Source organism: Schistosoma mansoni, chromosome 3 (assembly GCF_000237925.1).
Source record: "Schistosoma mansoni strain Puerto Rico chromosome 3, complete genome".
Lineage (NCBI taxonomy): Eukaryota > Metazoa > Platyhelminthes > Trematoda > Strigeidida > Schistosomatidae > Schistosoma > Schistosoma mansoni.
The window spans coordinates 13,538,698-13,668,608 of record NC_031497.1 but is presented as its reverse complement, the minus strand read 5'-3'; the positions used below and the strand labels follow the sequence as shown (position 1 = coordinate 13,668,608).

The 129,911-nt window shown below is 36.4% G+C and overlaps 7 protein-coding genes across 9 annotated transcripts in view; 4 read left to right on the top strand and 3 right to left on the bottom strand.

Moving 5' to 3' along the window:
* The window catches only part of Smp_136340 (putative serine/threonine-protein kinase TAO1-A), a gene marked incomplete at both ends in the record, with an annotated part of 34,298 nt that extends 14,682 nt beyond the window's left edge, over positions 1–19,616 (bottom strand). Inside the window, 6 exons of the mRNA XM_018799312.1 lie at positions 1,354–1,538; positions 4,663–4,753; positions 13,571–13,825; positions 15,101–15,189; positions 16,438–16,705; positions 19,290–19,616. Of these exons, the coding sequence (XP_018651113.1) occupies positions 1,354–1,538; positions 4,663–4,753; positions 13,571–13,825; positions 15,101–15,189; positions 16,438–16,705; positions 19,290–19,616 (1,215 nt within the window). The remainder of the gene's footprint in view (positions 1–1,353; positions 1,539–4,662; positions 4,754–13,570; positions 13,826–15,100; positions 15,190–16,437; positions 16,706–19,289) is intronic.
* Positions 19,617–36,317: 16,701 nt separating this feature from the next.
* Smp_026250.1 (peptide alpha-n-acetyltransferase-related) lies at positions 36,318–57,104 on the top strand (the record flags this gene model as incomplete). Of its 3 annotated transcripts, XM_018799308.1 has the most annotated exons (14): positions 36,318–37,056; positions 37,100–37,277; positions 38,689–38,935; positions 40,156–40,200; positions 40,942–41,396; positions 45,066–45,356; positions 48,179–48,231; positions 48,346–48,409; positions 48,455–48,497; positions 49,277–49,513; positions 51,793–51,955; positions 52,060–52,345; positions 55,989–56,265; positions 56,867–57,104. In XM_018799308.1, the coding sequence occupies 14 exons, from the start codon at positions 36,318–36,320 to the stop codon at positions 57,056–57,058; spliced, it is 3,270 nt and encodes a 1,089-aa protein (XP_018651110.1). In that variant the 3' UTR covers positions 57,059–57,104. The 3 variants fall into 3 exon arrangements, with proteins under 3 accessions (XP_018651110.1, XP_018651111.1, XP_018651112.1); XM_018799310.1 differs by lacking the exons at positions 51,793–51,955; positions 52,060–52,345; positions 55,989–56,265; positions 56,867–57,104 and having other exon boundaries at positions 49,277–49,849; XM_018799311.1 differs by lacking the exons at positions 51,793–51,955; positions 52,060–52,345; positions 55,989–56,265; positions 56,867–57,104 and having other exon boundaries at positions 48,179–48,409; positions 49,277–49,849.
* A 1,414-nt stretch (positions 57,105–58,518) lies between these two features.
* Smp_026260 (putative rnf5) lies at positions 58,519–61,361 on the top strand. Its single transcript, XM_018799307.1, has 2 exons — positions 58,519–58,867; positions 60,078–61,361. Exons 1-2 carry the CDS (start codon positions 58,598–58,600, stop codon positions 60,450–60,452), a joined length of 645 nt encoding a protein of 214 aa, XP_018651109.1. The 5' UTR covers positions 58,519–58,597; the 3' UTR covers positions 60,453–61,361.
* A 2,449-nt stretch (positions 61,362–63,810) lies between these two features.
* Positions 63,811–65,475, top strand: Smp_136350 (putative ribonuclease P/MRP protein subunit POP5; the record flags this gene model as incomplete). Its single annotated transcript, XM_018799306.1, has 3 exons — positions 63,811–63,815; positions 63,877–64,196; positions 65,279–65,475. The coding sequence occupies 3 exons, from the start codon at positions 63,811–63,813 to the stop codon at positions 65,473–65,475; spliced, it is 522 nt and encodes a 173-aa protein (XP_018651108.1).
* A 3,027-nt stretch (positions 65,476–68,502) lies between these two features.
* On the bottom strand, positions 68,503–81,122 carry Smp_026270 (putative early growth response protein; the record flags this gene model as incomplete). The annotated part of the gene is made up of 2 exons (XM_018799305.1): positions 68,503–71,057; positions 80,840–81,122. 2 exons carry the CDS (start codon positions 81,120–81,122, stop codon positions 68,623–68,625), a joined length of 2,718 nt encoding a protein of 905 aa, XP_018651107.1. The 3' UTR covers positions 68,503–68,622.
* Positions 81,123–81,648: 526 nt separating this feature from the next.
* Smp_026280.1 (hypothetical protein) lies at positions 81,649–87,728 on the top strand. The gene is made up of 3 exons (XM_018799304.1): positions 81,649–81,698; positions 86,103–86,434; positions 87,275–87,728. The coding sequence occupies exons 2-3, from the start codon at positions 86,108–86,110 to the stop codon at positions 87,563–87,565; spliced, it is 618 nt and encodes a 205-aa protein (XP_018651106.1). The 5' UTR covers positions 81,649–81,698; positions 86,103–86,107; the 3' UTR covers positions 87,566–87,728.
* A 2,926-nt stretch (positions 87,729–90,654) lies between these two features.
* On the bottom strand, positions 90,655–119,333 carry Smp_136360 (putative dna cross-link repair protein pso2/snm1; the record flags this gene model as incomplete). The annotated part of the gene is made up of 7 exons (XM_018799303.1): positions 90,655–90,899; positions 100,513–100,893; positions 115,017–115,162; positions 116,339–116,521; positions 118,819–118,934; positions 118,969–119,102; positions 119,138–119,333. The coding sequence occupies 7 exons, from the start codon at positions 119,331–119,333 to the stop codon at positions 90,760–90,762; spliced, it is 1,296 nt and encodes a 431-aa protein (XP_018651105.1). The 3' UTR covers positions 90,655–90,759.
* Positions 119,334–129,911: the final 10,578 nt, after the last annotated feature.

Sequence of the window (129,911 nt, the reverse complement as noted above, 5' to 3'; positions counted from 1 at the left end):
AGGGAAAACCTGGACAAAACGGCCGTCCAGTGCTTCCAGGTTTTCCCTGGTGGTCTAGCTTCAATTGACTCACGCTTTCAACTATGAAAATACTAAATCTCCACAAAAACCCCTTCTGATAATTTAAAATTTATGATAACAAAATGGTATCTGCAGTAGGTCTTAAATAATGTTTCGCTTGCATTTAAAAATAAACAAGAAAGTCATTATGACTTTCAAAAATTTACATACATATATCAATAAATATATTGCTGAATACTGTGATACATAAACTGTTAAGAAAGTAAATTCACGAAATATCTACAGTAGGGTTTTGAAGAAAATCAATCTTGAAAGATATAGCAATTCCAGAAAAGCCTTTAAATATGATACTTATTAATCGTCACTGATAATTTAAAGGACTCCATAGACCATTCTAAATCATTGATTGGTCTAAACATCAGGTAGATGGTTCTAAGTTACACAGGTTGAAGTGATCTACAGATTTGAGATGAAATCATCAATTAAGCAAGTTTAATGTACTCTCATTATCCCAACTGGAAAAGGAGTTTGTTAGTTTTATTATACAAAGTGCTTATACCCCATAACTCACCCACTAACAACTAAAATATGCTCCCAGTATTGTTATTCAGATTTTAGATCAGCATTATTACAAGTTAAATGCAAACTAAAAGGGTTAGAGATCTTAGCATGTATGTTTGATAATATACTGTTATTAATCCGTGAATGTACATCAGCGAGCTTTCTTATAAAGGTTTTTTTGATGTAGGTTTGTTCTCTGAGCTGAATGGTTTGGTCGTGGAGCTTTCATCGTCCTTCTGAACATCATCAGCACAAACTTCGGATAGGTACCTATCTTCAAGAAGTCACTGATTATTGTTCACTATTTTTTAATTACCTAAATGTTTTTATACGTGCTACATTATGTGTCGTTTTTGTATTTATCTTTACGTTCAATCGAAAAATCTGGCGTACTATAAAATAGTTTCTAACGTTCATATAATGACTACTTTACCTTGAAGCTCTTTGACAGTTATGAGAAGCGTTAAATCTGGTCACCTGAAACAAGTTCAATTTTTTTTTAATATTTACTCTAACAACAGTTGTATCATTCTGTTAAGATATGTTTAAAATTTTAAACTTAAACGATTGCTCTTCTATTGAGTTGATCTTAACACAACGTTAACAGTCATCAATATCTAGGTGCTAAATAATTAATCAAAGATAATGTTAAGCTGAATATCCAACACTAGTTACATAGTAAAATGAAATCCATACCTACTACTCTGTCTGTAATGACCATTTACCAATGACTACCATTACAACAAGCAAATTTACTAAATGACAACATACTTGTAATTTATTTGTAAAATTCTCCTTTAAATGAATAAAATTTGATTTTTCAGCAGAAAGTTGCTTTCTTAATAGTTGTGACTTATTTTCTAAAGCTTTTATTAACTTTCTTGATTCTTTCAATTTCAGTTGAACATCTTCGTATTTGGAGTTAAGAATTAAGTTTTGTTTGTCAAGTTGATTTTCTAATGAAATATTTTATTGAAAAAAAATAGAAAATCTATTATGAAAATCAGCTTACTTGAGATAAAGTTTAGCATTTTATAAATTCTTGATATATCGTGCAAAACGTTTTACAGTTTCTTATAAGTGTAGACTTGCTACATCAAATAAACATGATTTAACCTGTTATAGTGAAGCTGAGATTCAGCGGTTTTATTGATTGATACCCAACAACTGAGACATGTTCGAACAAACTACACTTTACCTACACTTAATTAGTACTTTTGTGGTTCCTTGATAACATTATGAACCCCTAAGTTTTATTCCTTATTGAAATATGTTTACACACTAATCTAAAAAGTACTCAAATGTATTTGACAATAATAGGTGTCTAATGTTTGGTTTCAATACACTATAGTAAGTGTATATATGATCTAATAAAACACAAAAGTACTACTTGTCCTTTAATAAGAAAAATTCTAAAATATTTTACTGGTAGAGATTTTTACTGATTTATTTTTGAATATTCGATACATCATTAGTTCTCTCTAATGATAGATATATCTCATTAAGCAATTGGAAACAACGTTAACGGTTTCTGAAACTATGAAACTTGTAGCTTTTTAAAAAAGGTATTTGACTTATGCATGGAAATGATGTTTCATCATCAAAAATGACAAAACTTTTTGTCATAATTAGTATCTTTTGAAGTATAACTCCGAATTATGCTTGATTATCAGTATGTTGATCATTAAATCAAAAAACCTTTATTCTCCTGTTAATATCTGTATTTTGATGTTGGAATATGCTAATTCCATACTTTGAAATGTTAAAGAATGGTTTAGGTCCAGGTGGATTCTTTTGGAAGTATTCAGTTTTTTTAATTGAATTGTTCAATCGCAATGCTCTTACTGTTTTTTTTTGGATAAGTGACTACTACTTTGAGTAGAATTTAACTTTTAAAATTATTTCGTCAGGGCAAACTCTTTTATGGCTGATTCAATCCCTAGACTTTGTTGCCTTCATGTGCTCTTGGATTCTTAATAACTGTTTTGATCGATTACATACAAGTCACTTAACATTGTTAAAAGTTAAACGCAATATTACTGACATCCCTGAAATGCAAACTCAAATTATTAGATGATGCATAAATGAAAAACTCGTCATTATAATATTCACTACATCCAATAACAATAAAAAGGGAAAAATTGTTCATTATGCCAAATAGAAGTGTTGCATAGCTTCATACAGATGTGTAGAATAGTTAATTCACTTTTAAACCATCAATAATGTTAAAGGTCAAGTTATACATTTGATGGAGAATCAAAATTTATTTTCAACAATTTTATTACCATAGTTGTGTGGTTGGATTTGCATTCAATGCAAAACAATTTACGGGATCATTCTGGAATGTTGTGTGTAGTGCAGTGTTGCGCAACATAAAATATAAGATTTAGATACGCATACAACAAACGTAAATTAAATAATCAGATATATTGTGTGGTCAAAAGTAAGACTAGAGTACCCTAAGTTTTGTACAATATCACTTTCATAAACTCATTTAAAATATTTCTCGAACAAGCTAGTATTCTCTTAGTGGTATTTGTTTAGTTTCACTTATTATTATTGTTGCTACACCTAGCGTTTCGTAAATTATTACTTAATTGTGTTTGCTTTTGCTCTAAAACAATTGCTTTGCTTTTAATCAAATCAATATTTTCCTTTTTACAGCATATTGCTTACAAATTCCTAACATAATTCCGTCAATTATGGTTGGTTTCCATCAGGTCTAGAACTGTACAGCTTCGATCAACTTGTCTTTGGCCATCAAAGTGGTTTTTTAATAGAATTAAGATACTTCATACAGTTTTTTACTTCCAAAAGAAAACAGTGGTTCATATAAAGCAGTTATTCTTTCCCGACATTAAAAATGTTTTAGTCAGTATATGTATGTTTTCCAATCTGAATGAGTTCACAATTTTTCGGATAATATATACTCGTTGAAAGAACCACCAGAATATATAATAATCTGGGTCATGAAACTCATTAAATGTGTCGATGGCTATTAAGCTAATTTCTTCCTTTTTGTTTGTAACCTTTATTTCTTTGCAATCCATCTTTTTGTTGGAATGAATTCAAAGGAAATGTTCCAAGTCAAATATTTCAGTTAAATTAAAGTGTTTATTATCCGGCTACACAAGTAGTTTGATTTACCAAAAATTACCCTACTCTGTACATAAATAACAGTTTTCTTTGATGTTCTTAATCGAAATATTGAAAAAACAAACTATGAAAATGGAACAGGTTGAATAATTTTTTTTTAATTATTGTCAAATCCCTCAACACTTTTTGCAACTACTGTCTTATGAATAATTTAAATACCGTTTAATTATCATTTTTAGAAAACATCCGATCAAAATAATCCGCATCTAAAGCAAAGATGAATAGTGGCTAGCAGTGGAATCCAGGACGCGCGTCTCGTCCTATTTGGGACTCATCAGTTGGATGTACCTACACCTCAGAGTTGATGTTCCCTCTGGGACTCGAACCCAGTACCATTCGCTTCAAACGCCATCGCGTTATCCACTCAGCTACTGAGTCCTGAGATGCAGGTACATCCAGCTGACAAGTCCCAAATAGGATGAAACGCGCGTCCTTGATTCCACTGCTAGTCACAATCCATCTTTGTTTATAATGCCTGTGAATTAAGGTAATATCGAGGCAATACGCACAGTATGCACATATGCCAATAAGAGACTAACCAGTTGCAGTACTAAGCATCAATGGGAAGATTTAAACAAACAATACTAAGTGAATGCAATCTGCATTTTGTTTAACACCCTTTTTTATCCGAAATTACATTGGCAAATAAAAGTGGTAAGTAGATTATATTCCATATCATCTGAAGACTTTCTTAACTCTATGAATATGCTTAAATACATTTGTGAGATAAGATTTGGATGTTTATTTATGTGCATATGTGTTTCGGTTGACGAACAAAAAAAACCAGGAAATGTTTCATAAATCATTTGATTGGTTAATCATAAACATCATTTTAAGAAGTACACTTTTAACCACATTTTTTTTAAAAATCAAACTTGAAGTAAACACTGCACTTGTTCAAACTACATATATATACCTAATTACCGTTTTTGGATTCTAACTGAGCTTCAGCTATCTTTAATTTTTCTAAACATTCATCATATTCTTTTTTTAATTGTAAATATTTCATATTCCTCTGAGAGAGAAATAAAGAAAAGTTATGTTTATCAATTAAACTGATAAGATACAATTAAAGAATATATATATATATATAGTTCAGGTGTTATCTTTTGATATTCCTGTGACTTAGTGAGTCATAAGGCACGGGAGCAGGTTATAATCATGTTGTTCAACACAATCCAACCTGATTGTCAACTCACTTGGTTATATCACTAACGATGAGAAAACTATTGATATTGAGCCAAATGGATCGGTGAATAACATGTCATCTAGCACTTTTTTCCCTTCAATGATTTAAACATGTTTCTTGAAGTTAATTTCTGAATGACTCTCAGACTGAATTTATTGCAGCACCTATGGCTAGCGAATCTCAACCTCACTTTTGTAAACGACTAAAACCCATCATTTATTTGATATTCCAAATTTACGTCGACTGAGAATTGGTAAACAAATGTTCATTTGAAGCTGTTTTGAACATGGCTGACTATGCTTCGCAAGATCAATATAATCAAAAATATTTTATAATGTATTGATATTCACAAGCAATTCAGTTACTTTATACATAATACTGACCTTAAGTGATTTCTTTTATTAACGTAACACTCCATTTTACGGTCCACCAACAAGTGATAATATTTTGTTTTATTTTATTTCAGACTGGTGAGTTGTTTTGAAAAAAATAGTCCTTTGAAATAAAACCTTTTAATTTAAAGGCTTTTTTGAAGTAAGTTTAACTATTAGTTTATAATTGTTCCTGCAGTTTCCGTGGTCAGTCGTGACTGGAGGAGTTCAGACTACTGTGGAGTGAGACATTCTTTGTTATCAAAATTAGAATACAAAATTATTAAAGTTAGGGATGTATACCACTTTATACCGACCTATTGGTCTAAAGGTTAAGTATTCGCCACAAGACCTGAAAGTCATAAGTTGGAGTCCTATTAGGATCATGGATATACTATTAAAGAATGTTATGCTGGGACAAAACAGCTTTTTAATGTCGATATGTTATGAATGATACCTGAACTTGAATCACACCACGATAATTTTCATCTCTACCTACGTCTTTTAACCTTAATTAACTTCAAAGACTTACCAGTTAAGTGCAGATCAACAATTAAAATAGTATAATCTTGATTTTTATTTGATATATACATTCATTATATTTATCAAATCTATTTCTTAATTTGTTTAATCTATTTAAAGAATATGAAAAATTGAAAGAAGATACTCTAGAGGTATTGAAAGTAGTAAGATTTTATAAACTATGATCATTGACAATCCGATTCCTTCATGTTTATGCAATATTGACACAGATGTATACTTTCATAACACTCATACTAGGTTGACTAGTCTAATATATATATATATATATATATATATATATATATATATATATATTTCCCAATTGCATTACTGAAATGAATAAGTACTTGAGTTGTTTATCAACTTCATTTAAACATCTTTTAATAATTAAATCAAATCTAATTCAATAATCAAATATACATTTATTTTATTGAAATTTAAATTTTACACAAGACCATTACATAAAAACTAAAATGAAATTCATTCCAATTATGTATCACTTATTGAAATCGATGAAAACAAGATCAATTATTGTATAATCACAAGGAAGGGATTAATAAAGAAAACTTAAAAATGATCGAAAAAAACAAAATAATTTATTTAGATAATTTATAATTACAAAAAAGAAACTATCGATCAAAATTACGTAACAACCCTTAAACTTTTGCGATACTTAATTGAAAATCTTCGATGAAATAATTAACTTTGCTTCTGATATTGAATGTTAAACTCAAGTTAAAATACTGAAAGCAAAACTCTATAATGAACTAACTATAAAACTTCAATATTCATTTATTTGGTATTGCTCTGTAAATAAATATGAAAACCTAATCGAAAACTTGGATTTAACAACTATTCGATTAGATGTTTTATTTATAATGAGGCTTTTTCATTAAAATAGTGTACAAATTGGCAAGACTATAATTTATGGACGAGCCAATCAGAAGCGTTTGAGGGATTTCAAGGTCACAGCGCCAATTTCAGTACCTGATGCTCATGTATGATCGGTCTACAGAGAATTTTAAAGAAGACTTGACAATTAAGCGGCTACAACAAATGAGACTACTAAGAAGTTCCTTTATTTGTGATTTTGGTAATTAAGTGACTTGTAGACGTTGTATAGACTACCGTGATGTTATCCTTCGATGTAATATATGTTGAAGGAAGATGTTTGCTGGAGTAGGAAGCTTTGTCGCTCGATCCAGATTGAGAATAACAAATATTATAATAATTTCCGCGAACTGTATAATAAAGGCACCACTAACATAGGCTGCAATAATCGCAGATGTTACTGAAGCTTCGGCTGTTCAGTGGTATGAGTGTTGTGGGGACATACCCATAATAAAAGTGATAAACTTACACAACCGGAGCACACGTAAACAATAATGAAGCTATGTGGTCGAGGCTGAGGGGGTTTTTGCAAAATTATCATGGCTCCAGAGACCAACTATTATGGAGCCATATGGATGACTTCCTCTACCTTATGCATTACAATTTTAAAACCTTTGAACGTTTTCCTAACCTTGACAAGTTTTTGGACCATATAAAAGAGGTGTATCCACTTTAATTATTTGATTTTGTATAATATTTTTTACTCTATGCTGACTGTTTACTGATTGGTTAACATTTCTCAAGGTCCGTTGAGATTCGCTCAAAGGTCGTCCATAAATTATAGTCTCGCCTACAAATTATTCAGTTGTTTAAATCAACTGAATAGATTATTTACAAACATTAGTCAAATGATAAAATCCAGAAGAATCATGATTATCTAAATGAATTCTAAGCGTATATATATATATATTTTAATAAAAAAAGGAAGAGACTAGAGTTGCACTGATGATTATTTTGCATGTCATCATTGATACAATATATTAATCATACTTTATGAATTTGTCGAAATTTCTAAACTTTCATGGATTAATGAGGTTGTAACACCAGAAATTCTTCTAGTTGACTGATAACTAATCCATAAACTTTTAGTAACAGGTAGGTAGAAGTAACTGAAATTATATTGAATAAATTTTCAGCAATCAAAACTAAATAGTTCTAAAGTTTCTCCTCACAATAAGGTTTGAGTCGTAAAATTTTGATTGTTTCACTGAAACTTAAATCTTGAACTATATATATATATATATATATATGGCTTCAAGTAGTGGACCTTGATGAGGTTCAGAACGGCAACAAAAGCTTACCAACTGAACCAAATGACTCAGAAAGATGAAAACTACCTAAAGCATCTACCTAAGCTGTTAATGGTGTCCATCATTTTAGCATGACACCTAACTTAAGAGTTGAAAACTAGCTTTTCAGAGATTGAAACTTGCTACCACTCAAGATGTAAATGCATGTAATATTGAGGCATTCGTACATAAAACTTATATACCAATATAGACTGAATATCAAGCAAAAAACTACAAAGTTTACAACCAGCAATATTTATCTTTGTTTTCATTCAGCTTTCTGTGTTACTCCCACAATAGGACGAAACGGCCGTCCAGTGCTTTCAGGTTTTCCATGGTGGTTTAGCTTCAATTGACTCATGATTTCAACTATGAAAAATACTGAAATCTCCGCAAAACCCCTTCTGTTACTCTTATGTTGATGTAAGAATTTCACATGAAGACATTTTTTTAATTACTTTTGTTCATATACATAGAACAAAGTTACCCATGTCATTTTAATCTTCTTTCAACTGTAATAGAATAGTGTGTGACTGCCTGTCATTTATTTTGACAGTCAAATTATCCCATATTTTTACCATAACAAAGATTTCGTGATTTTATATTTCTTTAATTACTATCCTATGCTTATTCGAATTAACATATTCTCAAAGATATTGAAGTAATTACTTGGTCAAATGTTAGATTATTCCCTTAAGATAAAACCAAATAGTTTCCCATAAATAATTATGTCCTTATTAAGTTTTTTTCTCAAATTTCAACTAAAAATAATCAATTCTCCCGTAATTATTGTTAAATTAGTTTCAAAATAAATTGTTATCAATGTTCAAATCTTCATATTATCAAATTTTCAACTATCTATTTATTTTTTAAATTTTTCAATCAGCTTCAAAATGTATTACATAAATATACTTCACCTTGTTAGTGGCTTGTGATTAAGGTTTCTTGAGTAAATCTAAACAATTTCATAAATGTTGGGGCGGTCCTGAAAATTTCTCGCAATAGACATGACAAGCTTAGGAAACATTAAGAAGCATCTTTATCCAATCAGTGTTTAATTAGAAGTTTTGCTAGAAATATCACGAAAATGAAAAGTCACATGTAGAGGTTCTGATTGGCTGATTACTATACTGCTACTGTATTTAGTAGTATTCTAGAATTTTCAGGAAAACTCAAAGACTTCTAAAATACTATAAAAATCCTATATTTTCTGTACATAAATGAACCTTTGGAGTAAAGTGTTTATTTTTGCACCTTTTCTCTCGTGTTCAAGTCACTGTATAGTTCTAGCTTGGGGTTATGAGACTAGCTTATGATTTGAGTATAGCGTTCAATCAGCAAGATTAATCAATAAACACGTACTTTTATATACTATTAGAGTTTCCCATTTCTTAATGTCAATGTTCAGTTCTCATATTATATTTCTCAACTCAATAGTCTATCTATTTAATAGAAAGATATAGTAAGCATTAATTTCACTAGATTAGTTAAAACAAATTTACTCACCATCAGAAAACCATTATCAATCTCCTATAAGTTATAATCTTATTTGTATATCAAATTTGACTTTTAAAGGAAAAACTGATTTGGATAGTATCATAGAAATCAATCAATAATTAAATGAATAAAAAAAACTAAAACAATCCATTGAAATTAAAATAAACTAAAATAATAATAATTTACTTCTTTTTCTAAATTCATTTTTTCTTCATTTTTTATGATTAATTCTTTTTTTAAATTTTCTTCAATTAATTGTAAATCAATAATTTTTTGATGAAATTTTTCATATTCTATATTTGTTTTCTTTTGATAATTTATGTATTCTGTATTTAACTGATAAATAAAATAAATAATTGATAAGTTCTACTTAGTGATAAAATGTTTATTATTTTATTGACCATGGAAAACCTGGAAGCATTGATTGACGGCCGTTTCGTCCCATAATGGCAGTCTAGCTTCAATTGACTCATGATCTCAACTCTATGAAATTACTAAAATCTCCACAAAACCCCTTCTGATAATGATCATATGCTCACTAGTGACTGGATCCATGAGGTATTTCCTAGAGTTCTAGTGAGAAGCAGTAATCAGTGGAGTTCAACCAGGTCTGTTGGGAGATATCAACTCGCTGATGACATTGGTGAATGGTTGCTCAATTTCGTGGATTGGTTGAAGTTAAACATTAACACCGTTGGATGTCGGCCAGCTCAGTGGTCTATGGGTTAAGTGCTCTGGCGCGAGACTAGTAGGTCCTGGGTTCGAATCTCGCGAGTGCGGGATCGTGGATGCGTATTGCTGAGGAGTCCCATAATAGGACGAAATGGCCGTCCAGTGCTCCCAGGTTTTCCATGGTGGTCTAGCTTCAATTGACTCATGATCTCAACTCTATAAAATTATTTAAGTGTTAAAAATAAACATAGTTAGAATTCAATGTTCTCTTCTTGGTAATCTCTTTAATTTTACAGCAAAAACTTTTATTTCTATATTCTAAACAATGTTGATAATAAGCAAAGATAGATGGTGGCTAGCAGTGGAATCCAGGACATGAGTTCTCTCCTATGTGGAACTCGTCAGCTGGATGTACCTTTATCCCAGAGTCGATCTTCACTCCAAGACTCGAACCCAGTACCGTTCTAGGACGCGCACTTCGTTCTATTTGGATTTCACCGCTAGCCATCCATCTCTACATATAATGCTTGTGAATGCTAACATGAGACTGATTAATTGCAGTCTAAAACATTAATGGGAAGATTCAAACAACCAATACAAAAATGAAATTAAATGTCGATAATATTTAGAATTCGAACGGAGAAGAAATATTCATTTAAGAATTTCATTGTAAGTAAACTAGTCAATTTTTGTTTATTAGCTTGACCATAGTTGTTTATCATTTGATATTTCAATATCATCACTTACATCTTTATCATAATCAATTATTTTGTTAAACTGAGGTTAAATATATATTAAATGGAGTCTAAGTTAATGGACTGGGACATCGATAAATTTTAGAACGCATTACTTGGTTACAAATTAACATTCCTTGCAGTTAAATTAGTGTTTAGGATTTTCCAATGAAATACGAAAGACAACCCAGAAAGGTATCAAAACAAATTAAAAAGTATTTAAAAAGTATATTGTGCCATTTTACACTTATTTTTAATAATTTAAAAATTACTAATCTACCTAAAGCAAATGTTTAAACAAAGAGTTTTTTTAATAGATTCCCATCTGGCACTTTCAAACTATTAATTTGAATGAATTTAGATAATTTAATAGTTGAATTCATGATTCAATTGAAGCTAGATCACCATGGAAAACGTGGAAGCACTGGACGGCCGTTTCGTCCCACTGTGTGACTCCTAAGCAGTGCGCAACCCCGAACCCTCCGCGGGATTCAAACCCAAAACCTATCGGCCTCTTGCGCAAACGCTTGACCTCCAGACCACTGAGCTGACCGACATCCAACGATGTTAATGTCTAATTTTAACCAATTCACGGCTTCTCGCTAGAACTCAAGGAAATATCTCTTGGAGACCGTACAGTAAGTGAATTAATAATGTAACCTCAAATTACAACATTATTTCAGTAACAGATTATGTAATGTATGGGACTATATAAACCAAGTAAGAAATAATTAATTGGGGTTATTCGTTTTTTAAGGAGTTATTATTGATAATAAGTGAACAGGACGAATTAAGTTATGAAAATATACACAGTGAAAGTATACTTATACCAGTTGGATTATATTACCGTATAATTAACTTATCAGGCCAGTGATTGTCTAAAGTAAGAGAATAGTTGAACACGCCTCTTCTGTACTCATAATTCGGACTTGTTGATACGATATCTATTCTGATTACTGATTTTGCAATTCTAATTAACATTTAAACTGATTCAAGTAAACATAGCATACTAGTCATCTTAATATTAACAATCTTATTCCATGAGAAATCATGAATTCATATATTGTAATCCTAAAATATGTATTTGGTGGTGAGGATAAACTCCACGCTCATCCTTAATTTTGACCTTGTACCTGGCAACCAACCAAAACGAACCGGGGCTTACTATTCTTATTCTATGACGGAGGAGATGTTTCGTCCTCTGTAGTTTGTACTGGCTTACATGAAAAATGTAAGGTTTTCGACGACAAAAATACAACTCCACCATGCTACGGACACGTCGCCAAGTGTGGCGCGCTCATTCATGATAGAAGAAAAATTACAACACGGCAAAAGTCATATCTCTAATTAATTCTATAACAGGGATTATTCTAAAATATCTACAATTCAGCGACAAATAAACGAAAACAATCATGATTACTGACTTCAATACACTCATATGACTTGAGAACGTGGAGTTTGTCCCAAGTCTGTATTTACCCTAAACTTAATTGTTTCTTTGGTTCACTACTTTGAATCGATAACTTCAACTATAACTAGATGAAAATTTATTGAGAAAAATATTCTACTTTCTTATATCTGTGTTTTATTTATGTTGTAGTTTTAGATCCGTCGACTTGTAGATCCATCTTATACTAAACAATTTGCTGTAGATTTTGTTGGTGATTATATGCGCAAAGTACACGTTGAGCAATAAAGTTTATAAAAGTTAATATGCAGAATGCCTAACCCGTATTACAACTATTTTAGTTTCTATTTATTTAAATTCAACTTGCTTCAGACGCATCGAATATAAGATCTAAATTAAGATATTATTTCCAAGTAATTTAGCGTGAGTAAGACGCGGTTCAATGACGAAAGTTCTCAGGTATGTCTTTACTTAGATCCAGAATTTTTCGGAGAACTTCAGAGTATTTACTTCAGAACTTAGTACTGTAAGTCTTTGGTCTTGTGTCGTAGTTATATGGAAGAATCCAAGCAAACTTTACGACGGAGCTCATCGAGATGTAGTTGGTACCTTGAGATTTAAGGTAACAGCTCGAAAATAATTGAAATGACTTATTATTTGTAAACTTGAATTTCATGTACAGCAGAGTAAGTTCAACAATTTAAAACAGAACACAATAGGTGGGAACTTCAATTTTTCAAAGGGATTGAATAAATTTCTTTAGACAACGTTCATTTAACCTCTTTACATAAATATAGGACATGCACAAAATACCAGACAATATAAGCAAGTGTAGCATCGAATAGCTATGGTTCCAAAGATCATAAACCACAAGAAAAGTACACAGAATCCTTAAATCATGTTACTAATTGCCGATCATATAAAAAATAATAATTTCCCTGAGTATGCACAATGGCAATGAAAGATGATTGTTTTTCTAGAGTCATGTACACAAACGTTTGGAGTCAAATTCAATTTTAATCTCTACTTCCTATCCAATTTTGATACCTTTTAAACTCTATATATCTTTATTTTAAAAGTTTAACTAACTCTTTCTGTCAATAATACATCCATTTTTTATTTCATCTAAATAATACAGTTCAATTTTCAATGTTGAATTTAATTTTCGAGAGACTGGGATAACGTTGAATGCTTTAACATAATTCATCTTATTTCAATGTACAATGATAAATATTCAAACAATTCCAAGTACATATAACATCAATACTTACCTTATCATATTTCAATTTGGAACTTTCAATATGATTCTCTAAATTATACTTCATTTCTTCATTTAATTTATGTAATTTTGATAATTCTATTTGAAATTCTTCTCTTTCTTGATTTAAACGACCTTGCCAAATATTGTTTAAATGAATTTCTGTATTATGTTTTATAAAATTGCTTAATTCATTTTTTTCTTGATTATTTTTAATAATTGATTGATCATAGATATGTTTTTGAGTTTTTAAATCCTGTAAAAGATTTTTATTGATTTCTAATAGTTCATTTTCTTTTCTATTTTCTTCATCTTTAATATTTTTGATAATTTCTTGAATTTTACATTCATATGAATCTGTAAGAACTTTGATTCTATCTAAAGAAAAGAAAAATGATTTAAATGAAGTTTGTTGAGATCATGAGTCAATTGAAGCTAGACTACCATGGGAAACTTGGAAGTACTCGACGGCCATTTTGTCTTACTGTGCCCCCCCTCAGCAGTGCGCATCCATGACCCCGCCTCCTACAGTTGGTCTGTTTTACGAAGTTGAATGAAACCGAAATAACGATTAATACAGAAAAATGTAGATTCATTTTATGTTGTCATTTCTTTTCATGGCCTTATAAACGTATTCATGTAAAAGTGTAACACTTAACTGTAATATAACACTAAGTAGTAGACATGTGACAAGAAGAGTTGGAACAACAACAGTTATCAGTAACAACTATATATATGGACTCTGAAAACTAATAAGATCAATTAGATAGTAGTTATGGAAGATTTAAAGAGTTTACAAAAGCTTAAAATCATTTGAAAATAGACACAGAAAACGTAGAGTGGTGATGTGGTAATTATTCACATTCCTTAAATGATGAAATGGGTTACGCAATAATTCCGAAAGCTTTGAGGAGTTCACACATGTTTGACAAAATCAGCAAGTTAGAGAATGATAAACTGATGACTGTTTCTTTCTAGACACATAAATCTTAAGTGAGTTTCTAAATTGCTACTTTTTTAGTGGAACAAATAAAAGCCATATTATTCTGTCTACTGAGAATTTTGGTAATTTATGCGTAAATCCGAAGGCAAATACACTGAAAGAGCATAGGGAAGAGCACATGTTTTCATTTACAATCATGTCCCAGAAAATCTAAGACTAAAAAGTTTAATAACTCTAAAGAGTGAAATACCTCTTTATTAAAGTAACATTGGAAATACTATTGACATTCCCCAGTATCTCCAAATTATCAGCAGACAAAATAACGTAGCATTATAAACAACTATCATTATTTGTGCCCCAAATTGATCATGGATGAAGAAGTAACCACAGAAAAATATCCCGTTAGGTTTTGTCTGTAACAATAGCCTACTTACAATATACTTCTATGCTAAAGAATTAATTACCTGAAGAAAGACTACCTGAATTTCTGCTATAAGATTCCATCAAACAAATCAGTTATCCCAGTTGAGATACTCAGAGAAAACTTTAGGACAAAACTTAACAATATTACAAAGTAAGTGGAGTTACAAATGCATAATTCTGTCGAATTAATTCATATGATCCGATAAATACTGTTTTTGATAAACATCTCAAGCATCCTGAGCCTGATCTTTGAACTTTAAAAATAAAAAGGCTGGAAAAAACCAATTAGACAACATCGCACTGGTTTCTGATTTCTACTGGTTGTTTCTTTGTCTTCAATTTGTTTAGCATTAATCTTCATTCAAATGATTACCCTACACCAATCATACTACTTACTAATATTCAATAGCTTATGTTGTTTTCAGATATTTTTCTTGACTTTGAGAACGTGAAGTATATTTCTCTTTGATATACATTACTGTACCCATCCATTTATACTCTTAATTATATTGTTCTAGTTCATTTACCTACGTGTAATATTATCGGTTCATCCTCTCAGTGGTTAGTCTCTAATGTGTACACTACCTGTTGAAACTCATTAATTTTTTAGCGACTTACTTTATTTTGATAGGTAGATGTGAATTTATCTTTTTTAATTGCCGCTATCCATTATACAATACCATACATTGTCCCTTGATTTATGGTACGTGTTGTAACTATAGCTTTGCCTGAAAAAAGAGCTCTCTTTTCTATGCCTTCAGAATCATTATCGAGGTCTGAATATCTTATGATTTATGATCTATAAATTCTTATTATGATTTAGAACAACATATATAACATATATATGTTGTTCTAAATCACAATATGGGAATTTTTCAAATTTTGAAATTCTTATTATTTATATTATCGTACATCCAGACAAATTTCATCTTTTGAACTTCGGAATTTTACGAATTACAATGATATTAACTATTAGAATATGAATTAACTTCTTATAAGTATAGCAACAAAACTTCTCTAGCTTGAATATCTAAATGCCATTAAGTGATTAAACATCTAACTGTATTTCGTCCGAAAAATGCCTACACTCGAATGTATTTATCATAATCATCTCGATACAATACAGACTTCATGTAAAACACAACTGATCAAACGGTCTTAGTAGCAAAGTCACTTAAATCACAAAATGTTTACATAGGATTGTATGAAAACGAAGGTTAATCCTCAAATGCATTTTCTCATTGCTTTATTATTTATGTACTATAAAAGTTGTTTAAATATAAAGGGCTTACAATTAAAGCTTAGTGTTCATTTGGTTTTCAAATATGGCTTATCCAAATGGACGCCAAAAAAATAATTCACCTGTTGGTCTGCTGACTAAAATTTTAAACGCCTCATTAAGCACTTTTTTATTTATACATTGGTTTTTAAGTATCTCAGTTGACTTATATTTTAACTTTACTGTATTTTGGGGACCGTTTATAAACACATTATACACTTACATTCTACTTCCGTTTCTAATGAAGAATACTTCTCTTGTAATCTTTTAAGTTCACATTCAAGTTGCGATTTCTCGTTAAGAATTGGTTCAACGTTTGGACATTGATGAGATTTCCACTGTTCAGCAAAACCTTGTATAGTATTTAATTCTTTTTCATATCTTTCTTTATGCTCAACAATAGTCTGTTGCATTTTAATTATTTCTTCATTATGTTTGACTTTCAACATATCTTCTTTTAAATGATGCTCATTTATTAACTGATTACATTTCTGTTCAATTTGAATAGTACAAAGAAGAACTTTTTTTAAATATTAATCATTTATTCTGGGAACAAATGGCAAATTTGTTTGTATGATTTAGTTCCCGAATCATACAAAAAAATATTTATAGGGTGGACTCATTTAAATTTGTCGTTTTAAATACACATCCTTTGAGGGTCCAACTTTCTATGTAGTCAAGTTTTAACTGTATTCATTGATTTTAATCATTTGTGTTACTAAAAGCATATTTAGAAAATTTAATATTCAATATAATGTCTTGACAACCTTTTTATTCGGTAGACTTGCTACAGTCTAAAGGATAAACAGCAAGAACTCTAATACATTAGATTATCTTATGTAAATAGGCTTTGAAACACGGTATGATAATGTAAACTTTAAAATAGAACACTGTATATGAAGCAACGCCTTCTAAGTCAACAAGTGAGTCTCCTGGTAGAAGTCCTACTCCTCTAAATTTGAATGAGGAAATTGTTATTTCTAGAAGCCCGTCTACTATAAAGTTAAACAGGAATGGAGAAAGTGGACAGCCCTGACGAACACCACTTGAGGTAATCAACTCTGATGACAGTTCGCCATAAGCTCTAACTCGAACAGTTGTGTTCAAGTAGAGAGCCTTTATAAGGTTAATGTACTTCTTTGGTAATCCTTTCAGTAACAAACACTGCCATAGAACCTCACGACCAACAGAGCCAAATGCCGCATTAAGGTCAAAAATACTACGATTGTGGGGCGTCTGAATATGTGTCTATGTTCTATGACCTGACTTAGTGTGAGTATCTGGTCTAAACAGCCACGTCCAGGTCGGAAATCAGCCTGATTTTCACTAGTCTGCTCTTCACGAGCTTTAGTTAGGCGTCGAAGTATTATTGAAGCTAATATTTTAGACATTATATTAGTCAAACTGATTCCTCTGTGACTATCACAAAAGGACTTTTTTCCTTTCTTATGGACTGGCATGATCAGTGATTGAAACCAGTTCAGTTCGCAGATTCTACCTAAGACCTCAGTAAATCTCACTCAGTGGGAGAGTAGGCAGAGACGACGAGTTCTGCCCTAGGACTCAATGCTATACCTACACCAGCGAGGCCATGGGAAGCAGCATCATGGCTTTCAGATACGCGAAGCGTTCTTTATTTTGATATGGTGAGGTCAAATGAATGACGCTACTCGGATGGGCAACGGTCCTAAAAAGCTATTACAGATGAGAGAAGCTTTAATATGTTTCTTTGTACATTTTATCAACAGCTCTTGCAAAAAGCTCATAATGAAGCTACGAAATCTGTACTTCAAAGCAAGTAGAACAGTTGTTATATGACTAACTCAATCACAACTTGACCACTGAATATGAATCGCTAAAGGTTTATGAACAATATGTTCCCCTTCCGACTCCTTCTGAAGCTTTGATGATGTTATATGCCAGATCTAATGCATTGACAATGCAGCTACTCAATATTTCAACTGAGAAACAGATTTACCAGGACGAGTAAATAAGCTAAAGGGAGTTGACTGGATGGGGTTTCTGATCGTTTCTGAAAAAAACACTCGAGCAAAGTAACTTATGTCCTATCTACTCACCCCTCTTTAAACTGATTGTCTGTCACATCATAAAAAGGCTCATAATAAACTGTCAAACTACCCATATCGGAAATTCTTCTCGAATTACTAGTTAATTTGTACGGATGTTCAACACGGCCAGTAAAATGTTATTTTGCTAGTGCTTTCGGGATGTGGCTTTATCAGAAATATGCTATAAATCACTAAGATTGTTATTAAATATTCAGACTTCGGATGGCTTAGATTTGCAACTCAGAATGAGGATTTCTTTTAATTTGTCATTGTTTTTCCAGACTGAATCATTAACACAAACTTCAGAGAGAAGAGAGTTACTAGAACTTATCCATAAGTAATGAATAGCTTATTCTGTTTACGGTGAATAAACTGTTGTCAACATTTGTCATTTCATTGTCTATATTTCTTTTTCTTTTTCTTGATGACTTGATTCTCGTAACTGTAGTTGCTTGTGAAAGCTTTTCACTTAAGGCGCCTAGATCAAAAATGATACCACTTCATCGAAATTACCTAAACTTCCCTTCTTACTTTCTAGTAGATGTTTGTGTTTCCTCGTTATTTTGATGATCTGCAAAATTTTATTTGACCAACCTGATCCACTTAACCATTTAAACTTGACAGGAGGGAAATTGATGAACACTTAAAGACTTCGAATCTAAAAACAGTGATTTCCCTAATCGAAGGAAAGTATAAGCCCTCAAAGAATAAATAACTTCATAATACATATTTCCTAACCTGCCTAAGCACTGAGGTCTGTTCTCCAAATTGTTTTCTTATTTTTAAGGTAGAATTTATAAGAATATGGTTATGATATTCACAATTGACAACCTAATTCAAAAGTGGTATGTCGGTTTTTCTTCAGGAACGTTCATAGCCAGCTGGCCTGGAGAGATGAAACTTTAATCTGTATTAAAAAAGTGTAAATTTCAGGGCTGAGTAACTAAATGCACTTTGCAACGACATAAAAGTTTTACAATACACTCAACTACTATAAATAACTCACAGATTCCATGCTGATGATTTCCAACTCTTTTTCATTAATACTCTTTTCTAAGAAGGCTATGGTGTCCCCGAATCTTTTCTCTTCTTCAAGTCTAAGCTCCAAATTTCTCAGTTTTAGTTCATAGGAACTCTTTAGTTTCATAATTTCATCCTCATGTTGTTTGGAAGTCTCCTTAAGTAGATCAACAGAATCTTCACCACGTGAGTTCAACATGCAAACCACTTTTGTCAATTGTGCAATCTTTTTAGACATTTTGTAGTGAATATCATGGTCATTTCCTAACAGGTTGTTTGTTACGTAGGACTTGTAGTCGGAGTATGCAGGCATAATTTTAGAGGTTAGTAATGGTGTGTAATGTGCTACCCAATCCAACTACTGGAAATGTCTGCGAGTAAAATAAAAATGAGATGCAAATGTTCAGTGATTAGCTACTAGTTTAAAGGTACGCTATATGTTGAGTGCTTAAAGAAAGAAGAGTTTTTTCTGAAGAAATGTAGAATAGAAGAACAAAAAGTGACCTGATGATTCAATAATAACACATGAATCTATTATGTTTATCTATAAAAAATATTCGAAGGCAATTGATAGTAAAAATGGCACATGACTGAGACAATAAAATAAACTAGAATTCAGGATAGCAACAATTTGAATGCCTTACAGGTGTCACTATCAAAATATTAACAACGTTACTGTAGGCACCGACCTAGACAAATTATAAATTTAAACTCACGGACCGAAAGTTCGGTTTACCCCAGCAGGATTCTTTTAAAGCACCTTTTTAATCCTGAAGTTGGTTCTGGAAATAAGGGATTGTTCATTTGTAGTTCATTTTCTGTTTTTGTGGCTCCTCAGTTCCATATTGTCGTGTTAAGAGCTGAGGTATGCACCGGTAAATAAATCCCCAAAATAAATAGTCCTGTAAGTCTTCGACATTGATGCTTACCTCATTAGTTTTACTGGAGACACCTAGATAAAGGTGCTCGGTAACTCACCTGCACCCGGCGGGTATGCCATGCTACGCATCCCACGCAACTGTAGATCAGCTTAGACTAAACGCTTCTCAACATATCGATAGCCTTCCAAATATATCTCTGAACCCCTTCCTTTCCGACTTTTGATTTGACTGGGTCCGTATACTTCGATTGAAAAGGTGTAATTTGTAAAGTCCTAGTCAAAATCTGAATAGTATGTTAGTAATCGCTTTTCCTAACTTTATTTATGGTTGGAGTATGCGAATACCGAATAGTAGGCAAACTGTATTGCCTTAGATATAGATTAAAAACCTTATCCGAAAGCAGGTGCCTGAAATTCTACGATTTCGTGATCTGATTGCAGTCATTTAGCAACATCTTTGTAAATCCAAATGGTACATGTACATAAGTGAAGGAAATACGTGAAATGTGGTTTCGTAAGGGTAAGCTCAGTAAAACTGTTTGACTTATCTGTCACAATTAGTCATCACAAATATAGTGAATCTTTTGAGTTCCCTATAGAATCGTTGCGGAGGCGTAAAGTAACACTGAACCCTAATAAAATGTTTAGAAAACTGGCCCCTTAACATGGAGTGATTCTCTGGATTTTGTCAAGTTCAAGGACAACCACTCAGATTGGTTAAATCCTATTATATTCAAATGAAGAATGTGGTAAATGATGGGTTCAAGGTTTTTACTTATGTTTTACGTGTTAACCAGATACTTTCGGAACCGTTATAATTATATTAGTGGAAAAGCACCTTTCATCAAGCTAGCGTTGAAGTAAATTTCCTTCATACATCACTTACAATTCTTGTTGAGTGTATTTATATGCATTTATATGTTCAGCTTCATAGGCCGTGTGGTTAAAGCCAATAGCACTTCAACATCATCCAAAATATCTAGTTAAATTATATTGACTTATAAAGTCCTTAAAGATAAGGAGGATTAGTCCCTGTAATTGTAAAGTGTGCGTCACTTCGTTACTTTGTTTTTTTATGTACTCGCATTCGCTAACCGAATTAAGAATAGAGGCCTGATGCAAAATTAGTTGGTGGTCTCTAAAACATTTCATAAGAATTGAGTTGTTCCTGTCTAGCAATAATAATGTTCGCATTATGAGTACTGTATGGGGACTATCGAAATACTTACCAGAAATGAGTGTTTCACTCTGAGAAGATCGGATTAAGCTTTCTATAGTATCGATTGCAAAAAATGTGAAAGCTGATTACATAATGAAGAAAATATTGCAGAAGACTCACAGATCTTTCGTTGGTTTCAGTTTGTATCGCATTTCTGGACAGCTAAACTTAGATATGTTACTACGGATGATTGCAGGATAAACAATCTTTTTTCAGCGAAGCGGTTAATTGTAAGCATATCCCACTAGTTGTCTCGTCATTTAATTAAGTAAATGCTTAGCGAACTTTCATCCTGTTTTTTTGTTTTTTACAACAACATTAGAAGATCTATCCGTATGGGTGAGTACCAACCGATAGTGCTAAGACTTTTTCCTCTCAAACCCCCAACACTAAACAGCTTCACAGATAGCTAAATGAGGAAAACTTCACAGAACGGCAGTCTAGAAGTTACTACATGTACGCTTCTTTGCCACGTGATGCAAATGTAATAAGTATATGTACGGTTACGTGTAGGCGGATGTATAAAAAATTATTCATTGTAACCATACTGAGACTTTCCAGTACATTAAATTATAATTAACGTTAGTAATCACCAGAATTTACCGCCGTAGCAAATTAGCTGTGCGGACATCGAATGTCACAACACTTTTTCGCCTTAGTTCCATAAATGTCGGTCTCTATTTTTTACTCGAAGTTAGCAGTATTTTATAGAGCAAAATATTATATTCTTATAGTTTCTTCACTAATTCGACACCTCATGTTTGCATTCAAATTAATACATTAAGTTCGTCGGGTTTCATGCATCAATCTCCTATGCATTCACTAAAGTACAAATCTTATCGCACACGTCTAACAGATACTAGATTCAATCTTACCCTCCAGCAATCATCATCTGTCATGTTAAGTTCCAAGGGCCACCGTTCATTTAATACAAACCTTAATTATATTCAAATTCCTTTGAACTGTGGCAGACCGAGAAAACCAATCAAATAGCTACGGAAATAAAGAGATACATTTCGGTTGAAGCAGACGTGAAATGGATGAAGAGCAACTAGAAACAACTGGATGGGATTGCCCAGAACTTAGTTTGATAGAGACTGCTGGTGGACAGCCAATGTTCCTCCACGTGAGTTAACAGACGTAAATCAGTAAACATGTACAATCAAGAATCACAAAATAATACTTTGAGGTTGACGTTTTCGATTGACTTATTATCTGTCAATCTCATTACCTCTTTTAACACACAGATCTGGACTTTGTATGCATTCATTCTCAACCACCAATCGCTTGTCACAACGCAACTCCCATGAAGTGCACCAAATCTTATAGGGAACATCAGAGTCCTGCCGACGTCAATTTTTCAATGTATGAAAGAGTACTCGTTATGTTCCACGACAAGTTTGCCTTATCACATATCAAATCAAGTGAATAACTTATCAATGTAAAGCTTGTAGCATTGGTAAGAAATCAATCTTGACTGTAATCTGACATACCTCATGTAACATGCTGTTATTTCAGAATATATTGCTATTATAGTACTTGGCCGCGAAATTTGAAAGTGGTAACATTTTTTCACGTGGTCCAGAAATTCTTAGATTTGTCCGTTTGTAGGCTGTAATATACTGAGATTATCATCCCATTTTGCATATCCAGAATATTTTACTCCAGGAAAATAATTTTGATGGATATTTATCAGTTAATACATACATATCGTGAACTTCGTTTCCTACATATCTTATATGAGGCCTCATATTCCATTGATCGGTACTCTCTTATGTTATAACAAAACACCTTATATTTGAATTACATTATATATTCACAGTCTCTGGTCCTAGTATTAACCCGGTTAATACTTAATAATAACTATATACTCAGATAAACCATTCAGCAAAACGAGCTCCCTACTCACCGGGCTTAAAATTATGGTAACTCTGGTAAAAGAGAAATGTTACCAATGCCTAAGCCAAATAAAAAGTCAAAATCGATGACCGCCGTGACTGATGATTCAGTACCTGACAATGTTAGACCTTTATCTTCTGAACCCTATACGTCTTGTCTACAAACATCACTATCACTACCTGATCCTCCATGTATCAACCCCTCTATCTCATCGTGCAATATGCTAACGATAAGACTGGTTGACATAAAATGCACAATACTCATGTGCATCGAAAAGTCAACACAGTCAACCAGACAGCATGTTTTACCAAGGCCTAAATCCAAAACTTCGAAAACCAAATAGTCTAATAGTTTATCTCACACATACAAAAATACTGATCGATATGGTACTAACGTCCGTCAGTTACAAGACTCTCTAGCCAAAATTAACGGTAAACTCAAACAACTAGCACCCTTACACACATATGAGGCCTTAATACTGGATAAATCTCAAACAACTCACCAAAGATCAGTGTATTTTGAGTTTGTGGCTGAAGAATTGACGAAAAGAGTGGTATCCTCTTACAATGCAGTTGTATATAACCTCCCTGACCGCACTCACTCAAGTCAGTTAAGGGGTGTATGCTGCGGTATGCTGCACGTCAGCTGCCAAATTATCCGCCTCAGAAAAAAGTCGGAGAGATCGACATACACTCTCCTGTTAACGTTTAGCCGTTTTAATGATGTTAAACAATTTACTGATTCGAGTAAAAATATTATCTCATTAATTCCATACAATAGCATAAAAGCCACTTCCGATCCAACGCCCTGTCAACATCATGTAAGAATGAGTGAAGCAATAGGATTGCACGGTAGTGTTACAGCAAATAACCGCCTAGTGACAGTTTGCAACGGAGAAAATAGTTTAAAGTGCATGAACAATGAACATGATGTCACTCCACAAACGGCAGATCACTCTGTAGATCTAGATGAGTCTGCATGTTAGAAACCTTTGGATAAGATACGGATTCTAACAGCCATCAAAAAACATAACGACATTCTCAATCCCGGCTGTTTGCTCAGTAAAGTACTAAAATGTAAGCCGAGTGACAACACATATACAACTAAATCTATTAATTCGGAAACTAGTCCTCCTAAAGGTACTCCACAAGATGACTCGAACGAACTTGAACTCACCTCACACAGTCAACGAGACTCTCCAGTTCTGACCAAAAATAGTGAAGAGACGAAATTTCCGTAACCGAACGGGGAAACACATAGGATTGAACAGGTTCTCCCGGCTGATATCACGTAACTTACTGTCGACACCTCTAAGTAGCAATGCTGGTGGTGAACTTGAGCGTAACAAACCTTTTTACACTCAGACTAACAAAACCTATGAGAGTTCCGATAGTTCAACTAACCCCTAATGCCCGGAATCACTAAAAAGTACGACAATAACAGGTTTCTCAGCGAACACCCTCCATTCCTCAGGATCACAATCGTAACTGATCTCGGAAAGAAAACTTTCAGTATCAGCCCACTACAAAAAATGGCCTGTCTTGTATAATAACAGTCATAACTACTTTCAGTTACGTGCGTCGGATCCTTCTCACGTCCACAATAACGCAAATAGCTACAACCGAAGCTACAAGCTTAAATATCTAGACTATTTCGCAAATAACATTACACTTCACAGTCCGCCTGTACCAGAGTATTTTTGAATGCAACCCATAGTGCCACCTCTGTTGAATCATATCGCCTAAGTCATTTCAAACCGCATGCATGACATAAAAATGCTTCTTCCATGCAGTTTAAATCAGAGAATATTCTCACCCTCTACTCCTTGTTAAACTTTCCAAGTAACTTCATCGGCTCGTTTGATATATCTCCCTCTAACTCTAGCTATCGAAGTAACGAGCCATTGAGGTGCTACTAATCTCTTACTTTAAACCCACATCACAACCTTGATGGTTATGACAACTATAATCGAGATACTCCCACCTATTTTAACTTAGTGGGTCATCTGTTCAATATGTGTCTTATCAACGATAGGTCGATCTGTAATGAAAAGATGAATTTGGCCCAATTATCAACCATCACTTTTAATGATATCTGAAGCATGGACTAAAAGTAATATTTCTAACCTAAGTATATCTCTTGTTAACTATTTCCTATATAGAAGTGATAGGTTGAAAGGACGAGACGGAAGATGCCCTAATTACGCCTACTCTAACTTAAATTCTCTATCATATGATATCCCTGAGCTAAACAAAATACAGAACTCACTGTGGTTTCTTTTAAAGCCTTCGAATTCCACTACCCTACTGTTTGTCAAAGGTATTCACACTAGTATCATCCCCTCCATTCAACATGCCTGGAATTTCTTGGTTTCCAGGCAAGGCGCCGAAACGCTATGAATCACTTATTGAATGTCCAGACCTTGGACAGTGAATTCAGTATGTCAGTAGCCCTGCCAGATATCACAATATCTTGGACTTAACTAGTGGCCTCAGCCCTACCACGGTGTATATTGGAAAAACGTTTCCATGTAGTGATCATAAAATTGTCATAAGTAGCCTTAATATAATAATCACGACCGCTGGACGTAAAACTGTAAACCTCCGTAAAAGCTATCACAAGGCCGATCCGAAAAACTTCTAAAAATACCTAAGAAGCACTGATTGGGGAACCTTCTTTACTGCAAACAATGACGAAACACTAACTAGTATATTGCATCGCACCATAAATATCTTAAATAAGATCGCATATTTAAGATACCAGAAACCCAAGATTCGGAGACGGCTTTAAAGACATTGTACTCGACTCCTCAACCTTGGTGACTTTTACTTACAATAACAAATATTTGTCCAGGCAGAGGTAACACGTACACAAAAACGGTCTCGCAGAAATAACGTGCTACTGAACTTAATAATAACCCCGACCTTATTATAACTTATTATAACTTAATTATTATTACTTCAATATAATCTTAAACGTGAAAAATCAAAGGGAGAAAACATAATTATTAAAAGCAAACAAGTACAAGAAGATCCCGAACTTGTTATGAAACTATTTAGTGAACGCTTTTGTTTCTCATTGACTAAAGAAAAACCACTAAATGATTCAGAACCAATCCCAATACCTTCATGTGAAATTACTTATATAGACTTCAATGTACAGAATTTTTCTAAGGCAATTAGCATACTGAAACACTCCTACACGGATGGACCAGATGGTACCCCGGCTAGCATGCTGAAAGGTGGAGGTGATGGTACGTGTGTTTACCTCTCAAACTATTTGCGACACCACTCTCTACAGCGTGTTGCTCTACTGCCTGGAAAACTACACGTATCATCCTCAGAATTAATACAGGATTTGAAGCAAATGTTGAAAATTACCGGCCCATAAACACAACCTCAGGAGTATGTAGAGTGATAGAAAAAGTAGTTGAGGTGGCAGTAGTTCAACATCTATTCACTAATAATCTCGTCTTGACCTCCCAGAATGGGTATATTAAGTCCAGACCATGCGATACATGCCTAGTAGACTACCTGAACAATATAACTTTGAAACGAAACAACGAGCTTCTAGTATCAGTCCTATCCTTAGACTTAAAGAAAGCCTTTCATAAGGCCCCACACAAAAGGCTTCTCGTCAAACCGAAGTCCGTTAAGATCGAAAACTCACTATATTCGTGGTTTGCTTCATTCCTAAAAGAACGTGAACAAATAGTAAAATACAATGACTCTCATCACCTAGACCAATAACTTGTGGAATCATCCAGGGGTGTGTGTTAGGTTCACTCTTGTTTCTTACGTTTATAAGTGATATATGTAACACCATAAAATTTGAGAGACCGTACTTATATGCTGATGATTTCAAAATAGCATACAGATTTAATCCTAAAGCTCTAAGTGAAAGTGCATCCCAGATTCAAAGTGATTTAATAACCTTACTACCATGAGGGAAAAATGCTAATTACTATTTAACGTTAACAAGTCTGGGATCATGTATTTTGTAAAACACCCCTATGAACTACAACGTTACTTAAATGAAAGTAGAGTTTGAACACACAAATCAGTGCATGATTTAGGTATTAGCTACATAGGAAGCCCAAAATTTGAAGAACATGCCTCGTTTATTATTTCTAAATCTAGACGGCTGATTGCTTTTAGAATGAAAACTTTCTTCATAACAGAGGTAAAGCTTACCCTTTACAAAATATGTATACTACCCTTCTTTGAATATTGCTCTTTTATCTTCTCAAGCATGAATACCACAGACAAGATAAGAGTAGATGTCCAAAGACAATTCACATGCTGATTGCTAAGATGTGACTCCATTTTCAATTACACAGATAGATGTATGCACCTCTCCCCAGAACCTTCATGGTATCGTCGGCTGAAGAACAATCGAATAGTTCTCTACGAAGCAATATATGGATTCACATTTGTAACCTCCTGCCAAACCATTATCCATGAACCAGTCTATAGACTCAGAAACAACGCATATACACTGCTTACAGTAAAATACCGAGAACCAATGCGTCGTACTTTTTTACAGTGTGGTATAGTTGATTATAGAATAGGTTGCCAATACTTATCCGTAGCTTTGACAATATGGATAAGTGCGAAAGACTGATAACACTGTTGTTTGACACTCAAGAAACTCACCAGCTATTCCCTAACTTCTACCCACCAGTGAGGCACTTTATTATGAACTGCTTAACACCTAGACCGAGCATGAATATGACGGACCCCATTGTCATTATTATGGATATAACCAAGTGATATACACATCGTTTACCCTCTCCCATTATTCATTGATCGTTAGTCATGTCTCATGCTCCTACTCCTTACTTTCAGATTCCAAATCTCTTTCTAAGTGTCATGCCCTCCTTCTTCTAGTAGTCAGATAACTCACTAGTATCATGATGATCATAAGAAGCTCATAATGTTTTAAATTCTTGTGAGTCGCCCAATGTTTTGTTTTCTTACTCTGAACATTTTACAACTCTAAACTCTTGCATATTCTTTGATTTGCTATCTATCCTTACTATCTCTTAACCACATATGATCTGCCCTGTGTTTTAAAACTTAAACCGTTAGTTATCACCATTGCAGTGTGATATATTTAATGAATATCTAACCCACAATATAGAGGCTTTAACCACCTGATTTGCTTGTAACGTAGAACTAGTAGAGACAGTGAATTCCAACATCACATAGAATCCAGATCAGATGAATGACATAATTTCCTAGATAGTGTTGCTTCAGATGTGTTTGAGCAGATGTAATGTGTGAATGTAAATGATATCCATTCTCCCCAAAATTTTGATATAGATCTGACTATGAACAGTTGTGCTGACTACGAATCAGATAATATAGTTCAAATTCCTTTCAGTGCGACGCACAGCTACTGTAACTGTGAAATGGCCAACGGGCAAAGTGTTTGCAGAAATCATGTAGCTGACTGTGGGATCTAATTTGTCCCACAGCTGTTTTACCAGAACTCTAAACGCGATACTTTTGACCCCAGAGTCTGTATCAATGCTATGGTTAGAACAAGACAAGTTAGCTTTGTAGCTGTAAATAATTCCCCAAAATCAATAGCTCATTAAGTGTTCGACATTGGATGCTGACCACGTTGTTTAAGTGGACTTGTTTAACTGAAGGCTTTCGGTCATGCATCCGTACCAGATCACGTTGCAACTCGGCATGGGACACAGCTCCTACGTTTCCATAGTCAGCTAATAACGAACGCCTTTCGATATATTGGTAACGTATCAAATATATCTTTCCTACCTCTTCTCATCTGACTTCTGATTTCTTTTGGCCGGGAACGATCGAATATAGAAGGTACTACTGGTTGCTAGTTGTAAAACTAGAATATCCGTCGTATCTTCAGCGGTGAGCCTAACGTGATCTGGTACAACAAGCCAATATACTGTGAGTCCGTTCCATTTTGGAATATTATTATTCATTGTTATTCTTTATTTGAATTTTATATATTGTGATATACTTTTTTTCGCGAATTTTTTTTTCTCGGATATATTTTAATTAGACATTTTTCGTTCTCTATATTATTATGACGGAACACTCACCTAAGGTTCTTAAGTTTAAGTCTATTCCCCCTATTTCGATTCAGTTAACGCCATTTTGGCCCGACAATATCGAGTCCTGGTTCTGCCACGCAGAAGCTGATTTTTGCATGCACGGAACCACGGACTCGCGCACACGATTCCTCGCTGTAGTTCAGGCATTACCGCGCAAATTTAACGGGTACGTAACACCTAGTATGTTTACTAGTGATGTTCTCGAACCTTACAAAATTCTCAAACAATCGATTTTAAAACGCGGAGATCTAACTAATCGACAACGGTTAGACCAACTCCTTAACAATATCGACCTGCAACATGGTTCTGCGACAGACATGTTGCTAAGAATGAGAGAGGTTATCGGCCATCGAACTTTCGATGATGGCCTATTCAGACAACTTTTCTTGTCTAAACTCCCGAAACAGGTGCAGGCAGTGCTCGTCTCGTTTCAAAACAACGCCATAGACGAGCTGGCTGCATCTGCCGACCGAATCTTAGAAATCACTAAATCTTCTAAGGCCGAGGTCTTTTCGGTCAAAGAAAAACCTCAAACGACCCCGAACGACATCACCGAACTATGTCACACACTTACACGATATCTTAGAGTTCGCAATGACCGTAGTCGGTCAAAAACCCCGCGTAGAAGTGTCTCACGCAGGCGATCTGTCTCTCGACCACGAGAGACAGATAATCCCGACTGGTGCTGGTATCATAACCAGTACGGTAAGTCTTCCAGAAATTGCAGGAAACCCTGCAATTATCCGACCTCAAAATCGAATGACATGAAAAACAGTTCGGGAAACTTCCCAGCCGGCACGCGTTAACGGCAACCGTAGCCGGCGAACACAGCCGCCTCTTATATGTCACAGATGTGACTACGAAAGTTCGCTACCTCGTCGACACTGGCGCAGAAGTTAGCGTTCTTCCAGCAAATCCCGACGACAGACTTCGCGAGTCTGTTTTAAGTTTACAGGCGGCAAACGGAAAACCGATCGTTACTTACGGTAAAAGGTACGTCTACCTTAACGTGGGTTTACGCAAACCCATACGCTGGATTTTCGTGGTTGCAGACGTCTCTATGCCAATCATTGGTATAGACCTGTTACAATACCACAATCCACCCACCGACACACGCTCACGAAGGTTAATAGACGGAAACACTAAGTTATCTGTTTGCGTAACTCCTTGTTCTGGTTGCAGGTTATCCCCAGTCACGATTAAGCACACCATAGAGCCCTTGTACCAATCAGTACTCGACAAATACCCCGGGATATACCAATCGCAATCGAAATTGCCTTGTGTAACCAGCAATGTTACACATCACATCTCGACTACAGGACCACCTGTATTCTCGAAAGCCCGTCGACTCGCCCCCGAAAAGCTTAGGTTAGCCAAAAACGAATTCGACCATATGATAGACTTAGGTATAATTCGACCATCGAATAGTCCATGGTCATCCCCATTGCACATGGTCCCTAAAAAGGACAGCAACGATTGGCGGCCAACTGGTGATTATTGGCGTCTGAATGCTAAAACCATTCCCGACCGTTACCCGTTGCCTCATATTCACGATTTGACAGCTACCTTGAAAGGTACAACTGTCTTTTCGAAAATCGACTTAGTTAAGGCTTATAATCAAATACCGATGGCACCTAACGACGTTCCTAAAACCGCCATCATCACTCCTTTCGGTCTTTACGAATTCTTGCGAATGCCTCTTGGTTTAAGAAACGCGGCTCAAACCTTCCAAAGGTTTATAGACGACGTCTTTCGAGGTCTCAACTTCGTACAAGCGCATGTTGATGACTGTCTTATAGCAAGTCCGGGCAGAGAATCATATCTCAGGCATCTGGACATTGTTTTCGATCGACTCCAAAGGCATGGCATTACTGTAAACATTCAGAAATGCCAAATAGGAACCAACTCCTTAGACTTCTTAGAACACACTATTGATGCTCAAGGCATCCGACCCCTTAGAAGCAAAGTGGCGGCCATTCTGGATTACCCAGAACCGACCACGATTAAGCAGTTGCGAACTTTTAACGGACTTGTAAGTTTCTACAGACGGTTCATACCCAAATGCGCGTCCCTTATGAAACCGTTGACCGATCAGCTTCGTGGAAATGCAAAATCAATTAGTTTAGACGACACAGCTCGTAAAGCATTCTCCACAGTTACGGAACACATCGCTAAGGCAACCCTGCTTGCTCATCAGGACACTCAAGCGCCCATCAGTATCGCCGTAGACGCATCCGACTCAGCAATCGGAGCAGTCTTACAACAATGGGTTAACAACTCGTGGCAACCTCTAGGATTTTTCTCGAGACGGTTGTTAGACGCGGAATCTAGGTACAGCACGTTCGGTAGGGAACTCCTAGCTATGTATTGTGCTGTACGGCATTTCCAACATTCCATCGAAGGAAGAGAATTCACACTTTTTACCGATCACAATCCTCTTACCTTCTCTTTAAGTTCATCGTCAGACAAGTACTCACCGCGAGAGTCTCGACAACTCGACTACATTTCGCAGTTTACTTCAGACATACAACACATTTCTGGAGCTAACAATGTAGTCGCAGACGCCTTGTCTCGAATAATTTCCTCGAATTTTTTCGGGGAATCGACCATCTTAAACTCGCTCAGCTTCAAAAAGAAGACATCGATCTTCAGCATGAGTTATCTTCAACAACTCTTAAACTAAGTATTAAGCAGATGGGAACAGGTATGGAAACCTTACTGTGTGACACATCTACAGGTAGGGATCGTCCAATAGTACCAAAACATTATCGACGCAACGTCTTCAATACGTTGCACAATCTTTCTCACCCAGGTGCTCGTGCAACAGTCAAACTTATAGCCGAACGCTTTTACTGGCCTGGCATGAATAAAGACGTGAGGGAGTGGGCACGCTCCTGTGTAAGCTGTCAGAAATCTAAGGTCATAAGACACAACAAATGTCCCTTAGTCTCTTTCAAAACCCCTGACGCTCGTTTCGACCACGTCCATCTAGATTTGGTAGGACCCTTACCCGACTCAAACGGATACTCATATCTCTTAACATGCGTAGACCGTTTCACTCGATGGCCAGAAGCGGTACCGATTAAGGACATTGCTGCTGAAACAGTGGCTCGCGCTTTCGTCGAACGATGGGTAGCAAATTTCGGCTGCCCTTCCACAATCACTACAGACCGCGGACGCCAGTTCGAATCTGGACTTTTCCGTTGTTTGACCTCGCTATTAGGAATCGCGCGTTTCCGAACGACAGCATACCACCCACAAGCAAACGGGTTGGTAGAACGTTTTCATCGACAACTAAAAGCTTCATTATCAGCCGCAAACGTTTCACAGTGGACAGACGCTCTTCCACTCGTTTAACTCGGTATCCGCAATGCAGTGAAAGCTGACATTGGATACACTGCATCTCAACTCGTTTACGGAACGACACTCCGACTCCCAGGAGAATTCGTGGATCCTTCAGCTTCTTCATTGAACATGGATCTAAACTCTTACACGAGTAGGCTTACAAACGCTATGCGTTCAGTTCAACCTGCTCACACTCGACCTCAGTCAACTGGTGTTTTCGTTCAACCTGACTTACGACATAGTACACATGTCTTCTTTCGTCGAGACTCACATCGACGACCTCTCGAATCAGCATACGAAGGACCCTTCAAAGTTCTTCAACGCGAACCCAAGTACTATGTAGTCGATAAGAACGGCACGAACGATAGCATCAGTATCGACCGCTTAAAAGCAGCGTACTTAGAAGGAAACCCTAGCTACGTCGAATTTCCTTCGATACAATCGTACGACACGGCTCCTACACTCGTAGTACCCTACACGACAGCCGACACACAACTCGATACTTCGTCAACGTCGATAGATAAACCTAAAACAACGCGTTCTGAAAGAAGAGTAAGATTTCCAGAACATCTTAACGAATATTGCACGTAGGACACAAGCTTTATCTTGAATTCCCCTTTCATTGTTTATCATAAAAAATTTTTTTAATATGCTCATTTTTTTGTTTATTTAAAAAAAATCTTTTCTATTTTTCTTCGAGCGTATTTATATTTTTTTTGTATACAAAAAAAACCCTTTTTTTCGATCGTTTTTACGCTGTTTGCAAGTGTATTAGTTTATTTATTTTTTCTCCCGCTGATCTTGTGTCCTTACGCAAGTACGAGTGTATTTTCGACATGCACTCACACGTTATATTTTTTCTCTTTTCCAGGACGACTGGAAAAGAACGACGAAGTTTCCCAAGGAATCGAAATTCCCATTGTATTGCATTTCTTTATTGTTATGTTGTACCTCATGGTCCCTTAGTTTAAGGAAAGACGACCAGACGCTGCTAAACGAAGCAAGCTATCAGAAGAGTGTTTACCAACGACAAACTCGTTGGGTTTAAACTTCTGGCTGGTCACGTCTTAGTGGCATCACTACCTCACTAGGGGGGGGGAGAGATCTGTAGCTGTAAATAATTCCCCAAAATCAATAGCTCATTAAGTGTTCGACATTGGATGCTGACCACGTTGTTTAAGTGGACTTGTTTAACTGAAGGCTTTCGGTCATGCATCCGTACCAGATCACGTTGCAACTCGGCATGGGACACAGCTCCTACGTTTCCATAGTCAGCTAATAACGAACGCCTTTCGATATATTGGTAACGTATCAAATATATCTTTCCTACCTCTTCTCATCTGACTTCTGATTTCTTTTGGCCGGGAACGATCGAATATAGAAGGTACTACTGGTTGCTAGTTGTAAAACTAGAATATCCGTCGTATCTTCAGCCCTAAACCTTGTTTCTAAAAGTAAGAATATTTCGATCACTTCAATTAATAAAAGCATTTCATTCCTTAAGTATAATGCAGAAACGTACCGACCAGTACTACTTGTCTTCTCGAAATGAATAAAATGTATGTCACGGTTATATAATACGATAATAATATCCTTCGATTGGCAGGTCACATGCAACAGGGATAGTCTAAAGAAACATCAGTCCAGATTGAAGTAGCTAGCGTTTAAGCAATGATTTGATTGGTTAGCTATGGACATAACTAACACTAACCACGCACTAGATATCGATATATTTCAACCTAATTAACATGTAAGATAATGATCTACTTCGTTATTAGTACTGCTCTAATAATAGACGTAATCCTAAAATCGTAGATTTGCCAGGATGTAGCTGTCCAATGTGTAAGATTTTACGTGGAAGTCACATCGTTGTCTACACCGACTCATCAAATCGTAACAATCACCAATATATGATGGGGAACATATTTAGGCTGTAGATAGAACAATATATTTAACATAGGTAAAAGGTATAAGTTAAGCAAGAATGATCAAGCCTGCAAGGCCTGTCCATGCCATTCGATGAATTTTGAACTCGTTGAATTCCTTCTTCTCGTCTTCCCCAAACAAATCAACTTTTCGAACCCATTTTTTCCTCACCACGTATATATGACCCATACTTATTGATATTTCATCATCACTTGCAATTAATTGAGATTTTCGTGGCATTATTTTTAACTATTACCGCACAAACACTTAATCTACCGTCAAATCATACTACATCAACGATTCATTTTCCCACTTGTTTATTTATTGTTTCATTTGGTAACACGCATATTACCGTTTATCCTTATTCTGTTTTCGCAAACATGCCTATTAAGTTGTTGATATATAGAACATTTCTTTTCTTCACTTCTTTGTTTCTGTCTTTGAAGTCAACTCAATATTTTTCCAAATTCTACAGAGTGTATTTAAATGTGGTGAATATTATGCAAACATTATTGGAACTTGCGTATAACTGCATTTCTGAAGAAACCCGAAATGGTTTTTTCATAACACTCATGCACCAATATGCTGTTTGTGAATAATAATAGTTCAGACAGCAGGATTGGGGATTTTTTTTCTATCCTTTATCCTCTACAAACGCTTGAAGAATGGATAAATGCCCATTAGAAATATGGCATTTTGAGATAACATATTAGAGTGGGTCAAGTTACACAGATTATGACCAAGCTGTGGCACATAACAGAACCGCGTTATCGATCAGCGACCTTGAGGACTTTTCAAACATTCAACGTTCCCTGATTAGTCTCCTAAGTTAGTGACACGTAATCCTTGCTTATCAGTAATTTTTCGGCTTTATCACAACTGGGCCGTCATTCCTATACGGGAAAGTCAATTAACACGACAACTCCGTTGTCCGTAACACCTTTCTAGTCGAGGACACGAAATCTGGTTATACAACGAGTCGGGAACGAAGATATTCGACGTCACATTTGTTAGACAACCCAGTAGTCTGAAAATACATGACTTAAGCTGACTAATTGTTGCGAGAGTTGAGTCGAGAAGTTTCCGTATGATGCACGACTGGCTAAGCTTAACCTATTCCCGTTGTCATATCAAAGAACTAGAGGTGATTTGATCACAGTTTTCAAACTACTTGGTGATAATTTTGCATCTGATATGCCCTCATTTTTCTTGTCTTCCAAAAACAGAGAAATTACGACGACAGTCTGAAAAAGTTCACAAGCCCAGAACAAATTACTTGTCAGCTGACTATCAACTTTCCCATAGGATCATCGACTAGTGGAATTCGTTACATCAGCACGTGGTTGAGACTCCATCCATCGAATCTTTCAAAATAAAGTTGGACCAGCTGAGGGACCACCATTGTCAGGACTAACACAGGCCATTAAGCCTCCTGTCCTTTCCAAACTGAGTAGCACGGCATATCCAATTGTGATCTGATGAGGATGCTGAACTGAATGACTTCAAATAGTGTTCACTGAAACTAATGATGTCAGAAATAAGAATGAAGACTAACAGAACCATTTATTTTAGGGATTTATCTACTACTACAAATAGTGCATTTGTTCAAGCTTTTTAGAGCCGCGTGCTTCAAAACTGCTTCTTCAGAATGTCGGTTGGTTTGGATTTCCAGGAGTCTCGGTTGAGGGCAATTGTCGGTATGTCTTCTATATCAGCAGATTGGATAAAAACAAAAGTACTACAGAACCTTTCGAAAGTGGCAATTATAAGAAGGCACTCCAAGAAGCAAATAAAATTCTCAAAAAAACACCGAATTGCACGTCAGCAAAGGTTTGGTCACTTCTTGTTTATCCTACGAGGTTTTTACCAGGCACTTAAAGCACTCACACTTCATAGATCTGGAAAAATTACTGAAGCCAATCTGCTAGCTGATGAACTCATTAAGTCATACCCTACTGATGAGTCTACACTTAATGTCATTATATGTTATTTCCGGAAAACTGGACAGGGCAAAAAAATAGCTGAGTTCTTAAAAAGTTCTCTGGAAAGGTCACCTGATAGAGAAGATTTGTTGGTCTGCTTATTCCTTCATCATGTTCAGGAAAGGAACTTTTCTGCACAGCAAGCAACTGCTAGGCTTCTTTTACAAAACTTCCCGTCAAGTTCGTTCAACTACTGGGTTATAATGAGCACAATAATGCAAGCCGAGTCGAATCCCATAATGGGACATCGTATGTACCTGCCGTTGGCGGAGAAAATGCTAATCAGAGAAGCCGAGAGCGGAAAAATGTCTAGACATTCTGAGCTTCAGTTGTTAATAGAATTACTTGCTCGCCTTCAGAAGTATGAAGAAGCTTATAAGCTTCTTGGTCGAAAAGACATTACAGGTAAAAAGGTACTATTTCGAAATAATATCAATTATTCCAATAGATCGTATAGATACCGAGGACTACATTTGTGATTACTCTTCCATGAAGCTCAGTTTGTTAGCTCATTTGGACGCATGGAATGATCTTTACGAGTTAGCTAAATCCCAGATACAAATCAACCCAGACGACTGGACACCATGGAAAAAGCTGATTGAGACGTCTGTAAAGGACATACAGCGGTAATGCGTTAGTATTTTTGTCTTTATCGCTTCGTAATCAAAATACACCACACACTCAGTCTTGTTAGTGTGGTTAATATAATGTTAACCAAGTTATTCCATCCTACTTTTAAACTTTTTGAAGTCCAGGTTATGAGTTTTGGGTTCAGCATCAATAGAGTCCGACTTCACCGAATCTACAAAAGTAGTAAAATTTCCAAAAGGGATCCAAATTTCACTCTCCTGTTTTCTTTTGGTACGTCTTACCGTAGCACAACAAGAATTATTCTGCTACCAAACTCCACGTGTCCCCACTTGCTTCAATCAAGTAAATACTATAATCCTCATTAAAAGTATTCCATAAAACATACATTAAGTACAATGTGATGAATTAGAGTTAGCTCAAGATGATTCGCCTGTCTACTCATATGTTTACGTATTGTTCTTATCAGGACTGTCCCTTGGATGTATTTCACCTTAGGATTACTCGTAGTTTATTGCTCATGACATTTTTAGCTCATCCGCCCAAACATGATGGCTCAAACGTCATATGCAACACGTCAGTTTAGCTTCAGAATGATAATAGCAAAAGGTAAATGACATTGAACGATCTGGTTATATATAGTCTTCAGTATTGTTGTGATATTGAATAATAATGATTGCTTTGTTCATAACCATCAATTTTGTTGCGTTATTCTTAGCATCAGTTGAATGGCGATGCAGTAAATTCTTCAGAATGCGTCTAAGTCGTAATTATTCAAAAATCACATTTTGTAGATGTTCTTTCAATATCTTTATGGGTATGTATACGGTCAATTATGAACAGCATAGAACTTGATGCAGACAAATATCTGTCCATATAGCAACACCAGCTGTGCCCACGAACCCGGTTAAAGCGCCGGACATTCGCTTTTCGTTTTCTCAATTTGGTAAACAACACCCCCGCCACGAGAAGGCAGTGAGTAGGACTTCCCTGACAGAGGCTATATACACGTGGCCATGTGAGAGCATTTCGAGAGAGCGGACTCTCCCCACTCTCGGCCATACCAGGGCATTTGGGGGCTTAGTATATAGCAACATTTGGTCATGGGCTATTTGCCTCTGACAGTTCAAAAACCAATTTACCAAATATCTCTTTTTACATTCGAGAAACAGGAAACTGCCTCGAGGGATTTAATTAAATTCACCAATAGTGTTCAAGACCATTTGTGTGATGACCTTTATTCTAGCTACTATTCGCGGATAGATTCTGTTAATCGGTGATAATAAACGTTCAACACGTCTCTACATTTACCCTGTTTTTGTTACATTAGACGTTGGATAAGCTTGCAATCGCTTTTCTACTCCAATTTGTTTTAAATACCTCTTGGTACTCGTTTACTATTAGTTTAATAAAAGATAAATAAGCAACCATTTTTTTTTCATAAAATAGTGTGGAAAAAGTTATGTCGTTAATCAACATCGCCATAACGAATCATCCTTATAATCGTGGCCCGCAACTGGCGCGTTTGGATATGTATGCGAACCTGTTGCAGCTGGAAATGCATCTTGTTTGTAATCATAATCCATTGACATTCTTGGAGGATTATTTTAATGCATTCTCTCACAAGCCCATATGTTCTATGGATTTGGCTTATCTTGTACGTATGGTTTTGCCAAATGTGGATGATCAAATCAAGGTAAATCCTATGATTTCCGTCGTTATAATTTTTTGCTGTTGTAGTATCATTTTATTGTTTTTTCTAAACAGCCCGGTTGGTCAAGCATTCAAACAGACTTATTTTTGTGTGTATGACTCAATCAGTACATTATAAGATTTCTTACTGACTTGTTCATCATTGTTCCGAATCTTTTATATTTTACTTGGTCTTTATTTTGTTTATAATGCTAAAATTGAAAGAAAAACATTCAGTGGTTTTTAATAAAACTGCAGCCAAAGATTGGTTTTTTAATTCACTGAATCAGTTTACTTGCACTCATTCATGATTGCGGTCAGTTTGGAGCAGTTTAAAAATTTGTTTATCTAGTCGTATGTTTGCTGTTGGAATTGTAGGGAGTTGAATTTCTCGTTTGTTGTAAGTCAAGAGCAGCATTCTCCAATATGACGTCAAACCATGTGCTTTAAGAGATTTTAACTCATAAGAAAAATAAGAAGCAACTACGAACCACAAATGTTAAAAGGGATCCGTACCAAATTACTAAAGTTAGTAAGTGGTTATAACTTTAACTAAATCTTCGTTAACATAGTAGGAAGTGCAGAGAAACATAACAATTGCGACATTTTGTAACAAGTGGCTGTGAGAATATTTACCTACTATGAGAAAAAATTTAAGTGGTTAATCATAATGGGGAATTTATGACCAGGTGATTAAGTCCACGTTAATGACATCGGTTCGCGTAATCAATGACTAAGGTCTATAATTGAACAGATGAACTGTGGATCCGATAGATGTGTTGGGACTGTACTATTAAAGACAGAAATCGAAGACATCACAGAAGCATAAAACTTATATTTTCTTGAAGAATCAGATGGTTTATCAGCAGCGATTACGTACAGTAGACGTCTCAATAGGTGTTAATTCTGGTCTGTTCATTTATAAATCAGAATTAAAAGCCCAGTCAATTGCATATTCTTAAACATACTTATCTGTCACTGTTGTTACGAAAAAGTATTTCTATTATAAACTACTCTCAAAGAATGTACGTAAAAATCTGGTTAAATTAATGACAGTGAGTAGGTATTTATATTACTGCTACATCTAAATGTCACGTTCTGTATTGCGGTTTTTGTTACGTTTTATGCAAAAAATTCTAATTGATATGTTTGTCATTTTGATCTTTGGATTTTAAGGCAATAATAATTTATTATCGTCATATTGACTTTTTTTCCTCACAACAGTATATTAATTTTGTTATGGAGGTTGCTGAGACTGGTCTGAATTTCGTGAGTCATTTTTAGTTTAACATCATTATTGTACATGTATTTCAATGCATACTAGTATTATGCCACTTCTTTCCCAACTATACACATCCCATTTAATAAAGCAACTTGAATTTTCGTGGATTAACTCATCCTTGTGGACCTAAATAACTACACAAGATTTAAGATGTTTCTTATTCTGTTCGTTACTATTGAATGTCTCTGTGGCATTGTGAAGGTTCTTTCTAATATGGTGCATCAAATACCTCTTATTTGTACCAGAGTTGTATGTTCTATGTCATAATAATGTATCGTAGACCCTAATCACAAAACTTTAAATGCTTTAAACTAATGGTATGTCGTGACAGACTTATCACAATGTATTTGCCATGACACGAGTTGTACTAAAATTAAAGTAGATTCTCTTGTATAAGTTTTTATTCATCTTGTAGACAATTACTTTATGCCAGAATTTTGGTACTTGATTAGTGTTCTTTTCTCATCCATTATAGCTACTTGAGTCTGAGCACCTATAACAATCAGTCATATCCAACATTAGCACAGTGAAATGAAAGCACCAAAACAAATTCCAGAGTAATGCAATGGGTAACAGTATCGGTAATAATAGACAATAGTAGATGTAGAAAAAGAAAAAGTATAAGATTTTGGTATTCAAAAACTAAGAAAAGACAAAGAATGACTGCATCTGCGCCATTGATATTTATGAGTCACCACTTATAATTCAATATTTATCACTTTTTACAGACAAACAAAGAAGATAAAACAATTTATCGTCATCTGTGCGCTCACCAGATAGCACGTGCTAATAATCAAGGAGCTTCTTTACAGTCATTACTTCGTTACTACTTTGGATATGCCCCAGATCGTAGTGAGGTTTTACTAAAGAAGTTAGAAGATGTTGCTGTTAATAATGAAACAACACCTCTTGACCTTTATCCAGTTGATGGGTTTTTGCTATTATCTTTATCCTCGCTTTTGGAAACATCATCTCCGGCTTATGAGTGTCCCTTCTCTCTTGGAACTGGACTTCTTTCTGTTTACTGGATTTATGTAATTGGATTAGAGCATACAAATCTTAATCATCATTTGCGCATAAAATTGTGTAATTTATACTCATCAGATTTTCTTAACTGCCCTGAACTTATATTGCCCCAGTTAGACAAACTTGAAATCAAACAGTTGCTGTTTCTTTCACTAGGGTAAGCAAGTCTTCTATAATTTAAATATTGTCTATGTTAGATAGATTTAAATTCATGGTTTTAAATATTGCTTTTTTCAAACGGCAGCTTACTGGTTATGAAACTCCTGGTGAAATTCGTCAAATGACCCTAAGTGTCTGTTTTAGGAAACTTCTGTTATCCCTCGTGGAGGAGCATAGGCCGCCTAACAGCACTCTCCATCGAGCTCTGTCCTGGACAGTCCTTTCTATTTGTTCCCATCTTCTTCCCATCCATCTTTTTGATGTCTGCTTCCGATTCTTTCGTCTTCCTCTTTTCCGTTTCCCTTCAGGATTTCAAGTTAGCGCTTGCTTCGTGATCCAGTTTGGTGATTCCCGTAATTTATATCCTATCCAATTCCAGCGTCTTTTCCTAATTTTCTCTTCAACTGGAAAGTGGTATATCCTCTCCCACATTAGGCTGTTGCTGATGGTATCTGACCAACGGACATTGAGTATCTTGCGTAGACAATCGCCTTTAATTACTTGCACTTTTTTGATGATGGTTGTAGTAGTTCTCCAAGTTTCAGCCCCGCACACTAGAGCTGCTTTGATGTTCGTATTGAAGATTCTCACTTTGATAATGGTTGACAGTTGTTTTGAGTTTCAGATGTTCTTCAACTCCGGAGATGCTATCTTTGCTTTGCCGATCCTCGTTTTTACGTCTGCATCAGATCCTCCTTCTTCATCGATGATGTTGCTGACAAGCTACGTGAAAGTTTCCACCTCTTTCAAGGTTTCTCCATCAAGTGTAATTGGGTTAGTTTTCTCCGTGTTGTATTTGAGGTTCTCGGATTTTCCTTCTGTATATTGAGTTCTACTGCTGCATAGACTGCCACTACATTGGTTGTCATGACCTTCATTTACTCGTATGTATGGGATAGAAGGACTTGGTCATCTGAGAAGTCCAAATCGTCTAGTTGCATCCAAGCTGTCCTTCGTATTCTGTGCTTTCCCTGAGATGTCGAAGTCTTCATGATCCACTCAAACACCTGAAGAAAGAGAATGAGATAGAGTGAGCAGCTTTGCCTGACACTGGTCTTCACTCGGAATACGTTTGTCAGCTGACCTCCATTAACGACTTTATAGTGTTGTCCGTCGCATGAATTCCGTATGATGCTGACGTTCTTCCCAGACACACTATAGTACATAAGAAGGTGTCATAAGGTTCTTCTATCCATACTGACAAACACTTTCTCATAGTCAAAGAAAGTTGATCTATGGTGACAAATCCCATTCACTTGATTGCTCAAAAATGATCCGTAGTGTCGCGATTCGGTCTGTACACGACTGAAACTTACGGAATCCGGCCTGTTGGTCTGGAAGCTGGACATCTACTGAATTTCTCATTCTGTCCAGCAACATTGTTAGAAACTTTTCTCGATACTGATAGTAGTGTGATGCCTCTGTATTTGTTCTCTGAGCTCAGAGAACAAAACTCCATCAAAATCATCCATCTGAGCTACAGATCTTCTCTACCATGTCAGTTTACATTGACCTCACAAAGCAAACACATCTCAACACAGGACTAGGCACACATATTCATTGGTCCAAGTTGCCATACCTCATTAGCACAACGAGGTGAACACCAAATGATAGTAACACATAAAAGAAAGATTTTATATAAGAAAAGTATGAAGCAATTTTAACCTCACAGTTTAAGGGAAGACAGAGAGTGTGTACACCTATTCCATTGTGATCGATTCTAAACCATGTCACTCAGAGTCTCCAATCATTGGTTGCGATAGTCGCGCGTACCCCAACCATGTAGTCTGCGTCTACCAACATGGCTCAGATCAGAATTTAGTGACTTTGTGGACTGATGCCACGTTTTGGTTTGGCCGCCACTAACTCTCTTTCAACCATTGCCAATACTAGTCAGGCATACGTAACAAGTGGCCCAACCATCTCAGTCGATGAAGATTCACGACCTCATCAACTGATTTACCATCATCCCCTAATACCGTGCGTCTAACCTCACCATTACTTACCCAGTGATCCCAGATGATTCTGGCAATATTTCTAAGACATATGCGATCAAATACTAGAAACTTACGAGTGTCTTCTATTTTTAATGGCCACGTTTCGCTGTCTTAAAGTAGAACAGAGCGAACTGCTGTGCAGTATACTCGTCCCTTAATTGATAGACGGATATCTCTACTTCACCATAGGTGACGTAAGTTGGCAAAAGCCAAACGAGGATTTTAGATCTGTACAGATATTTATTTAGACAGCAACCAATTAAGGCTGATCAGACTTCCAAGATAAGTGGAGTTGACGCGTTCGACTACTTCAATCCCTATGCTTAGGTATTCACGATTACCGTATATGACAACAGTCAAAAGTTCATTTCTGGAGCGTCTTGTCAATTGTAGTCGTCGTGCTTCACTAGGATTATTTTTCACAGTCAAAAAAATAGGTTCGAATGGAATGCAAACCAAAATTGTATAAATTACAGTGATTTTAGCAACTTAGCGATTCAAGCGTAAATCTATATGCTAAAGCATCTGGTTCAACCTCTTATTCTTACAATAACCTTAAAAACTGTTTTAGATTTTCATATGCACTAATCAACTGTTATTTCCAACTTTTCTACAATTATGTCTATTATTTCGAGAGTTATCCCCATAACTCAACTGCAAACTATTTCGATGTTACAATTTCTCCCTAAACTTTAGATAATTTTATAACTTGTTCAATTCGGAAAAAGTCCCTCCTCTAAACTGTATTTTCTCTCCAGTCACAGTGAATGGTATCGAAGTGAGTTAGAAGATGGGTACAGGCAGATCAAGATGTACCATCAGTCCGCGAAGTCATTGGCTGCTAATCTGAGCTATGTCAGTAGGTCCAGACTTCCTGATCGGAATAGCTGAAATAATCATAATTCACAGTTGGGGACTGTTATAGCTTGTGGTCGAGTGGATGCTCTGTTAACGTGTGACGTGATAAGATCGCCAGTCAGAGAGCAGCGAATTATCGATTGGAACAGTGACACACGGAAACCGTACGAGCAGTCTAAAGTACGTATCGGTCCTGCTTCTGCCTAGCCCAGCCAGTTAAGTCCAGAACAGCCTCTGTGGTATGAATTATTATATTTCAAACATACTGAATTTATATACCAATCAAACCGACCACATCGTACCACAAGATAGAAAATAACTTATGTACAAGATTTAGAGACGCTAAGTAACATGATAAAATGTCGGTCACAGTGGTGTAATTACATTTATTTTTTTAATCTTTCTTCAAATCCTGAATTTAATGTCATTCTTAACTTTTCATTCTCCCATCTCACTTCTCCCTTTTGAACTCATCTCTTATACTTTGATATTCATTCCGTCTGAAGATTTATTCCTCTCTTTTCAATGTCTTAATCTCTCTTTTTGTTGTCCTGGTGTGAAGTGAAGCAACTCAAACCGATATACATTCATGCCAGGTTCTGCTTCGATAGTGATTGGCTTTCTAGCGTTCATTCTTCATATTTATGCATCTACTGACAAGTATTTAACTTCGTATGAGTTTGTCAATGTGACATGCGTGATCTAACGTTCCACAAACGAATGTAGGTTTACTCGGCATTGAGCAAAGCAATTATTATTATTTTTTGATTTAAAGTGTAAAACTACTTTTAATGCCATCATTATTATTGCAGGCATTTAATTGTAAAACCCTCTCCATCATTGGCCATGTGTACAAGTATCGTGGCTACACAGTCACAAGTTGACGATACTAGTTCTATACATAGTCTGTATCAGAAGATTACAACACTTTCCAACAGTATGGTCACGGAAGCGGAAGAGTTTTTAGTTGCTGCATATCGAAAACATGCTTATACAAAAGTTCGTGAATTCACACAATTCATCAGTCAGCTTCATAATGCTGATGTATTTCTAACTGTCCGTATTGAAATGCTTCATTGGCAGTTGATTGTTTCACAACATGAGTAAGTATTACTGATGATATCTTTTTTATTACTCCATACTGTAAAATCAAAGTTTGAATTTGGATTATAAATTTTTCCCGGCTAAGAGAGTGTTCACCTTATATGGTCATAGTTCACTTTCGTTTATTTGCTCTGAAAGTATGACCTTTAAACGACAACGTGATACATTCTGATTTGTCACGTACAACAGTAGTAAAAAGTGGTCAAACTTGAAAGTATTAGTTGGGACTCACAGTATGGATTACTACCTCTGATAAAAGTAGATTTTAATCTGAACGTAATCCAATTAGTGAAATAGTCTATCAAATGCTTATAAAGTTGGCGCTCCCAAACATCCGTTTTTTTCAGTTACAGAGCAAAAAGTGAAGACAAAATTATGTGAATCTATCATTTGTAGTTATATTGTCAATTTTTCAAGACTTTTTTTGTATATGAATGCGAAAGGAGCAAAGCAGTGGTTGAAGCAAGCACTCTTAAACCTCGTCCCACCTATTTCAGTTTGGATAACTGGGTACTGTCGTTAGTCTTCACACTACGTGGCTCGAAGTGGAATACATGAGATAGTACTTGCATACTAAACTGCGTCGAAAAGTTATCGTGAATAGTTGCGTTTTCTGTGTTTTTAGACCATCACGTTATTATTTATTTATTATTATTATTTAAACACATAAATATTGGTACAAGGAAGCACCAGATAAATGTGCGCCGCACAAATATCATTTGATTTGTGTGAGGACTGTGATACTGCCCAGGTGCCCAAACTGAAGCAGGTGGTTTTCTTAGGGGCCCACACCCGGAGCCTTTGACCGAAAGATCTGATCCACAAGGCAGTGGAGCATCGTGAGGAGATGCAGTCCCATGGTAGCCGGTGACCAAATAATTGTTTCGTACGCCATTTATTCCTTCAGGATACTGGAGCCCATGTGCACCATTGGTTTGGAATCAGGGTTTTCCAACTCCCCTAGGTGAACTTTCCGTGTCCACCAACCCGGTTAAAGCGCCGGACATTCGCTTTTCGTTTTCTCAATTTGGTAAACAACACCCCCGCCACGAGAAGGCAGTGAGTAGGACTTCCCTGACAGAGGCTACATACGCGTGGCCATGTGAGAGCATTTCGAGAGAGCGGACTCTCCCCACTCTCGGCCATACCAGGGCATTTTGGGGCCATCACGTTACATTAAACATGTAGCTTCATAATCTTGGTGTCACTGAAAAGACTAAGGTTTACCCAAATTTCAAATGCAAGAAGTCCTCTTGCTTTTGCACTTCTTTTCTCTTCAGGAAGGAGGAAGGATTGTAATTTACTTTGAAATGTTTTAATCCATGGTATTTAGATTTAATACCAAAACCGTGTTACGTTGGTACCAATGTAGTTTATCAGGTTATAAATCCCATGTCCATCACTTTTAGACTATTGTCATCCATCATATTCCACAGAATATGTGCAAAACCCGTGAAAGAATTACTCGCGACAAGCAGGTTGCCTTTCTTTGCGATTGTGAATACTTTTATCACTTCTTCACCTTCTGGCAAATGTTCGGACACCACCACATTTATTGCAGAGCAATAATCGTCGTTTCTTGATATCAAGGGTGCTCTCAGTTCGTTAGATATGGCTTTTCTGGGATTGTCTTTTGAAGGTGTGACTGAGGAGCTTATGACAAATCTGTGTTATTCATTGTCCCATCTCAATAGTCGAGCTAGATGTTGTTGTCATATCTCACTATTCCTCCTCAACTTTGCCATCGATGGTATCTTAGAAACAGATATGAAGGAAGTATGTGGTAATGGTGTGAATTTGTCATCTGGAGAAAGACATTGTCTGACTGCACGATAGTGCATAGGCCATCCAGACCTCATTTAATCAGTTCTCAATCATTGTTCGTAAGCGCAGTATATAATTTTCACCTTTAAAACATCAAGTACCTCTACAAAACTAGCAGGAGTCTTTGTGTCCAATGGTTCGTTCATCTGGATAGTTGTACGATGACTAGTAGTGGCGTAACTGATGGTCAGTGCACATATAGTGAAAGCGGGGGCGGCGTATGTCAATGTGGGCCATTTTTGGCGCCATCGTGATGTTAATCTGACTATAAAAGGTTTGGTAAGAACAGATCTATGGTACACTCGCAAAACCTGGCTTATTCAGGTTGAGAATGTTCAATGTATCACCATGTTCGGTAGTCGTTGTCTCCAAAGGATTCCTGACACCCGGTGGCAACACCATTTTAGTGGTGCTGGGTTTCGGTTATATGTTTCACTCAGTGACGATAATTCAGTTGATGTGATAGTTTGAAACACTGGATTCCGTGGCTTGAACATGGTTTACGAATATCATCTCAATAACTTCTACGTAATGAATTATTTACCGACGCTCGAACTAGATGAAGAGACAAAAAGATGGTCAGTTGATGATATGTCACCATAATATAGGAGGTAAATATAGAACTGGCATCTGTTAGTTCACCACGACCCTCTGAGTCCCTTGGAATCATCCGACTTATTGAGTTAAGGTACGTTATCAGATATGACTCGGAACAGAATCCGACTATGATCCTTCTGTAGTTTTATTTTGAATTCATAAAAATAGAGTAAACTTGCTTAACTCACAGAAAACTTTTGTGACCGTTTTTGGGATACTATGCTTGGTCATTTATTGAGTGTACTACCCTTCCCTTATTTTGTCATAATATTATTTATTCATTTGTTTGGCGGATTTCTTTTGTGCCCTGTTGTACCAAAATTTGTCTTTTAAATAGACAAATAATCTTTTCTTTAGATTTCTTCATAGTTTTGGCTTAAATTTTGTCGTTTACTTTCAGCTTTGATACACTTCTTGAACAACTTGGTCAGGCTAAAATAAGTATTGATAATGGTAAGCAGATAAAACTTGCTTATTAGACATGCCAATTGGTTTTCCTATGAACACTTTTTAAGTCTCTATTTGTATGAGCCTAATTGCTTATACTGTTTTTCCATAACCTCTTAGTTACAAAACAACTTCCGACGATTGTTGATTGCCGGGACTTTTCAGTCACACCGAACTTTGATCAGTAAGTGAAGTATTTTACAGGATTTTCAACTCATTTTTTTATTAGATATGAACAACTTGAAAACGTTCGATTGTCATTTGACCATTTGGTAAGTTAACTATTCTTCCTGTTTATTGATACACCTTTGTTGTCCTGACTATGTTTATCTTTTCGAGCCATTTTCAAATTAATACTTTTCAGCATTTGTTTCTTATTAATGCCAGTTAGATCCCTTCAGTAACATCCCATCTAGTATATAATGTCAGAAATCAGTAGTTATCAATATTTTTATCAATTAATTTCAGTAATGTACACGTCTATTCACTGCATTGTCGAAGATATCTAGTTTTCTGGCTTACTATAGTTTTTCATGGGTTTTTGAATATCCACTTTGTGATATGTTGCTAGTTAATTAAGATTAACTCTTCCTCACTCGGCTTGATTTCGCCAGGTCACACCTTGACCATTGCACAGTTCCTTTCCTCTTTCAAGTCCATTGACTTATAATTATAGTTGTTCTGTGACCATACTTATTTCTTCTTTAAGACAATAAAATCTTCCTTCAAGGGGTTTTAATTATTCGTTTGGCGTTCATTTCTCGGTTTAGTCACACTCCTCACTTTGTGGCTCCTTGCGTATCATCGTCAGAACATAAATGTTTAAATTTTGAACGATTCTGAAACTTTTACCTCACTACGTGATGTTGGTAATCGTCGTTCAGTTTTTGAATCAGTAGTCTGGTAAAATTTCATGCATATCATTTAACCAATAATTATCACTTATGTTTAACATCATAAAATGTGCAAGCTTGTTCTTATCACTTTATCTTACTGTATATCATGCTATTTTGCTGTTTCAAAGTATCAATTATTTATGTATTCTTTTCAGAAATCATGGTTGAATATCCGTTGTTTAACTCTAAACGCTATTGTCTATGCAACTTCGCTTGTAATGTCAATTGTTAAAGTTGAACATTATATGATGTCTGAAAATCAGCATGAAATTGCAGAGAACGTACCATCAGAAGCTGTCAAAAGTTTAAACAGTCTGCTATCGACATTGAATGGTCTCGTTTCACATGCCAAAGAACCATCTACAAGAGAATTAAGCAATCTTAATTTACTAGTTCGTTTTGTTTAGTGAATGTCATATCGTTACTTTTTTGTTGTTACGTTTAATCCTGGTTAGTTCAGCCAACTGACAATTTTACCACGATACCCACTAGCCCCTGTAAACACAAACAATTTTTAATGTATGTGAACTGTTTAGTAAACATCTACGTTGGATAGAAATTCAGCATTACTCACATATTACACACAGTAAAAAGACTTGTACATTTCATCATGCTATTCTCGTTTTTCCTTACCGGTCTTTCAGTTTACGAATATTGTGTTAAATAGTTTAAAGATAGTCTTTGTAAATGTTACGTTTGAAGAAATTACGATATCACGTAAAAACGGCAAAGTGAACAAAAGTCTAACATCCCCTACAATACAACAACTGTACCTCTGTCCACTGGTCTTTGATTGCATTACGGCAAATATCGTATTGTGTAATACCCATAGAAATGAATATGATCATCAAGTTTCCGAAAATACCGACCCAATCCCTTATAATTGGAACTCAGGAACCCAGGTTCAAAATATCAATGTATAAACTAAATCATTACTTTGCTGTAAGCATATTCACTATCCGTAAACGTGTTCTTTTATATGAAGACCATGTCCGAATCCACTAACCAAATATGTCTTATGATATAAAATTGTGTTGAGGGCTTAAATAAACGTTTTTTACTCTAACACAGTCGAATCCGACCGCGTGACTGACTGTCATCTGAACTGGTTAAGTTGAGTGATGTTCATAAGGACTGTGTGCTTCCCTATTTTTATTTAATTTGTCATGGATATTCTCACAGTGGCGGAATAATTTTTTCGGATTAGTTTAAAGGACTTATGCTGGTCAAACCAAGACATTCTACCATTAATGTTTGGTCTGAGCCATGTCGGCATGTAGACACTTTAGTTGTCATTCTCCAGATAACTAAACTACTGTTAAAGACTTTAAGTAATATGTCTCTAAAACAGTCGCATTAATTCACAAACACTCATCAACTGACTTTCTGAAAGTTTTGAATATTATTATTATTATCATTCAAAAGTTGTTACCTGTTTTATGCTGTTGATATTTTTACATTCACTCCTTTGCTTTTTCTCTTGATGTACTGGTATGATGTGTGATTCAGTCATTCAGCTACAACGTAAGACCAGGCACAAATATGCATCGGTCCAAGTTGCCATACCTCATTAGCACAACAAGGTAAACACCGAATTCATGGAAGTAGTTAATTTAATGGTGCTAATATATAAAAGAAAGATGGTTTATGAGGATGCAGTACAAAAAGAAAAAAAGATATGAAGCAATTTTAACCTCACAGTTTAAGGGAAGACAGAGAGTGTGTACACCTATTCCATTGTGATCGATTCTAAACCATGTCACTCAGAGTCTCCAATCATTGGTTGCGATAGTCGCGCGTACCCCAACCATGTAGTCTGCGTCTACCAACATGGCTCAGATCAGAATTTAGTGACTTTGTGGACTGATGCCACGTTTTGGTTTGGCCGCCCCTAACTCTCTTTCAACCATTGCCAATACTAGTCAGGCATACGTAACAAGTGGCCCAACCATCTCAGTCGATGAAGATTCACGACCTCATCAACTGATTTACCATCATCCCCTAATACCGTGCGTCTAACCTCACCATTACTTACCCAGTGATCCCAGATGATTCTGGCAATATTTCTAAGACATATGCGATCAAATACTAGAAACTTACGAGTGTCTTCTATTTTTAATGGCCACGTTTCGCTGTCTTAAAGTAGAACAGAGCGAACTGCTGTGCAGTATACTCGTCCCTTAATTGATAGACGGATATCTCTACTTCACCATAGGTGACGTAAGTTGGCAAAAGCCAAACGAGGATTTTAGATCTGTACGGAGATTTCGTCAGATTAATCGGCGCGGTTCATATTCCCACTAATAGTGAATTATAAACAACAACATACGTGAAACAAGTATGAATCGCCCTTAGTTGCTTCTTAGATCAGAAAATCAAGAAGAGATTATGATGATGAAATGCAGCATAGTAGTCAGACATGAGATTAGAAGATAAAAAGTTGAAGATGATTTTCTGGTCAAAATTTAGAGAAAGATTAACAGGAAATACACTAAAGTCACTATGACGTACTCTGAGCTGGGTTTTACGTTTATGTCTATTGGCCTAAAACAAAGATATAATTCAAAGGTAATACTGAAAGAAAAATTTATTAGAATTTCATATACGATTCTTCCCATTATCGACCCTTTACAAGAATCACTTTATCTTGTCCCTTTTTTTCCTTTATTAGTCATGGAGCGTTATGGTAAAACGTGATCAAATACTCAAAACATCCCCCGATTTGGGAGATGTATCATGCGCGTCATTATATTGCTACGGACCATACCGAAGGGTTTTATCTATCGGTATTGAACTTATATTAGGACTTCATAGTTTGGTTTCCGAAAACCCTTGTAAGTCACAATAGTTTCATTGCAGAATCGAGAACAGTTCTATTAGTTTGTTATCAATAATTAAACTTCCTTAAAACTGTCCTTCCTTTTTTTGTTACATTTAGCTACCTTTACTAAGAAATCCATGGACTATCTTCTTCAGTCCTTGTATGAATCCTTTTTGTATGGAAAGTTTACTTCTGAAGATACAGATATACCAAGAGTTTGTCCAGCTATAAATACTTCTCTACTGTCTTCACCAAAAGATGTTCATCTGCCTAACGGGATTTCTAGTGATAACGACTTTGTTCATCCTGGGGGTGTTTTATTAATCCTGACAATGTTTTATGAAAGTATTTCTTTGGTAACTTTACTAGTATCAATGATTCAAAGTGCCTTACGTCCTAGAAGGTAAATTTAAACACATTGTTAATCCTTACATGAAACAAATCATTCCTTAGTACACGATTTTGACACACAATTTTGATGGTTTTAAATTCGCAATATGTATCTACCCCGAGTGTAGATACTATATTATCACAGTTATCACCTTAGCTATTCTGCCGGTTCAATCGAACATTTTATCTTGTGGTTTCATCATGGTAAGTAGATCGATTAAAGAGTGGCTAGACTAAGAGTAAATTCCAAATTTAATAACGAGATTACATCAAATTTCTTCCAACGAGTGATCAACATTTCTTTCAATGGAGTGATGGATTATAGAAGGTCGTTTTCCGAATCGATTTTTGTTACTGGAATTATGGTTTAAAGTGAGCGAAGCTAATACTTACTAAACGAATTGTATCTTTAGTTGTCATTCGCTCAGATAAAAAGTACCGTGATTATTAACTTAGTTTCTTGTTTAGATTCCTTAAAAAGAAATCCTTCATTACAATCATGTAATCCTTGTCAGTCGCAACGATTCTGTTCTGTATTCACAGTCTTTATCTAAGCTCTCACTGATCATAGTCTAAATAAAAGGAAGTTCGAACATAAGCTTTTTGGCTTTCTTCTATAGTTTCTAATCTTAGACTTAATAATAGTAACTGGTGATCGTAGACTTAGCGAACCAGATATACAGTTATGTAAAGCTTTTAACATTTTAGTTAAGCAAGCGAATAAAAGTAATAGACTGGCGCGACTATAGTTTGAAGACTGTTCATTTCCTGCTTTTCGTGGTGCTTTTGCTGCCAATGCACATTTTGTACGCGAACGGGATAGCTCTCTAACTCCTTGTAGAACAGGGTCTCGAAGAGTTTCTCTTCTGACTTCATCTGACGACACTGGAGTGTTTTGAATTGCTGATGCTACTACACTCCGTATTTCTGAACCCTTTTCACTTGTCTTTTTTGCATGTGAAGTAGTGTCTAATGATGGACATGACACGTTACAAACGCTGTTGATGGGTATATCCATTAATCCAAGCTTTTCTAACATATCTAGACCAAGTAGATCAAGGTTCGGTCGTTCTTTTAGATAACATACCCCTTTACAGTTATTTCCATTGAAGGAAAATTCACATTGTAATTTACCAACTAGTTTCAGTACACCTCCAGATGCGTTTTTAGCCGTTTTCTTGGATGGCTTCATTGGCGGTTTCCCAAGCAGGTTAAACGTTTCTCTAAACACTAGGGTGATGTCGGATGCTGTGTCAATTTGAAGACGAGCCGCTATACCATCAATCTGGATCGTAACATACTTTCTCCGAATGTCATAGTCTGTTTGGAAAGCTGCTACCAGAGGAAGAGATTTAGACTCAGCTGATTTCACCACACGTGAAAGATGTTTGTACTTCTTCTTGGGCTGGGACGTACGATTCGGTGGACAATGGCCTTCTTTATGTCCACGTCTGTTGCACACCTGACATTTATGCTTCTTAAATGGACAGAACCGTACATAATGCCAATCGCCGCATAACCAACAGGCATCCGTTGGTTTGTTATGAGTTTTATTGGGCTTCTGACTTTTTAACCTAGTCATAGCATTTACACTACTGCAGGTTAAATTAAGATTTACCTGTTCAATTAACTGATTGTCGTGTCTGATGTTTTGTAGTCGTTTACACTCATCTGTCAATGTCCTGAGTGTGACGTTTGGGTCTTGATCCAAACGAGTTAGAAGTCTGGTTCTAATTTCAGTATCTTGTGGTGACTGCAGAGCTTTGATGAATATAAGGCATTTAAATTGATCTTCTGTCAACGAGCGTAACTTGAACCGTTCACACTCTCTGTTGACGACGTCTGCTAGAGCACCATATTCATCGGCTTCACGTTTCACCAAATTCAGACACATATCGAATACTAAACAATGAGGAAGATTCACCGAATATCTCTGACAATTGCGTTACTGTCTCCTCGAAACTGATCTCTCGAGGTAACTTTGGCAATATATGATCAGCATAACGTGCATGTTCATTGCTTCTCAACTTACGCATCAACAACCGAGTCTTCCATGCGTCATCTTGTTGACAGAATTCTATCCTAAATGTATCTTCCCAACGCTTGAACCACGTGAGAAAGGTATTTCCACTTTCGGGATCATATATGAATTCTGGGATGCTGCTAGCAACTGCATCACAAGAAGTACTTGAAACAGCATGTGAACTCGAGTTTTGGATGCTAAACTGTTGCATCAGAGTCTCCAACAACCGCATTTGTGCATCAAGTTGTGCTTGCTGTTGTTGTAGTATTCGGCTGAGCTGGTCATCTGATATAGGCATTTTGAATGAATTTTCCTTTTTCCTCATCGCCACTGTTATAATCGTATTTTTGCTAATAAACCCAGCTATTCCTATTGCTTAGTATTCTTATACAATGACACTCGACAAGACCCCAAAATCAGAACACTTTGAACAGGAAAGAAATTGTATTCAAAATAATAATGGTATGTGAACAGCAATCACTAGCTTGAATAACGTTCATATATTTATAGTATATACATAAGAAGCTTCTAGATTTTTCTCCAATAATTTGCCCGGGCTGATCGGTTTAGAATCAGCCAATCAGCGCGCAGCAACACCATCATGCATGAAACATGCTTTAATCCAATCTATGTCCCGCTAACAGTAATCTTTTCGATGACGTTTAATTGTATGACTCAGAATCTTTGACATTTTAGATTCTCAATTTAATTTCATCCTTCTAAAGTACACTTTATACGTTTGCTTATCTACTATCGTACGTCATGTCACTTACATTCCCTTTTTTATCTTGTTAATTCCTTCTTACTTTGATGATATGATGGAAAGTTTTCTAAGTTTTTTTTTACATAATTTATTATTGGTCTTGTGTTAAAAATATTGTGAAGTCTCATTTAACTTGGTTTCACAATTTTATTTCATAATAATTTACTTCATGAAGCAATGGTATACGAATTTCGCGCCTTACTTTGTACTACTAGTTAATTCAGTTTCTTATAACCAAAATCAAATAAATTATTCCTCATATCCACCTATAATGTCATTTATTAAACTCTTATATTTTTACAATTTACTATTATCAATTCAGAAGGGGTTTTGTGGAGAATTTAGTATTTTCATAGTTGAAATCATGAGTCAATTGAAGCTGGACCACCATGGAAAATGGTGAACGGTTGCTCAAAATCGTGGATTGGTTGAAGTTAGACATTAACACTGTTGGATGCCGGCTCAGTGGTCTATCGGTTAAGTGCTCCGGCGCGAGACTGGCAGGTCCTGGGTTCGAGTCTCGCGAGAGCGAGATCATGGATGCGCACGGCTGAGGAGTCCCACAATAGGACGAAACGGCCGTCAAGCAGTGCTTCCAGGTTTTCCATGGTGGTCTAGCTTCAATTGTCTCATGATTTCAACTATGAAAATATTATCAATTCGTCGTTTTAACAATAATAATTACTTAAATGTAATTTGTGAAGCTATAAATGTCTATCGTATTTGAACTGCATTTATATCAACAAATATATCAAGTAATATGGATTATGTTAGTCTAAATTTTAATAAATTCTCCCGAAAATATGTTTTTATGAATGATTGTATTTTTCACTGGTACGTTATATTCTGTTTTTCATTCTCTATTTTTAGCCATTATCATCATGAAATAAATAAATATCAAAAGAGAAAAAATAAAAGAGATAAAATAATAAACACTAATTCAAATCATTCTCCAATTCTTAGTTTGCTTGATAATTTCGGTGCTGGTTTATATTATACTACAACGAAATTGGTAACTATTACTGGTCAATTGGCAGAAGTTACTGATTGTTGGTCTACTTGGTGTCATGATGTTTCATGTAAAGAATTCCAATTGATTGCTTCAAATGCTTGTACACACGTGCTGTCTGAAGATTTCTTAGTACAGGTTGTGAAACTGTTTTTTTATTTTCAGTATATCATAATTTTAGTTGTTCAGTAATCATTGAATTCTAATTATGTTTTCAAATTGAGTAAATAGCACAAATAATCACAGATTGTAAGGGAAAAATCTTAGTTGAATCCTGTATGCAGAGACTTATTCACAGTTGATAGGTATTTCAAATATCAGTCTATATTTATGATACCGAACGATAAAGATTATACATCCCGGAAAACCATAAATTTCCTTGAAGTTTCTTCATTCTCCAGTAAATATGTACTCTGATTATAGTGTATAGCTCAGTATTTATTTTATCTGGAGATGACGTTTGTCGATTTCATTTTGATTAAACTTATGATCGTGATTTAATAAAATGGTCGATAAATCACTAGTCTAATTCACTTTTGTCAATAATAATAATAAAAAAGGTAGAGTCGATTTTCACATTTTGTTCTTGCTTTGTTTTGAAATGCAAATTTTAAAGTTATTCGTAAATAATTTTTATGAAATTTCACACCATAACTCTGATATCTACAGAAATATATGTGAATAATTATACCTAAGTGTTATATTCAATAAGTTGTTTGTTATTGTACTTCTTTTTTAGTATCCTGTACTAAAACCACCTCATTGTGCGTTTGAAGAGATCAGTAACGTTTACGAGAAAAGTTTCAATCGAATTGCAGCTGGTCTTCGTGTAAAATTGTCTTGTCTTCAAAATATAACAACTGAATTAGCCGTGTATCAGTCTAGAGCTCATGAAATAGTATCTGTTCATAATTCAAATTCTTCACCTTAATGAAGTAATGTTTCAACCTGGCCAATATCCTTTGTTTTTAGCGAAATTCTTTCCATCTCCGATGTGTCTTGTTGCTGAAACTGAGCATTTGTAATCTGTGACTTGTAATTTCTCTAACAGTTGTACTGATTTCAATAGTAGTATGCTGGAGAAAAAAAAGAACAAAACTGAAAATATACTTATTTTTAGGTTACTATTCTTTGTCTTTTTTCGTCACTCATTTTTCCGAACGTAATTTTGTTTGATTTTTGCTGAGGCTTGTCAAATTTAATTTACATTTGTTAACTTTATTTTCCTACAACTTATTTATTTGAACATATAAATATTGGTACAAAGAGGGAACCAGATACATATGCGCCACACAAAACTTATTTGACTTATGTGAGGGCTATGATACTGCCCAGGTGCACAAACCGAAGCAAGATTTTTCTAAAAACCAGTATACTGTTATTTTGTATAATATCTAGGCTTGAAATTGAAATAATATTTGTACGAATCACAAGCACAGCTTTGTTTACGTACAATTATTTTCCTAAACTTCACAACAAGTCCGATAAAAGTTTAAAACGTTTCATTATTTTTACTATTTATGTGATTTGATTACTTGATTAAGGTGCAAAACTTTGAAGTCAACGACCAGAATAGATTGTAAAAATCGCTTGGCAATAACGGTTTAGGAAAATGTTAACTCATACTATAGAAAGCCTATAAATGCTTGTATAAGTATTCATTCCTCTGTCACCAAAATCAGAAATAATAATGTGAATCGGTGGGCGAATATTTATTTGTGTGTTTGATTCTAAACTAAAGTTCAATTCTCAGAATTAAAATAATATAAATAGCACGTTTCATCAAGATTTCATAGCATTCAGTTATTTCGTACTGGTGTATTTTAGTTTAAATTCAATATATAACTTATAAAGTTTCTTCGAAAACTGATTGCACATATAAACTCCTTGTGAATACTTCAGTTTTGCTGTCACTTTAGTTCCAAAGTTTTCACTTCCCTTACTAGCCATCATTCGTTTGTTTACATTGATCTTGTCTTCATAGTTCCTTAGCAATACGATGTATCTTTAAATAGCACCAATTAATAAACCTAAAGAAACAAGCCTTTAAATTAATCAGCAATTTGTTAAGATTCTTTCGATGTTTTATTTCAAGTTCTGTAGCTCTGTAGATAAATTAGTAAACCAGGGTTTCATCTTAATCCTACTCAGATTTATTATCTTGTGACGTGTTGTTGCGATGATGTGTATAACTAAAGTTAGCAGACTTATCTTTTATCTATGTTCTAGCCGTTATCATCATGTAATAAATAAATATCACCATGACAGTTCCGTTAATCTCCACAGAACATCTTTTGTCACATCCTTATTATTTATGATTTTATTATATGCGCAGTAAATCACTTTAATTTTCTGTAACTGACACTAAGATTGCTATGATTTCTATGATAGTTTTCCTATTTTCTTTTGATATTCAGGATGTCCTTTTAAGTAAATTATTACACAACTGACTTCTGAAGAAGAAAGAGAAATGGAAACATTGACAGCCGCTTCTACCTCAAAGTCAAATATACCTAAAACCAACCCTGATAAACCAAATCAACCCAACACATCCAAGACCACTGATAGTAATGGCACAACGGGATCTTTTGAGTGTAATATATGTCTTGATTCAGCTCAAGATGCTGTAGTTAGCATGTGCGGCCATTTATTTTGTTGGCCATGTCTCCATCGTTGGCTTGAAACTGCTGAAACTCGCACTGTATGCCCTGTTTGCAAGGCTGCTATCAGTAGTGATAAAGTTAGTTTTATTTTTCTATTGTAGTAACCTATTAAAAGAAATTTTCTTATCTATTGAAATCAGTATTTTGTACGATAGGGAATTTCGCCTGTACTATGGTCTTCAAAGTCGTTTATATTCTTAAAATCTACTCATTCTTATGTTTGATAGTCTACTTTTTTTCACAATGTGTATTTATTGATGCTTCATGTTAGTTAGTGTAAATAACCATATAAAAAACGACACTGAAATTAATCTTGTTATTTTAGTTTTACTTTCTCAACCGTATTCCTTTGTATAAATATTTTGGAATGGATAGCTTCAGTATCTTTTTCTCTCACTCATTCATTCTATTGGTTCTTCTGTTTATTTCCAAATTGTTTGGTGTTTTCACTTATTTTAATGTAAGCTTCAGAGTAGCTTGAATATTTCTTTTAATAGTCTACTGAGCTGATAAAATTATAACACGACATGGGCCCGTCCAAATAAATTAATTTCACACTTAGAATCAAACTACTATTACATTTTTCAGTAGCAGAATAATACCTTCACATCTCACAATCATCGAAAAGTCTTTACAAACTAAGTAAGTACTTCTAAATAATTCCAATCACAAATAATATTCAAATTTCTACCTATAGTATGAGTCCAGCATCGTTTGGATAAAAATGCATGATAACCAAATTCAGGTAACTTATATTCATCCATGCCCGCAACCAACATTAATCGTTTACATTCAATGAATCGAATGAATCGAAATAGGTTGAAAATCCCCGAACAGTTAGTAATTTGTCATCGCATCTTCGGAAAAAAATCTTGCGTAACATTTCCGTGATCTTAATTGTGATTTCTAACATCTCACTCCGTACTTCTGAGCTTTACTCGACAAGTCTATATTTTCTTGGTGTTATTTAATCTTTGCCACATATCTTCGATTTCAAAAGAAAATCGTTTCCATAATCTTTTCACACTTAATTTAAACAAGCTAGCGTTTAGGGAATTCCTAATTTTCTCGCAATTATTTTCTCCTATTATTCTATATCTACATGTCAATCTCAGTTTTATTCAATACGTTTCTAATATAGAGAGTGTATACTTATTTCGTTTTCAAAAACTGTATGTTACAAGCCACTGAGTAAAATACGTGATCCTTGTTCTTAGTTTATTCAAATAATTTCAAGTTATTTCCGTAATCAGATTATAATATTTTTTACTCAATTTCCTTCGCTAGGTCATCCCCCTTTATGGTCGTGGTTCTGACCATACACAAGACCCTCGTACTAAAATTCCTCCCCGCCCACCTGGTCGACGTACTGAACCCGAACCGGGGTCGGGCAGCTTCGGAGGTACATGGGGAGGATTATTCGGTGGATCTGATGGAGGTAATTTCCGAATGTCTGTCGGCATCGGTGCATTTCCATTCGGTTTCTTGTCAACAACATTCAATTTAGGAGGTAATAGCAATCCCGCAAATTCACACAATGGTAATGGCATCAACAACCGAACAATACCACCAGACAATTTTTGGGGAGCTGATTCAGAAACAATGTCAAAAATATGTTTATTTATTGCTATATTTTTTATTGGTTGGTTATTAATTGCGTGAATAATTTCCCATATTAACGTGATAAACTACTTAATTTCTACTGTCGCTTCTTGTTTAATTTATAATTTATTTTGAGCACTTTCATAATAAAAAGCGATATTTTCAATTTTAATGACTGTTTACTAGTTAATTAAATATAATGTGAGTGATTTTTCATTACTGTTAACTGTTACTGGACCAGATTCAACTTAATACCGAGTTTTATTCATGTATCCTGCCGCGTTATGTATGCATCATGAATAAAATTCTTCCAAAAATCCTTGTCGTCACTGTTAGTATATAGTGTTTCTTAAACTTTTACTTTTGTTTTTGTTGAGATTTCATTTCTATTCTCAGCCTTATTTCTCGTCCTGTTTATGTATTTCTTTTGCATATAATATGATGGTTGATGTACTAGATTATCAGTCAAATGTTACTGTATGTAATCGTATATATAATTCAATATTTCTTTATTATACTCATTAATTTTGTAAAATAAAGATTTCATGTGTTTGATAGAAAACAATTATATTGTATGATTTGTGCATTATATTATCAATGATTAATTAACGGAGTTTCAGTTGATCTTAACAATATTTGGATCATATTCGACTTGAATATGTTATAAATACGTTTATATTTATTGCAATACATACAAGTATGATGAGAGATTTCACTTGAAACTAAACTACATAGAGTAACAATTTCAATTCTGTTGGAGCTCTTCATCAGTTCATCACGTATTACTAATTACGTTTTATTGATAACTTTTTTTGTGAGTACTAATGATTGGTTATAACATTAGACTTATTCAGTACCTACTAAATGGTATTTTCTATTTATATAAAACAAGTGTAATTGTATGCTGATTTCTGTGATGTTTATAGTTTGTATATCACAATGTGTTAATAAACTATTCCATATGACCAATTCTTCTTGTCTGAATGCTCTTTTCTATGGCTCATTACTTTTAAAACTTACTATGACAACAGGTAGAATAAATTTTCACCTGTAGCATACAAAATACCCTCATTATACAAAGATTCGCCTTATGCTTTCAGATATATATTGGACTCCATTTTCATTGTATTGCCGATTTCAAGTCAGACTGTTAGATTACTCCATGTTGTTTTTAGGTCTAGACTGACTGCCTGGCTGAGGTTCATATGATAATCATTACCAGTGGTTGGATACGTGGTGTAATATGCCTCAAAATCATCCGTAGCAGCGTGATGCATGTATTCCTTATTTACCCACAGATCCTGAGTTTCAGAATTACTTTATTCCGCGAATTCGCCCTTTCTCGGATTATGTGCTCTATATCTTATCTGTTTTATTTTGGTACTACTAACTCCACCTCTTCGTCATTCATGTTGTAAGTTTCGTCTCGCTGTACAGATGTGGTATGACAACTTGAACCGATCCACATATGTGACAGGTTCTATGTTCCTTACGACTGACTGGTAAAAAACCGACATATCTTGAGAAAGTGTGTTATGGAGAAGGATATGTTTCTATGTATCGAAGATAGTGACAGAATGTGGAGTCTTTAGAATGTCTTGAGTGACGATAGAGAAATATTTCTGATGCGTTTTTCTTTTCAAATGTAATTGTCTGTTTCATATCTTACTGCAAGTACTTATTCTGACTATAGGCAACGAGCTGGAGGAATATCTTAATTATTCGACTTAGGAAATCTCAGCTCTGGAGAGTTAGTAAAATGTCATTTTATATATCTAAAAACCGAAGTCACAAAGTGTTCCAGAATCAAGTAGTGATATCACTTATGGGAGTCCCTGAGAACTTGAAAGTGTTTAGAAGCTGGGAAAAGTCGGAAAATACTTCATCCAGTCAGGATTAGACAGAATATTCCTAGGGTTCTTGAAAAACTATGGATCGTCATATTCCTTTTCGATGATTATTGATTTTCACATGTTCCCGGTTTTTCGAACATCAAAATCAAATATAAATTTACAAATATCCCTTGTTTTCTGAATCTAAATTAGTCTTCGGTGCTTCTTATCGTATTTACTGTTTAAGGCTCAATTCTGTCGGGCTTTCAATCATCGTATAAATTGGTTAGGTTGGAAATTCAAGCCATTCAGTCAGAGACTCTAGGTTAGTCGAATACGTCTAGGCCTTAATCCATCAAAACCAACTCAGATAAAAATCTTGACCTCTGTTTCCAAAGTTTAGCATGAATGCGAATACTGTTCATATTTTTATGAGAGTTATGTATTCAGTGTTTAAGCAAAAAATGACAATTGATGAAACACCCTTACATATTTCACCTCTTTATTTAATGAACCTCATTGTATAATGCTGAATTTCCCAGTTAGTTGGATGAATTTTTAACAGATTGAATCTTTGGTTCAACATTAATATTCTGATAGCTTGATTTCCAGCTCCATTGGCGTAAATACATTATGAATAAGTGTACCAAATTTAGTCCTACCATACATATTAAGACATAGGTAGCCGTTCAGTCAACAAATAAATTGTACTTTTCGAAAAAAAACTAAAGATTACTACTTGAAATATTTTCTTCAGTGATGTGGTTCTGACAGACAGTCAAGAATAATGTAGAACCTGACCCACATACCAACCGAACGGAGTTTAACAGGCAGATTGACATCTCACCTACAGCAGAGCAAAAATGTCTGCCACTGTCAGACGTCGTACGGATGTCTGCCTCCAGGTCCGATAGATTTCAAGCTATCCGTGGATTTTTACGACGACAGATCGGACTTTTTAGTTAACTGAAAATTGGATCGATGCGACAGTACAAATTTGTTCAGTTTAAGTTGTACACCACTAACTGTTTATCCCAATCTCTTTATAAAAAAAGTAAAATTTCATTGCCGAAAGCTAGTTTTGTGTATTAGATATCTGTTGAGTCAATAGAAAAAAAAATGTATTTCTAACGGTGTTATGATTCATCAAACTGTCGGCCGACGGGTTAATAGTTTATTTAGAAACCCGCCGAAGTGTGAAGAATATCGTGGTTCACCTGGTCAGGTTTGTACTGTAGTAATGAGTTTTTCAACAAAGGTTCCGATTTCATTATCCGTTCTTTCCAAGATGAATTTAACGTTGCCGAAGTCTCATAAAATTGCAACTAGGTCCTGCATAACAGTAAAACGTTTGTCAAACTAACAAACAGTTCAAATAATGAAGTCTAAACATTTAAGTCCTATATTGTTATTCGTAATCAAAACCGAATTGAGGTAAATCTTGGTTAAAATACTATTTTGTATATCCTGTATCTGTCAAGTGTTTTAATTAAATCGACATTGTCCATGCGTGTTTGTTTCCTGTTACGGTTTAATACTGTGTTTCAACAAGTAAATCCCATTGGTATTTCAAGATGACGTTAACTATGACGTAATAATGTAAGACTAATTTCTTTACCACTGACCTGATATGGTTTCTAATTTATTTCTAGACCCATGGTGCGTATCAAAAATCGATACCTCGTTTGCTTCATTTCGATTCAACCTCAAAATTCCAATTCATTTATACCGGGTTATCCTGGCTGCCAAAAGGAGGATACAGCGGCAATGCGCTTGAGCGAGTCTGATTTATTAGCTATGATAAAACAAAACATCATTCTTACACATGGTTCACTTGGAGTCGGTAAATGTATGTCTCGCTTAAGAGTAATTCACTGGTGTCCTGCTTCCGGTTTATTAATTATACGTTGTCTTCGTAGCATGTCTGTTTACATTCAAACAGCACTCTCTTTGGTTACTCACTTAGATCTAAGTAAGTTTAAAGAGCTATTTTACTTTGAATATATATATATATATCACCAGAGTAGGCTTAAAGTGAGAGCTAACTATTTTCAAACTTTGTATGACCGATGCTTCAATTAACCTTACTATTCACCTCTGGGGACTTAAAAACTATCCCAAAAGGCTGTGATATCAACGCCATGGCCCATCTCAACTAAGCATTTATTAAGTTAAGGATTGCACACGGAGCTAATTATCATTTGGACTGTCCACAGTAGTATTAGAGAAAACTGTTTAGAATGGTCGCACCATACATCGATTTAAAAGTAATAACCGGTTCAGAGTAAACTATAAACATAAAGATAAGGTACGACAATCCAGCTAAAAGTGAGAAATTAAATTCAACCTTCGATCGTCTTATCCTTCCTATCAACTGATAAGGAGTTTCTACCAAGTTAGTTGATTTACTTACCGAGTCGTGTATGAAATATGTTTTAAGCATGGATATGCTTTGTAGATACACAAGTACCTGCCCGTTTTTTTACAAAGCAAGAAAAGAATTTCAGCAAACACTGTATTTAATTTATCAAGCTCTGATTACAACTTTAGTTACAGATCATTTGATGACACTATCGTCAAACTTGCATTTTGAGGTATGTAACAAAACCACTTTCGAAAATGGTAAACTTTTGGATTGTAAGATTTCTATTAGTTTTCATCCTTACATTTGTTAATTGAAGATTAATTTATGCAGTTCCTCAGTTCTTTTTATTAAAAGCACTAAACAAGTATTACTATTTCTATAATGATGATCGATTTGAATTGCTAACTGCAAACAGAAAGGTGTAATTGTTTCATATTATACCATGTGACATCAACTCTTTGAATCTTTAACGAGTATGTATTAAGATACAAAGTATAAGGCATCACACACACAATTCAGTGTGCTACGATGGAAAATATGATGAATCTTAACTAGAATCTATAAGTATTTTTCTTGATGCATGTATTTCATTGATAAACTGAGTCTGAGAAAAACAAAATTTTATTTAAACTAGTTTATGCATAAATAAATAAGATATTGAACTACACTTTAATTTTTTTAATAAACAGATGGACAAAAAAGAAAATCGGTAATTGACATATATCATACAAGCGGTACAGTCAGAGGCTGTCAAAAATTCCTAGTCATGTTTTACTCTCATCATTTATTCTCAAGACCAGAACAAGTATTTCGAACAGCCTTGTCTATTGCCGTTGAACGAAATATGATTTCTCCATATCCACCATATATCAATGAAGAATCTTAATTCTCTATTTATTTAATAAACTACATAGTATTATAATAAAAGTCTTATCTGTTACCTAGTGTATGTATGTATCAAACGAAATTTAACTCCACAAAAAACAGCTTAGAATTAGTTTTATTTTTAAAATATAGACTTGAAATGTAGACTAACTTGAACGAGATTCAAATAAAATCATAGTTGACACTTTAGAAAAGGAAATGCTGGTTGCTTACGATGAATAGTGGTACAGACTGAAATTTAAAAGCTGTCATTGAAAAAAGTTACCATCAGTAAACCCATCCAAGATGATGAGCAGATTCAAATATTAATTAATGCAGTACCTTTATCTCGGTAAATATTGGTTCATATCACTAGACAATAGGCTTTACGTGATGTGTACTACAAACGAGAAGATTTGAGACAAGTGACAACAGAATCTAGCAATCTGAATCAAATTTTCATTTCGTGAGTACTTTAATTTCCAGCGAAACAATCAATTTTATAAACTGATCGATACTACAGCTCTTTTCTACAACGTATCCAGTAAGTTCCTATTAATCTGAAGATTTACGTTTTTAAAAGGTAACAAATGGTACACATGATATCAGTTATGTATATAGGCACAAAACACAATACGTTACCGAACTATAAGATAATCAGTCAGTCAGTCAGTCAGCTACAACGTAGGACCAGGCAAATATATGCATCGGTCCAAGTTGCCATACCTCGTTAGCACAACAAGATGAACACTGGATTCATAGAAGTAATTAATTTAGTGGTGGTAGTATATAAAGAAAGGTTGTATATAAGGATATAGTACAGGAAAGAAGTGAGATATGAAGCAATTTTAATCTCATAGTTTAAGGGAAGATAAAGAGTGTATACACCTACGCCATTGTGATCGATTCCAAGCCATGTCACACAGAGTCTCCAACCATTGGTTACGATAGTCACGCGGACCCCAACCAGGTAGTCTGCATCTGCCAACATGGCTCAGGCTAGAAGTTAGTGACTTCAAACACTGATGCCATGTTTTGGTTTGGCCGCCCCTAACTCTCTTCCAACCGTCCCCAATACTAGTCATCATAGCGCGTCGTGGTAATCGGTGTTCAGGCATACGTAACACATGGCCCAACCATCTCAGTCGATGAAGATTCATCACCTCATCAACTGATTTACCATCGTTCCCTAATACCCTGCGTCTAACCTCACTATTACTTACCCGGTGATCCCAGCAGATGCGAGCAATATTTCTAAGACATCTGTGGTCAAATACTAGTAACCTACGAGTATCTTCTACTCTTAATGGCCATGTTTCACAGCCGTAAAGTAGAACAGAACGAACTGCTGCGCAGTATAGTCGTCCCTTAATTGATAGACGGATATCTCGTCTACGCCATAGGTGACGTAAGTTGGCAAAAGCCAAACGAGCTTTTTGAATCCGTGCTGAGATTTCGTCAGACACCAACCCATTAGGGCTGATCAGACTTCCAAGATAAGTGAAGTTGTCCACGCGTTCGACTACTTCACTCCCTATCCTTAGTTCGGGTGTTGACGCAGGCCAGTCCTGGAGTAACAATTTACATTTGGATGGGGAGAAACGCATCCCAAACATCCTGGCATTATTACTGAGTTCCAACAGAAGACTCTGCATTTTGTCAGCGTCTTCACCAAACAGGACTATGTCATCTGCGTATTCTAAGTCGATTAGTGGTCCCCCTGGTAGGAGATCAATTCCTGAAAATTCAGTCGACGAGAGTGTTATTTCCAGCAACAGGTCTATAATGAAGTTAAACAAAAAGTGGGGATAGTGGACAGCCTTGACGTACACCACTTGAGGTTGTAAAATCATATGACAGTTCGCCATAAGCTCTCACTCGACTGATAGTGTTCGAGTAAAGAGCCTTCAAAAGGTTTATGTACTTCTCAGGTACACCTTTCAATGACAGACACTGCCACAGAACCTCTCGGTCTACAGAGTCAAATGCTGCTTTCAGGTCAAGAAAAACTATCATTGTCGGACGCCGATAAGCGTGTCTGTGCTCTAAAACTTGACGAATGGTGAATATGTGGTCGATACAGCCACGACCAGGTCTGAAGCCAGCCTGATTTTCTCGTGTTTGCAGTTCACGAGTCTTAGTTAGGCGCCTGATAATTATTGAGGCTAGTATTTTAGATACTATGTTAGTCAGACTAATCCCTCTATGGTTATCGCAGGATGATTTCGACCCCTTTTTATATATTGGGACAATAAGTGATTGTGACCAGTCGGATGGGATTACATCCGTCTCCCAGATTTTAGCCAGAATATTAGTCAACCTAATCGCTAAAATTGGACCACCATATTTAGAGACCTCTGGAGCCAATCCATCTGGACTATAAGATAATACTGTAAAGCGATTAAAAGAAAACTTTGCGTTAAAGTGCTTGATATTATATATCGAAATTAAAAAGCATTTTGTATTCTCAAAATGAATAATGGTAACAATAAAAAACAAACATTGACAGGACAGTAGGGTGTAAAACGTTGAGTAGGTGTACATATATCAAGAAATACAAGGGGCGCTTCTATAAGAGATAATAAACTAAGTCTTCCTCACGTAAAATACTAGTTTAAATAATATCTGTAGAATTAAGAATGAAAAATAACTTATTGCTATATAGAAACAATTCATGAACAATAAAAGTGAGGTTGTTCAAAAAAACATTTACAAGTTAAAATATGAAATAGTTTTAGATAAGCATGCATAAACACAAACAAAACTAATTGTACAGAAAATTTCGTTGTGGACCAAAAAACCTGACAGGTAGATAAAAACACTGGATATTTGGCTTCACATAAACAATACGTTAGAGCATATGTTTACCAATAGAAAATTTATCTGAGCTTCATTTACAATTGTTTACACATCAAACGTGAACAATTCGTCAAGTTAGGGAAAAACGTATTCACTTGTTCCTGTAAATCAACATGCAAAAAATATAACGAAATAAATATGTGACACAGCCCTACATAGACACTCAAAGTTGTGAACCGAAATCACAGATTTAGTAAACAACAGGACACATTAACAGCAAGAGAATAGATATTATTAATGAATGTAGAACAAAGTTACAAGACAGTAAAGAAGTCGAAGCTAATGAAGCATAAAAATGAAGCGAATTATCTCACGGATTCGGAGTAATAAAAATACATGTTGGGGTGCCTGTAAGTAAACTAGTGGGAGAAATACCATCAGCTGTAGCTACAAATTCTGGCTGAAGATTAGCTTGTGCTGGATGGAAGCTGGCAGGGAGATCGGTGCCTGAAACAGTTGTATTAGCGGGTAACTGGGTGGGAGTTATCATAGGAGCGAAAAATGCGCCAGCTTGATTAGCATTCAGGCCGTCCGGGGAACATGCTATGGCAGTGAAATAGGGAGAAGCTTGGGAATGGTGAAATCCGGAAGGATATGTTTGAACTGGTTGGGGAAAAAGTGAAGCACGGATAGTGTAACAATTCGGCATGGTCGGTGTCGTGATGCACGTCGATGATATCACATTGTTCATGGAAGTACCATGCACACATTCTGTACTCATTTCATTTTGATGCTGTGATGGAATGGTAGATATTAACGCAAAGCTTGGTGAGACTGAAGAAACAGTTTGGTTCTGTGATACTACTACATTACCTTCAGTTGAAGAATTAGAAATACAGCTCGGCAGTGGTGTGGATGACACTGTCAAAAAGTGACCATGAGGTTGTGTAGCAAATGTTCCGCTGGCAAGATTAAAAGTGTTTGCAATCTCAGTGTTAACTTGACTCAAAATAGGAACTGCAGAGAGTGACATAGAGGGCAATGCTGCAAAGACTAATTGCGAGTGGGGTGATATGACACTGGAACCACCTAGACCTGTAGCACTAGGGAAAGCATGTAAAGTAAGCTGCCCGGGATGAGAATCACAAGTAGCGAGAAGTAATCTTTGTTCTGGGACAGGTTGATTAACACTGATTCCATCGTTAAGTACACTTACTTTTTCCACACTTAGAGGATTAGACTGAAAAGTAGAGCTATCTGCCAGATCTTCTATTTTCAGTTTACGAGGATGTTTAGCTGTGTCGTAACACTTTGTCGCTTGTGGGACGCTACGTTTCTCACCACAGTTTGTCTTAGCATCAGATGTTGAAGTTATTGGACTCCTAGTTACATTCACTTTCAAGTCACAGTTAGAAAGTTTTTGATTACTCTTTTGATGCACTTTTGTATGACGCTTACGTTCATCAGAACGAGCAAAACTGCGACCACATATATCGCAAACAAATGGTCGTTCACCAGTGTGCGTTCTCATGTGTGTAGTTAGATGATCTGAACGCGAAAATTCCCTTTGACATTCAGCACACTTGAAAGGTTTCGCACCAGTGTGAATTCTTGCATGTCTTGTAAGTTCATCGGATCGTGAGAAGCATTTGTTACATGAAGTGCATTTGTGAGGTTTTTCTGATATTCTTTCAGGTATACTAGATGTTATTCCTGCCTGGATTTCTATTTCAGAATGAACTCCATATTCTCCTCTAACTATTCGACTCTTATTACGAGTTGTCGATTTGCGCCTCCTTGAGACACCAGTTCCTTTCAGAGTGGATTTAGATAAATACTCACTATTACCAACGTCATCTTCAGTGACAACCGTTGTATCAGGTGCACACTCAGGAGGATTATTTATAACAGATTTATGTGTTGTATTAATCAGACCATCATCAACTGTTACTGTGTCAGTGAAGCACATATGTTCTTGCTTGACCATAGTATCCGCTGTAACAGAAGTCTGTGCGAAACTCGAACCGATGGAAATATTAGTTGCTTCCGCATTACTACTTGCCAATAAGTTAGGAACGGGGGATAGAAATGAAAAAGTACCTGTCGGATTACCTAGGCCAGTTAACACCCCAGGTGTATAAAAACCTCCGGGACCAGGGGATGCCAGAAGTGGTAAGAAAGCAGTGTTTGGAGTTGTAGGTGTTAGAAGACCACTGCTGTTCTCAGCAGTCAACAATGTGGTTAGTGTTAGGCCGTTTCCAAGAACAAGTGGGGCTGGTATGTAAGGAGGCTGATTCCTAGTTGAAAAAGCTATTCCCGGAACCGGATTAGTGTCTGCCGAAACAGATAAACAAGGATTTTGTGTAAGACCAACATTACTAAGAACAACAGCACTAGATATCGTCGGTAGACTGGCGGTTGTAGCAGTAGATCTATTCGCCAGGTAGGTCGAATGTGAAACAGCCGTCTGGTCAACAGTGATGCATGTGCTTTCAAGATTTGATAATGCATTAGTTAAGAGTGGCAAATCATTCAGTCCAACTGTAGCATTATTATCACCTTTAGTAATAAATGACTGAAAAGATGCTGTCGTATTATCACCTGATTCCAATTTCAATGAAACAGGCACAGAATCGATTTTTGCTGTTGTACTGTCAGGAGAAAGATGGTTTAAATATAACACAGATGATCCAGTTGATGTGTTAACTTCAGATCGTTGATTTAATCCAAATTGAGATATGAACAAGTTTTCTGTTTGTAAAATCTCAGGATTTCCATGTGGAACACCAGGTTTCTCGGTATTATCTGTTATTAAAAATAATAAGCTAGTGTTTATTTACTATTCATATATCCTCACAAAATAAATCTCTTAGAATATTTATCAACCTATACCAAAAAACCCTGAATGATAAGAAAAACTTACTACTTGTAACATCCACGACAAACAATTTAAAGAATTACAACGCAGTAGTTGCTACCTCACTGGCAACTTGTTGGATTTTAACTTATACTCCTCTCAAACCAACGTCATCATTTTCACAACTTTGAAACCAAAGGGATTCATGAGTGGATATCACTATTAAAGTACCCAAGACCTTTCACTTTTACTTCCAATTGCAGCTGCTGCAGAACAGTTGAGGTTGAAACTGAAATTGAGTGGGAATGAAGTTAGCACTGAAAACACATCAACCCACGAATTTCTGGTGCTGAAAGTAATCTCTGGAGAGTAAAGTGATAATGGTTCCAGAAACCATTCACAAAAAAGTTACGCGTAACCAAACTTAAGCAGCTGTCTCACAGGCTCTGTGGTCACGCTCCTAAGTAATATTATCACTAAACTGGTCTCCATTTACGTTCGTCAAAAAGTATCTTTCTGGGATGTGGATAATTGGGAAGCGGTACACCTCTAACAGCACATAATCTTATATTGTTCATAGAATGATGCCATGTTTTTGCACGTTTATAAATTTTGTCAGCCTGGTTCCATACCAGCTAACATTCAACATCGGGATTATAGATAATTGAGTATATTTAACATACATTTTGACCACCTCAGTCGGTGCAGGTTTACAGGCTCATTGATGGACTTGTTCTTTTTTCCCAGTACCTTCCATATAAACCCAACACCACTCACTTGGTGGTTCTCAAAGTGAAAGAGAGCTTTGAATGCATATGTGGTCAAGTACGTGGAACCTATGTGTGTCTTCTACTTTCAATGGTGATCGTTAGCAGCCATATATTAATACGGAGGAAAATGACGGGCAGAAATTCCACTTATGGAGCATGTGTGACGGCTGGTGAGATCACTGTATCCGTATCAAAGCTTTTTCAAGCACTAAACTACCAGCGCTGATCATATTTTCATCTTGTCAGTGTTTTTTATCAAACTATGTTATACGCGTATTCCAAGTCAATAACTGAATCTAGTAGACATACCCGAAAAGTCAAAGAAAGAGTTACCTCTTAAAGAATGTCTGTCATGATTAAATAAAAGTGGGGAAAGTTGGTAACTGTTGAACGTAACTTGAGGTCAACAACTCCGATGAAAGTTTGTCATATGTTTTGTCTCAAACGGTGGTTTTCGAATGAAAAGTCTTCACCAGTTCTAAGTACTTATTTGGTACGCCTTTCAATGACAGACGTTGCCACAGAACAATATTCAGGCATTGGTAGGCATATATGCTCCAAAATTAGACGAAGAGTGAATATTTGATCAATGATTGAGAAGTAGTAGCACACTAATTACTCTGCAGTTATCACAAGATTTATTTCTTTTCTTAAGAACTCAGACGATCGGTGACGGAATCATGTCTAGCTCCAAGACTCTTGCTAATATCTCAACCTTAATGTCAAAACTTGACCACTATTCTTAAAAACCCATCAGGATCAGCTGCTCTTCCTTACCTTAAGTTAGTTATAGTTTTCAAAATTGCTTGGTACCGATCTCCCACTCAGGCTGTTGCCGAGTAGGATAACTGGAGAGGAGTTGGAGACAGAATGAATGTTCTACTTACTGTTTCGAAATTCTAGTATGAGAAAAAATCAAAGTTTCTGTTTTTATTATATACGATCTCACTAGAAGCTGAGTTTACATTCCATCGTTAATCAGTCTGCACGGTTACCTGTTGTTACATTGAACTGCCTTTGTCAATATCCTTTGCTTTCATAGCCTAGAACTGCTTCTGTCACTAACATAGACTTTTTGTAAGTTTACATGTATTTAGTTTGCTTATGATCGTATTCAGAGCCCATCAAGACGAGTTTACGACAATATATTGATTTACTGGGAGGTATCAAGACTAACTGGCCTTTCTCGAACTTTTGATCTGAGTTGCCTGCTGACATCTTCGTTATTTTCACAGGAGACTAAAAATTGTAATGGCTTACAAGATGAGTATTCTTTACATGGCTGACCGAGTCCCTAAATAACCTGGTACGGCCGAGAGTGGAGAGAATCCGCTCTCCCTCTCGAAATGCTCTCACACGGCCACGCGTATATAGCCTCTGCCAGGGAAGTCCTACTCATTGCCTTCTCGTTGTGGGGGTGTTGCTTACGAAATTGGGAAAACGAAAAGCGAATGTCCGGCGCTTCAACCGGGTCGGTGGACACGGAAAGTCCACCTAGGGGAGTTGGAAAACCTTGATTCCAAACCAATAGTGTACATGGGCTGCAGTATCCTGAGGGAACGAATAGCGTGTGAAACAACTTTTGGTCACCGGCTACGGTGGGACTACATTTCCTTACGTTACTCCACTGCCTTGTGGATCAGACCTTTAAGTCAAAGGCACCGGGTGTGGCCCCTTAAGAAAACCACCTGCTTCGGTCTGGGCACCCCAGCAGTATCACAGCCCTCACACTAGTCGAATGATTTATGTGGTGCATATGTATTCGGTGCCCCATTGTACCAATGTTTATGTGTTTAAATAAATAATAAAATAAAGTCCTTATTTAGTTCTGTTGTAAACTTAACTACGACTTTTTTATCTTCGAAACAAACTTTGACAAGTCTTTTTATTGGACGTTTCCAGGGTCCAACAAAACACAGACAAACGTAACCGCACTAAATGTAACTGAAGTATCCTCAAGGAGAAGCAGTAGTCTACAATAGATTATCTTGAAGAATAATAGTAAGACTTCCTTTACTTTCTTGAACTACAGTTTTATCTATGTCATACTATTATTAACAGTTCGAGTTCATGAAATACCATTATTGTCCTCTTAAACTAAACCCAATTAACTCAAATTATAATGAAGCAAAAGATAAGCTCTAAAGAAAGCTTTTTGACCTACTGTAAAGAAGATGTAAAGAAGAAGCTCAGATAGTCAAACCCGAAATAAACTTGGGTGAATTTTTTAGTGTACCAATCCGATGAACAAATACTGATGACCGTAATCTAAGGTCGGAAAACCTATAATTTCTAGTGTATTAACTGTAAGGATAAGAGGTGATAATGCCTAGCCTGGGGACTCCAACATCAAGACAATAGACATTAATACACCATATTGACATCAAACACAGTATATGCTGCAGTTATACAAGACAATAACCAAAATTAAAAGATTAAGAAAGACCTATGAATTTCGGAAGCTTCTATTAAATTGCTAAGTAGTCTGAAACTCATCTTACCACGTTCAGAGTATGATGAGTGAAAGAACACAAATACAGACTGACGAAGGATTTACATGCTATGAGAAGTAGTGCCCAAAGGAAGCAATAGAGAATAGACAGTGGTGGTATCTAATACTAAACACATTTATTTCTCCTCCTCCAAGTTTAAAGTGTTGCCTCAAGAATGATCTGAATTAACACAGCCTAACCATAGGGTGTGAAGTAATCGAGCGTGTTGACTATGTCACCTATCTTTACGGTTTCATTAGTCCTTAAACGTTGGTGCCCGATGGGATATTGACTAAGATTCAAAAGACTCACTTGGTTTTGGCGAATTTGAGCGAACTACGTAGTGGATGAGATACCCATTAGTCTATTGAGGTCGTCAGTCAGTCAGTCAGTCACAACGTAGGACCAGGCATATTTATACATCGGTTCAAGTTGTCATATCTCGTTAGCACAACAAGATGAACACCGGATTCATAGAAATAGTTAATTTAGTGGTCGTAGTATATAAAAGATAGGTTGTATATAAGGATATAGTATAGCAAGGAAGAACGTTATGAAACAATTTTAATCTTAAGGTTTAAGGGAAGATAAAGAGTGAATACACCTACGCCATTGTGATCGATTCTGAGCCATGTCACACAGAGTCTCCAACCATTGGTTACGATAGTCACGCGGACCCCAACCAGGTAGTCTGCATCTGCCAACATGGCTCAGACTAGAAGTTAATGACTTCAAGCACTGATGCCACGTTTTGGTTTGGCCGCCACTAACTCTCTTCCAACTAACCCCAACACTAGTCAGCATTGCCTGTCGTGGAAATCGGTGTTCAGGTATACGTAACAAGTGGCCCAACCATCTCAGTAGATGACGATTCACGACCTCATCAACTGATTTACCATCATCCCCTAATACCGTGCGTCAGTCAGTCAGTCAGCTACAACGTAGGACCAGGCAAATATATGCATCGGTCCAAGTTGCCATACCTCGTTAGCACAACAAGATCAACACCGGATTAATAGTAGTTAATTTAGTGTTGGTAGTAGTATATAAATTATAGGTTGTATATAAGGATATAGTATAGGAAGGAAGAGAGATATGAGGCAATTTTAGTCTCAAGGTTTAAGGGAAGATAAAGAGTGTATACACCTACGCCATTGTGATCGATTCTGAGCCATGTCACACAGAGTCTCCAACCATTGGTTACGATAGTCACGCGGACCCCAACCAGGTAGTCTGCATCTGCCAACATGGCTCAGGCTAGAAGTTAGTGACTTCAAACACTGATGCCATGTTTTGGTTTGGCCGCCCCTAACTCTCTTCCAACCGTCCCCAATACTAGTCATCATAGCGCGTCGTGGTAATCGGTGTTCAGGCATACGTAACACATGGCCCAACCATCTCAGTCGATGAAGATTCATCACCTCATCAACTGATTTACCATCGTTCCCTAATACCCTGCGTCTAACCTCACTATTACTTACCCGGTGATCCCAGCAGATGCGAGCAATATTTCTAAGACATCTGTGGTCAAATACTAGTAACCTACGAGTATCTTCTACTCTTAATGGCCATGTTTCACAGCCGTAAAGTAGAACAGAACGAACTGCTGCGCAGTATAGTCGTCCCTTAATTGATAGACGGATATCTCGTCTACGCCATAGGTGACGTAAGTTGGCAAAAGCCAAACGAGCTTTTTGAATCCGTGCTGAGATTTCGTCAGACACCAACCCATTAGGGCTGATCAGACTTCCAAGATAAGTGAAGTTGTCCACGCGTTCGACTACTTCACTCCCTATCCTTAGTTCGGGTGTTGACGCAGGCCAGTCCTGGAGTAACAATTTACATTTAGATGGGGAGAAACGCATCCCAAACATCCTGGCATTATTACTCAGTTCTAACAGAAGACTGCATTTTGTCAGCGCCTTCACCAAACAGGACTACGTCATCTGCGTATTCTAAGTCGATTAGTGGTCCCCCTGGTAGGAGATCAATTCCTGAAAATTCAGTCGACGAGAGTGTTATTCCCAGCAACAGGTCTATAATGAAGTTAAACAAAAAGTGGGGATAGTGGACAGCCTTGACGGACACCACTTGAGGTTGTAAAATCATATGACAGTTCGCCATAAGCTCTCACTCGACTAATAGTGTTCGAGTAAAGAGCCTTCAAAAGGTTTATGTACTTCTCAGGTACACCTTTCAATGACAGACACTGCCACAGAACCTCTCGGTCTACAGAGTCAAATGCTGCTTTCAGGTCAAGAAAAACTATCATTGTCGGACGCCGATAAGCGTGTCTGTGCTCTAAGACCTGGCGAATAGTGAATATGTGGTCGATACAGCCACGACCAGGTCTGAAGCCAGCCTGATTTTCTCGTGTTTGCAGTTCACGAGTCTTAGTTAGGCGCCTGATAATTATTGAGGCTAGTATTTTAGATACTATGTTAGTCAGACTAATCCCTCTATGGTTATCGCAGGATGATTTCGACCCCTTTTTATATATTGGGACAATAAGTGATTGTGACCAGTCGGATGGGATTACATCCGTCTCCCAGATTTTAGCCAGAATATTAGTCAACCTAATCGCTAAAATTGGACCACCATATTTAGAGACCTCTGGAGCCAATCCATCTGGACCAGCTGCTCTTCCTCGTTTCAGATTAGTTATAGCCTTTTGAACTTCAACTAGAGTTGGAGGACCTACTTCAATGTTCCATTCAGGTTTTCCGGGAATAGTGGGTAGTTGTGCAGTAGCTGAAGGCCAGCTAAACTGCTCTTTAAAGTGTTCCGCCCATCGTTCTAAACGGCTGGGCTGAGAGCAGATAAGAGTTCCGTCTTTTTCCGAGATCGTTTCACTTACACTTGACTTATTAATTCCGGTTTCTTTTATTAGTCTGAAGAGTTGTCTGGTGTTGCCTACAGCCGCTGCCTTTTCCGTCTCTTTCGCTTTCGTTGCCCGCCACTGCTCACGATCGTTCCTTAGACTTTTAGTCAACCTAAATTTGATTTGTTTACGCTCTTTGTCGTGTTCAGAGCCTGATGGGATGAGTTTACGCGAATCCATCAGTGAAATAGACTTGGGAGAAATCCATTGGTTTTTTGGGACCCTACGGTTTAAATTACCAAGAGATGTGACTGCTGTTTCCACAGCTGTTCGTATATCTTTCCAAGCAGTATCTGGGTCAGTCTCGTTTACAGAACTTCCTAGATGTGCACTCAGTTGTTCCTGGAATTTACATTTGGATTTCTCGTCCTCCAGTTCAATCCTAATGGGTCTTCTTAGTGTAGTTTTCCTGCGTCCAGTGAGGCGCAGACAAACGCGTGCTCGTATTAAAGCGTGATCAGAGTCTAAACAAGTATTCCAGTACGAGCGACAATCTTCTATCGAGCCTCTCCAACGATGACTGATGGCAATATGGTCTATTTGAGTCCATCGTTGGTTTGGTGCAGGTGGTCGCCATGTTAGACGATGTCTCTCCTTATGTTTAAAGTTAATGTCTGCTAAAAATAAACGATTGTCTGAGCATAGTTGCAGCAGACGATCACCATTATCGGTTCGTTGAGCCGGAATACTAAAACACCCACCTAAATGTCTTTCTGTTTGATTTAAGCTGACTACCTGGGCATTAAAGTCACTCGCTACGACTACTATGTCTGAGCGCTTAGCTTTCTGAAGAAGCTCAGAGAGCTTTCTGTAAAAGTCATCTTTCATTTCATCAGGGCTGCAGTTAGTGGGAGCGTAGGCAGAAACGATGAAAAGGCAACAATGTGTGTTCCTATCCTTCCGAGTTCTTACGAAGCCATTTAACCGGACAGCACACAGGCGACTGTTAATGGGGATCCATTCTAGTAGTGCTTGTTCTGCCCTCGTACTAAGTGCTATGCCTACACCTGCAAGTCCACGAGAACTAGTCATGGGGTCGCCAGATACACGGAGGGTGTATTTCGTTGGCTGTCCATTTTGGCGAGGTGAGGTCAAGTGAATGACCGCACTGGGATCCTGTATGCGTGTTTCGGAGACACAGCATACATCGATGGTACGAGATTCTAGGGTTTTAGCCAAGGAGGCCTGTTGACCGATTTGGCTTAGGGTACGTACGTTGAAGGCTCCAATGTGTAGTTTGGAGCGAGGTTTTAGTAGACCTGGGACAGTGTTTCGCGCACTAGAATCGTTGGCCATAGTGACACTTGAGGAGGAAACCGAAAGAGGAAGTTTGGTGTCGAAAGTTGAGGTAGAAGGAACAGTAGGAAGTGAAGAGAGAGATTGATTATGAATATAGTGGTCTTGAGTGCTGTTAGAGGTATTTTATATTATATTTTATTTTATATTATATAGTAGTCTTCGTCTTATTTTATGGTTACGAGACGTGGCCTCGATAAGTCGGTTGATGAAACTATCAATCTTTATCAAGTGAGATAGTTGAGATGTGTTACATATCCTCAAAGACCGCCTAAAGCGACGTGCAATGACGGCTGAGAAAAAGTTAGAGACGCCCAAACCAAGGCACCAATTGTATATGAAATCACTGACTGAAACGGAGTCGCATTGGTAAATGCTGATTAAATGATTGAAGTCTGAGTGATAAGTTGTTGGAGATCTTAAGGCGATTTGTTTCAGGATCCTTTGCAGTATCTCAGATACGCTCTTAGTATTTCTCTCTGTATACCTTACTTTCATTCCTTTTTTAACGAACAATATATATTCAATATTTGATTCTTCTCATTATTATTCTGAAATTTTCGTTATCCATTTTATTAATTTTATTTAGTTGTGTTAATTTGGTATGACAACTTTGTCTAGTGCAAATCTACTCCTAGCTTTACATTTATGACCGGCCAGAGGTGTAAAAGTATATTTCTGACTTTTTCCGATGAAGATGTGACCTATTCACTTTCCTTGTACTTGTTATTGGAAATTACTTCAGCAGAGATTCAACAAATGACTATCACCACTCTTTACAGGGATATAATAAAGTCTAGTTGGGATTCCTTAACCTAACACTTTGGATGATTATAAAAGGCCTTTCATGGTTCTTATTGTTTTGCTCTATCACGTGGATCCACATCGGTTCTAGTCAGTCAATCGTCATCAACGTAGTATTAGTTCAAGTTTCCACACCATATTAGTACGATGATGAAATTAACAAGTTACATATTAAGGGAGAATAACTAATGTGGCAGCATTGATGATGAGAAAGAGTAAGCATTGGGAATATGGTTCGAAAGGAAATAGTGAAAGAGTATATGTGAAAGAATACTGGATTTCATGATCGAGAGGAAGATTAAGAGTAAATGCATCTACGTCATTGTAAACGATTATGAGCAATCTCAGTAAAAGTCTACAGACATTGATTAAGGTTATCTGACGGACCTCAACTAGGTAGTCTGCATAAACCATCACACATTCCAACAGTCAATGACTTTATGGACTATCACCGCTTTGTGATTTGACAATAATTGAATCTCTTGGTTCGAGATTGACCACGATAGAGGAAGAACGTGTTATTTCCAAGAATATATCTACAGTGAGATTAAATAGAAAGAGGCAGGCAATAATATTGAAAAACATCACTAGATGTTGACAATTTCAACAATAATTTGCTGTCAACGCTGATAAACAATGGTGCTCGAGTAGGGTCTTCACAACGTTGATATAATTTGTTCAATCCTTTAATTAAAAACAGTCACAAAAACTCTCCCTTAACAGCAGAAAGTTAATTTAATGTCACGGAATAAAACCATGGTTGGGCATCGGTGAGTATCCTTGTGCTTAAAACCTGGTGAAGAGTGAACACCTAGTTATTACATTCACGTCCATGTCAGAAACATCCTAATTAAACGAATTCGCTCTTAAGTTCACCAGTATCACTCCACTTCCTCGCTTTAAGTTACTTAGACTTCCTTAAGGTTATAGTATCCTGTAAGACCTGTTCTTATACCTTGTCTAAGCTACAGTCATTGTGGGTATAGGCAAAAACAAAGAAAGGCTGGCTTGTGACTTTGTCATTCCTAACTCTGATTGTACCATAGAGACGGACTCCACATAAGGGACTTTCGAAAACGATCCAGCCAATAGGTGCTTTTCCTGATTTCAAATTTGGTGCTGTGTTTGCACCGGAAAGAAATAGCCAACGTGTCTTTAGATATATAAAAGGTATATGAGTTAGGCTCAACTTACTAACTAGGTGAGGTAAAGTAAGCGACTTCACTAGGAACGTTTGTGCATTCAGACACGATAATTAACATCCGCACTTAACTCAGGGTTCAACAATATCTTAAAAAACAATAGTCCCATGGACGAGTTAAGTCATGTCATTAAGCATAAAAAAGAAGTTCGGACAAAAAACATATAATAAAGCAGTTAAAATAGTTTGTACGATAACGAAACTAAGTAGACAGACAAGTTAGATAGGATCCGATTTAAACTACAGAAAGTTGTAATACGGTCAGAAAAAGGTTTAGAACACTCACCTGTTGTATTAGGATGTTCGCATTCTACTGCTACTGAAGAATGGTGGTCATTTGGAAGTGAGTTGAGGACAGGTAGACGTTTATGAAAATCATCGGCAAAAAACAACCCCCCTGAACTTGAGGTCTTGGATATTGCAGTGGGAGTATTTAAAACTTCATTTGCATCAATAAGAAAAAACTTTGTGGCGTCAGATGCTGTTTTGGGAGTTTCACCTGAATGAAATGAATCGAAAGACACGTGATAATCGTCTAATGACTGAGCTCCAGAGATTTCATTGGCCATATTCTCAAGAAGTATCTGATTTTTAACTTCGAGGTATGTAAACAACGAACGTCCGATTTCCTCTTACTTCCTCATGTAGGGAGAATTTGTGCAACATATAACACCATCCATCGGTCGTGAAATAGAAAGAATTAAAGATTTGAACTTCTTTAGAGAAAACCCCAGATAAAATTAACCCTGAAAACCACTTTGGCAAGATAGAGTCACGCAGACTATGTCTAGATTTGAGTGAAAAGAACAGGTCACTTGAAATGTTTGCTGTAACGTAACGACGGTCTAGTAAGATTTAAGGTTATTCCAATAGATCTTCTGCTTCTTTGGGAGTAACAAATAACACGTCAGTTCAAAGACCATGATGACAAGCAGTCTTGGAAGCCAAACATATAAATAAAGGAGAAATATCTTCACAGTCAGTAGGCAAACGAAACCGGGAGTACCCTCCAAGGTCATCAGAGCGAACCAATTAGAATACGAAAACAAGGTTTTACTTTTCAAGGTCAAAAACGATAAAAATAAGCGCTTCCTTTAATTATGCATATGGAGCTGCTTGTTGAGATGCACAGCAATCTTAGTGCGGTATGTTAAATTTTGTGTGAATGCTACAAATTCAAATACAGTATCAATAATTTCCTAAAATTTACAAAACTTTTTAATCTTCATCAGGCTCACTTTAATGAGCGATGTGCTAAACAGTGTATGAAGGTTGGAAATATCGAAGGAGCAATCTATTACTATAAAAAGTCTATTGGTAAGCAACTAATGTGCTTTTGGCACTCATTCAGATGCCGGTTTTCACTTATATGTGTGCAAAATATTTTTGCGTTTACCCCTGCTGACATTCAGTCTTTAGTAATAAGGATAGGAGGTCTATTGACCTATATTAATCCTTTCAGTTTGTAACACTGTGGAGATCCAATCTCGTTTTCCATATATCAAAAGAAGGTTCTGATATTACATGTTCTGGTGGAGAATTCCAGTAATTCACTACTCGGTGCGAGAAACGAAACGCCAGACGTAGACGTTTTGATCTCGATTTTTGGATTTTCTTCGAATGTCCTCTCAAATTATCAGTCCTACACGGAAGGAAAAGATACGACATTAATACTAAGGTCATCGTTCAATATACGATAAGCCAACATTAAATCACTTCGTATTCTGCGGTAAGATAACGGAAATATTTTGAGGCCAGATGGACCTTTTACCATTTTAGTCCCTCGGCGTTGGACTCGTTCCGGCATATCCGCCTCATACTTGAAACAAGGACTCGCTGCTTAAATCCCATATTTCAAATGTAGTCGCAAGTTTGTCGAGTATAATAATCTAAACATTTCCTCATCCAAAATCCGGAAAGACCTACGAATAGACCATAATACCCTACAGCCTTTTGCAGCAGCAGTCTTACAGTGACTGGTAGTTTTTAGATCACTGCTTAATATGACTTCTAAATCCTTATAGTTTCTTACTTTGGGTAACTCGAATCCACATATTGTGTAGTGGTACGAATCATCATAGTTATTTAATTGCATCACCACACTTGTTAGGATTCACTTCTAGTGACCACCCGTCCATCCATGCTACCAACGAGTTGAGATCATCCTGTAGTACTATTCTATCTGACATGCTGTATATGGGTCTCCAAATCTTTATGTCATCAGCGAAGAGTAGAACGGATGATTTAGCTTCAGTTGGTAATTCATTTACATAAAGTAAAAAGAGAAGAGAATCGAGGATCGTACCTTAAAGAAATCCACTTTTTACAAGTTCCCACCATGAGAGAGCTCCACCTACATTTACCCTTTGTCTATTGTCATGGGGAAAGTCACTTATCCAGTCTATGACTGTATACTGGATTCCAAAACTTCCCATTTTTAATTTGTATGGCAACTCGAACTGATGTACGTACGTACGAAGTTCTACGTTGTGACTGACTGACTGACATTTTTAAGTTGAGACCAGAGTGGGAAACCTTATCAAAGGCTTTACATAGATCTATGAAAATCATGTCTACAGGAATATTTCGATTTTTTGCCTCAGCCTAATCTTCTCTTCCAATGAGATTTGTCAAACATGATAGGCCATTCCGAAAACCATGTTGTTCCCCGGATAAAAGATTATCGCCTCCAAATGCCCTTAAATACGGCCAAGAGTAGGGAGAGTCCGCTCTCCCTCTCGAAATGCTCTCACACGGCCACGCGTATATAGCCTCTGCCAGGGAAGTCCTACTCATTGCCTTCTCGTTGTGGGGGTGTTGCTTACGAAATTGGGAAAACGAAAAGCGAATGTCCGGCGCTTCAACCGGGTCGGTGGACACGGAAAGTCCACCTAGGGGAGTTGGAAAACCTTGATTCCAAACCAATAGTGTACATGGGCTGCAGTATCCTGAGGGAACGAATAGCGTGTGAAACAACTTTTGGTCACCGGCTACGGTGGGACTACATTTCCTTACGTTACTCCACTGCCTTGTGGATCAGACCTTTAAGTCAAAGGCACCGGGTGTGGCCCCTTAAGAAAACCACCTGCTTCGGTCTGGGCACCCCAGCAGTATCACAGCCCTCACACTAGTCGAATGATTTATGTGGTGCATATGTATTCGGTGCCCCATTGTACCAATGTTTATGTGTTTAAATAAATAAATAAAATGATTATCCCCTTCCACATAATTTATAACAGCCAACCGAATAATTTTTTCCATTAGTTTTAAAACTGCACTGGTCAAGCTAACGGGTCGATATTTACTAACTAATTATCACATCTTTCCAGTCTCTGGGCAATCTAGACTGCCACGGAGTCATTTCAAACAGTATTGCTAAAGGTTCAGCAATTACATCTGGTAGGGTTTTCATAGTCCTAGGATGAATATCATCAGGCCCACTGGACTTATCAGGCTTGAGATTCTGAAGTAGTCTTAAGACAGACCATCAACAAGCCGCCACAATCACAATGAATCGTTGGTCGTTCCCCATTATTGATAGAAAATACTGTACTGAATTATTCCGATAAAGCTTCAGCTTTTTCGGCATTATCTCTTGCCAATATTAACGGATTTTCTTGTACAAAGAGTGATGGGATTTCGTCACTTTTCTGAATTCGCCTTTCTATGTACGAAAATAATCGCTTCGGATCATATTTACAATCCCTAACCAATTGTTTCTCATATGACCGTCTAGTCTTACTAATTAACGCCTTACAAACACTTCTAATCTTACAATAACTGCATTTGTGCTGTTCTAAGCCACTAGAGACGAACATATTCCGGTGATTTTTCCTACGTCTAAGAAGTTTCTCGACTTGTTTAGTTATTCATGGTGGACTATTATTCGATCTACGTGGTACCAGGTATGATATGAACGAAAACGTGACTGAACTAAACTTGCCTTTAAATATAGACTATGCTTCTTCAATTGATGAGCTAGTATCTACTAACCAATCTGTCTTAGAGGCACATTCCTGAATGGCTGATTGTTACGTCTGGCCGATTGTAAACGCTATATTCGCTTCCCTAAGCTAGTTCCGTACCCCCGAGCTAGAACTACTCCGCGACTTGAAGACGAGAGAAAAGGCACAAAGTGTGAGGGAAGCACTTTACTACAGGGTTCATTCATGTACAGAAAATATAGGGATTTTATAGTAATTTAAGAGTCCCTGAGTTTTACCGGAAATTCTAGAATACTGCTAAACATAGTAGCAGTGCATTAATCAGCCAATCAGGATCTCCACATGTGACTTTTCCATTTTCGTTATTTTAGTAACATAACTTCTAATTAATCGCTGATTGGTTGAAATGCTCCTTGATGACCCCTGAGCTTGCTATGTCGCTTGCGAGAAAAATGCAGGGTCATCCCAACATTGATATGTTAGCTCTCCATACATTTGGGTGAGGCTTAACCTGATCGTATATCATGTCACTAGCTCTAAACGTGCATGACAAAACAACGTGATCGTTACTCACTATTTGGGACGGTGATGGTTGTATCCGAGTCTTCAATTTCCACTGGAGATGCATGATTGCCAATGTCAGTATCAAGTGGCGCTTCACTCCTCGTTAGTTTCAACGGAAATTTCACTTATCCGTCAAACACAGTAGGGTGTTTAACGCATCCTGTAACAGCACGTACGACACTGACACATTCTTCACTGTCAGTACTTGTGTTACCAACTCAACCACTGTCTTTCTTTTTACAGGCCAAAGCTAATAGACTCATAGCCTCCTGGATTAGTAACGTCCTATTTGTATAGCAAAACATGCAAAGCCAATGCGAGTTAGTCTACGAGCACCTTTTGTATGCGGTGGGACTTAAACTGGTACACATCTTATGGAATCACTTTTTGCACTCGTCACATTGCATTCCTTCCTCCACGGGGAATAAACAGTTCGGCTGTCCACATTTATAAGTACTACCAACCATTGTTATCAGATCAGGAAGGCTTAAAACATTATGAACACAAGTGTCAGAGTCAATGAGAAAGAAGGTACCACAAGACAAAGTTTAGAAAAATTTCAAACCTTAACCGAAATATTTCGAGTTAAAGTAGACCAAGAATGCTTTTTGATGCAACAAGTGCACAAAAGCAACGATAATCACAACAAGTACGAAATCACTACCCTTTTTAATATATATATATATATATATATATATATATATATATCGTAGTTATGACTGGCTTTTTTCTGCATATATTCGTATTAGTTTTGGATTTTAAATTGACAACTGTAGCCACTTTCTTTTCAACACTCATCTTGTTACGATTCTCTGGTTATGCTTCTGCTAAACGTGTAGCAATTCCTATCGCTCTCTATTCACATTAATTACGGTGCTGTTTATGTTTATCTGCTCAGTGCAAACACAATCTGGATCTACAAATAAACCCACTAATCCTAGAAATTATTTTAACTTGAACTGTTCATTTGTAGTACATTGTTCTATTCTCCTTAGTCCGTAGTAAGCCTATAGTTATCAAATTTTTTATTACTTTCTAAAGCCTTCATGGAGCTAACCCGAGAAGAGGTTGAAGAAGGAGACCATGATTATGTAATTATTGATTTGCAGTTATCATCACTGAAACTAAGCTTAAGTGAGGTGGTATCGAAGAAGACAGAAATAATATCTGGTGACCAGAACATTTCTTTGAAGACAATCCCTGATGATCATTCACCTTATGACAAAAAAATAGCTGACCCTCCGTCATACTTACCTTTATCTTCAAATCAAACGTCCAATAAGAAGGAACAAGGAGCTGCTGTTAAACTTCCTAAAACTGAATTTCAAACACGTGAAGAATTAGTCACCTGTATCGAAGAACTTCGAAAACTTGTGAGTTTTTTTGAGTTAATAGTATATGATATTTACCTAACCTAATCGTTTCAAAGCCTCACTTCCTCGACTTAATCTAGATATCTAGGTGTGGATTATGCTATTAGTCTCCAAAAAAGTTATTTGTTGACAATATTCACTTTCCCACGTACAGGTTACATACTTGTCTTTAAGTCACTTATGTGAGCAGCTCATAGCTTTTCACAGCTGCTTGAACCTAAGTAAATGGAAGAGAGGCAAAGTAGCTTAGCAGTTGAAGTGCTCGACTTTCAAACATTAGGTCACAGGTTCTTACTCTTCTAGACCTACTTCGGTCCAGTCACTTAGATAGAATTACTAACCTTAACACATAAAGTGTAGCGCAAAGCTGAACATTCAATCCTGTACTTAAATATTGCATCATTTTAGTAATTACTATGAATAAACATCTTCCTGGTTCCTAGCTGTCAAATGGGATATCACTACATTGTTCTTACCGTAAGAGCCAAGTGTTTATGTAGAATTTACTGTATTTTACACAATTCAATGTATTTTAGTACCAGAGATTTTTGGAAATTTTCAAACTTTATAGTTTACTTCACGAAGTGACTTTAGTCTAAAGTTATTTGGTAATGTAAGTTATAAAGTTCGATCGACTTTGGCCTCCAATCAATCTAATTAGTTGCGCGTATTGTAATTATGATGCCACGAATGTAAGTTGTTTTCAGTAAAAGTGACTAATTCCTGCAGTTATTATATTTGAACGAAAGTCAATTAACTACCTTCCAGTTAGAATTGATTGCTTTTTATCCATTTGTTTTAATGTGTGATAATCTTGCTTTCTCCTGCTAAACGTTTAAGGTGGACATGTTGGCATCCCAGCTCAGTCGAGTTCGTCAAATGCTTTCAGAAGAACGTGAACGTCGTCTTGCGATAGAGGCAGAACTGATATCTTCAGGTGGTTTTAATTATCAGTCCAATGAATCCTTGACCTACCAAAACTACGATGATGACGATGGTTTTGATGAAAACAGACCATGTGTTTTGACAGGCCTCACAAAACTTACATGTTTGAACTTTAATACAGATCTCCCATCGTCAGCTGAGGCAGATTCATCTAACGAAGATTCAACTTTACATGAACCACGTTAAGAGTCAAATTCTAATGTGTCAGACTCATTAGAGTCGAAATAATTGTATCGTAATTATTGTACATCATGCTGAAATCTTTGCACTGATCATCATTTCCACTACGACAGCTCCCCCGGTGTTCCATTCAATATGAAAAAAGCCAATCGTTTCACAGCTTATTCCCCATAATTATACTTACGGGCTAGCAATTTAACATAGATCATTTATCAAATGACGGATTTTTGTTACCAATGAGCACTAATGTGTTTCATTCAAACCACTATGTATGCATTTTATGCCTTGTTTGTCCTTTTTTTCTACATATTTTTTGGATAGTATACAGTATTATGACAACTACAAATCCCTTATATTTTACTTCCTTTAATATTCAAATGAACTGTATGATGTCTTTCAAGCAGAGTGATAATTCATCCATTCCGTCGTCTTCAACTGTTTCAATTGATGAAAATCGATCTGTCTTTCAAAGAGTATAATAGTAATTACTTTAATTATTCTCAACCTAAAACATTGATCAAGTTTCACATTATTTTTCACATAAATGGATTTTGCAAAAAATATCCTACGTTTCATTTTATTAAAGACTTCTGATAACACTGGTTTATTCACCCTAAATTGCCATACAGTTACAATGTAAACAGATACTATGTACAAACTTTCTTTTCATTAATTAAAGCAGTTAATCCTCTCTCTATCTTTATAGAATAATCTTAATTCATATCATGCAATCGCAGTTACAAGAAATAGACCCATGGTAAATTCTCCAGTTTGGTTGAACAAGTGAGTTATCACATCCAAAAATCTAAAGACAAGGTGTGGCGTAGTGTGACGTAGTTTGGATTGTCATATGCAATCCAAGTTAGGTGAAATATGACGTGCACTGAAGTGAGGACAATTATGCCAGTAGTAGTGGCGATAGAACAGTAGCCAAAAAGGTGAAGCGAAGGTGCTAAGATTATGAATTATGATTTATAGGGAATGACGAGCAGCAGTAGTGACAGAGAGGGCCAAAAATAGAGATAAGGTTGTAGTGGAAAATGCTTTAGACATATCAAGGAAACACGCACTAAAGCTAAGGTGTAAGTGAGACCATCACCGAAATAAAGGCCCTGTGACCTCAATCCTATGACATTTTCTTACAATTGATGCTCTCGGCATCTAAGTTTTCAAAAATTGATCCACCAGTAGATCCTATTATTGACTTAGAATATGCAGATGATGTAATCTTATTTACTGAAGAAGCTAACCAAAAGTGCAGCCCTCTGATTGCCTTGATCTGAGCTGTAAGCATATTTGGGATGCAAACGGTGATTCAGAAGTGAATGGAGTCAACCCCCGAAGTAATGATAGAAAGTGAAGTTGGGCACTGTTATAACTTGTGCCGCCTGGATGCCCTGTTAATGTATAACGTCATAATACCGCCAATAAAAGAGCAGTGACTTATCGATCGGACCAATGACACCCGAAAACCGTACGAGCAGTCTAGAGTACTTGCCAGTCCTGCTCTCTGTCTAGCCCAGTCAGTTAAGTCCAAAACACCAATAACACCCTCTGCAATGTAAATCATTTGTTTAAAACATACTGGGTTTATATGCCAAACAGACAGACCGCATCGTACCATAAATCAGGAGACATTTGTACAAGATTCAGCTAAACGTGGCTGTGAACAAGAGAGATAGTAAATTATAAACAGGGCATAACTCAAGAATGGTAAATCGTATAACAATAGTTCATAAGTCAAAATAAAGCTCATAATAATAGAGACATGAATATAAAGAGTTTGGTTATTTAACAATCATACGATAAAAATATATGCATAGTATTAGTTCATAAATGGATCCCAAAGTTACCATTCATTATTCTTATCGGGACATAACAGGCACGTCGATCACTACACAACTTGGAAGTGTTATCATCCTTGATGGATTCGTGTCTCATGAGATCTTGGAATGGATTCAGAAATCCTAGTGGGTCTTTGTCAACTAACATCACTTGTAGTGGAGGCGAGATGTCCATGTACCAACCAAAAGACGAGTTTTCTACACAGCAGTCCGTTGTTCTACTGTATGAATGCGAAACACGGCCGCTAGAAAAGACGCTATGCATAGGTTAATAGAATTCGATCACAGAGATCTTTGAAGCATTGTTCGTGTATTTTTGGACTAACAAGTGAGCAATGTTGAGGTTAGATGCAGGGTACCGGGTAAAAATAGCAAGTCGGTTGAAGATGTAGAAAACATGAATTGTGCATGCTCAACCACTGTCTACCTCGATGTGCAATGAAGGCTGGCGTAGCAGTACGTTAGAAAGCTAAGGACGGCCAAACCAAAACTTGGCATCAGCCCATAAAGCCATTGGAAAGTATGATTAGAGATGCAGGGTACTTAGTCGGGGTCTGGTAGATAACCTCGATCAGTGCCATGAGGCTTTGAGTGACATTGTTCATAAACATTAACAATGGCATAGATACATTCATTCTTCGTCGTTCCTTAGATCTTGAGTTTGAAAATTATCTCAGACTTTTTCTACGTAAATCCATTCTCAACTCGAATTATATCGTCAGTGCCTGTGTTCTATTGCCATTGATATTACTACCACTATCACTCTGGCTTTTGTCTTGGTAATTTTATTTTACTGTGCATATACGGTAGGCCGACTTGAAATGAAGAACATATGTAACAAGTTCTAATTTAGTTATGATTGACTCAGAAAATTTTTATTGAGTGTACATCCAATCAATCCGTGACATTACTCTCCAACAGCATGTGTTCCTTACCGTGCATACTTCTGCCATGAAACCCGTACAGTTGAGAAAAATACAAATTTTATGGAGTGGTATTACGATCCTCTTATTATCAAACCTTACATGTAAACTAAGTAATCATGGTGCAACAATCGTATGATGCTTGGAAAACTTTATATGACTTTTGCTCTCAGTGTTCATATTTAACGACCTTATCGTCAGTTGTAGAATTATACTTTCTTACCGAAATCCAAATTGTCCAGTTAAAGCAGCCGAATAACTAGAAAACAGACTACTTAGTATAGATTTGATTTGTAGACTATCCCAATAATAAGAAAAATGGTATCTTCCATAAATCAATATTTTATTTAGCAGACTCAAGAAAAGTATTTCTGTACAAATACGTTATCCCAGTTAAACTACTGGTCTTTCCATGACAGTGGCGTTTGTTTTTTCATTTCAACCAGCTATGTACTGTATCTTTCGTCACAGTGATCGATTTACCAAAAACAGTAGGTTGTACTTGTACAGGATGAAGACGTGTAATGAATTGTTTTAACTCCAGAAAACTACTATGTTCACTATATGGTGCACCTATTTTAAATATAGAGAAACAATAAAAAGTTATGATTTTAATATAGAAATATTAGAAGCATTATTACTACTAAACTCCGCCTGTAGCTCCTCTGGGGGTTACTGCCGGTCCCAAGCCCGGGTAAAGGAGGAGGGTTGGGCATGGGGTTAGCGACCCCATCCCGTAGAAAATCAACTCGCTAAAAAACGCTAACCAGAAAAAAATCATTCAAACTCTGCCCTGGGAGTAGAAGGAATAATTATGACGTCTCATGATGAAAGCCGAGTTCCTTCGGAAGTCATGAGGCCGATGCACCTTCTTACAATCAGAGCGACAATTTTTATGGGTACATGGAATGTCCGAACAATGTGGTAGACCGGAAGAGTCTTTCAAATTGCTGCAGAAATGAAAAAATTATTACTACTAAATTATGTGAAAATAAAAGTTTCAGAATTCCTGCTGTCTACAGAGGATATATTTTGATTTCTAGAAGAGAAATTAAGCTAGATGAATAATAGAGATTGACATGAGTTGAGTATAGTTTTTGTCATGAAATGACCCAAGGTTAATAAATATTCGAAGCAAAAGGGTGTTTAATAACATACTTCGAAATTCCTCAGCAGTACTACCTGTTTCAGGATTGTCTTAAAAGAAGGATAACAGAAAATACGAATTGCTCACTAAGATGATATTTAAAAAATGTTGAAAAGCCAAATATTTCGCACACTTCACGAAGACTGTAAACATACATCTCTATTAAATTGTCCCGAATCAATATTACTAAAAATAACAACTGATCAATTACACTCCTTCCTATATTTATATTAGTAATAGTTTTATCCCGAATTTTGTAATATGTATAGTGATAATTAACAACACAATTAGTGTGTCCTAATAAGAGTTTTAATTAAATTTTGTTAGCTAGATTAAGAACTGAAGCATTTCATGTCGATCTAAATTATGGGATACTAAATCACCCCACTATGGGGAGCGAAAATAAATTCATTTAGTATTGAATATAAAACCACACTCGGAAATACTGTCGTCAAAAGGATGATAATGAAATCGGGACCCAAAGCAGGGTACTTCAGTGGTTTCGTGATAGAGAAGAATTTTAGTCAATGAACACTAGTATTTTCGATTCAGATGAGTGATATCCAACTATCTAATCCAAGTTACCGTTCATAATTCTCAGTTGCAAAAAAAAAACAAATCAGAAAGAAACAGTTGTCCAATCTCTCATGAATTTAGCGCTTCAACTAAACTAAACTATAGTTACTATTCTGACCTCCGAATGAGATAATAACTGGCAAATTAAGATCATAATATGAAATAATCGAGTTTAAAATAAGAATCTGTGGATTCTTGGTTCAAAACACTTTAAACACAGAATAAAAATTAAACTTCATCCTGTAAGTAATACATACTAGCTGGGAAAATGAGTTCCCGCCACTAAGAGTATTTCACATGACTGATAATAGAAATCATTCGACTGTTTCTGTAAGATATCGATACAATTTATTAAAAGTGTAAGAAAACCTAGAAGTTAAGCAAGTAACATTCGTTATCACAGTACCAACACTTAAATTTTAATTATAGTATCTAGAAAGTCCTATAGAAATAAGAGTGTGGTATTACAATAATCAAACAGAGATAACTATGAGAACAAAGCTATGATGTATTCTGAAGAAATCAGCTGTACAACTATTGTTATGTTAAATTGTTTTCCTCCTGTCCAACGAATCCCGTTAGACTACACAACAGTTCGATATATTTTTCTGTTTTTACGGTTATATACACGAATCTATACATAATGTTTTTCTCAAGTACATAGATAACAATCTTTGTGTTTTTTTTTCTGTAAATTCACTGGTCACAATCAAAGACTAGACATCATAATTTAAGAAAAGTGTGATTTCCATTAATACATGTGATCGTTACGTTGATCGCTACAAGTGACCAAATGTACAGACAACAAATAAACACGTGAATAACAGCTAAATAAACAGTCTATTAGTAATAATATCAAACGAAAAAGTATCATGTTACCTTAATTATTAAGTACCCAATTCATTTGAAAGTCATCGAAAAGATGACACATCACATATGCTAACTCATAACCAATGAGTAATATAATTTTAGTGGAAATCTTCTACAAAAATACAACTATTACTAGATAGCGAAATCAACATTCATTTGTTATAAACTGTTTATTTAAGTGGAATACGAAATATGTTCGTCTAACCATGTGATTTAACACAAAGTAGTACAGTAATTGAACAACCTTTACACGCATCCTGGGCTACTGAGGAATAATTAAATCTCGAAATAAGAAAAATTCGGTGCATCACTTGTAGAGTCGGACAGAGGTTTGTGTATCATACAATCTCTTCTATTGTGTTATGATAAACGACTGCTGAAAGTGTTTGATATACGAAAATAACAGATAGTCTGGTGTTTATTTCAAGTTCAACACCATTAAAAGTATATTGTAAATTTGTATCCGTTAGAGTGTCTGAGATACATTACATTCACTAAGTTCATTTAGAACTTAAAGTTCACTTTGATTAGGATTAAGTAAATAAACGGCTAAAGATGTTACGGATGATTATATCCTTGTGAAAAAATATTATTACTTGTTGAAATCGACAATAAACATAGATTGTTTTCAACCTGTTATATAGTCTTGCAACTTTACTTCCCTGATCTAAAACATAAAATTTAAACTAATACATCACTGTACCATGCTTCAAGTCGTTTCTGTTCGTCTCTATTCAAAAGTGAATCAAATGACATTAATATCGTGGTTTTGTACAGGTTGTTAAAATTTCATAGCTTATATCATGGAATCCTTTTACTAAAACCACCACTGAACACCAGGGAGGACTACATAGTTGTTCCGACCCAATATGGAACTCCTCAGAAGTGGGCAACCAGATCGAGTGTAAGACAGTTATTCACCGTAGGCAATATATAGTCGCTCAATATCGAAAATTGACTGAATTTAGACATATACACCATTGGATCCCGGCCCAGTGGTCTAGAGGTTAAGCGTTTGTGCGTGAGACCCAGGGTTATTTGTCCGAGTCACAGTTGAATTGTGGGTGTGCACTGCCAAGGGGTCCCATACTAGGACTAAACATTTTTTCAGTGCTTTCTAGTTTTCAATAGTGATCTCAGATCAGTTCCTGATGTAAATTATCAAATGAAAATAATTTACGGATGAATGTAGCTAAATAACTATGATGTCACTTGATTTATGGTCAACCTAATGACAACTGAGAAGTTAATAGATTCATAATCTCCTTACTTGTCTAGACATATAATCTGTTATTCAAAACTAAGTGGAATTAACCAACTGAAAGCAAATGCCTAAAAAGAACTTCCCATCACCTGATTTACGTTTTTCAATTCTCAAACACAAGATGATTGAAGAAGTCAAAATAAAATTCTCGACTTTTTTAACAGACTGATGTAGAGTAAACCCAGCTGATTCTCATTCCCTAAGATAACTTGTGTTAACAGTCAGTTGTAATCCCGATAAATTCTGAAAGATTTTTGAAACCTACATATACAAATTATATCCAATGATTGATCTTGCAAATTATAAAAACCTAACCTATGTTAACTTGACATTGTCGATAAAGTTTGGATCACTCACATACTGGTCTTCATTACTCAAGTGGATAAAGGCAAAGATCATGGAGTCATTTAGGCAGATCGAATTTTATTAAGAACTGAAATAATATATGTTCTAAAAGTCAATTAAAACATATCTATACAGAGTTCTTTTTTATCGATCTCCGTCCCGTAACCGATGATTTTTTAGACAATTAAGGAATATGACTGTTTTAACCTGAAGAGTAGTTCTTACACACAATCTACGCGTGAATTGACTGGATCAACATTACTCCCTACACCATTCTTTACCTCAATTTTAGTGATTAATCATAATATCAATGAAGGAAATAGTTTTTAACAGTTTCAAAATTTACATCTTGCTGGTTTGATTTGACATGCACAAATGAGAATCACACATCATGTTTGATGTTGTTTTTACTGGGTAACATTTAAAACGATCTTCCTCCTGGGCAGAGTGTAAGTCCATTGAATCCGTTGAACTGAAATAGATCATAATAACCATATGGAAAAAGTTTTGTTTTTTCAATGAAATTTTTGAGAAATCTTACCAACTAGGAGGCTGAATTGTTTATTAGCATTCTAACGGATTTTTGTGTCAGCTATCATCATTTGTATGCATCAGGTAAAAGAATAATTTATCTATCTCAGTTAATAATAAATGTTGAAAATTTTCATCAGTAGTCTAAAGTTAACAACCTAGAACCCACAATACACACGATAATGATTCAGATAATAAAGTTAAGATTATTTCAATTTAAAAGTAGTTTTTCCCATGGTTTGCTCTCAGTTACGGAACTATCAGAGACAGACAGGGTGGTGAAGCAGTGTACTCGGGTTCTGTGAGATTATCATAATCCATGGTTGGGAATAATTGATGGCATCACTCATAATCAGTCACAATAGCGGAAATGCACTGACTCTATGTGCTCCCTTAGATCTTTAGTTTGAAAACTAGTTCACAGTTTTTATTCCACGAGTGCATTCTGCCCTCTCGAGTTATATTGTCTAGTAACAGGACTGGTTGAAGAAACTGCTTTTGAAAAGTCGGAAACTGATCGACAGTGATAGCCTTCGAACATGTCAAGTATCAATAAGAGAACCAGGAACCCGATTCTATCTTTAGCCCTTCTAGGGTTACTACCGTCCTGAAGTCCAGGTAGGAGAGTAAAGATGGACACTGAGTCAGAAACCATATACCGCACAAAACAACCCTGCCAAAAACACCAATCAGTAGAAAAGATTTAAACCATTAAAACTCTGTCATTTGAGTTGAAAAATCTTCATTCAGAAGAATTATGATGCCTCATGATGAAAACCGAGATTCTTCTGAAGCCACGAGGCTGACGTTGCCTCTGACAGTCAGAGCAACAATTAATATAGGTACATGTAATGTACGGACAGTGTGAGAGACGGTGAGGACCAATCAAATAGCTGCGAAAATGAGATACAATTTGGTGGTGCTTGGAATAAGTGACACCAATTAGACCTAAGCTGGAAAGAACTGAAATGTGAGAGAGCTACATGATATAACTACGAGACTAGAAGGGAAATATAATAAATCAGAGTGACCAGTCAAGGTCAGGGGAGGTGAACTGGTCACTGGGTCTCAAGCAAGATTATGAAATACAGCACAAAGAACACCAATTAAATCACACTTGATAGAGAAGCTCTGGAAGGTGGAAACTTTCATATACCAGGGCAGCAACACCGACAAACAAGGAGGGGCAGCAAAGTAAAAGCGCTATTCCTATCACCGAAGAGTATCTGGAACTCAAAACAGCTGTCGGTCAACATCAAAGTCACAATCTTCAATACGAATTTCAAGACAGTTCTAATGTACGGAGACGAAACTACGAGAACTACTATAATCATTATTAAAAAGGTACAAGTATTTATAAACAATTGTCTACACAAGGTACTCAATGTTCGTTGACCGGATACCATTAGCAACAGCCTACTATGGGAGGGGATAAACCGTCTTTCTACTGAAGAGTATATTAAGAAAAGACGCTGGAGGTGGGTAAGACATACATTGAGGAGATCATCAAACTGAATCACGAGGCAAGTTCTAACATGGAATTCTGAAGAGAAAAGGAAAAGAGGAAGATCAAGCAACATATTCCATCGGCTATAAGTGGCAGACACCAAAATAATGAATAGCAACTGGAAAAGATTGCCTAGGACAGATTTCGATGGAGAATCCTTGTAAGCGACCTATGCCGCTCTATGAGGGAGGAACAGGACTAGGTAAGTGAGGAAGCTTCAGAATCTAGTAGTAAGTACTTTTAAATTCAGTTTATTCACGATATGATATAATCATGATCCAGTCTTTGGCTCGATAAAATCGAACACCACTGGTTTAACGAACTCTTTTCACCTCATTCTATTCGTAGGTAGTGAATATTTGTAAGCACACACTAAAAATATATGTATCGAAAAATATTTCAGTATGTTTGAATTATTAAGAAAAACGTTTAATTGATTTTTATCAGAAGGGGTTTTGCGGAGATTTTAGTAATTTTATAGAGGTGAGATCATGAATCATTTGAAGCTAGACCACTATGGAAAACCTGGAAGCACCGGAAGGCCGTTTCGTCCTACTATGGGACTCCTCGGCAGTGTGCATCCACGATCCCACCTCGCGAGGTTCGAACCGAGGACCTACCAGTCTCGCGCCAGAGCACTTAACCGATAGACTACTGAGCCGGCATCCAACGGTATTAATGTCTAACTTCTAATGAGAAGCAGTAACCAGTGGAGTTCAATCAGGTCTGTTGGGAGATATCAACTCACTGATGACATTGGTGAATGGTTGCTCAATTTCGTGGATTGGTCGAAGTTAGACATTAGCACCGTCACATGCCGATTCAGTGGTCTATCGTCTAAGTGCTCTAGCGCGAGACTGGTAGTTCCTTGGTTGGAATCCCGCGAGGCGGAATCGTGGTTGTGCACTGCTAAGGAGTCCCACAATAGGACGAAACGGCCTTCCAGTGTTTCCAGGTTTTCCATGGTGGTCTAGCTTCAATTGACCCATGATCTCAAATCTGTTTAATTGATTCGTTTACAAATAACCATCAGTAGATGGTCATTTCTAAATTACAGATCTTTCTTTAAAACCAAGTAAACTTTATTTTTAAAAAATTTTCCAAACTCTTCATTTACTATAACAGATGAGTTGATGAGTGTCTTTTCAAGACACCATAGAAACGTCAATATGATGAGTAATCAATTTGACTGAAATACTAAATATGTACATAATGAGAAAACACAATATAATTTCCTTTCAATTATCTTAATTTAAATGGAAAGAATATTTAAAATGAAATAAATTATTTTCTATGAATTCTTTCAGTTATAATATTCACAAAATTTTTTAAAAAAAAAACAAAACGAAAACAAACAAAATTAGAATTACCTTTAATAATCAAAATGTTTAATTGATTTTTAAGTAACCATTTTTATTAGTATCTAAATATGTATTCAGTATGTATGTATGTTTGTTTGTTTGTTTATTCGCATACATCCATAAGTGAATGCAATGCAATACAATACAATGTATGTCATGTTAGAAACCATATCACTAATACCTTGTCTGTCTATCTATCTAACTATTTAACACGGTATAATTACTAACATAAAATATATTACAAAGTGATAATGACCAAAAATGTATCATATAAATGATTAAAACAAAACATATATTGTCTCTAATTCATCAAATGTAATTTTTATTAGATGTACTTCAACAGTTAACTCATTTTTGTCATATATATATGTGTACTACATACATATGCTTTACATAGGAATGTTAGTGAATCAGTACAATAACATTAATTTTAGGTAGAATAATACCAATTCAAGTTTGATTTTGTTAGTACTCTTATTACTACCTACTTACAATCTGTAATAGTTCAATATCAAAACATACACACACAAAAAATATTAACAATAGAATTTAACATACTTTATAAGATATAATGTTGATCAAAAGTTAGTGTGAAAATGTATCAGTATAGTGTAGTTAAGACATATTTTAGAAGATTTAATAACTTTTTTTTTCTTTCTTGAATGATCACATCAAAATGTGTGCAAAAGAAGATTTTGATGAAATCGATAAGAAGGGTAGTAAAAAGGATTTTGGGATTAAATTTAAAAGTGATTAGATGATTAGGTAAATGAAAGTATCAAAGGTTAAATACAATTAAGAATAGTAATATGTAATGAATTAAGCTTATTTGTTTGCAAAACAAAACTATGAATCGGAAAAGAGTTAAAGTAAATAGTTTAAAAATAAATTCGTATATATATAATGCTTAATTGCAGTTCAAAAGTGTTATACCCCGATAACAATAGTGAATGGTAACTTTGGAATCCATTTATGGACCAATATTATGCCCCCAGATGCCCTGGTACGGTCGAGAGTGGGGAGAGTCCGCTCTCCCTCTCCAAATGCTCTCACATGGCCACGCATATATAGCCTCTGACAGGGAATTCCTGCTCACTGCCTTCTCGTGGCGGGGGTGTTGTTTACGAAATTGAGAGGACGAAAAGTGAATGTCCGGCGCTTTAACCGGGTTGGTGGACACGGAAAGTTCACCTAGGGGAGTTGGAAAACCCTGATTCCAAACCAATGGTGCACATGGGCTCCAGTATCCTGAAGGAATAAATGGCGTACGAAACAATTATTTGGTCACCGGCTACCATGGGACTGCATCTCCTCACGATGCTCCACTGCCTTGTGGATCAGATCTTTCGGTCAAAGGCTCCGGGTGTGGGCCCCTAAGAAAACCACCTGCTTCAGTTTGGGCACCTGGGCAGTATCACAGCCCTCAAGCAAATCAAATGAGATTTGTATGGCGCATATTTATCTGGTGCTTCCTTGTACCAATATTTATGTGTTTAAATAAATAAATTATGCATATAATTTTTATCGTATATTTGCTAAATAATTAAACTATTCATATTCATGTTCCTTTCATTGTGACCTTTATTTTGACCCTTAGACTGTTATTGTATGATTGACCATTCCTGAGTTATACCCAGTCTATTGATTACTGCCCCCCTATTCACAGCCACATTTGGCTAAATCTTGTACAAATGTTATTTCCTATGTTATTGGTACGATGTGGTCAGTCTGTTTGGTATATAGACTCAGTTTGTTTGAAATACAATGATTCATATCACAGAGGCTGTTATTGGTGTTCTGGACTCAACTGGCTGGGTTAGGCAGAAGCACGACCGATAAGCACTCTAGATTGCTCGTACGGTTTTCGTGTGTCACTGTTCCGATCGATAATTTGCTGCTCTCTGATTGGCGGTCTTATCACGTCATACGTTAACAAAGGTATCCATTCGGTCACAAGTTATAACAAAAAGTTAAATCACTTGGTCAAACCTTGCTTCACATCATCAAAATTTACGTTGTCATATAGAATTGATGGCCTATGAGATCAATAGATAAACTTGAGTGTGATTTGTGTAATCCTTAAAGAAAATGATAAAAGGTGTTTTTGGAAAACTATCTCAAATACAGCTGTCAAAAATAAGAAACTTGCTAATGACCTTATCAGGATACATGTAAGCAATTTGACAAATATGATACGGTAAATACACTTAACCACTAAGGATTTACAATTACACATATCTTAAGTACACAGTTTTAGAACAGTTTTATGCAAAGATTAAAATAATGTACGTAAAAATCAAGTCATAGAAACAATGTAATGTGTAATACTTAAGAAAAATGCATCAACCGAAATCAAGTAGCGGAATTATCTTGGAACCGATTGTCGACATTCACAATAAAACAAAGCTGAATTGACAATGACAACTAACATTAATGATTAAAAAAATTCTATAAGAACAACTAAAAAGATGACTAAGTTTACCTTCAGTTCTAAAATAAATGATTATCAACACTCAACAAACCTGAAAATTAAAAAAATACGAAATGTGAACGTGTTCTAAACATGTAACCATCAGAAAACTTACCATATATGTGAATATCGCCCTTTTTCTGTTCCAAAACAATGCCGTTAGGTGGAGGTCTTATTGATGATTGAGCATTATTTGACTGTCTATGAGACCAACCAGTTGGACGCCAGCCTAGAATAGACCGCAACTTAGGAAAAGTTGGTGAATTGTGAAAAGGATCAATTGGTAATCGATTGCCCAATTTCTTTTGATATTGAACAAGGCCTGCCACATTTAATTGCTGCATGGGTAGAACATGAAGTTGAGCTTTATGAGAACTATCAACGACATATTGAAGCAGTTCTTTGCATACACTACAACCGCCTTGTGCAGCTAGCTTGATTAAACGATTTTGATTGTTTGGCAACCAAACTTTTAGGTTCAGTTCAGAGGCAAGACCTACTCGCAGATTAATAGACATAAGAAACAAAACTCGATGAAAAATAAAACAAAAATAAGCAAATAATTATATATATATATATATATTACCGCGCAGAACCTATCAGCCAAACAGCTATTATGGAACACTTCAAAGAACTCCTGAATCGACCAGCTCCACTGAACCCACCTAATATCGAAGTAGCACCCACTGACCTCCTAATTAATGTTGGCCCACCAACAATCGAAGAGATGAGCATGACCATCAGACAAATCAAGAGCGGCAAAGCAGCGGAAACGGACAACATTTCAGCAGAGGCACTGAAAGCAGACGTAACAGTAACTCTACATCAACTTCATTGACTACGAGAAAGCATTTGATAGTGTGAACAGGACAATACTATAGAGGCTTCTTCGACACTACGGGATGCCTGAGAAGATAGTCAATATCATAAGGAATTCCTATGATGGATTAAACTGCAAAATCGTGCACGGAGGACAACTCACTGACTGTTTCGAAGTAAGGACCGGTGTCAGGCAAGGCTGCTTACTCTCACCCTTTCTCTTTCTCCTGGTGATCGACTGGATCATGAAGACGTCAACATCTGGAGGCAAGCACGGGATGCAATGGACAGCCGGGATGCAGCCGGGCGATTTAGACTTCGCAGATGACCTGGCTCTTCTATCACAAACGCAACAACAAATGCAGCAGAAGACAACCAGTGTAGCAGCAGCAGTAGGTCTCAACAAACACAAAGGGAAAAGCAAAACTCTCCGTTACAACACAACATGCACCAATCGAATTACACTTGACAGAGAAGCATTGGAGAATGTAAAAACTTTTACATATCTGGGCAGCATCATCGATGAACACGGTGTATCCGATGCAGATGTGAGGACGCGGATCGACAAAGCAAGAGCAGCATATGTTCAATTGAAAAACATCTGGAACTCAAAACAATTGTCAACCAACACCAAAGTCAGAATTTTCAATAAAAATGTCAAGACAGTTCTACTGTATGAGGCGGAAACTTTGAGAAAACTGCGAAAGCCATCATCCAAAAGATACAAGTGTATATTAACAGTTGTCTACGCAAGATACTTCGGATTCATTGGCCAGACACTATCAGCAACAAGCTACTGTGAGAGAGAACAAACCAGATTTCAGTAGGGGAAGAAATCAGGAAGAAGCGCTGGAAGTAGATAGGACATACATTGAGGAAATCACCCAACTGCGTCACAAGGCAAGCCCTTACATGGAATCCTGAAGGTCAAAGGAAAAGAGGAAGACCAAAGAACACATCATGCCGAGAAATGAGACAGACATGAGAATAATGAACAAAAGCTGGATAGAATTAAAAAGGAAGGCCCAGGACAGAGTAGGTTGGAGAATGCTGGTCAGCGGCCTATGCTCAATTGGAGGTAACAAGCATAACTAAGTAGATAAATGGTATTATCAGACCCAATTGGAAGTAGGTGACTCATATTTACTCTTCTACAACTACTTAGTCAGGATACTTATATGATTAACTTACCCTACATAAAACTATCACAGTAGCTTTACCAAATAAAATTATCAGGAATTCTGTTCTTTCATTTTAAATGTATAAACAAAAATTAATGTTTACTAATGACAATAATAATAATGCATTTTGTGTGACTGATTGTATGTTTGAGTCATACTTTATTTATAAATAATAACAACAATAAAGTAACGAAATATAAAGTTAGAATAAAAGTATACCTTCCTCTTTTTTAAAAAAGGATCAAGTGACCACGTTACGAAACTCGAAGCACATGTTAATTGAGAATAAATTCACACCCCCATTTTTACTATTTTCTCAAAGTAGCTTTATGGTTTAGAATCGTACAATCACGTTACTCTCCTCATATCACACATGACAGACAGTATAATAATAATAATAATAATAATAATAATAATAATAATAATAATAATAATAATAGACACAAGGATGTTTCAATACGCAAAGTAAATATAACAAGTAGAATAGAATGAAAAGATGATGATATCAAAATATGTACGAATAATTTGCCGATAAATACTACAAATGACAGGCTATGAAAAGAAAAGCAAACAAATAATCGTTTATTGTTATAACGTGTGTCCTCCAATTGTCATTATCTTGTACCCGCCTATTAGAAAGCAGTGATTTATTGATCGGACCAATGAGGCCCGAAACCCGTATGAGCAGTCTAAAGTACTTGCCGATCTTACTACCTGCCTAGCCCATCCAGTTAAGTCCAAAACACTAATAACAACCTATGCAATATGAATCATTTGTTTCAAATATACTGAGTTTATGTACCAATCAAACAGACCATATCGTTCCACAAAATAGAAAATAACATTTGTACAAGATTCAGCCCAAAGTGGCTGTGAATGTGGGGAACCGTAATTAAGAGACTGGAGATAACTCAAAAATGGTAAATCGTATAGTAATAGTTTATGGGTCAAAATAAAGCTTATAATAAAAGGAATATGAATAGTTAAGTTACTTAACAATTATGCAATATGAAATATATGTATCATACTGGTCCATAAATAGTTCTCAAAAGTTACCATTCATAATTCTCTTCGGGATATAACATTTATGTATGTCATATCCGAATGAAGAATAGATGAATGGTAACTGCTAGGAATTATTAATGGACTACTATTACATATATTCTAATTGGATAGTTATTAAGTAACTAGATTATGAATAAATTCGTATTGTTTTTATCACAAGCCTTCATTTGACCTACTGGCTACTTCAAAACAATTTACCAATCTTAACTTATTCCCAATTTATCAGTTACAGTATCCCACACTAACAGCCACTTTTGGTTTGATCTTGTATAATTATTATTTTTCATTTTATGGTGTGATGCGGTCTGGTCTGCTTGTATATAAACCAAGTATATCTAAAATATACGATTCGCACAGTGGAAGTTGATATTTGTGTTCTGGACTGAACGGGTTACGCTAGGAGAGAAGTTACTATACAGCGGACCGATAAGGACCACGAGTGGACTCAAAGCTGCTAGTACTGGTTAACGCATTATTAGTTTGGACAAAGGATAAGGTCCTAGAAGTCGATATTCTGACTTGCGATGTTTGTCGCGTGATATTTGACGAACTATAGGACAATAATTCATCAAATAACTCGAAAGAACATTAACACTCGATATATTATAAACGTTGTAAATTGAACCACTAAAAACCGAAAAAAATCTAGGCCATCTTCGTATAAGATTGCTCAAAAATGTGCAACAACTTCGAGTAGCGCTTAACCTTTAGACTACTGAGTTTTCAGCTAATAGTTCACATTTCTAATTTCAGTCAATTCACAATATTGCATGAATATATTGATTTTCAATGGTTAGCCTGTAATGTGAAACTGCATACATAAAATTTGATTATAGACTTATCAGTCAGTCACAACGTAGAACTCCGTACGTACGTACATCAGTTCGAGTTGCCATACCACATTAGCACAGAGATGCAGTTGTCGCTTCGAATCCCATAGTGACAGAGGTAGTAAAAGTATAAGCAGTAATTGGAAAGATTAGGATTTCAAGATGTTATTCAAGGAGTATGATTCAGTTAAATAAATGTGGAACGAGAAGAAAAGGGATATGAAGAATTCGGAAGATTAGAATCTGGGAGAGCACAAAGAGTGGATGGACCTGAGCCATCACAAACGATTTTGAGCCATATCATTCAAGGTCTCTAACCATCGATTGCCATCATTTCGCGGATCCCAACCAGGTAGTCTACATCTACCAACATGGCCCATTCCACTTGTTAGTGACTTCATGGATTTGTGTCACGTTTTGGTCTGGCCGCCCCTAGTTTTCCTCAGACCTACTCCTACACCATAAAGCATTGCACGTCGGTGGTTGGGCACACGTAACACGTATCCCAGCCATCTCAACTGATGAAATTTCACTACTTCGTCAACCGATTTGCCATCCTTACCTAGTACCCGTTTCCTAACAACTGCATTACTTACCCGGTGGTCCCAGGATTATACGAGCAATGCCTCGAAGACACCTATGATCGAATACTAATGGCCTAAAAATATCTTCTCTGACCGGCCATGTTTCACTGTCATGAAGTAGGACGGAACGAACTGCTGCACAGTAAACCCGTCCTTTTGTTGCTAGACGGATATCTCGCCTACGCCATAAATGACGCAAGTTGGCAAGTTGGCCCCCAAATGCCCTGGTACGGTCGAGAGTGGGGAGAGTCCGCTCTCCCTCTCCAAATGCTCTCACATGGCCACGCATATATAGCCTCTGACAGGGAATTCCTGCTCACTGCCTTCTCGTGGCGGGGGTGTTGTTTACGAAATTGAGAGGACGAAAAGTGAATGTCCGGCGCTTTAACCGGGTTGGTGGACACGGAAAGTTCACCTAGGGGAGTTGGAAAACCCTGATTCCAAACCAATGGTGCACATGGGCTCCAGTATCCTGAAGGAATAAATGGCGTACGAAACAATTATTTGGTCACCGGCTACCATGGGACTGCATCTCCTCACGATGCTCCACTGCCTTGTGGATCAGATCTTTCGGTCAAAGGCTCCGGGTGTGGGCCCCTAAGAAAACCACCTGCTTCAGTTTGGGCACCTGGGCAGTATCACAGCCCTCAAGCAAATCAAATGAGATTTGTATGGCGCATATTTATCTGGTGCTTCCTTGTACCAATATTTATGTGTTTAAATAATAATAATAATAAATAACTTCCAAGATAAATGAAGCCGTCAACACGCTCAACTACTTCACTCCCTGTCATTAGTTCAGGTGTCGATGAAACCCAATTCTGAGGTAACATTTTGCACTTCGAGGTAGAGAATTCCATCCCGAACATATCTGCATTGTTGTTTACAGTGGTCAAAAGACTCTGCATTTTGTCAGCGTCTTCACCAAATAGAACTATGTCATCGGTGTATTCTAAGTCAACAAGTGAGTATCCTGGTAGAAGTTCAACTCCTCTAAATTTGGATGAAGAAAGTGTTATTTATAAAAGCACATCTACAATAAAGTTAAACAATAATGGAGAGAGTGGACAGTCCTGACAAGCACCACTTGAGGTAATCAATTCTGATGACGGTTCGCCATAAGCTCTCACTCGACCAGTTGTGTTTGAGTAGAGAGCCTTTATAAAGTTAGTGTACTTCTTTGGTATTCCTTTCAGTGACAAACACTGCCATAGAACCTAACGATCAACAGAGTCAAATGCCGCCTTAAGGTCGAAAAATACTACGATTGTGGGACGTCTGAATGTGTGTCTATGTTCTAGGACCTGACGTAGAGTGAATATCTGGTCTACACAACCACGTCCAGGTCGAAAACCAGCCTGGTTTTCACTAGTCTGCTCTTCACAAGCTCTAGTTAGGCGTCGAAGTATTATTGAAGCTAATATTTTAGACACTATATTAGTCAAACTGATTCCTCTGTGATTGTCACAAAAAGACGTTTTTCCTTTCTTATAGACTGGCACGATCAGTGATTGGGACCAGTCAGATGGAATTACGTCCAGTTCCCAGATTCTACCTAAGACCTGTCAATTTCGCTGCTAGTACTGGAGTGCCATCCTTAAAAATCTCAAGGGTAAACGTCTCAGAGCCAGATGGGATGAGTTTTCGAGCATCTACCAGCGCAGTAGATGCTGCTGAAATCTAGTATTTCTCCATAACCTTATGGTTTACCGTACTAGCAGATATCACTGCTCTTTCTACAGCTTTTCGGATATCATTCCACGCTGCCTCGGGGTGGGCACAACTTACATGTCTGTCTAACTGTTTTTCCAGTTGTTCCTGAAATATATTCTTGCCTATCATTAAGTAGAACCCTAAGAGGTTTCCCTGCAGTGTCTTTCCTACGTCCAGTAAGACGCAGACAGATAGGTGCTCGCACTAGAGCATGATCTGAATCAACGTCGATCATATACCTGCAAAGATACCGGACTTGTTAAAAACCCCGAAATCAAAGTTCATATGATTATAAATTACTCTTAAAATCCACAAGGAAATTAACCAAGAATTACTAGCCATAACTGGATAAACTGATATAAAGAAGTAAGGAAGTTTAAGGATGATAGCTTTTTCGGTTAACACAATAAAGAAAATCACAGTTTCCGTTGTGGCAATATGATACAAAATATAGTTATTGTGGGTCGCTTTTAGCTGGATCATCATTTGTTAATTAAAATCCTCCGTGGATGAGTCCTTTAATGGACTAAAAGTTTTAAACTTCGTATTCCTTTAGTTTAAGTTTGTTTCCTTATTTCTTCACAATAATGTCATTTTGTGGTCGGTGGAATAGTTTTGGTTACCAAATGCAACCTTTTGTAGAATAAACTAAACATATTTTCAACAAGCGTAGTGTCGCGTCTCAAACTATCCAGTCTGACAATATCTAGAACCTGATTCAGAAAGACAATCAGATGCTTATGGAATTTAATTGTCTATTTTGGAAGTCCACGTTATAGTTCCATTATATTTTCTTACGTTTTAGTGAGTGAAGCTAGCGACAATGGTGTGTATAGAAGTCAGGGATAGACTAACAGGAACAAATGGGTTTTCGAACAGCTTCAAAGTAAACTTATCGCATGGTCACTCTCATTTTCAGTTATAGGACTAGAATCCCCATTTTAGTTTCTTTTTATTACAGTCTTAATATCTAGCACAACGACCGATATACAGAGCGTAATATTTTCCATTCCGTTGAAGGGGATTAAACACATGATATAATGAATAATTAGAACAAAAACAGAATAAATCTTGTCAATATGTTCCCAAGGTTTACTGCATCTTAAGTACAACAGGGGTCCGTATTTCCAGACCTATACATTTCTCTAAATAGTTCAATTAACTCGTTAGCCAGGATTTTGCTTATTCTCTTTTATACCCAGCAATGGCTTTGGTGGGGAAATGAAATGTTAAGTTTAAAAACTCTAAGAGGTTCAGTATTTGTGACTGCGATACGATTGAATGTGCAAGTCAATTACTATTTTCATAATTCCGTAAGTCCTACTTTAGATCAAATTTACCTAGTGAATCAACTTAGCGCGAATGTTATTGTGGGGAACATACAATTGAAATAACGTAAACAACCGGAATATGTGAGAAAATCATATTAGTTTTGTCCAAAAGCATTTGATTTCAAAAACGCTTTCGCTACTGCTACCATGAAGCAAAATAACACGAGACGAATGTTGTTTCCGAATCAGTTTATTTGAAACATAAATTTGGTTCTTTCTCTCGAATTCGAAACAAAGCTTATACAAAAAAGATGATGAGTTGTTGGAGAAAATTTAGGGGAGCGTAACTAAGCTGATTCCCTCAATCGCAAAGCTGCTGTATGACGAAAGGCAGTCTAAACTAAACCTATTCCATTGTCATATAGAAGGACTCGGAGTTCCTGAATTACTTAACCGCAACTTCGTATTTGACACGCTTTCATTTTCCTCGTTTACAAGTAAGCTCCGGAAAAGCTTACAAAGCCAGAACTAATCATTTGCCAGCTGACGATCGAGTTTCATAAGACTTAAACTTTGACACATATCGGTTTTATTGTAAAACTTTGAATTGAAAAGGATTACGTGTTTGAATCAAATGTTCTGTAATTATAATATATTAGTGATAGGAAACAACTCTAACGAAGCTTTGATACCAGGATATAACGGCTCTTTTTTCTCTTCGCCCGGGCTACTCCGAAAAAAATCTTATAAGGAAGATTTATTTGATAGAGATCCAAGAAGATTAATTCACACACAAGTTTATTCAACTACAGATAGATTACATTTGTTAAAGAATTTATCGGACTGTCATTTGAATGAAAAATCATTGTGAGTTGATGAGTTTAATGAAAATTGATTGGAAATCGAATAAACAAAATTCACACAATCAGTGAATAGTGAAAGCTAATCAATGAAAACCACCCTAAAATTAATACGTGAATTTTAAGATCGGATTGTTTTTCTAATACATTGGACATGGCATAACCAATAAATTAAATTCGTTGGATAGTTTAAGATTAGTTTTAAAGTAGTCTTCATTAAAACGTTAGTTTGGCCTCAAAAAAGGTTCAGTATATACTACATCGGTGAGAGAAGTTCTACTTGACACTTATGAAACTTAGTTCCATCAAGTAAAGAGTGTTCGGTGTCTTTGTATTATATATATATATATATATATATCCCTGACAATTTCTTCTTTATATCATATAGTTATCTCACATTTCCTTCTTTTTCAGCTCTTTCCGCTGCCATTGATAGGTCTTCCACATGTCTCTGCTTGTCAGCTCCAAAGATCTTCACTCTCATGTCTGCTTCTGTGCATTCGATCTGTGCCTTGACTTTCTCTGCTCTTGTTCGACTGTTGTTAATTGCAGTCTTCTTCTTCTTCCTTTGATAAAACGTCCTCAGGGTTCCAATAGAGATACATTCCTTAAGATGATGCTTCTTGCGACCCAGAGGTTCCTGACACGTCGAAGTTAGTACTTCTTTGATCCCTTTCCAGTTATTCTCCATAGTAATTTCCTCTCTTCTGAGATCTTATAAGGCTTGGGACCTGTTGTTGAAAGCTATCTTAACACTCGTTGAGTTTATCAGTATCTCGTAAAAAGGCTGTACTAAACCTTTGTACTGCTGTTTCCCTAGTTCTTCAATGATTCTTTAGCTTCAGTTTCATCTTGGCAACCACCAGGTGGTGATCTGAAGCCATAACAGCTCCTCTCCTGGTTCTCACATCCTCCATTAAGATAGAGTAGGCAGCCTTGTGTGACACTGATCTTCACTCGGAATACGTTTTTCAGCTGACCTCCATTAACGACTTTACAGGGTAGTCCGTCGCATGAATTCCGTATGATGCTGACGTTCTTCTCAGACACATTATAGTATATAAGAAGGTGCCATAAGGTTCTTCTATCCATACTGACAAACACTTTCTCATGGTCAAAGAAAGTTGATGTATAGTGACGAATCCCATTCACTTGATTGCTCAAAAATGATCCATAATGACGCGATTCGGTCTGTACACGACTGAAACTTACGGAATCCGGCCTGTTGGTCTGGAAGCTGGACATCTACTGAATTTCTCATTCTGTCCAGCAACATTGTTAGAAACTTTTCTCGATATTGATAGTAGTGTGATGCCTCTGTATTCCCCATACTTGCTGGGATCTTCTTTCTTTAGTATCTTGACGAGGCATCCTTCTTTCCAGTCCTTCAGCACTTGTTCTTCCTCCCAAATCCTGCTGAGTAAAACATGAGGCATGTTTGCAGTTACTTCTATGTCTGACTTCAGTGCTTCAGCCGTTATGTCGTTTGGTCCTCTTACTTTCCCACTCTTGATCCGTCTGATGGCTATGCTGATGTCTGCAGTCGTAGTAGGAGCAACATCTAGAGGAAGCTCCGTGTGTGCTGTTCCGATGTCCGGTCGATTCAATTGGGTTGGTCTATTTAAGAGTTCTTCAAAGTGCTCTACCCACCTGTTCTTCTGTTACCGAATCTCAGTGATTGGCTTGCCTTCTTTGTCCTTGACTGGTCGCCCTGGTTTACTATATTTCCCCTGCTAGTTTCTTTGTTGTGTCACATAGTTGTCTCATATTTCCTTCTCTTTCAGCCATTTCCACTGTCTTTGCTAGGTCCCTTATGTATTTCTGCTTGTCGGCTCTGATATTTCTCTTCACTCACATGTCTGCTTCTGTGTATTCGGTCTGTGCCTCGACTTTCTCTGCTCCTGTTCGACTCTCTTTGTGTTCTTTCTTTCTTGAATATTTTCCAGGGTTTTGATAGAGATACATTCCTTAAGATGATGCCTCTTGCAGTTCAGAACCTCCTGACACGTTGAAGTTAGTGTTTCTTTGGTTCCGTTCTAATTGTCCTCCATAGTAGTTTCATCTTCTCTTAGTAGATCTTATAAGGCTTGGATCCTGTTGTTGAGAATTGTCTTGAATTAGCTGAAATTTTCAGTGTCTCGGAGAAAGACTGTATTAAACCTTTGCAATACTGTTTCTCCAATAGTCTAGCGCTTCTTTAGCTTCAGTTTCGTCTTGGCAACCACCAGGTGGTGCTCTGAAGTTATGCCAGCTCCTCCCTTTGTTCTCACGTCTTCCGTTGACCCTGTGAGTTTTTTACTGATGCAAATATGATCGATCTGGTTCTCTGTAGTGTGATCCGGTGAGAACCATGTAGCTTTGTGTATGGGTTTGTGGGGGAATATGGTGCTACCCATAACCATTTTGTTGACCACACAAATTTGTAAATCTGTCACCGTTCTCGTTCCTTTCTCCTAGTCAGTCCATGTCGTCCCATGATATCTTCATACCTGGTGTTATCTATTCCGACTTTGGTGTTTAGGTCTCCCTACAGGATGGTCAGGTCCTTTCCTGAGCACTTTGCCATAATCGATTGCAGTCTCTTGTAAAACTGATCTCTTTGTCGTTGCTATCACTGGTGGGAGCATAACACTGGAGAACATTCATCGTCATTCCCTCCTTTGTTTTGAATAATGCTTTGACGATCCTTGGTCCATGAGATTCCCATCCTATTAGTGCTTTACGTGCTTCCTCGGGCAGCGTTAGAGCAACTCCCTGTGTGTCTGGAGCATTTTGTTCTTCATGACCAGAGTACAGCTGTATCTCTACCGAATTTAACCTTTTCTGTCCAGCTTGGGTCTAATAGGTTTCACTTATTCTAAGCACCACCAAATTGTATCTCATTTTCGCAGCTATTTGATTGGTCCTCACCGTCTCTCACACTGTCCGTACATTACATGTACCTATATTAATTGTTGCTCTGATTGTTAGAGGGAACGTCAGCCTCGTGGCTACAGAGGAATTTCGGCTTTTATTGTGAGGCATCATAATTCTTCTGAATGAAGATTTTTCAACTCAAATGACAGAGTTTTAATGGTTTAAATCTTTTCTACTGATTGGCGTTTTCGGCAGAGTTGTTTTGTACGGTATGGTGTTTCTGACTCAGTGTCCATCTTTACTCTCCTATCCGGACTTCAGGACGGTAGTAACCCTAGAAGGGCTACAGGTGGAATTACTTACTTGCTTATTTACACCTGTTATCCCTCATGGAGGAGCATAGGCAGCTCACCAGCACTCTCTATTCATCTCTGTTACGAACAATCCTTTCCAGTTCCTTCTCATCGTCTAAATGATTGCTTCTAATTCTCAGCGCCTTGTGTTCTCTGGCGTCTCCCTTTCCTGTTTCCCTTTAGAATTCTAAGTTAGAGCTTGCCTCGTGATTCAGTTTGATGATTTCCTCCTCAACTGGAATCTGGTTTGTTCTCTCCCAATGGGTTGTTGCTGATGGTATCCAACCAACGGATATTCAGTATATTGTCTAGACAATTGTTTGCAAATACTCGTACTCTTTTAGTAGTGGTTGTGGTAGTTCTCCATGTTTTGGCTCTGTACAATAGAACTGTCTTGACGTTCGTATTGAAGATTATCACTTTGATATTGATTGAGAGTTGTTTTGATTTCCATATATTCTTCAATTTTAGGAATGCTGTTCTTGCTTTGCCAATCCTCGATCTTACGTCTGCATCGAATCCTGAAAGTTCATTGATGATGCCGCCCAGATACGTGAAACACTCCACCTCTTCAAGAGTTTCTCCATCAAGTGTGATTGGGTTAGTATTCTCTGTGTTGTATTTGAGGATGTTGGTTTTCCCCTTGCCTACTGATGCAGAGGCTGCTGACACACTAATTGTCTTGACCTGCATTTGTTGGTGTGTATGGGAAAGAAGGGCCAGGTCGGATAATGTTGACGATTTTCTCAGGCGGAGTTAGGCTTATATATTTCTAATTGTATTAATTAAATATATGCAAACAATTCACTTGCTATCTAACATTTGTTTACAATTACTTGAATCGTAAACGAAACAACCATAACTTTTTGTATTGAATAATTCCACAACTGCTCAGTAGAATTAAGGTATTTAGTACCAATGAATTTCATGAGATCCACAACTGTCTACTTATGAGTAGTTCATAAACAATATACTGTCTTTCTAAATACATGGTAATTTCAGTTTGAGATTAATTCAGACTATAAAATTTTACTCTGCAGATTTTGAGTTCAATGATAAAGGGAATGCCTTTTAACTTCATAAAGTCATTTGAATAAACTTTTCCAGTAAAACGCAATATTTATTGAAGATGGCATTTCGTTATCAATGAGATGATTTCCAGTGGTCTTTCCAAGCCATATTCTAATGATTTAGTCTCTCTTTCTACCATTGCTACTACACTTCTTCGATCTCCTTCGTTATTTTCGTCTTTTTGTAATAATGTGGTATGCCAACTCCCTATAACGCATATCTGAGCTAGAATGTACACTGATGATGTCAGTCTGTAAAATTCGATAGAGTAGTATTGTCTTTATTTATACAACAAACGTAGACCAACTAAATCACAATAAAATGTAAATATATACGTCCCCCTTCAGTTGTACGTGGTAGATCTGAATTAGTGTCCGTTTTTAACTGAAAATTAAGATTTCATGAAATGCAGTTGCTTATCCTTTTTCACATGAAAGTTGATATGATACGCTGGCTTATATCTCATAAATAATTTAAAGTAATCAAAGATCAATTACACAAGCTAAAATTTACTGTACTTTAATAAGTCTATAAGTATCGAATGGTTAGAAACTATTTTGCATTCAAACTTATATTTCTATATATGTTGCACATTCTTCGTAATGCTATTTTTTAATTGTCAGTTGTATGATATCTTGATGTTCCAGTATCTTGAGGTCTATTTTGAAATGTTTATTCGGGGCTCCCTCACTTTACTCTACCAATCAATTTAGGTAAGCCTGGTCTACTTCTTTAGATTAATTATTTACTAACCCTATAAAAAATTCAATTTATTATCAACTATCTGTATGAATAACTTCTCTTAGTTGTGAACAGTCAGTAAGTTAACAACGTAGGACTTAGCAAAGGTATATATGCTTAATAAAACCTGAATCAGTAAAATTAGATAGGAGACCAACAAGATGAGAAGCATAGGGTGGGAGACAATATAGAAAGTAGTAGAAATCTGTACATAAAAAATGCTACTGAAAAACTCATAATAATATATGTACATCCTAAGCAGTTTTTAGATATTGCCTTTAGTCGCAAATTTTTGGTGTATTTGATAATATGGCTAGCGGTGGGATCCAGACTGCTCATTTCGTCTTATTTCAGACTCATTGGCATTTACCTTCATCTTAATGATGATGTCCACACTGAAACTTGAACCCAAGACCTTTCGCTTCAAACTTCGACGAGTTATCTATTGAGCTACTGATTCCAACAATAACTAACATTCTTATTTTTGAATATCAATGAAGAAATATTACAGATCTTTACTACTACCTTCAAATCTGTTGAGTACGTTAGTAGTTGTCTGGAATCAATAGCTTCGTAGGAAGCACGCTAGCGTTTGAAGCGCGAAGCAATGTGTTCGAATCTCAGTGAGAACATGAACACGGAGGCATATCTAACTGACGAGTCCCGAATATAGAAAAACGACCAACTTAGATTGCACTGCTAACCATACACTAAAGATACTAAAAACATAAGAAATGAAGTTAAGAAAAAAAAATCGGAGAATGAAATGCTAAAAATGACACCAAATCCAAGGTTTATAAGAAGATAAAGAGTGAAAAGAATTGTGATGGGAAAATATGTATTTTGAGAAACATTTAATACAACTATTTCAGTTAACAAGCGAATTCACTCAATAACTAAAAAAATATATTGTTTGATTACAATGACTGTAATCGATCTACTGAAAATGTAGAAAGAAAAAACTGTACAAAAGCATTTGATTGTTCCGATCTTATTCATTCGCAGACGTTAGAGAAATATACAAAACGTAATCTTTCATGCATATACACCGGTTATTCATGTCAATACTATAGGATTACATTAATTAGTGATGAATGAAACAAATTAACTCCTAATAACTTCAGCAGACAAAAGAAATTTCAAATGAAAATGATATAGTCTGTTCAATAATTTGGAAACTTGATCGGGTACTATATTTACAATTAGTGGGAACTATTGCTTATGCATAATGGTAATAAAGAAAATTAGAACCTTACTGTTATCAGTAATACCTACCAAGAGTAAATCGTTCCTTGCCGATTGAGTACATTCCACAAACAACTAAAATGGTAGGATCTTTTATCAGATAATCACGTGTAACTTCCAGTGCTCCATGAATAACATCCACTTGATTAGGAAAGTCATACTGAGATGAACAATATCTAAAAATTGATAGATCATCTTAAAATGAATACATGAAAATTTTCTATCTTGTCAAAAGTCCCATCTAGACACGGGAAACGAGAAACAATGTAAAAACAGTAATAACATAGGAGTAATCAACTGATCATTCTTAGGTGGAGACAACAAATAATTTTGATTGGAAAACATATCAATATTTTTTAAATGTAACATCCTACAAAACTTATGTAACGAAAACTGAATTACAGTCAACATGAAATTAAAAAAAGAAACATTTTACAAGCATTAGATACTGGTACTGTATTCGAGTTTTCCACATCTAATAAATCTTAAGTCCAATAATACTCTACTTTAATGGTATCGTAATTCAGTGAGAGAAATGTCATATAAAAATTGGGAAGATACTGAATTGTTTCCCAGAAAACATCGTCTATACGGCATTCATAATTTCGGTTATCACACCGTATATTGCGGCTCTTTACCCAGAAATATGATTATCCAACAATCAATTTAGGCTGGTAGAAATAAATAAATTAAGAAACTGACTGCAACCATTACGGTTTTAGTCATTTCTTCTACGTTTCCAACACCTTTTGTTTATGTGAATGATTTAGAACAAAATCTTTCATCTAAAGTTAGATTATATACACCACTATATCTTAACATAGTGAGAATTATTCTAACAGTAATCGTCATACATAAGATAATGCTCAAGTAGTGTATTTAAAATATAAAGGCATAAGTTAAGAGATTTTGCTACGTTCATGGACTAGATTAACACTTCGCAACTCTGGCTTCAATATAATGAACGAGACTACTTCTATCTTTCTATTTCCTGTCCCACTACCTAGAGTGAGAGGTCCAGTTTCGCCAGAAAAGGTATACTGGTGATGACCTTAATAGAATTTTTTAAAAACATCCTAGTTAATCTGTTACGTATCAGTTACAATGACTGGAATTTATGAACTGAGTAAATATCACTAAACACAAATCAGTAAAAATGCAGTGAAAGTCATCAAGTAGTGCGGCAAAAATGTGTTGACACTACATTGATCTTAAATTAATATTGATTTCCTTCTTCATAAGTTTTACTTCCATATCCCCCACAGATTTTAGCTTATTTTAGAATGGAAAAACGTACTAATAGTACAAATATATACACTAAAAAATAGATAAAAAGAAAACAGGACTCCTACGTTGTATCCAAAAATATTGAATGTATTCTTGGTAGTTTTTTAGAAGCACTGTTGTCCGATATGTAATTTGTTAATATGCTTGGATGAGTTAACATTGATGGTGTATAACGAAAGTCACCGGTATGCAGATACGTTCTCTGTTTTGATGGCACATAGAAAAGGAACATTAAAGAGCCAGGACAACTGTAAGATAAATTAGTGGGAAAAATAGAACAAAATAGTAGCATAGACATGTATTGATAAACCTTATTATATTATGACTTTAATTTAAAATAAGAATTTCAGGGAAATCGCCAGGAATCAATGTAAAATGGATTTAAAATTGGGAATAAAATTTGCTTCATTATGTTACTTAAACTTCTATTTATCCAGTAGCTTCTGATGGTTTCTGATTTGAAAAACATTAGTTCTCATAGACTTAAAATGGAATATATTTTTAACTATGTAAAGGTTTAGAAGCGCAGATTGTGAATTTCACTTTTGTCAGTGTTCGGTGATCAGTTGAAAAACATGTGAAGTGTGGTAGAATTATAGAAAATCTAACTTGAACTTACAGGAAGAACTCTTAGAAAGTAAAATAAAACAATGAATATACATTGGAAAAATGAATACAGTGAGTTGTCAGCGATGTGAACTATATATACCGCACTGCTAACAATACGGATGTGAAATACTATAATTAGTAACCAGTTGGAAAAAGGTTTCAGCCTAGTTGAATTATGAGACTAAGCTAATCCATGAAGTTATTGACTACTGGTTAGAAATATTTGACAAATTTTACGTTTCTTTGTTGCCTTGAAAGCAGAAACTGGCAATCGAGAACTCAATGAGATTTTCTGAAGTCCGGTACAATGAAGCAAATATTTTTTTTCTATAAGTTCTCATACTCACTGTGCCAATTTGTTCCAAAGTTTGAAATGATTAGACACTTTACAACTTGACCCAAAACATTACCGTGCCAGTTTTTAGGTTGTTTATTTTACTTCGTCTTTATATGTGATAACGTTTAGCTAGCCATATTTCATTTGCGGACAAAGGGAGAAGATTAACCATGAGAAGTAATTTGATTATAGGCATTTACACCGGAGATACAGATTGAGGTTGACACCAAGATCTGAAAGACAGCACACTATGCTCGAAAATATTACCCGCGTGCAATCCATGTTAGAATACTGTTCATGTTTTCGCTAAAGTTTAAACACATTACCAATAACTACAGACAAAATATTGTCATCCTCTAAAGTATCCTAGCCATACTGAAATTAAAATACACTATGCAGGGTAGGTACTCAAGCGCACTATCTTATGGTTATGAAATATAGCCTACGGTAGTAAGATATATGCACATATTGCTCGTATTTGATTCTAGATCCATTCGCAGTATTATTCGTATTATGGTGGGACCTTTGGCTAGACAGGTATAGGGTTTCGGGTAGAAATGGCAGGTTTATTTATGAAGTCATGAACTCTAAACAATTGAGGTAGCTGGCACTTGTGTTACATACGCTCTAGTAAAACCTATAACTACATACAATTCTGGTCAAGATATAAGCAGGCTAGGAAAATTTTGACGGTAGTTGGGCAAAGGCATGACATCAGTGCATTGTCATTGATTGTTCGTCTGAGCAGCGTTGAGAAGTGATGTTTGAATGAAATTAGATAGATCATTGCGACCTATGATTGGGAATCAGTTGCAGTGGTGCTGATTTATATATCTAATATTTAAAACCTAATTATTATTTCATAATTATCATTCCATGGCCGAACTTTTTTTAAACTATATGAATCAGCTTTGAATAGCACTATTAATATCATTCTGATACCTTTTCTCTACATTCTATCAAGCTCCTCCTGCTACATTAATGTGAAGTATGGTATACATTTGGGGAAGGTTCTCAAAAGTATATGCTTGCCTGAAACATCATCAACTTGTTCATCTTTTTAACTGCAACATCTGTTTTAGCTGAATTTTAAGCGAATAATGGGCTACGGAGGGCTTTGGTACTTGGTTTCGTGTCCACAAATATAATTACGAAAATGCCGACTGTTATATATTTTTGTAGAAAGTGAAAACCCAAAGACCTACATCAATGAACTACAAACACTGGCATAGTTTAGAGTTCAATTTACACTTCGAAAAGTTGTTTACAGTATCAACCTATTTTCCGGCTATTTGTGTGGAATAATTAAATGAGTCCCCAAGACTTTGAAGATTGTCAATGCGATATAAAGAAATAATTAAACCCGGATTCATTTATTCAGGACGATTACGAAAGTCTTATCCGTTCAACGTTTTAAAAGAAGTGACAGTAATAATACAGCACATTCCCTGGCAAAAACTTAAATGACAATTCTACCCTACTGAATTTTGCTAACCACAGACAATCATCAAGCTATAAACAACCATAACGTTTTGCAGAACTAAAACATTTAAAAAAAACAGAAATGAAGAACAAATGAATATTTCACTATAGTCTTACTGATTAGCATCTAAAGCTGTTACTTCTACATTGCCAATCTTTGTACTCTTCTCTATCTCAAGCACATTAATGACCAGCCCCGAACCATAAGCATCTCTCAAAAGATTCTTTGTTACCTAAGACCATAAATAAAAAGAAATGAAGATATACCTCGCTGCAATAGATATCTCCTTTGAAATTCTTGTGGATGCCCCTGAAATGGTCAAAATGGAAATGGGAAAGGAAGTAACAGGTACATCCAGGAATTTCAGCATAACAGAAAGCATCAACAGTAATTGATGTATCTATCATTACTATAAACTTAAATCATTTGACAAACCTGGAATCCACTTATAAAAAGGGCACTTCCTAGGAGTTTTTTCGAGTGGATTGCTTTTAGATACTGGGAGAGATGTAGGTATATTACATGGGTTCAACGTTTCGGCGGAAGCTTTGTATTTTGTGTCTCGGATAAAATAAGACAAAATAGACTCTCCAGCGTAACCCTTTTTCCGTTTTTTCCCTGTCTTATTCATTGGAAGTGAGATTAAATTTATGGATAAATAAATGATCTTAGATCATTAATGCATTACATTTAGAACATTCTGCCATACATAATTAAGGGATTTCTGATCATTTCGAATATGTGTTGACAAGATTGAATCCTCTGATGAAATTGATTCCAGGTTTATAAGCAACGGTTCCGGTGCTGAAAAAGAATCAGAAGATATACTTGGACAGGATAATCACCCGAAATTTAGGCATTTCATCCTTTCAGTACCCTATTGTGTCACAAATTTTGTTATGAATAAATAAGAATTAGGAAGCCACATATTTATATGAAGAACTAAGACGGCAGGTTACAAATAGTCTCATAGAAATAAATTTAGTCGGATGGGTAAGCATCTTATCAACTTCGGTGTGTTGAATGTAATAACATATGTAAAAACCTGCTTAGCCTTGTCAACTTACGTCACCTATGGGGCCGATCGGATATTTGTTCAGCTATAAGAGGTCAAGTATATTTCAAAACAGTTTGATCTTTGACCTTTAGAAGCAAAGAACATGGATAAACTGGGAAGAAATGATTGCTTTTCTTCCATGGTCTGAGACTGCAGTGAACGGTGATGAAGCGTACATCACTAGTTACTGATTGACCAGTGTGAAGGTAGCATAACCTGACTCACCCAAAAATTCTCAAACTACTTAAGTGAGATCCCCTCTGAAAGCATTGCCGTAAACGCCCCATGGTCATACTATCAGTACAGAATCTGTCGAGTATTATTTTACTAAGGAAATTGTCTGGTTAACTAGTCAGGTTTCGATGAAATATATCTCTAACCGACATTATTCCTGAAAGGCATTACTTCTTAATCACTTACTGAGTTTTTTAACGTGTACTTACACTAGATTCAGTTCTCAAATGACTGAAAGGATATCATAATAACCCCTATTTTCGGAAAGTTAAATAGACAGCTTGCATCTAGCTGCTGACCTGTAATTTTAACCGTAGCAGTTGTCAAAACCTCAGTCATAAAGAGTAGCCCGCCTTTTCACGTAGAATCGCAAAATTTGCTAACGCTGAATAAGCACGACATTCGCGCTGACCATTCCTCTTTGGCGAACCAACAAACTGAAACTATATCAATAAGGTTCGGTAAGGTGTATCATGATTAACCTATGCAGAAACTTACTAACCTCGGGATGATGAGTACGATACAAACCTGTACAAAGGCATAATCGCAGTCATAGAAACTTGGCTGACGCAGTCTATAGATAGTAGGGAACTTGATTTCCGGGGTTTTACATTAGTAAGGGCCGACAATGTATAAGCGTAAAGGAGGGGGAGTAGCTCTATTCATTAGGAATGCTATTCCATTCGCCATTATCGACAGTGTATCCCATGAGTGGGACGTATGAATTAGTTAGTTGCCGCTTGAAATGCAAGGGATAAGAGCTGCTGCTTGGTTTGATCTATTGCAGTCCAAGCTGTGAGGTAAATGAGGTTCTGCTAAGCAGTCTCAACACTTGGTCACGAAATGGTCGATGTCTAATCCTAGAGGACTTTAATGCACCCATGGTGGACTGGGGAGACCTGCGGACTGAATCGTCAGCAAATTCCTTCGAACAGGAACTAGTTGATGCGGTAATCACATGTGCCCTAGTGCAACACGTGAAGGAAGCAACTAGGTACGACCTGGGTTCTGCATCATCCTTACTAGATCTTATATTGACTCATAATGAGGATGACGTTGCAAACCTTGATTACATGCCACCCCTAGGCAAAAGTGATTATGCAGTTTTAAGCTTCGACTTCCATATAACTGTCGATCACGAGCACGCGTCAGCTTAATCTAGACCTAACGTCTGGAAAGCCAACATACCAGACATCATGAAATCAGCATCATCAGTAGATTGGACAATAGACCCAGAGTCCTCGATCGAAACGGCTTGGGACGTATTTCGAAATTTATACTTAAAAGTTACCGCCCCCTACATCCCTTGGACTACACCTAGGGGGCCGAGAAATTCCCCACCATGGTTCAGCAGGGAGGTTCGCATCCTTCTCCGTAAAAGAAGGAACATGTGGGATAGGTTTAGGTTACTGGGGACTGACGAGGCAAAATCTCAGTATTGGAAGGCTCGAAATACCTGTGCCTCGACCCTCCGTAAGGCCAGAAAGCTGTACGAAGAGAAAATCGTTAGGGAATCCATAGAATGCCCTAAACGCTTGTATTCGTATATAAACCACAGGACAAAAAGAAGAAATGTTCCTTCACTATGGGGAGACAGCACTGCCTCATCATTAGTGGAGGACGACTTTGGCAAAGCTCAAGTATTCTCTAAATACTTTAGCAATGTATACACCATAGAAACACCCTTCTCACCAGTCCATGAAAATCCCCACACACAAACACTGGACAGTCTGACCGTTAAAGAACTCGATGTCCTTGGTCTGCTAGTTAAGCTTGACATAGGTAAATCCACTGGACCCGATGAACTGCACCCTAGGTTACTAAAGGAATTAGCCAACTTTGTTGCGAACCCTTTAAGTGTATGTTTTAATCTATCCGTAACCCAGGGTCGTCTACCAAAGGAGTGGAAGGACGCCATAGTAAGCCCGGTCTTCAAAACAGGTACAAAACATAAGCCTGAGAATTACCGGCCAATTAGCCTAACTAGTATGGTTGTTAAAATCTTAGAAAAGATTATTCGGAAGGAGCTGTTAAAGTATCTCGATGAAAACCGGATCCTCTCCGAAAAACAGCATGGTTTCAGAACAGGTTACTCTTGTCTCACAAACTTATTAGTCGCTCGTGAAAGCTGGTGCGCTCTTAAGAACCAAAAGTTACCTGTAGACGTAGCCTACATCAACTTCAGCAAAACTTTCGACAAAGTTCCGCACAGCCGGCTGTTATATGAACTAAGGAATGCCGGGATTGGAGGCAATCTATTGATGTGGGTAAAAGACTTCCTAGTTGGACGTCAACAAAGAGTACAGGTGAACTCCAAGTTGTCTAGCCGGGAAACTGTGCTTAGTGGAGTCCCCAAGGGCACAGTTTTGGGGCCAGTGTTATTTCTCTTGTACGTAAATAACCTCCCTCGTCTACTATCGTCATCAGCCTTGCTCTATGCTGACGATGTCAAGATATGGAGAGCGATACAAAGTAAGAGTGATAGCTTAGAACTCCGAAACGACCTGGAGAAATTATCTGAATGGTCCCAAACCTGGCAATTGATGATAAATACTTCCAAACGTATTGTTATGCATATTGGCCATCAGGGTACAGATACATACACGATAACACTGAGATACCTATTGTCAAGGCACACAATGACTTAGGCGTCATCGTTAGTCAAGACTTAAAGACTACTGCACACTGCCGTGCAATAGCCGCCAAAGGTTTTATAACTTTATGGTCCACACGTAGGGCTTTTAGGCATCTCGACGCTAAAACGTTTCTAACTTTGTGTACAGTGTTCGTACGTCCTAAACTTGAGTACTGCATACAAGCAGCTAGCCCCTGCCTAAAAAGAGACAGTGAACTCTTGGAAAGGGTTCAGAGAATAGCAACTAGGCTGATTCCCGGAATAGCGAAGCTCCCGTATGGTACTAGACTGACCGAGCTAAACCTATTCCCGCTGTCATAAAGAAGAATCAGAGGCGACTTGATTACAGTTTTCAAATTGCTTAGTGATAAATTTGCACCTGATATGCCCTCATTTTTCTTGTCTTCTAAAACATAAAATTTACGAGGTCACTCCAAAAAAATTCACAAGCCCATAACGAATTACTTGTCAGCTGACTACCGACTTTCCCATCGAATCATCAATGAGTGGAATTCATTACCTCAGCACGTGGTTGAGGCTCCATCCGTCGACTTTTTCAAAAAAAGTTGGACCATCTGAGAGACCATCATTGCCAGGACTAACACAGGCCATCAAGCCTCCTGCCCTTTCCAAACTGAAACTGAAGAACGTTCCGTGTGGTCAAAGATAAAGAGCAAGAATAAACGGGATACTTTATGATTGTAAACCTGTGGGGATCGACGTGTTGAACCTTTGTTTAACTCCAGCTGGAGTATAACTTATTCAGTTTTGTATAAAATACTTCGGTGGTTTAAAAAGTTGAATACGAAGCGTATTAGAATATATTTCAGGCTTTCACACGCCGGCAGCCAAATAGTAATCAGTGAGTAAGATGATTAGGTTGCGTCAACTTAGTCCAATTTAATGTGATTCAGACTACATATGGGGCGATTTTATACATTAATTGAATAATGTAAAACGTTTAGAGAATCAGTTGCATTATAGATTAGGATAAACAACAGATATTAAAACATGAGCAGACAGAAATGTACACAGCCAACCAAACATCTGAGTTGTGATGTCATTATGAAATAATTCTAAGGTTTCTGGAGTTCTCACTGTTCATATATGATCATATGATCAGCCAAAATTGTTGAGAGGTTAGTACTTGGTGATACGAAGTGTTCCAAGCTTGAAACTGATATAGACTAACTGATAAGACGGTAAGGGTGAACAAATGAGGTGAGACGACACAGAAGAAAATTAGCAGACCTCCAAACTCAACACTGCTTTCTATCCAACGACCTTGAACCTAAGGGTGGCGGACGTTTCGTATTTGCGGCGCACATATACTGGCGTTGTTCTCAGATGTTAGCATGTTCACATAATCTGTTCATGTCTGAAAACCACCACAGTCACTGCTAACAACATAAACTATTGTCGCCGTAAATAAATCCCCGGAATTATCAGTCCTATTAGTCTTCAACATTGAAGCCGACCTCGTTAGTTTTACTGGACTAACCCTAGCTGAAGGCACTCGGTCACGCATCCGCACGAGATCACGAGTGTGCGCGTAGTGATACGCATCACTTGCAACTGTTAGCCAGCCTGGACCAAACGCTTCTCAACATATTAATAGATTTCCAAATTTACCTTCATTGATTACTGGGTTGGTATACTTTGACTATAAAAGTGTTATGTTTAAAGGCGTTGTAAAACTCCAGATTGTTGCAATGTGCTTTGTCACTTTTTGGTGTAAACCTCGAATAGGTTGCTACTGTGTAACATTCTGAAAAACATCGGTTGAGTTATTTTGTTAAGAATATATTATAGATGGGTGGATAGTTTTACTGAAAATACGAACATGTTTACAAAAAGTTACTGATATCAGTTCACACACTTACATTTAGTTACAGGTATGAAAAAAACGTACACGCCATGAACGTTAAATATATTTCTTCTCCATTTATACACTGCTCTCCAGTACATCCTTCTGTTTAAATCAATTATCTACTACGCTTATTGGTCAAACCTTTACAGCTAGCAAGATCTTAGCTTGTAGTGACCTACTTTTTATGACGAGAACGCGATTGGTGTGATGGAAACAATTATTATTACAACCAAATGTAGCAGTGATTGTTTTACGGTACTTGTTTGTTTAACTGCAACAAAATCACTTTTCGTTCCGTTGTCCATCTTGTTCTTGCGAACGCTCAGACGCTCTGCCATTTTGCCTGTACTCTTTCGCACGTCTCGGTATTCTTTCGATACAACGAGATCGCCAATAAATATATCTTATCTGGATCAATTACAGCCTTCTGGTTTTCGGACTACCGAGGGATCCAAGTCGTTATCTGGCACGTAATCTTATTGTAGTGGTGATCATAGTCAATCGCAACTCGGCACCAATCTACAAGCTAAACATAAAGTTGATATAAGCCATCAGTTTTGAATCATGATAGTTGAAATGTTGATCTGTCTCAAATTTTCTTTTAATTGTGTAGCTGCAAACAAATCGCCAAAATCAACAGCTCTGTAAGTGTTCGACATTGGATGCTGACCACATTAGTTTTAGTGAACTCATTTAGCTGAAGGCGCTCGGTCATGCATCCACACCGGATCACATTTCAGAACAGTGTGTGAAACATCTCCTACGATCATTAGCCAGATTAGATCAGTCACTTCTCGATATATTGATAACCCATCAAATATATCTTCTGACCTCCTCGCTTCTGACTTTTGATTTTACTGGGTGGGCGCGATTCGATTATAGGTGTTACTGGTAAAGCGTTGTCAAACTACAATACTGGTGGTATTGTGGTGGCGTCGAGTGGAGGATGGACTATGATCACCACTACTATTCGATTACGCGCCCAGAAACGACTTGGTCCCTTTGATAACTCGCAAACCAGAAGGCTTTAATTAGTCCAGATAAAGTATATTTATTGGCGATCTCGTGGTATCGAACCACAATACCTGTGGTATCTTCACTTGTGTTGGTGGGTAGACATTCACTCACATGTTGAGGTGATGAGTTCCACCAATGTATGACTTGATCGGAAAGTAGATATATAAGTGACAAGCGATTCATTCTAGGTTTGTGAACTTCTTAAAAGTGTTAAAGTTATTGGATCGATAGTGCTTAGAGCTGTACAGTAGATAGTTCAGAGCTACTCACGTTTTATATGTATGTAACTTGGCTACAATTATGAAATACCATGTACTTTTGAGCACCTGTTAGCCACTCCAAAATTCTTGACAGTTCACATAACTTTTGCAGATAATTCTGAAGCTTTTAACTAGAATATCATACATATTTGCTTCCAAAACGTTTATTGTGGCTCTAGCCGACATATTATTATCGACAGCAATGTAGAAAGCCAGAACAAGAGCCGTATGGTCATGCTGACCTAGGGCTTCCATTTATTCGTCAGTGCTGGGAAGACAGAATTTCGCCAACATGCTGCAACAAGGGAGACAACTTTTAAAGTGCATACCTTAGTTTACACAACACATTCTATTTTTCATGTAAAGATAACTTGTTTACAGAAAGATTTATTATAATGTCAGACATTATTGACAGACTGTGCGTTCAGGCAACTTATCTCAGTTGCAAACGGCAAGTGAATCAGTCGCAACTGAAAATATACATAGCTCCCGAATTCATGGGGTACCTAACAAACATGAATGTTTATTACCACTGTCTGCTATTGTTAACTAAATAGCGGTTCATAAGGTCTTTTCTACATCATATCATTACTGTATGAGCTTAACAGCTTCAGCTGAGTTTGCTGATGTATTTTAAAGAAGACTTCATTCCAATAAAGACAAAATCATAAAGACAAACATGCACAGGCCGTACTTTGGTTCAAAACTTCATCACTTTGGGAATGATTGAAAAAAATCAATTTCAATGCACGTGATAAATGATGTTTAATACTTGCTTAATGCCAAAAAGAAATAATTCAGTTCAAAGCCTGAAAATACGTCAGCTAGAAACTGTTTACTGATGAAAGCAAAACTTTAATATGTTTGGTTGACTTGAAAGACAAGATTAAAGCTGGTGTAACAATGTCGATCATGAAAATCATGGGTTTCTGCAGCAAGCCACTCGCAGCGGCACTTTAAATCCGCCCAGCGGCTAGCTTTATTGTCATTATTCACAAACATCTTATGGGTACATAAGTGTTGTGAAGAAACCATTTCGGGCTTATTCAAAAATGCAATGATACACAAGTTTCAATAATGTTAGCATTACATTTACCATGTTTGAGAAAGGAAGGAAAGAGAAAATAAAATATTAATGATAGAATAGTAATAATAAATCAGGTTCTGTGTAATCGGCGATATTTTTGAATTGATTTTGAAGAAGGAAAGGAAGAAACTAAGGAAACAGAAATAAAGGAGACGTGGAATACGTAAATAGCTTAACACAGAACAAGAAAAAACATCTCTGTATGTATCGCAAACTGAGTAATAAAAATAAAATAAAACAAAATAAGTTAGTAAGTAAACAACTTATTATTGCGCTAAGATATAGTGTTAAATAAGTGTTTGTGCAGTCATAGTTTGGAGTGATGTTATGAAAGTCTCGATTAGGTGCAAAAGATGATCAATGTGTATGAGTTGTATATGCATAGTGAAGATAAAACGAGTCTTAGTTGATTTAAACGTACCACAAGTTATTGTCTTGATCAAAAACTTCGTGATCTTAAGAATAGTATTTATTTAGAAGGAAAAAAAGCGAGAGAAAAGAAATGAACACCCAGTGAGAGGGCCCAACCATGATAGTAGTGGTGAAATGGATATAGATTTTTGAGGTAAACGAATAATTAAAAATTAAAATAAAATAAATAATAAAAAAATAAAAAAACAGTAGTAACAATAATAATAAACCTTTAGTGCACTCGGATAAATACATGTATATTTATGTAACAGTATACAGAGTGAAACCGGGTATTACTACCGATTGTACTGATTGGCCACACAAGACCGTCAGTATAGTGTAGTTTGGACTTCAGAATTCACTTCATTTTGTCGCATCAGGGCAGGGAACCTATTAAGAAAGCTGTCATCAACTATGTTGAACAAAGTCAACTAAACAGATGGATTTAGGATACTGTGGGCGAAGTTAACATTAACCTAGTTTGTAGGTAATTTGTGTTACGAATTGCGCTTTTCATTGTTTCACATAGTTTTTGCAATTACTATTACTGACTGTAAAAATTGTCTTTTAAATTTCAATTTAGTCTCCCGTTACTGTTTGGCACACTACTGGCACAGAACACTGATTATCGTTCACACTGCTCGTACTTAATTGCCAGTTGCTACGTTAAAAGAACTCTTATATGTTTCTACCATATACCGCTATAGATATTTCCATTACGTGACTATTGTAGATAAACATTATCTTGAATTACATTAACCGTATTAGGGATTATTAACTTTTTCTTATAATTGTGGGTTATGAGACTAAAAACTCCAACTTTGAACAATATCCACTATGTTTCGGCATCGGTACATTTAGTCCATCACAATGCACACAGATCTTGCATCGAAGGGATTATATTCAGTCTACGCTCATTGGCTAAAGATATACGGCAGTTTCAAGGTCATTGCCTCTGAAGCCCAGCGTAAAAGGCATCAATTAGACTCTATATTCTATCCCTGTTTCAACATAAACTATATTTTTACAAGGTTTGTAAGTTGTGCTCCACGAAAATCTGAAGAGCAGCGTGTATACAAGGGTATGGAAGAGAAAAGAACAAGATAAAATGTCGGCGAGCAACTTGGCAAGTATGAACGATGCATTTAAATCTAGTCATAAAAGCAAACAACAACAATTATCAATATTACATATGGGAGTTATGTTATATGATAACGGAGACTCTAAACTAGTCAGGTAGAACATTGGATGTGTTACGTCTTGAGGAGTAATATTTGTATTAAGCTTGCAGTTTTAAACTATATTCCACCCAACAATTGACCTATATTATTTATCTCCCGATTCAAAACGTTTTCAAAGGCGTGTAAAGTAGCAATCCTGCCACCAGAATTCTATAGGGTAGACTAGAAGGATGCAATCTGCTACTGACTTTTAGCTGTGCTCCTGACACTCGCAAGTCTTGAAAAGTCTGACGGATTATCAAACTTAGAGTGTATGAACGAAACACAACGCGATTTCTTGAAAAACAGATTGTTCAGCATGAATGGCTTACCAGTGTTGGATAAGTCGTCAAAACTCACTCTCAAGGAAGAGAATGGACATACTCTACTTCTCGATTCTGCCAAAACATTTGAAACCGTCTCACCATCTTTTCTTTTAGCTTAAATCAGGCAAATAGGATCACAGGTCCACTGACTTCTTGAGGAAAGAAATAATTGAGTGACCATACATCCTATGCCGAGATTAACAATGTAAAACCAAGATGAAGAGCCAAAGAGATCAAAGGCCATCGAAGGAATGGATACACAAAATTTGTTCGCTATGTATTGATGAACAAATCCCCAAAATCAATAGCTCTGTAAGTCTTCGATATTTGAAGTCGATCACATTGGTTTTTGTGTAATCATATAGCAGAAGGTGCTCGGTTGCGCATCCGCACCAGATCACGAGTGGGTACGCTGTGCTCAACTTCTCCCACAACTACTAACCAGTTTAGACCAGTCAATTTTCGGTATATAGCTAACGTAACAAATATATCATCAAACCTCTTCACTTCTAACTTCTGATTTCACTGTGTTGCCACGCTCCAATTACAGATGTTACTGGTTATGGCATTGTTAAATTTGAAATACTTGTAGTATCTTCATACATTTAACCACTGAAAACCTCAAAAAACGGTATTTCGAGCTGCCAAAACTATTCAGGGAAGCTAAACTTTCTTTCGTTACCGCTTGTCTCAAACTCGTTTCTGTTGATAATAAATGTCCTGGATATGAGGAATAACTATGAGGTAGATTAAAAAAAGCTTGGGCTATCCACTGCCCTCTTCAAACACACATGAGCTCTCGGATTCCTGGACATTACTTGATGTCATTTGAGAGTCGCATCCACCTACATCTCAAAACCAATAACATAATTGTACCCTGTAATAGAGTTAGTACAATAAAAATCTACCGACACAGTCATATTTAGCAGTAGTGTTATTTTTTCAAATTTCCTCCCTATTTGTATGTGTTGACTTTATTTCACGTACTGGACCATTGTACTGAACAGCCATTTTTATTGTATAGTACCATAGACAGAGTGTGATTGCATGAGCAACACTAATGAGATATTTCGCGCCTCCTAATTTTTCGTT

Bases quoted from the DNA above. Each gene is read 5' to 3' on its own strand.
- Smp_026280.1 (XM_018799304.1), top strand. From the start codon at position 86,108: ATGGAGCTAACCCGAGAAGAGGTTGAAGAAGGAGACCATGATTATGTA. The intron at 86,435-87,274 runs GTGAGTTTTTTT...TAAACGTTTAAG, and splicing joins TCGAAGAACTTCGAAAACTT to GTGGACATGTTGGCATCCCA.
- Smp_026260 (XM_018799307.1), top strand. From the start codon at position 58,598: ATGGAAACATTGACAGCCGCTTCTACCTCAAAGTCAAATATACCTAAA. The intron at 58,868-60,077 runs GTTAGTTTTATT...TTCCTTCGCTAG, and splicing joins CTGCTATCAGTAGTGATAAA to GTCATCCCCCTTTATGGTCG.